Here is a 132793-nt window from a genome sequence, read left to right on the forward strand (position 1 = left end):
GGCAGTGCCCTGAGCATAGTGCCACGCGGGCCCCCAGCCCCGCGCCTGTCCCTGCTCTGCCCAGAGCTCTGTGAACGGAGGCCCTGGAGGCGCGGTGCGCCGTGCCCACTCGAGGAGGGCTCTCAGCCGAGCTTTCCAGCAGGCATAGACAGACGCTCCCGTTTCTCCCTGGCACGGTCCTGGTTCGCAGCCTGCCTGGCTTCTGGGTGGGACTGAGGAACGAGCGGCACACGGGACAGACAGCGCCAGGCCCCCTGTGCGCCCGCCCGGCTCTCCTGCCCGTCGGCTGTTGCCCGCATTGCCCGTGCCAGCAGAACACAGCGGAGGCCTCTGACCCCAGCTCTGCCTCCGGGGGGGCATTCCAGGGCGGGGGCCCCGCAGGAGTGCAGGCACATTCCCAGGGCTGCCGTGACGCCGCCGGCACCGTGCTGTGGAAAGGATGCCCGGCTGGCGCCAGCCCGCGCTGCTGCGGGCAGGCCCCGTGTGCATCGAGCGACCCGCTCAGCGCCATTAGCCCCGCCCCGTGTGACCTGGCCCTTGTCACCACCTGGTCCCTAATCCTGGCAGAGTCCCTTACTGGCGACACAGGCAACAGAGTGACAAGTGGGATGTCCCCCCACAGGGCTCAGGCACGGCCACAGGACGCAGGCGGCCCAGGCGTCAGCTGCCCTGCTGGAGACCCCCACCTTCACAGCGCCCTGTGCCTGGGTGGCCAGCGGTCATCCACCTCAGCTCCCCTGTCCAGGCCTGGTCCTGCAGGTCTAGCACGGGCCAGCCTCGGACGCAGAGAGCTGCCCTGTCCAGGCCTGGTCCTGCAGGTCCAGCACGGGCCAGCCTCGGATGCAGAGAGCTGCCCTGCACAGGCCTGGTCCTGCAGGTCCAGCACGGGCCAGCCTCGGACGCAGAGAGCTGCCCTGTCCAGGTGGGGCCATGGGGGAGGGTGGGGACGGTGCTCGTTCCTCCCCAGACCTCAGGGACCCAGAAGTGACAGATGCCGCAAGCAGGCCGCCTGCACCCCTGCTGGGCCCAGGAGGAAACCCCTCTGGGCCCGGGGCCTTCCCTGGCCGGTGTTCCTCCACCACAGGGCAGCGCTGCAGCAGTGCGTGAGGCCTCCCACAAGGGCACCGCAGGCTCCACACTGGTCACTCTGCCCTCTGGCCCTGCCACACCATGCCCAGCCCCCACACCGTGAGCACAGGGCCCGCAGCCGATCTGGGTCTGAAGCCACTTCCTCCCTCCAGCTCCAGGGGGAAGTCAAGCTGCCCTGCCGCCGGGTCCCGGGTCACTCACGCCTGGGCACCATCTGCCCTCTCGCATCAGCAGCGATCAGGACCTGGGGGACCTGGGAATTCTGCCCCCATGGATGCCCTTGCCCTGTCCCCAAGGACGCAAAGGCCGCCCGTCTGGAAGCCCAGGTCTGGCGCCGAGACACGGAATCTGCCCCACTCTGACCTCGGGCAGGGCTGCCCTTCCTCAGGAGCCGGACGCCTGCCGTGGCCACGCAGGTGGCTCCCGGCCCGGGCAGCCTCTCGCAGGCAGCTGCGTCCCCAGCCATGGCGGGCCCGCAGGCCCTGGAGGTGGGTGCAGTGTTAAGAACACCCTGAGGGGCCAGCCTCCCGCGGGAGCGCCTGGGGCTACTCCCGGCTCCGGCTCCCTGCCGATGCAGACCCTGGGAGGCAGCACCTGGCGCTCCAGTACTGGGGTCCCCATGTGGGAGACCTGGGTGGAGGTCTGGACTGCGCTGGGGAGAAATCTCTGTCTCTCTGCCTTTCAAATAAACAGATAAAAATAAGTGATGGAAACCCCAAACCCACCCTTGCCCTTGTGGGTGGAAGGCTTGCGGGACCTGTGGGGGGCACAGTGGCTCCTGGGACTGGCCCTCGGGCTTCAGCCTCACCCCACCCCAACCCAGGCACCCACACGCGGGCCTGTGTAGGGAGCCCGGGGCCTCCCCCGCTGCAGCTCCCAGGCCCTCCTGGCAGGCGATGCCCACCTGGGGCCAGCTCCCCGCTGCCCTCCCCTGCCAGGGTGGGGCCTGGACTCTGAGGAGGTCACCCCCAGCTGTCACAGGCCTCCAAGGCACCAAACGAGGGACTGGGGCCGCGCAACCTTGGGGCACCTTCAGGATGGAGCTGGCGGGTACATGGAGGCACCCCTGGTCTGGGCTCTCTGCTTTGCAACCCCTTGGCAATGGGCACCTCGGTCTGAGGGAGGAATGAAGGCGGGGCCTGCGCATTCTGCCTGGGTTTTCATTCAGGGACCCCTTGCCGAGGAGGAGGAGGGGCCACCAGCGGGCGGGGTGGGGGAGCAGGCATAGCTAAGAGGTGCCGTGGCTGAGCTGGCACAGCCCCAAGGCAGGGGAGCTGCTCTCGCCACTCTGGGCTGACAGCCGGCACCTTCCACCCACACTTGCAGGACACGCACCTGCCAGGGACTCCACCCTGACCCCACCCCTACAGGCACACAGCCCCGCCCCAGCCCCTCCCACTGCCACGTGAGTGACACCGTGGGCCTGGCGCTGCCGCCCTTGTGGTTTCCAAGCTCATTATGGGTGGCACCAGGACCCCACCGTCCTTGTGCCTGCCCCTGCTGTAGGGCCCCGCTCCTTAGTGACAGTGACAGTGACAACGAGGAAGAGGATCTGATCCAGCGCACTCTCACGCTCATTCTAACTGCTCACCTGGGAGCTGGCACTGGGAGGCAGGCATCCTGCATGGATGAGAGTTTGTGTCCGGCTGCTCCACTTCTGATGCAGCTCCCTGCTCATGGCCTGGGAGAAGCAGCAGAGGGCGCAAGTCCTTGGCCGGTGCCGCCCACGTGGAAGTCCTGGGTGGAGCTCCTGGCCCCGCCTCTGTGGCCCTCTGGGGAGTGAAGCAGTTGATGGAAGACACTTCTCTCTCTCTGTCACTCTTCCAGATAAATACCTAAATCGTTAAGAACATTCAGGATACAGTGAGTAAGCAGAAAACTTGCTACATTATAACTTGAATTTAAAAAAATGATTTCTTTCTTTATCTGACGGTAGGGACAGATCCGCCCCCCGGCTGTTGCAGGTGTGTGGGGGGTGGGCCAGGCAGGACCCAGGCGCTGCTTCTGGGCCTCGCACACGGGTGGCAGGGGCCGCTCCCCGGCACATGAGCAGGCAGCTGTGCCACGATGCCCACCCCTCACCTGATTCCTTCTGTGTGACTGCGGCCACCATCACACCCACGGCCTCCCCTCCATTCCTGACGGCCAGAGCCATGCCGGGTGCTCGCGTGGGAGCCCGCCTCGGTACTCTCGGCACCCTGACGCCGCGTGGAAGTGTGAGCGACACCGTCCACTCGGCTCCTGCCCTCCGCCCTCTCACAGCGGCCCTGCCAGGAGCAGGCTCCGGGAGGTGCCCCGGAACAGCCAGGTGAGCGAGGGCCGGCACTGCCTGGGTCACCTCGCCCACCACAGCGGCTTGGCAGCGCCTCCCCCCACCCCCCACCCCGGCGACGGATCCCAAGGTCATCTGCAGGACCTGGAGCCAAGTGCAGGTGAAGCCAGACTCGGCCTCGGGCCTCCTGTGCGGCCAAGGCCTCGGAGAGCGCCCTGTGGCTGCAGGTGAGTGACGGCTCCGTGCAGGGCCCGGGATGCCCCGCAGGCTGAATTCCATCCTGGGCTGCGGGCCCGGTTCTGGCCAGGGCCCACACAGACAGCAGCTGCGAGGTAGCTTGTTGGTCCACCTGCTCCGTGCCCTGGGGTCTGAGCTTCCTAACCAGCAAGGGGACCGGGCGCAGGCCCACTCTGAGGGCACAACTGGTAAAGATTCAGAAACAGAGTGGCCTGGATGTGGGTGTCGCAAACACCCACCCCTCACCCCTTGTTATGGGTGAGAAGACGGGGTGGGGTGGGTGCAGCCCCTCAGGCAGACCGCAGCGGGTCCCTCCAGGCCCTGACCCGAACTGCCCTCCTCCCCACGAGCCAGAGGCTCACAGTTGGACCAGAGCTCTGCTCCACGGACCATGGGCCTGGGAACCCCCGTGCCTCAGTTTCTCCATCTGTACAGCAAGGGCTTGGCCCCTGGAATACCACAGCCCCCTCCAGCCCTGACACGGACCCAAGAGGACGCATGCGTGGACTCTGGGAGCCGGCCATGCGGAGCACACAGGTGAAGCCACTGCACTGGGGTGTGAGTGCTGGCTGCTCCTCTTCTGATCCGGCTCCCCGCGAATGTGCCTGGGAAAGCAGATGCCCAGGTGCTTGAGTTCCTGGCTCTCACGTGAGACCTGGATGAAGCCTGGCCCAGCCCCGGCCACCGTGGCCATTTAGAATGGACCCGCGGACGGAAGAGCTCTCTTTTGGTCTCTCTCTGTCTCTCCCTGTCACTCTGCCTTTCAAATAACTAAAATCAATCTTTAAAAAAGAAGAGCAAACTGGATACCATGACTCCCCCCCACCCAGTCTGGGCCAACAGCTCTTCCAACACAGAGCTGATGGGAGGGATGGAGGAGCAGGACAAAGCCCGGGCCTGACCAGGCTGGGGACCACTGGGCAGGCGGGGCCCGGTCTGCGCCTCAGCTTGGCTCCCTGCAGCTGCAGCCTCTCTGCCCTGGATCTCCCTGTCGGGGAGCCGCGCGGGAACACGGCCGCCAGCGCCCAGCGTGTCCCCAGCGCAGCCACAGGCGTGGGCCCTGGCATACGCGGACTACTGGGCTACCACAGTGGCTCTGCTCTGCTGTACAGCCGAGGTGCCCACCTCCAGGGGCCTGCGGTGTCCAGAACCGCGCGCCCAGGCCACCCTCTTCTTCCAAAAGGACCAGGGCCAGCAGCAGAAGGTGGACTGACGCATGGACCGTGAGTGTCCGCAGTGCCGTGTGGACCCTGAGCACACCGGGACCCCGGCAGGACTGCGCCGCCGCCACTCAGCCTGCGCCTGGGCTCCGAGCAGCCAGCCTGAGGCTGCTCCCTGCAGAGTGACCTCGCTGCTCTGCCGAGGGGCTGCCGGCCCCCTCCCCACATCCTGGCCGGGTCTTGGCAACCCCTTCCAGCTGGGGAAGGGGCAGAAGCAGCAGCCACAGCAGGTGGGAGATACATCTATCACTCTGCCTTTCAAATAAATAAAATTAATCTTAAAAAAAGTTGATCTGGGGCATGGTGAAGGAGTGCCAGGTCTCCCAAGAGCCCGGGCTGGGAACTGCTGGGTCCCGCGGCCACCTGCTGCGTCCGCCCCTGTCCTCGGGGACACACGGAGGAGCCGGCCAGCTCAGCTGGGCCCCTCTGCTCCCACCTCGTGGCCAGGACAAGCCCCAATACCCCTGCTGCCCTGGCCACTGCCTGCCCACTTGCTGGTCTTCAGAGTGAATGCCAGCCACGGCCTAAGTCTCCAAGTCGCCAACACTTCTCAGCCCTGGTCCCCAGCCCACGCAGGACCAGGTGTGTCCCAGACACACGCTCAGAACTCCGCACGTCCCCTGTGAGCAGCGGCTCCAGGCTTCCGCTGAGCCTTGCAGAGGCACTGGGCACTGCTTCTGCCTGCAGGCTGACGGCCCAGGTGGCCAGACAGAACCCTGTGCGTGGCTGTTCCCTCCCAGGAGGGAGCCGGCGGCTGGCCATGCTGCACTGCTGTGCATGTGGACCCATCCTCCTGAGCTGGTCTCCCCGTGGGTGGTGCAGGCAGGGGTGCGTAGGCGACAGGAAGAGACGCTGGGGGGCTGGGGCAGCCTCCTGTCCGTCAGCTCTCTATGCAGGGCAGGGACGGGCCAAACGGTCATGCCCAACAGCTACATGCGGAACCTTTGCTCAGGGCAGGGACGGGCCAAACGGTCATGCCCAAGAGCCACATGCGGAACCTTTGCTGTGGTCAGGCCCTGCGGCCTCAGCCGCTCCGAAACCAGCTGTGAACTGGGGAAACTGGGCAGGGAACCCCGGGGGTGGGGGGCGCCCTCTCACTCGGCGCCTGGAGGCTCAGGAGTCCCCCAGGCACCCTTCCTGCTGACCCCAGGGCACCGCTGCCCCTTTCGGGGTGGGGCCACACAGCTGCAAGGGGACACAGGGCCCAGGCCACGCGGCCGGTCTCTGCCGTCTTCCCACACAGGCACCGGTGCGCGGGCGGCACCCTCAGAGGAGTTGGCTGTGCCCGCGGGGGACTGACCGTGTCCGTGGGGGACTGACCGTGTCTGCGGGGGGCTGACCGTGCTCAGGGCCTCTCATACGGCCTCGTTCTCTACTCCTCAACTCGAGGAACCCCGGGGAGTCTGTGCTAAGTGCCTATGGGACGCTGGCCTAGGTGCTGGCACGACTCGGCGCTCCTGCACCTGCCAGGTGCCTGCCGGGGGCGCCTGTTGTGTCCTGGGCCGCCCAGCGGAGGACGGCGAGACCCCCGGGAGGCGAAGCGCAAGGGGCTTTGCCAGAGGTCCCTGACAGCGCGGCAGAGCCCGGGACCCCCGCTCTGTGCGGGGTTTGCAGTTCCCAGGGGCCAGCACTACAGCCGCCTTCCTTCTCTCCACCTCGGCCACGCTCCGAGCCCGCCCAGCTCACTGCCGTCCCCACCTGGCCCTGCCGGCCCCGGAGCCTCCCGGGGTCAGGCGCGTCCTGGGCCTACTCCGATCCTGCCGTGGCGCGCCTCTGGCTCGCACGTTCCCCCAGCTAACTTAGGCAGAGGAATCCCCTGGTTTGGGTGAGAAGGGCAGACGGTGCTGCCGCGGAACCGTGAGGGCGACGGTCTTTACCCTTTCCTTGATGAAGTTTACAGCTGCCTACATTGCAAGGGCCTGAGGTCACGGCTAACAGAAGCACCGACGGGGGCCAGAGGAGGGTGGTCAGCCACGGAGAGCCACCGAACCAGGCCTCACGTGTGAATGGTGAAGCCAGGCCTTCATCCCGTGCACCTTACAGCAGTGGGAGTCGCAAGATCAGCTCCGTGCGGCCCTTCCCACCGTCCTCTGAAGGCTCTCACGGTGGCGCCGCACCCACGCCCGGCCCCTGGCTCAGGTCACATTCAGCATCTTGAATCCGGTCGGTTTCCCTGGCCACCGCTCTCGGTGTACCCCCGCGAGTGCTCTCGTGGTCTAGTGGTTCCTTGGCAATACTGCCGGTGAGCTTGTGGTCCCCAGGCAAATCCAGGCATGCGGCGGGGGTGGGGACCCACACATTGTTCCAAACAGAGTCAAGCCGAGTCTATATGGGGTGTTCCTCGCATGGAACGGCGCACAGGGAAGGAGCATCACCCAGTCTCCACCAGCAATTTAGTTAAAAAAATTATAAAGCCTCCTTTAACGTCCAGTTCATTCGCTCTACCTGTCCCGAACCCGGGATTGTACTCACAGCGTAATTCCCAATCTATCCCCATTGTTCCAGCCAATCCCTGAGTGACCCCACCAACAAAAGCGGGGCCATGCTCGGGCCCGGGCCTAGAACCACACCTGGGGACAACGACCCCTTAGCCACGGTGTCGGCTGTCCCCACCCACCCTGAAAAGGTGCCTACGAAGACGAAGATATTTGTATCCGCACTTGGCTGGTTTTACCTCTGTGAAATCCTCCTCCCGGCTCTGTCCTGGCCCCCACCCCCTTGCCCTTCTGTGTGCCGTCCCACCTCTTCCAGCCCACACCGCCTGGCGAGCCTGACCCCGCACCCCCGTCTCCCGGAATGTGCGCTTCTGTGGAGTCTAACGGAGCAGCCAAGCCGTCTGCGTTTTCCCCAGGGGTTCCCATGCAAGTGGGGGACAAGGCGCTCTCCCAGCTTCTCGTCGGCATCCCGCCCCACCCGCTGCTGTCCACGTCAATCCCTGTTTCCCACCCACGGCAAGTCCTCCTGTGTAACGGGTGGGAAGGTCTCTCTCCCACCCCTGGGGCTGGCTGATGGAGGGGCAGAGATGCAGTCCAGCCAGGCAACTCTCTGGCCGCCGCGTCGGCCCTCCGGTTTCCCCGCGCCGTGGGGCGACCCCTCGCTGGTGCCCAGGACATGGACCCGCGAGGGCCTTGGGCTTTTCAGCGCCCGCAGCAGGTGTAATATCCCCGCCCCGTTCTCGAGCTCTCCCCCATCTGGTCTTAAAGCACTCTGCCTGCGTGCAGGGTGGCGAGTGCACACTGCCTGTCGGTGTACACCGTCGTCTCTCCCTCCGCCAACTCCAGAGCAGCAGGCAAGGCCGCAGGTTCGGCCTTCTGAGCGGAGGGTTTTCCCCGTATCTCTGGTAACCTGACCCTGAGTGTCGACCACTGCCGCCCGCGTGCTGCACCCCCCTTCCCTGACCGCTGCCATCCATGAACTAGGGGACAGTCCCGCGGCTTCCGCACAGCGGTCACCTCGGATCAGACGTCCTCACACTCATGCAGGGGCTGCTCCAAGTCCGGGTTGGGCAGCCATGTTGTCGGGGTAACACAGTGGGGCCCTGGAATTGGACCCCAGGAGAGTCTAAGAGCAGCCCCCGGCACTGGATATCCACTTTCCGGGGGCTGCCGCCACGTCCCCTCTACTGCGCGTGGCTGCCCCAGCGTTAGCTTCGGCGCCAGGAGCGCGGTCGCTGCGATCACGCGCGGGCAGGTCGGCCACCCCGCAGCCGCCGGCCGGCACCACGGCCTGATGTCCGAGTTAACCCTCCTCTTGCGAGTCCCCATTTTTCTTCCAGAAGCAAATTGAAAGGCTTGCCAGGACGTGGGAGGGCCAGAGCCGGTGCCGAGAAGAGCTGTTTCTAATGCCTTAGAAGCTTTGTCCATTTCCGGCTCCGTGTCCAGTGTTTAATCTCCTACAGCCTTTATTTATTTATTTATTTATTTAGACAGGCAGAGTGGACAGTGAGACAGAGAGAAAGGTCTTCTTTTTGCCGTTGGTTCACCCTCTAATGGCCACCACGCTGCGGCCGGCGCACCGCGCTGATGCGAAGCCAGGAGCCAGGTGCTCCTCCTGGTCTCCCATGGGGTGCAGGGCCCAAGCACTTGGGCCATCCTCCACTGCACTCCCTGGCCACAGCAGAGAGCTGGCCTGGAAGAGGGGCAACCGGGACAGAATCCGGTGCCCCGACCGGGACTAGAACCCGGTGTGCCAGCGCTGCAGGCGGAGGATTAGCCTAGTGAGTCGTGGCGCCGGCCCCTCCTACAGCCTTTAAACAGTGGCCGGGTTCTTCCCGCGTACCTGGGCATCCACAAGTGACAGTACCCCACCGACCCCAGGAACCCCCGCGCCCCCTTGTGCTGGAGGGTGGGCATATTTAAAACGGCCCATCCCATGGCTGTTAGCCATCTTTTACCCCCTGAATTTGTACCCTAAGTATGCTAAGTGCTTTCTGCACTCACCCGGTGCCCCCGGTCCCAGGTGCCCTTGAGGCAGCCCTCTGCAGTCAGTAAATCGTCCACACGCTGCGAGACGGCCACCCCAGGACGGGACTCGGGGAGGGGAGCCCCAGCTGCCCTCGTCGCCGTCTCCTCCGGCAGCCACTACCTGGGCTTCCCCGGCCTCTCAGGGCACCCGTTTTCCGGCGCCCCCACTGCTTAGACTGCACACTGGTCTCGCTGAGGCGGGTCCGCGGAGCAGCTGCCGGGGGTGATCCCTCCTACCACCACCCTCACCCCAGGGCCACCTTAGTCTCGGGCCTCTGGCTGCTCCTCCCCGTTCCTCTCCGTCCATCCTACAGCTCCTTCTGGCGTCCAGGATCCTCCCTGGCCTGGAACCTGCGCTCCTCCCACCTCAGCCTCTCTTCCCTCCCCTCCGGGGTCTCCCTGCTGGCCTTCGCCCCGTTCCGCCACCTTCAGTAGGTCCTGCAGGTCCGACCCGCGAGCCCGTCCACCTTCTGTGGTTTCCCCCTAACGCCTGGTGCTGACTTAGGAAGGCTAGCGTCACCGCCGCCCGCCCTTCCCGCGCCCCGGGTCCACGGGCGCGTGCTGCCGGGGGGCCTCCAGGAACCTGCCCAGGAGCAAGGCTGGGCTCTCGTCTGGCCCTTGTCTGACTGCATTGACCCTGGACAGGTCCGATGGCTCTCTCGCCGCCGCGCGGAGACCAGACAGGAGAGCCTGGCGGTACACGCCGAGGCGCGCCCCACCTTGCGCTTGGTCATCGTCCCAGGCCGGCCGGGTCAGCGGGAGCCCCTCATCGTCGTGGGCCGCCCGTCGTCCCTGGTGTGCTCCCGGGCCTCCGTGATGCACAGGGCTGTGAGGAGCGGGCAGCCGTCCCCGGTGGGTTCTGGGTGAACAGGAGTCCAACAGGGGCACGCTGAGCCGTCCAGTTAGAGGTCGCTGGGGAAGCGGCCAGGATCGGCAAGCCTCGCTCGCCCCAGGCTGATGGAACCGGAGCTTCCCGGGGGGTCGATGGGAGGGGGTGCCCCGTTCCGGGGGGGCGGGGGCGCTGGCCCCCAGAGCTCCCTGAGGCGCCTGCCTCTCCCCGGCCTCAGGTCCCGGAGACCAGGGTGGGGGAGGCAGGCGGGCGGGGTCCCCCCCTCCTCGAGGCTAGGCTCCAGGTGCCCGTGCTCCCTGGCTGGCCCCCCCCCTCGGTTCTTTCTCTCTGGGGAGCACATAGGGTTTCGGCCAAGGCGGGGGTGGGGTGGCCACCATTCCTGCCACAGGACGTAGGGCAGCGGGCCAGGGCGACCCTGCGCCCCGCATCCAGATCTCCTCGACCCTGCTTATTCAGCCCGGTCGACGCCCCCCGGGCCCCAGCCCACCTCCAGGGGGGCCGCTCAGTGGGACAGCCACCACCTGAGCTTCTTTACTCCCAGGAGAGCGCGAGGGGACCGGCGACAGCGGCACTGGCCACGGCTCCTCCCACCCTCCCAAAGTCAACGCCGAGAAGAGAAGCAACACGGAGACACGAGGCCAGACCAGAGCTGGGTCCTCGCTGGCGGTCTAGACCCCGCTGTGCACTGCGACCCGCTGGGCCTTCCTCCGAGCGACTCAACCCGACAGCGCCCCTCCCCCAGGCCTTCCCGGCCGCGGGGCGTCTCCCCCCCCCCAGCACCAGGCCTTCCCGGCCACGGGGGCGTCTCCCTCCCCCCCCGCGCCCCTCCCCCTGGCCTTTCCGGCCGCGGGGCGTCTCCCTCGCCCTCCACCCCAGCGCCCCGCACCCTGGACGGCGGGGGCGTCTCCTTCGCCCCCCGCCCAGCGCGGCCGCTCCTGGCCACACGCGCTCTCTGCTAAGACCGCAGAAACTGGAGATCAGCCCTTCCGCCCTCCAGGCTCCCTTCTTAGTCCCAGTCTGCAGCCCTCGTGCCAAGGGGCCGGGGCTCGGCGCTGCCCACGCGGTGAGGGCCGCTCCCGGGCCGCCCAGCGGAGGACGGCGAGACCCCCGGGAGGCGAAGCGCAAGGGGCTTTGTCAGAGGTCCCTGACAGCGCGGCAGAGCCCGGGACCCCCGCTCTGTGCGGGGTTTGCAGTTCCCAGGGGCCAGCACTACAGCCGCCTTCCTTCTCTCCACCTCGGCCACGCTCCGAGCCCGCCCAGCTCACTGCCGTCCCCACCTGGCCCTGCCGGCCCCGGAGCCTCCCGGGGTCAGGCGCGTCCTGCGCCTACTCCGATCCTCTGTCTTGCGCAAAGCCCGCCGCGGCGCGCCTCGGGCTCTCACAAGCCTCGCCCCTCGGAGGCGGGGTCCGGGAAACCGCCCAAGCCACACGGAGCGCCCCTCGGACAGCGCGCGAACCCCTCGCGCCCTGCGGGCGTGGACAGCGGCGGAGACCGCGGGGCCTGCGCATGCGTAGGCCGGGGAGCGGGCGGCGGTTTCCCGCGCGCACCACTGCGCACGCGCCGGCCGCGTCCCCGCGCCCCCTCGCGAGAGTTCGGCTCGCAGCCGGGGCGGAGCTAGAAACGCGCGCGAAATTCGGCGGGCGCCGCGCCCCGCCCCTTCCGCCGCCACCGCCATCGTCGCCGCCGTCTGCCCTGGTTCCGCCATGGCTCAGCGCCGCCTCACCGACTTCTTCGCGCGCCGCCGGCCCGGGCCCCAGGCGCCGCTGCGTGCCAAGACGGCCTGCCGCACTCCGAGCCCCGCCAAGGCCTCGCCGCCGCCGCCCGGCCCTCCCGTCCCGAGCGGCGGCCGCAAGCGCGCACGCAGGTCCTCCGAGCTCGGCTGCGATGATCCCGCGCCGCCCGCGCGCAGGAGGCTGCGGCTGCCGGCCGCGGTGAGGGAGGGCCGGGCGGGGTCGCGGGGGGCCGCCGAGGCCGGGCGGGGGCTGGGCGCGCCGAGCTGGGTTGGGGGTGCAGGGGGCGCGGGGGCTGGGGCGGGCACAGGCACTGGGAGGCCGGGCGGCAGAGCGCGCCAGGGTGGCCTGCACGGCCGGCTGACCGAGGCCGGCAGCGCTCGCCCGTCGTAGTCCGATCTGGAGGAGCCAGGGCCGCTGGGGTGCGGCCCCTGACCCCCGCTTTCCCCCGCAGGTTCCCGGCCCCAGCCCCCCAGACCCGCCCTCCGTGGCGGAGGAGATAAAGGAGGCGGCCCCCGCGGCGGGCCAGGCGCCCCCCGGGGCAGCCCCGCCGGCCGGGGTGAGGAGGCCCAGGAGGGCAGGCGGGGCCGCCTCCCCGCGCCGCCCCGCTGCCGGGAAGTGCGGCGCCGCGGAGCTCCGGTCATGCCTGCAGCGGGCGCGGGCGCTGGGGGCGCGGGCGCGGGCGCTGGGGGCCAGTGCCCAGGAGGCTGCCGGAGAGGCCCCGGATCCCGCGGAGCAGCCGGGGTGAGTGCGTTGGGGGTGTGACAGGCTGGAGGGGGCACGGCCTGGGGGCGGCCAGACGGCGGAAGCCGGCCCAGCCCGGTCTCAACGCTGCCCTCCCCGCAGTGTCGCCGAGGCGCCCGCCTATCAGCGCTTCCATGCCCTGGCCCAGCCCGGCGCCCCGGGCCTCGTGCTGCCCTACAAGTACCAGGTGCTGGCCGAGATGTTCCGCAGCATGGACACCATCGTGGGCCTGCTGCACAACCGCTCGGAGACCGCGACCTTCGCCAAGGTCCAGCAGGGCGTGCAGGACATGATGCGCAAGTGAGCAGGGCCCCGGGGCCGCCTGGCCACGCCCGGCCACGCCCGGCCACGCCCGGCCCACGCAGCCCCTGACCCCCGCCTCCTCCTCCCGCAGGCGCTTTGAGGAGCGCAACGTGGGCCAGATCAAGGCCGTGTACCCGGGCAGCTACCGCTTCCGCCAGGAGCGCAACGTCCCCACCTTCACCGACGGCGCCAAGAGGTCCCAGTACCAGCTCACCATCGAGCCGCTGCTGGGGCAGGGTGAGGCGGGGGGCGGTGCTGGGGGCTCTGGGCCCCGGGGCGGTCGGCCGGGCGGGCGGGCCGGGGCTCAGACCTGCGCTGTCCTTGCAGACGCTGGCCCGGCCCCTCCGCTCACGGCCACCTGCCTCCTGCAGCGGCGCCAGGTCTTCAGCCAGAACCTGCTGCGGCGCGTCCAGGAGCACCACAAGGTGTGTGCGGTGGGGTGACAGAGACCGCCCTCCTGCGCCCATGGTCGCTCCCTGGATGGCTGCCAGCACCAGGGACTCCGTGTGGGGTCAGGGCCCAGGACTCGGGCCACCTGCTGCTTTCCCAGGCCACAGCAGAGAGCTGGGTGGGAAGTGGAGCAGCCAGGGCTCGGCCCTCTGCCCTCTAGGACGCTGGCCCCTAGAATTCTCGTCCAAGGCTATTTGTGAGTTGGGGCACGGACAGAGAAGCCTTCCGTCCATGGGGTCACTACCCTGATGGCCAGGCCCCCGCCGCGCTCCCACGTGGGCGGCAGGGTGCAGTCCTGAGGCCGTGAGCGGGGCGCTGGGCGGGAGTGGGCAGCGTGTGCCTGTCTCCTAGCTGAGCGCCGGGCAGAGAGGTCGGAAGCCCTGCCCGGAGCTGCCCGCTTCCTGGGAGAGCCCAGGGCCAGCAGGGCTTCGACCTCGTTCCGCAGGCCTTCCTCGCCTCCCTGAACCCCCCCATGGCGGTGCCCGAGGAGCAGCTGAAACGCTGGCACCCGCGCTTCCGAGTGGACGAGGTGCCCGACATCGAGCCGGCCGAGCTGCCCCAGCCGCCCGCCGTGGAGACACTCACCACCGCCCAGGAGGTGCTGGCCCGCGCCCGCAGCCTGATGTCGCCCAGGGTGAGCCAGCGGGCTCTGCGGGTCCAGAATGGGGGGGGGAGGTGGCCGTCCCAGGGCGGCGGCAGGTGCGTGGTGGGACCCCCAGGGGACAGCATGACCACGCACTGTGCGCGTGGGGGTGGGGGGCCCTGGCGAGGGGCTTCTCCCTCCCTCCTGAGCCGGCCCCGTCCTGCAGATGGAGAGGGCCCTGAGTGACCTGGCCTCGCGCTCCAAGGAACCCGGTGGTCCCGCGTCCCCCGGCCCTGCACTGCCGGCCACGCCGCCGGCCACCCCACCCGCTGCTCCTCCCAGCGCCCTGAAAGGCGTGTCGCAGTCCCTGCTGGAACGGGTGAGTGCAGCGAGGGCGCGCGGCAGCTGGGCGGGCAGTGGGCAGCGTGTGCTGACGCCCGCTGAGCGCCTCCCACGCCCACCGCAGATCCGCGCCAAGGAGGTGCAGAAGCAGCTGGCGCAGATGACGCGGCGCCCAGAGCAGGAGCAGCGGCTGCAGCGCCTGGAGCGGCTGCCGGAGCTGGCCCGCGTGCTGCGCGGCGTGTTCGTGTCGGAGCGCAAGCCGGCACTCACCATGCAGGTGGCCTGCGCCCGGCTGGTGGGCAGCTGCTGCGCGGCCACGAGCCCTGGTAGGTGGCTGGCTGGGGTGTGGACTTGACCCCCAGGGGCTGCACACTGAGCGCCCGCTGCACGCACCCTGCCCTCGGGGCGCCCTCCCGCAGCCTCCGAGCAGTGGCTGAGGCCCTGGCACACGCAGGCCCCGGGTCCGGGCCCCTCAGCCCTGCAGGCCCCGGGTCCAGGCCCTCACGCGCGGCCTCTGTCTGCAGGGGAGATGGAGCAGTGCGTGCTGCTGCTGTCCGAGCTGCTGCCCGACTGGCTCCGCCTCCACCGCGTCCGCACCGACACCTACATCAAGCTGGACAAGGACGCCGACCTGGCCAGCATCATGGCACGGCTGGCCCACCAGGCCCGCATCGAAGCGGTGCTCTGAGCCACGTCTTGTGCCTGGCCACTTGGCCAGTGCCATGCCCTTGGCTCTCCCTGCAGGGCTGCAGGCCGTGGGGCCAGGGGGTCCTGGACCTGTGGGGACTGGCCAGGCTGTGCTGCTCGGTGCTGGGCTGAGATGAGCTGGGCCCCGTGGCCCCGGGTCGCCTCCAGCACTGCTCTGGTCCGGGCTGACAGCCGCACGGTCACGGCGGCAGCTGTGCCTCCACGCTGGCCGGGGCCCTTGTGCGCAGGAACCTTCTGGAAGCTGGCACGAGTGGTGGAGACGCGCCCTGACGCGACGCAGCCTCTGAGCTAACTTGTACGGATGAACCTTATTTATACACCCCGCAGACCTGCAGGGTCTCCTTGTAGGGCTTCAGACGGACTCGGACTTTAGACGGACTTCGCATCTCATTGGCTTTTTATAGAGCTTGAGTTACATGTAAATAAACTTCCGACCTCAGACAGCAAAGTCCCTGCCTGCGCCGGGGTCCTGGGCTCCAGGGTGCACAGCTGAAGCGCCAGGTGTCAGCCCTCGTCCCACAGGGCTGCGGCGGCCGTGGGCAGGGGCCTGGGTGGACGCCTCTGCCCTGCAGGCCCCGGGAGCACCGACAGGACGGCGGGCCCCTGCGTCCCAGGCTTCGGCACTTCCAGAACCAGCAGGAAGGGCCCGGGCACTTGGGGACTCCTCGAGGCAGAGGCGGCCGGGGCAGCCACGGGCCGCACTCAGTACTGCAGCAGGGAGAACACGGGCACCGGCCGCAGCCTCTCGCGGCCCTGCAGCGCCGTCAGCTCCACCAGGCTCACGCACTCCAGCACCTCGGCCCGCAGCCGGCCCAGCAGCTCACAGGCCGCGCGCATGGTCCCTGGTGTGGGGGAGCGGCTGGCATGGCAACAGGTCCCCCCCACCAGAGCCCCCACGCCCCGCGCGGCTCCCCGGCGGCGCTCACCGCCTGTGGCCAGCAGGTCATCCACGATGACCACCTTCTGTCCCGGCTCCAGGGCGTCGCTCTGGATCTCCAGCTCGGCCTGCGGGGAAGCGCCGCTCAGCCCGCGCCCCCGCGCCCCCGCGCCCCCGCGCCCCCGCGCCGGCTGGCCGCCCGCCCCCGCCCGCTCACCTGGCCGTACTCCAGCGCGTACGCGACAGCCACGGTGGGGCCGGGCAGCTTCCCGCGCTTGCGGATGAGCACGCAGCCCAGGCCCAGCTCCTGGGCGAGGGAGGGGCCGAACAGGAAGCCTCGGGAGTCCAGGCCTGTGGGGGCGGCAGTGGGGTGCTGGCAGCACGGGGCCCGGGCGACGCGAGGAACGTGGCCCGAGACGGGCGCCGCCCGGCGGCCGCAGACCGGGCCCGGCCTCCTTGCGGGCGGCTTCCCCTCTGCCTCTGCCCCCCCCCCCCCCCCCCGTAGCCCAGCCTCGGTGCCCCCTCCCCACCCTCCGGCAGCCCGGCCTCTGCCCCCTCCCCACCCCCCGGCAGCCCGGCCGCTCGTGCGGCGCCCGCCGGGGGCGCGGTCGGGGCGCTCAGCCCCGGGTGACCGACACTCGCCTGCGATGTAGTCTATGCCGCCCGGGTGCGCGGCCTGCAGGTGCCGGGCCAGGAGGCGGATGGCGGCGCGGAAGGAGTCGGGGTCCTTGAGCAGCGGCGAGATGTCCCTGCGCGACAAGGCAGGCCCGTGAGCCGCGCGCCCACGCCGCGGGCGGCGCAAAGCCGAGGCCGGGCGCGGCGACCGCACCTGAACAGCACGCCCGGGACGGGGAAGTCGGGGAAGCTGCGGATCCGCCGCGCCACCTGCTGCAGCTCGGGCTCCGCCATGGCCGCGTGCGCGCCGGCGCGGGGCGGGGCGGGCGGGGCGGGCGCGCGTGCGCGGCTCCGCGGGGACTACCGTATTCCTCCGAACCCTCGGGCCGCACGAGCCCGGGACCGCGGGACGCCCGAGACACGGCCCTTGCAAGGCGCACCGACGTTCTCAGCACACACACCTCACGGCAGCGCTGAAATGTCTCGTGTCCCTTTATTTATTTATTTTGACAGGCAGAGTGGACAGTGAGAGAGAGAGAGAGAAAGGTCTTCCTTTGCCGTTGGTTCACCCTCCAATGGCCGCTGCGGCCAGCGTGTCCCTTTATTCTAAGAATTTCATTCGGAATTCCCCAGCACTTGCAATTCAAGTGCAATACGGCACAGGTGCTGTGGCCGTCCCAGCACAGGGCGGAGACCACTTGGGCTCCAGGCGGCCGCCGGGCGCCAGTCGGGGTCCCGGGCTCAGGGAGGCCTCTGCCGCACCCCTCCTGCCCGACTCTGCTGTAGAGGCGCAGGGGCCAGGGAGGCGAGGGGAGACCGGGGCGCCCCCTGCGCAGCACACAGGGGCCGGCCAGGACGCAGGAAGTCCAGTACTCCAGGCCGGGGGCGGAGTCCTGGGCCGCGGACAGGGAGGGGTCAGAGCCACAGGACAGGGCAGATGGGCGGGGTCCTGAGATCCGTGGGGCCAGGCAGCAGGGCTGGGTCTGGGCAGGCGGTGCTGCTGGCCAGTGGGCGATGGCAGCTGGGGCTCTTCCAGCCTAGTGGGGCCAGGAGCACTTCTCCGGGACAGACTCGGGGGCACGCAGGCACTTGCCTAACTTCTCACAGCCGGGGGGCGCCCAGTTCTGGGAAAGGAAGAGGAGGAGGAACACGAGGTTACAGCAGGCCCTGGTGGGCTCCACCCCGTGACCTGCACCCCCCCCCCCGAGGTGCTGAGGGGACAGCGAGGCTGGGGCAGGCTGACCCAGGCGGGACGCTGGCCTCCAACAGTGGCCTTCCCAGCATTCCCGGCTCTCCCATCCGCAGACACTGGCCGCCCTGCGTGGCCCGCGGCACTCAGCACATGCCGCAGGTCCTGGGACGCACGGCAGCAGGCCAACGGTGCTGTGCTCCTCAGAGGCTGCTCCTGCGTCCGCGGGCCGGGGCCCACCCTGTGCTGCCTGGGGCTGGGTCTCCAGGACCCCTCACCTTGAGCTGAGCTGGAAACGGGAATCCATGCACCTGCCCCGAGCAGTGTCCACCCTGCATCTTCGTGGCTGTGCCCAGCACTTCCTCCCCTGACTCCTGGTTAACCAGGCCCAGCCCAGCCCTAGGTGACCCTGTGGCAGGTGGGCCATCCCGTGGCCCGGGACGAGGCCGTGGGCCCCTAACTGTCCTTCCTGTCGGGACAACGTGCCCATCAGCTGATGGCTTTTCCTGTGTGGCCAGGCGGTCCCCTCGGTCACAGGGAAGCAAAGCTGGCTCCTGGCAGCTCCTGTAGCCACGATTTGGTCTGACCTGGGCGCTGACCCTGTGTGGCCTTCTCTCTGGCAGGGAGCTCCGAGACACGGTGGCCTGGGGCACAGACTCGAGGGTCTCGGGGAGGGAGTGCCTGGCGTGAGACAAGGCGGCCGCATCTGCACACACAGACGAGTGCCATCGTGGGCACGAGGCTTGTTCTCTGGGACCCATGTCGGCTCGGTAGGGAGGGGGACCCCAGCCTCCCTGCTGTGTCCTGGCTTTGGTGCAAGATGGCTTTCCGCTGAGGTGGCAGTGGCTTCGCTGCCGTGGGCCTGTCCCAGCCGCGCCCTGCCCTGCCCTGCCCTGCCCTGCCCTGCCCCCACAGGGCCTGAGGGGCCCCTGCACAGGCGTCTGCAGGAGGCCGCAGTGTGGCCGCTCTGCCCAGGAGCCCAGCAGCCCCTGGCTCCCATGCCCGCCGCGGCCGACGGCACACATCGCGGCCTCGTGCAGAGGTGACTCACCATGACCGCCTGGTTGCACACGTTGAGCTGGGGCTCTCCGGGGACCAGGGCCTCCTGGTGCTGCTGGACGACCGGGCCCACCCTGCGCAGGGCTTCCTGGTACTCGGCACTGGCAAAGCTGAGACGAGAGAGCAGAGGTCCCCGAGGTCACAGCAGGCACAGGTGCCTCCCTGGGATCCAGAGGGGCCGGGAGGGGCCGGGCCCACGGAGGCCGGGCCTCGCGGCGTCTCACAGGTTGGGTGGCCAGACGCCGGCAGGGAGGCTCTGTGAGCACAGCGTCCCCTGCCTGTGCCCACCAGGGACAGCGTGTGCACTGGACGGCTGTGCACGCCGGCAGGTCCCGTGTCTCGTCACAAGCCAGCTGCAGAGGAGGGGGAGCACAGCGCTCTCTGCCTGGTTTCCTGTCACTTCCTGCAGGAAAATCCTCCACGCGGCCCCATGATGCGCACGAGGCCACCCCAGGCTGGGGCGACACCGCAGGGCTCAGGCCCCGTCACAGGCACACGGGAGGCGCTCGGCACGCCGGGGCAGCAGACCGAGGCTGGAGGAGGCCCTCTTCTCGGCAGGCCTGTGGTGCCCAGCCAGCCCCAGGCTGCAGGGGCAGCCCTGCAGCTTCTCCGCGCCGACGGCAAGAAGGCCGGCCTGGGCACCCCCCCAGGTGGCCACGGCTCTCAGAGCTCCACATGAGGCCAGCCACGTGCCCACCAGCCGCGTCCTGCAGACGACCAGATGACCACAGAGACGAGGAAGAGGCTCCAGGCCCTCAAGGGTGGACATGCTGCGTGGTCCACGTCCCGTGGCCTCCTGGGAAGGGGAAGCTGCCAGACCGAGTGTGCCGTGGCTGCCTGCGGCACGTGAGGATCCCCAGAGATCGCAGGCCACGGCTGGATGCGCCTCAGCCTGCGTGGCCTCCCCGACTTCCTGGGTGGGCCTCGGGGTGACAGGTGAGTTCTGAGTGGGCCTGGGCCTTCTGTCCCCGAGCCAGGCGGGGTCCCTGCAGCTCCTGGCCACCACCCCCGTGTGCTGCATCTCACTGCATCCCTGCAGGACTCGTGCCACGCATCTGGAGCACACCTGTGCACACGGCTGCCTTCTGGACCAGCCAGATCTGGTGGCTTTGTCTGGGGAGGCTGGCTCCCGGGCACGGGTGTCTGAGTCTGGGAGGTGGCCAAGGCCAGCGAGGCCGCGCCAGGGGCCCGACTCCAGCAGCGGGGCTGTCTCCTGTGGCCCCCCAAGGAGCTCTGCATGTTTCCCAGCTGGCGAAAGCGGCACGGAGCTGGCCTCTGACTGACAGGTGACACCAGACAGCCTGCGGGGTGTCGCGCTAGGCGAGGCCAGGTGTTTTCTGCATCCGGGCCCTGTGGTCACTTCTGGACCGACTCTTGCGCCTTGGCTGGGTGATGCCGTGGCGGCTGTCCCGCAGGCTTCCTCCCAGCCACCCTAGCTAAGTCTCCATCCGAAACACAGGCCCTTGGCTCTGGACGCCTGTGGTCTGTCTGCTGTCCAGGGGCCTCAGCTGGACGCCTGGGGCCACGCCACCGCTCGGCACACACAGGGCTGCGAGCCAAGGTGGCCTGGAGGTGTGGGCCGGCCCCTTGAGGCTCCAGGGCTGGACCCCCGGTCTCTCCCAGCTCCTGGAGGCTTGGGTTCCCCTTGGCTGTGGCTGCTCCACGTGTCTGTCCCCTTCGCTGAACGTGGAGCACTCGTGACTCACCTGAGCCCACCCAGACACCCCCACCATGTCTGGTCCAGGTCACGAGGTGTGGACTGCGCGTGCATGGCACCTGAGCACCCTCCTTCCTGGGCCTCTCATGTGCCCGGCCACACAGCCCGGCGGTGCTGCGGGGACTCGGGGGCCGCTGCCCTGTGCCTCCTGCCACACGCGGGATGCGTGCTGCATGCAGGCAGCCTGGCTTTGTCTGCTTGGCCACTACCTGGAGGGACCAAGCCACTGGGCCAGGAACGGATGCACTGGAGCAGCCTCCAGGTCCCCCAGCCAGCGAGGGGACGGCTTTAGGTCAGAGCACAAGGGCCCGGGACCTCCAGCCAACTGCTGGGGTCTCTGTGCCACGGCCAGAAGTGCCAGAACCACATTGTTCGGAGTGGCTGTGAGCGCGCGCCTGGCTGTGGGTGAGGCTGGGGCAGCTGGGCTCCGCTCTGCTGAGGGAGATGGTGGACGGGTCAGGTGTTCTGGAGGCGGCAGTGACACTGCACGACGGGTGCTCACGGAGCGGTTGGGGCAGGTGCTCTGAGTGGCTACAGTCGCCAGCTCACTGAAGGTGAAACCGGGTGCAGGGCTCTGTCACTCTCCCAGGAAACGCGGCTTGGTGCTCCCACCAGCAGTGGCCACGCGCACCACCACCCAGAGCCCTGCACTCCCAGTCCTGGGCTCCAGGACGCACAATCCCCGGCCCCGCGGGAGTTCTCCCTCCTGGCCGCAGCGCTGGTCAGTCGGGTGGACTTAGCCCTGCTCGGACACCACACCCTTGGTCCTCGGCCCTCCCTGGGGGTGGATCAGAGCCTGCGAGGGCACTCGCAGAGGAAGGTGGGTCACCACACACAGGGACAGCGCTGCCCATGGGCGTGAACACCGGGGATGCAAGGCCCCCAGCTTCCTCTGCGGGCACACAGGGTCCCCACGGGCACACACGGCTCCTGCTGCTGGAAACACAACTTAGAACCCACACGAGTCCCGAGCGGCACGTGCCCGCCTGTCTGGTCGTCTCCCCTGGCTCAGTGGCCCCGTCCCAACTCACCTGAGCGGGTACCTCTCCCCGGGGTCTCGGCCCAGGTGGAAAATCAGGGGCAGCTTCGTGTGCTCCTCCTGGGTGTGCGTCGTGACCCCCGCGACGTCCTGCCCAGGGCAGAAGTCGATGCCCTGCGATGAGAGGCAGGGAGGGCGGTGGGCGCGGGGCGGCCCGTGTCCCTGCCGCACACCTGCCACTGTGTGTCGCGGGGCGCTCCCGGCCCATCCCCGGCCCCAGAGCTGCTGGCGGGGCGCCCTCCCGGGTGTCGGGCCGTCGCTCTCCCACTCTCCCGTCTGCGCTGACGTCAGGCGATCCCCAGAGCATCTGCTCAGGGTGCCCGGGACCGCGACAAACGTCTCGGGCGTCAGCTGAGGCTCCTCCGGGGCTCAGGCGTGTGCCCAGGCGGCCTCTGCGGCCCCTTCGCCCTGGCGCAGCCTCCTGCCCTTCCAGGTCCCAGTGTGGCTCTGAGGCCCCGTGGGGCCTCTCTGGCTACCCCAGGGAGCCCCTGCCGGCCATGCCTCCGACACCCGCAGAGGCGCCCTGTGGGCAGCCTGCCTGGGCAGGTGGTCTGTGGGCTCACTGGGCAGGCTGTTTCCCCGTGAGCGTTAACACTCTGCTTCTCCACATAGCAGGGGCTCCGTGCCCGGCTCCACGCTGGGTGCTCGGCGGCAGCTGACAGACCCCAGCGTGTGCTCCCAGGGCGGGGCACCCTGTCTGCACAAACCCCAGCCTGGACACAGAGGGGACAAGCTGCTTGACGGCCTGCCACACGGTGCAGGCTTTCTCCCGACAGAGACCTCGCCCTCAGGCAGCACGGTGGAACCAGCTGGACAGCGGACAGGCAGGGGCACAGGGCTGGAGGCAGGGTGCTGACTTCCCTGCAGAGGTGGGGAATGAGACGGCCAGGACCTTGCACTCAGCTGTCGCTCCTGGGGGTGCCCTCTGCCTCCCGCCGTCGACCCTGGGACCGCTGCACTGTGCAAGTGCTGCAGGCCAGCCCAGACCTTGGATGTCCAGGGAGTTGGGCCACCGGAGGGAAGCCTGTCAGAGCCGTGGGCGTCTCCAAGGGGCCTGGGAGACCTGGAGGGAGCCCCGAGCCGCAGACGGCGCTGTCCACTCACAGGCTCTGTCCCCAACACGCAGGACAGACAAGGGGCGCAGACCCAGTGGAAGCCTCTGACACGGACCCTCATGGGTACAGGGGCCCAGGCCACCGGCCGGCCCCCTTGGACACACCTGGTGGGGGCGGCAGGACCAGGACAGTGTCAGCATGGTGCTAGAGGCACACAAGGCCGCGGGGCCACTCCCATCTGCCCAGGCTGGCACACAGACCCCCCCCATCTGCCTGCTTGGAGATGCTGAGGAAACCCCGCGCACACCCAGGGGAGGGGGAGCCGCACGAGCCCTGCTCCTGCGTCCCTCGGCGCCCGCTCTGCACACGCTGCATTTATTCTGCCCAGTGCCAGGCGGTGGGGACCCGAAGACCCTGGGGTCTGTGACGTCCCCACCGCGACAGTGTGCAGAGCAGGGGCCACACGGCTTCAGAGGTGCACAGGGGACAGGAAATGGGAGAAGCCTGTGCCTGCGGGGACCCCGGCGGGGGTCCCCAAGGGGTGGTCTGCACAAACACGAGGGTCCAGACTGGCTCGCCAACGCCCAGGCCACGGAGGCAGCAGCTGTGCCTGCTCGGCGCCGACAGGAGTCACTGCGGCTCTGGGTGAGCCCTGTGCTCTGGACCCAGGATGGCACACGCCGGGCTGGGTCTCACTCCTGCTGCCCAGGAGGGCCACGTGCACATGGCCACAGCCCTGCCCCGAGGCCTCTCATACAAGGCCAGCTGCCTCCAACGGCCTGGCAGGGTCAGGCCAGCACCCAGGACAGCTCCTGAGAGGCGGATGCAGAGGTGAGGGCTGGGGGGGTGTCGGTGCTCCTGGGCTCCGCCCACATCTGCTCCAGAACACGAGTGCACGTGGGACACTGGGTTCCAGCAGCGGGGCCTGGCACGCAGCAGCCAGAGCTCCAGCCCTCCCCCAGCGGCACCTGTCCAGCCTGGCTCACTGCCTGTGCGTCCGCACGGCTCCCTGACCGTGACTCCTCGTGGGCCTCATCCACCGCCTTCCCAATCCAGGCACATGCAGGAATTCTTCCCCCGTCATCTGCGGACTTCGATGCTGGGCTCTCAGGGCTGCACCTGGGGCAGGAGGAAGCTGCCCACGGGGTGGGGGTACAGCGAACCTCTTTCCGGCAGGGTGGGCCCTGGGCACAAGGCCTCTCATCCTTACTCCCTCGGGGCTGCACTGCGAGCACACGCCGTGGGCCCCCAGCAGGGCCGTCAGCCTCTGGGCCCAGGCAGGCCACACTGGTCACCTCGGGCAGGGGCAGGCTGAGGGGAGGGCTCAGCGCTGTCGGGGCAGGGAAGGCTTGCGGGGCTACCTGGCCTGGGTCCAGTGCTGTCTGGCAGCAACAGCCGTGTGGCCCCAGCGGCTCCCGATGTGCTAGGTAACCACACCCAGGCTAAAGGGCCACCAGGGCCCTCGGCCATCCTAGCCCCCATCCCAGTACCCCCCCCACCAGGGCCCCCGGCCATCCTAGCCCCCATCCCAGTACCCCCTCCCCCTCCACCAGGGCCCCCGGCCATCCTAGCCCCCATCCCAGCATCCCCTAGTGCCACCAGGGCCCGTGGCCATCCCAGCCCCCATTCCACCTGCCCCCTACCCCAGCCACCAGGGCCCACGGCCACCCCAGTCCCTATCCCAGCACCCCCTCCCCCTCCTCCAGGGCCCAGGGCCGTCCCAGCCCCCGCCTGGCCTGGGGGGTCTGGGGGAATGTGTCCAGGCAGAGGACACAGGGGACACGTGAGGCAGTGCAGCAGTGCCTGCCTCCGTACCTTTTTGAACTCCTCATAGGAGTTGGTCCAAGTCCACAGGTGGGCCTTGTACTGGCCGAGAGTGACCGCCATCAGGGTGTTGCCGCGGTAGTGGAACACGGGCCTGCCAGGGTGAGGGCAGAGGTCACGGTGCCGTGAGCGGCACACTCAGTCCCCCAGGCCAGGCGCTCGGAGCAGTGTCAGCTGCTGCCCCACAGCGGACGGCTGAGGTCAGCCCACCCCGGGGGCCAGGAGCGGGGGAGTGAGGCCGGCAGCAGCTGGGGCCCTGTCTCGGGCAGGTGGGGGCCTACACCTTGTCTCCCAGCAGGTAAGAGCCTCTGGGGCAGGTTTCATGAAAAAAAAAAATGTGGACATTTTGAAAGAAAGAAAGGGAAGCCCCACCCCCACTCCCCTGCCTTCTGTTCTCGCCCAGATGTGCCCAGTGAGTGACAGGGCAGGTGGCAAGCGTCGGAGGCGGGGCCTGGAGCTTTCAGGGTGAGCAGAACCTCGGGGTAGATGAGAAATAGCTCCCCCCTGGGCTGGGCCCCTGGCCACGCCCTCCAACGCTCCTGTGCCCAGACGGCAGACAGCTGGGCGAGGGGTCTCGGCCTTGTCCGTCCAGCACCAACCTGTCCGCCAGCCGGCCGTGCAGGGCAGCAGGGAGCAGGTCCAGGCCGTCGATCACCCTGTCGCTGGGCGGCTGCAGGCCCGCGAGGGCCAGGCTGGTGGTGAAAAGGTCCATGAGGCTGCCTGGCTGGTGGCTCACCTGTGACGGACAGCAGGGGCTCTGCGCGGGCCGACACGGCCAGGGGGCCAGTCCCAGCGTGCGGGACTGTGTTACATGCAAGCACGCGCACAGCCCAAGGGCCCCTGCACACATGTGGGAGACCAGACGGCGCTCTGGGCTCCCGGCTGCAGCCCGGCCCAGCCCTGGCTGTCACAGCCATGTGGGGAGTGAACCGGCAGATGGAAGAGTCTCTGCCTCTCCCTCTCCCCTGCAACTATGCCTTTCAAAGAAAGAAAGAAATCTTAAAAAAAGAGTGGCTGGCCTGCTACAGACATGAACGCCCAGCCCCTGGGCCTGAGGGGTCTGTATCAAGAGCCCCCCAGCCGGAAAAGCCCCTCAGTGTGGGTTCTCAGCTGAAGCAGCCTACACGAGCTGGGGCGTCTGGGGTTGGGGTGCAGGCAGGCCAGGCTGGGCTGGCACAGGTCACACAGGCCCAGCCCTGCCCTGGGGCCTGGCTGCTCTGTCCTCACAGCGCATGCCCACACAACTCCAGCCGGGACGTCCCACCCCATCCCACACGTGAGGGCCTGGGTTCCGGTCCCGGCTCCTCTCCTGGCTCCAGCTAACGCACTCCTGGGAGGCAGCGGAGACGGCTCAAGCAGCTGGGTCCCTGCACCCACATGGGAGACCTGGACGGAACCCCTGGCTCCTGCCTGTGGCTGGCCCGGCCCTGGCTCTCGTGGGCACGTGGAGAGCGAGCCAGCAATGGGAGATCGCTGTGTCTGTGCATTTCAGAGGAGGAAGTCAAACCTTAAACAGGAACCAGATAAAACCAGCTTGCACTCTGCCTGCTCTAGAGCTGAAGTGCCCACCAGCACTGAGGCTTTCACAGCCCTGCAGGGCAGAGGCGAGTTCTGGTCGGCGTAGATGGTGCTCACTGGCTGCGGAGGCCACCTCCTCCAGCCACGTCCCGTGTCCACCTGACACGGCGAGGAGACACACCTTGTGTCCACCTGACACAGTGAGGGGACACACCCCGTGTCCACCTGACATGGCGAGGGGACACACCCCATGTCCACCTGACAGGAGTGGGAAGGCCACGTGCCCTGTGTCCACCTGACAGGAGCAGGAAGGCCACACACCCCGTGTCCACCTGATAGGAGCAGGAAGGCCACGTGCCCTGTGTCCACCTGACTTGGCGAGCCACACACCCTATGTCCACCTGACACAACAAGGGGACACACCCTGTGTCCACCTGACTGGGCGAGGCCACGTGCCCCGTGTCCACCTGACTGGGCGAGCCACACACCCTGTGTCCACCTGACACAGCAAGGGGACACACCCCGTGTCCACCTGACTGGGCGAGGCCACGTACCCCGTGTCCACCTGACAGAGAAGGAAGGCCACATGCCCTGTGTCCACCTGACTGGGCGAGGCCATGCACCCTGTGTCCACCTGACTGGGCGAGGCCATGCACCCTGTGTCCACGCACCCCGAGATGCCGGCCTTCTGATGCCCAGGTGGAGCGCTGTGGGCAGGAGGTCAGGGCGGCCTTGCCCATGACGACCGGCCTGCAGGGACCGGGCACTCACCTGGCCTGCGGGGATGTGGCCGGGCCACCAGGCGATGGCAGGCTCCCTGACCCCGCCTTCAAAGGTGGTCTGCTTCCCGCACAGGAAGGGGCCGTTGCTGCCACCTGTGGGAGGCACTGGCGTCAGACGCCTGAGGCCGCTTGGGCTGCAAGGTTGCCCAGGGACGGCAGGGACACGTGCCCTGGAGCTGTGTGACCGCTCAGAAAGAGCAGGATGGACGTGTGCTGCAGGCCGCGCCGGGAACACACTCCCCGCGAGTCTGGGGCTCAGCGCTCTTCCACGGGCGTGGGCGGAGCAGGGTCTCCACACCTGTGTCAGTGGAGGGGAGGGGTCTCCACACCTGTGTCAGTGGAGGGGAGGGGTCTCCACGCCTGTGTCAGTGGAGGGGCGGGGTCTCCACACCTGAGTGTGGAGGGGAGGGGTCTCCACGCCTGTGTCAGTGCAGAGGAGGGGTCTCCACGCCTGAGTGTGGAGGGGAGGGGTCTCCACGCCTGAGTGTGGAGGGGAGGGGTCTCCACGCCTGTGTCAGTGGAGAGGAGGGGTCTCCACGCCTGAGTGTGGAGGGGAGGGGTCTCCACGCCTGAGTGTGGAGGGGAGGGGTCTCCACGCCTGTGTCAGTGGAGAGGAGGGGTCTCCACGCCTGAGTGTGGAGGGGAGGGGTCTCCACGCCTGTGTCAGTGGAGGGGAGGGGTCTCCACGCCTGTGTCAGTGGAGAGGAGGGGTCTCCACCCCTGTGTCAGTGCAGGGGAGGGGTCTCAATGCTTCTATGGAGAGGAGGGGTCTCCACACCTGTGTGTGGGGAGCAGGGGTATCCACACCTGTGTGTGGAGAGGAGGGGTCTGCATGCCTGTGTGTGGAGGGGAGGGGTCTCCACGCCTGTGTCAGTGGAGGGGAGGGGTCTCCACGCCTGAGTGTGGAGGGGAGGGGTCTCCACGCCTGTGTCAGTGGAGGGGAGGGGTCTCCACGCCTGAGTGTGGAGGGGAGGGGTCTCCACGCCTGTGTCAGTGGAGGGGAGGGGTCTCCACGCCTGTGTCAGTGGAGAGGAGGGGTCTCCACCCCTGTGTCAGTGCAGGGGAGGGGTCTCAATGCTTCTATGGAGAGGAGGGGTCTCCACACCTGTGTGTGGGGAGCAGGGGTATCCACACCTGTGTGTGGAGAGGAGGGGTCTGCATGCCTGTGTGTGGAGGGGAGGGGTCTCCACGCCTGTGTCAGTGGAGGGGAGGGGTCTCCACGCCTGAGTGTGGAGGGGAGGGGTCTCCACGCCTGTGTCAGTGGAGGGGAGGGGTCTCCACGCCTGAGTGTGGAGGGGAGGGGTCTCCACGCCTGTGTCAGTGGAGGGGAGGGGTCTCCACACCTGAGTGTGGAGGGGAGGGGTCTCCACGCCTGTGTCAGTGCAGGGGAGGGGTCTCAATGCTTCTATGGAGAGGAGGGGTCTCCACACCTGTGTGTGGGGAGCAGGGGTATTCACACCTGTGTGTGGAGAGGAGGGGTCTGCATGCCTGTGTGTGGAGGGGAGGGGTCTCCACGCCTGTGTCAGTGCAGAGGAGGGGTCTCCACGCCTGAGTATGGAGGGGAGGGGTCTCCACACCTGTGTCAGTGGAGAGGAGGGGTCTCCACCCCTGTGTCAGTGCAGGGGAGGGGTCTCAATGCTTCTATGGAGAGGAGGGGTCTCCACACCTGTGTGTGGGGAGCAGGGGTATCCACACCTGTGTGTGGAGAGGAGGGGTCTGCATGCCTGTGTGTGGAGGGGAGGGGTCTCCACGCCTGTGTCAGTGGAGGGGAGGGGTCTCCACGCCTGTGTCAGTGGAGGGGCGGGGTCTCAATGCTTCTATGGAGGGGAGGGGTCTCCACGCCTGAGTGTGGGGAGCAGGGGTGTGCTCTGGGGCAGGTGTGGGCACCTGTGCTCCCGACACCGCAGGGCTCCATGTGGAAGCAGGCGGGGCCTGAACTGTAGCTGCCAGCTCGGCCCTGTGGGACTCCGGGACCCTCAGGGCTGCCCCAGGGTCTCCCACACTCAGAACACCTGAGACACGGGGAACAAGGAGCCAGCTGAGCCCTCCCTGCAGGGGCGCCGGGTCAGCTCCTGGCTGGAAGCGGGAGCCCCTCCCCAGGCAGCAGGTGGGTCTGACAGCTTTGAGGGTGCCTGCAGGGATGCAGAGGACACGGGCACAAGCCGGGCACAGGGAGGGGGGCGAGGGGCACAGGGAGGGGACGAGGGGGCACAGGGAGGGGGACAAGGGGGCACAGGGAGGGGACGAGGGGGCACAGGGAGGGGACGAGGGGGCACAGGGAGGGGACGAGGGGGCACAGGGAGGGGATGAGGGGCACAGAGAGGGGATGAGGGGGCACAGGGAGGGGGGCAAGGGGGCACAGGGAGGGGGGCAAGGGGGCACAGGGAGGGGACGAGGGGCACAGAGAGGGGGACGAGGGGGCACAGCACAGGGGGACGAGGGGCACAGAGAGGGGACGAGGGGGCACAGCACAGGGGGATGAAGGGGCACAGGGAAGGGGGATGAAGGGGCACAGGGAGGGGACGAGGGGGCACAGTGAGGGGCACGAGGGGGCACAGCACAGGGGGATGAAGGGGCATAGGGAGGGGGACAAGGGGGCAGAGAGAGGGGGATGAGGGGGCACAGGGAGAGGACGAGGGGGCACAGAGAGGGGGACGAGGGGGCACAGCACAGGGGACGAGGCAGGCAGAGAGAGGGGGACAGGCTGGGCTTCCGTGGAGGGGTGCGGCTGCGTGGCCTCGTGTTCTCACTCCCAGGCTGCGTGGTGAGCACGCGTGTTTGTTCTGTATTTACACACGAAGCTTCCGCTTGTCTGAGTCACAGCTCAGAGGCCTCGCTGACTGCGGGGGGTGGCAGTGGCGGCCCTCGGGAGCCCCCGGCACCCCACTGTGCTCACTGCTCTGCCCATCACCCCTTGCCCCGGGGGCTGCCCCGGCTTCTGCCTGTGGGAGGCACAGCCGTTGGGGGAGGCTGAGCAGAGCCAGGCGAGGGACAGCACCTGTCCTGCGGCCAGCACGCTCCGGGCCTGCTGGTGGAGCTTGCTGGGTTCCTGCCACTCGGGACCTGGGACAGTCTTCCCAGGAGGCTGGACTGTAGCCCCCCACGACCGAGGACTGAGGGTGTCACCTCCAGGGGCTGCCAGAGTGGGGAAGCTGGAGGTGCTGGGCTGGGTGTGGGCACGAGGGGGTGGGCCCTGGCCAGGCCACGCCCACAGCGCTATGCCTCATCAGCACCCTGCGCCCACACACGCCACCCCAGGGCTCCTGTGGCCGGGGCCCCTGGAGCGCCGTGCAGCCTCTCCTGGAGACGACCCGGCACCTGCCGCGCCTGGGCCCCCTCCCCGCTAGCACGCGCAGTGCACGCAGGCCCGCGGGCCAGGCCGGGCTGGCTGTGAGCGTGGGCGCTACGGTGCCGCCTCTCCTGGACACAGGGCCCACGGGTGCCAGGGGACACCTGCCTTGGTGCGGGGCAGAGATGAGGGCGGCGCCGTTGTCAGAAGTGAAGAAGACGAAGGTGTCCTCGGCGATGCGCAGGTGCTGCAGGAGGCTCAGGAGTTTCCCGACGCTGTCGTCAATCTCGCGCACGGCGTCCCCGTACCTGGGGGAGGGGAGGAGCCCACCAGGAGGCCGGCAGTCGGCGACATTCAAAGAACACACACCACCCGCGGCCTCAGAGAGCCGCGAGACAGGCCGGCCTCTTCACGGAGACGGGGGCGAAGTCCAGGTTCAAAGGTCGACTGCGGACAAGGCCCAGTCACCACCCCCAGGGCTGGGGGCTTCCCACAGGTGTCCTGTCAGCCCACAGGTGCGGCGCCCACCCGCGGATCTCACAGGTGATGGGCACGGCTGGAGCCGCACCCCTGGGGTGGCTGCTTCTCGGAGCAGGGACTCACCGCCCTCGTCGACTGGTACCCAGGAAAGGCTTGGAAGCGTACACGGGAGCATGGGTGGCGTCGATGGCCCAGTAGAGGAAGAAGGGACGAGTTCCCGCCTGGTGCCTCTTGATGAAGTCCAGGGCTTCCTGCAGGGAGGACCACGCCGCTCTGCCCACAGCCCACCTGCACCCGGGGCCTGCTGGGCCACTCCACTCCACACTGCCCTGCCCACAGCCCACCCGCACCCGGGGCCTGCTGGGCCACTCCACACCACACCACACTGCCCTGCCCACAGCCCACCTGCACCCGGGGCCTGCTGGGCCACTCCACTCCACGCCGCTCTGCCCACAGCCCACCTGCACCCGGGGCCTGCTGGGCCACTCCACACCACACCGCCCTGCCCACAGCCCACCTGCACCCGGGGCCTGCTGGGCCCACTCCACTCCACACTGCCCTGCCCACAGCCCACCTGCACCCGGGGCCTGCTGGGCCACTCCACTCCACACTGCCCTGCCCACAGCCCACCTGCACCCGGGGCCTGCTGGGCCACTCCACTCCACGCCGCTCTGCCCACAGCCCACCTGCACCCGGGGCCTGCTGGGCCACTCCACTCCACACTGCCCTGCCCACAGCCCACCTGCACCCGGGGCCTGCTGGACCACTCCACACCACGCCGCCCTGCCCACAGCCCACCTGCACCCGGGGCCTGCTGGGCCACTCCACACCACGCCGCTCTGCCCACAGCCCACCTGCACCCGGGGCCTGCTGGGCCACTCCACACCACACCGCCCTGCCCACAGCCCACCTGCACCCGGGGCCTGCTGGGCCACTCCACTCCACGCCGCTCTGCCCACAGCCCACCTGCACCCGGGGCCTGCTGGGCCACTCCACTCCACACTGCCCTGCCCACAGCCCACCCGCACCCGGGGCCTGCTGGACCACTCCACACCACGCCGCCCTGCCCACAGCCCACCTGCACCCGGGGCCTGCTGGGCCACTCCACACCACGCCGCTCTGCCCACAGCCCACCTGCACCCGGGGCCTGCTGGGCCACTCCACACCACACCGCCCTGCCCACAGCCCACCTGCACCCGGGGCCTGCTGGGCCACTCCACTCCACGCCGCTCTGCCCACAGCCCACCTGCACCCGGGGCCTGCTGGGCCACTCCACACCACACCGCCCTGCCCACAGCCCACCTGTACCCGGGGCCTGCTGGGCCACTCCACTCCACTCCACACTGCCCTGCCCACAGCCCACCTGCACCCGGGGCCTGCTGGGCCCACTCCACACCACACTGCCCTGCCCACAGCCCACCTGCACCCGGGGCATGCTGGGCCACTCCACACCACACTGCCCTGCCCACAGCCTGCACCTGGGGCCTGCTGGGCCACTCCACTCCACGCCGCCCTGCCCACAGCCCACCTGCACCCGGGGCCTGCTGGGCCACTCCACACCACGCCACTCTGCCCACAGCCCACCTGCACCCGGGGCCTGCTGGGCCCACACCACACTGCCCTGCCCACAGCCAACCTGCACCCGGGGCCTGCTGGGCCACTCCACACCACACTGCCCTGCCCACAGCCCACCTGCACCCGGGGCATGCTGGGCCACTCCACGCCGCCCTGCCCACAGCCCACCTGCACCCGGGGCCTGCTGGGCCCACTCCACACCACGCCACTCTGCCCACAGCCCACCTGCACCTGGGGCCTGCTGGGCCCACTCCACACCACACTGCCCTGCCCACAGCCTGCACCCGGGGCCTGCTGGACCACTCCATACCACGCCGCCCTGCCCACAGCCCACCCGCACCTGGGGCCTGCTGGGCTACACCACACCACACCACACTGCCCTGCCCACAGCCTGCACCCCGGGGCCTGCTGGGCCCACTCCACACCACACTGCCCTGCCCACAGCCTGCACCCGGGGCCTGCTGGGCCCACTCCACACCACACTGCCCAGGCCCAGCAAGGCCTCCAGTACCTCCAGGTAGATCTGGGTGAGGTTAGCTTCCCCTGTCTTTAGATCAATGGGAAATTCTTCGTAAAATCTGAAAACAACACAGATCCACACAGAAACCAGAATTTAGGCCGGGGAGCCCCTTTGCCCCGACTTCCATGCCATGAGGCTCACCCAACAGGACAGAAATGCCCCATTCGTGAAAGACATCAAGGCGGATTCGGGACGACGCTGGAGATGGTGCCAGGGACCCGGGCCTGTCTGGAGGACGGGGCGGTGACAGCCGTGGGCGTGGCTGCCTGGCAGTCTGGTGTGTCCACAGCTGCCCGCTGAGAGCGTGAAGCCCTGCACAGGTGAGCTACACAGCGGGGAGTCAGCCCTCAGCGGCACTGTTCCAGGCGGTGGCGCCCCCTGAGCCACCTGCTCCCACACTCCAGAGCCTGCTCACACACACCCTGGGGGCAGCCCTCAGGCCCCTGCCACCACCCGGGGGACCTGGGTGTGTTCCCAGACAGGCCCAGCCCAATCCCAGCAGTAACAGGCGTTGGGAATTCTGTCTGTTGTCTCTCAAGTAAATCAAAGTAATTTGAGAAAGAAAAGGGTAGTGGGTTGGGCTTTGTGGTCTGCTGAGAACTTCTGCCAAAAGCAAGGAAGGGGCAAAGCCCAGCCCAACAGGCTCCAGGCAAGACCAGGCTGAGGCAGGCTGCGCCCGGGAGGGGCCGTGCCGGCCGGCCCGCAGCGCCCCTGCCGCGACTCCCCCACGTCCCCTCAGCCAGGGCTTGCTTCTTGCACGGCTCCCAGGTCGGGGGCCGAGTCCCACCCCCGCATGCTGCTGCTGCTGCTTTCCCGAACGTCGGGACTGCGGCCGAAGCCAGCTCAGCACGGGCAGAGCCCTCGGGTCCGGGCCCCGCAGCAGGCACAGGCTGTGAGCGCCCCGTCGGGCACTCCGCAGACTCGCGGGCTTCTGGGGCTGGCACTGTCCTGTGAGCGGCTACTGCAGTGCCAGCATGCCCCTGGGTCCCGGCTGGAGTCCCAGCTGCTCCCTGCTAATGCACCCGGGAAGGCAGGGGGGGACGGCCCTAGTGCCTGGGCCCCTGCACCCCGCGGGAGACCCCGTTCCTGGCTCCTGGCTCCTGCCTGGCCCAGCCCTGGCTGTTGTGACCATCTGGGGTGAAGCAGTGGATGAAGATCCGTCCCCCTCTGTCCCTCTCTGCCGCTCTGCCTTTCGGGTGAGTAACTAGAACACACAAGGACACAGCTGCCGACCCAGAGCTCCAGGTCCGCTTGGGGCCAGCGCCTGGCAGCAGGGGCTCCGGAACCGTCCGTCCTGCCGCGTGCACAGACAGGGCCAGGAGCACCGGCGCCGCTGCTCCAGGGGCGGGGCGGGGCGGGGCGGGGCCAGGAGGGGCTGTGTTACCTGCCGACCATCTCCCAGTCCCTGTACACAGGGATGTTGGGCCTGGCCCTGTTGTCATAAGGTCCAAAGTGACAGTTGGGGGATCCAAACCACTCATCAAATCCGTGCTTCAGGGGATGGAACTGGGGCCTGTGACCCAGGTGCCTAGAAACAGGAACCCAAGACCCTTCAGGGACCCCACGTGGGGACCCCTGAGTTCTGAGCAGCGAAGTCGACCTTCCCAGAACAAGCACCCCAGCAGCACCCCGCAAGCCACGAAAGCCCAGCCCAGGAGTCCGCCCGCCACAGCCTCGGGCCTGCAGGATGGCGGGAGGGGCCTGGAGGGGCCTGGAGGGGCCGGGAGGGGCCTGGGAGACGCAGGCAGTGAGGAACCGCCCAGCCCGCCGCCCCCCGCTCCCGTTCCAGTCCATCTTGAGTCTGGCGGACTCCGTGTCCGTCTGCCTCTCCTGAACCAGGGGGACGTCCTGGGCTGCCTGCGGCACCACTGCTTCCCTCCGCGTCCTCGGGCAGGTGACGGCTCGGTCCCTCACACCCTTCCCTCGTGGTTACAGAGAGGCGGCCGGGCAGGCTGTGAGCCTGGTATGCCCGGGCAGGGCTGTGGGAGCCGGGCCGGCCCTGCCGGTGACACGGCGGGAGCCAGGCCCTGCCCACAGCCCCCTCCCTGACTGCAGCAGCCACACACCAGCAGGTGACGGACAGGCGGCCTCTGGCTGCCTCCCGCAGAGCCAGGCGCACTCCGACCTGGGTGTCTGGGCCTCTCTGCGCTATGGCTACGGAGCAGCACCACCGGAGAGGTGCGGTCCTGGCGAGGGACAGGGGAAGGCCCCACCCTGATGCGCCCAGGTGTCCGCGCCACACAGCCCTGAGGCCCCAAGTGTTCAGTTGGTCACTTGTGGGGCAGAATCACAGGCCCGGCGGGGGAGGCTGGGCTGGAGGGGCCCAGGCAGCAGCTGAGTGTGGCTCCGGGGGGCTCACGGTCCCTCGTGCGGGAGGGGCCGGCACAGGTATGGCTACGGTGCTGCTACTCTGGCACTGGGCGCGCCGGCAGCCAGCGCCAGTCCCCCTCTGTGGCGGGCACCTTGCCGTGGCCGCACGGATCCCTGGAAGACCAGCTCCGCGCTGAGAGTCGGCGTCCCTGTGCCCTGCCTGCGCTCACTGGCTGCTGCCCACTTGCTGTGTAGGCTCCTCTGGCCACACAGGGCCCTCCCGAGTGTCCACCTCCATCAGCACAGATCCCACACAGCCAGGACCCCGCTCGATGGACTGCGACCCAAGAGCTCACCGTGCACAGCAGCAGGGCCAGCGCTGCCCAGGTGGGCAGACGGCAGCCGCGTCCCAGCCCCGGCCACCACCGCCGTGCTCGGGGACATCGTGCAGCCTGTATACAGGCCCGGTGCCGCCCACCCAGCACCAGGTGCTTTGCAAACTCCAGCTCCTCAGTGCTGTGCGGGTGAGGCCACCTGGGCAGTTCAGACAAAAGCCACCTGACCACACCCCCTACGGACCTGTGACAGCCCTCGGGGATGGGGACGCCACCTGGTCACGGGAAAGCCCAGGCCTCCTGGAGCCTGTGCCCACTGGGCACTGCCCCACGCCTGAGTCCACACAGAGCTGGTGCGCCCGGCCCTGGCCAGCTCCTGCCGCCACCACGGTCCCTGCTCCGCAACCCCGGCCTCACGGAGGACGTTCCCTGTCTGAGCCGACAGCTGGGCTCTTGCAGCTGCAGGGCCAGGACCGCGCGCTCCATCCACTCCAAGGCTGCGGAGTCTCCTTTGGAGCGGCCTTGCCGTGCCCTGGCGGCCCTCGGCGCTGGCCGCTGCCGCGGCTCCCTGCAGGGCCACGCGAGACAGCACGTTCCCGCCCGCTGCCTGGATTCCCAGCGCTTATTCTCTGGGTAGCTGTCCACCGGGGGCCGGCAGCAGAGCCTGCAGGCCACGGAGCCAAGACCCCAGGGTGGGAAGTCAGGGAGGGCCCTTGGAGGGAGGGGCTAACACAGGACAGGCGCTGGGCTGTCCCCAGAGCAGGACAGTGACGACGGCCCCCGCGCCTGCAGCCCGAGCTTTGCTCCACGGTCCGCTCCGGCTTCCCGGCGCCTCTCGGGGAGTGGGCCGAGCCTCCTCCAGCAGGTGGACGCCCCTCGTGTGGGCAACGAGAGGCACCCGCGACACCGAAGCAGAGGCAGCCGGGGCACGGGGTGGCGACGGCGCGGTGGGAAGGGGCAGCGGCTGCGCTCACTACTGATGGCCCAGCGCCCAAGCCAGCTCTCAGGTGAGCACCCGGAGAGGTCTACACGGACCCGGAGCCCAGAGCTCCCGTTTCCCACCCAGGAAGCTGTCCTAGGGGAATGGAGCAGTGACCCCGTGACACGGTCTGGCACGCAAGGCGGGGGCGCCCACTCACCACTTGCCGACGATCTTGCTGACGTAGCCCGCCTCCCGCAGGAGCTCGGGCAGGAGCAGTTCCGAGTCTGGGATGCCGCCCACGATCTCCTGTGGCGTGTAAGCTGCGGGGCAACGCTGCCGTGAGCCCCGGGCACACACAGCAGGCACGCGGCTCGCCCCAGCTGGTGATGGACGCGGGCGGGTGCGCGAGCCGTGGCAAGGAGCTGGCACAGCCACAGGGCGCATTGCAGAGCCCTCCTGCCGGGCTCAGGCCCGGGTCCCACCTGCTCTGCCCAGGGTCTGCAAACACGCTGTCCCGGCCCCCAGGTCCTCCCCCACTTCCCTTTCTCAAGGGCCACTGGAAATCCCACGTGACTTCAGGAGAGACTTTTCTGGAAAGCCCATGAAACCGCTGGAGCACTGTTTCTGGAACGTTCCCCGTGTGGCCCTCGTGCCACCTGGCCTGGGGTTAACAGGGTTGACTGCTCACCACCGAGTGGAGCAGGAGCTGTTGGAGGGAGCCGCGGGGCGCTGAGCAGGTGCCCATTCCGACTGGACGAGGGCAGAGAGGGAGGCCGGCGACACTGAGCCCGCACCTCTGCCCGGGTCCCACCACACAGCAGTCTCCTTGCCCCACACTCTGGGGGAAGTGTGGCAACCTGTCTCAGCGTTTCCTTACGACAGAGACAAACTGTAGCCTGGGGCCGCCGTGGCACCGCCGACCGACGCCCCTGAGCTCCTCTGGTTGTCAGTACCAGTGCTGGCCTGGGGGGGGGACGGGGGAGGCCTACCGTTTCTGGCGTGTGCGTTGGTGGTGTAGAAGCCGTTACGGATGGGCAGCCGCCCGGTGAGCAGAGCTGCCCTGGCTGGGGGTGGGGAGGGGACAGGAGCAAGCAGGTGAGAACCGTCCCAGCTGGGCTGGCTGCCCGCAGGCCCCCCGTGCCCGGCCCACGCGGGGTCAGCGTGAACCTTGGGGCCCAAGGCCCAGGCTGGCTCCACAGGGCTCCCAGACAGCCCCAGGCCTGCAGCCCACATGACGGAGCCCAGTTACGTCCACCCATCTTCCCAAGTCCTACCAGCTGCCTCCGCGTTCCTGACACCTCCCCCCCGGTCTTTCCCCAAGGGTCCTCGCTGACCCACTCAGGGACATCGACTGAGGGAACAGGGCAGCTGCTGCCCCCGAGAGCAGCTTCTACCTGGAAACCCGCCTGGGGGTGAGGGCTGTCCCCTCACGCCCGGCAGCAGCCAGCGCACTCACACGGGGAGCAGAGAGGGTTGGCAGAGTAGAAGTTCGGGAACAGCATCCCTTCGGCAGCCATCCGGTCCAGGTTCGGGGTCTCTCGGGAAGGTTCTCCGTTCACCCCCAGGTCGCCCCAGCCCATCTGCAGGGAGAAGAGCCCGGGGGCTTCGCTCTCAGGGGCGTGCACGCATGGCAGACTCCACCAGCCACAAAGCTCAGCCCAGCCCAGCCCTGGCATGGGCACCCGGCTCACAGCTATGCGGGCTCGTCTCCACCTGGCCACCTGTGCGCGAGACGCAGACCCCGTGTCTGCGTGCTCACAGCCAGCGGCTCTCAGACATGCCCACCTAGTTCTACATCGACGCACAAGCCTCCAAAACCTGCCGTGCAGGGCTAGGCTCCTAAAGCAAGTGGTGCTCCCAGCGCGTGCCTGGGAGAGGCGCAGACATCCGGAGACTGAGAGCACCCTCACCGCGCCGGGTGCACTCCGCCGGCACCGGGCAGGGCAGCCCACGTGGGGGAGAGGGCAGCGAGAAAGCAGCACTGGGCGAGAGGGGCCCAGAGGTCACCCCGGGCGAACCCGAGAGCTGGGCTGCAGAGCGAGGCCGACAGGAGCCTGCAGAAGCGGTCTGTCCACGCCACGGGAATCTACTGTGCCGGGAAAGGCAAGAGGTTCCAACACCAGCCGCTGGGAACGTCCACCACCTCCGCGGGGCCTGGGACCTCAGCCCACCGCCCCTCCCAGGGGAAGCCCCTTGCCTCCTCCTGCCCCCCGCTGGGAAGCAGAGCAGCTGAGACTCGGAGCCGGCGCTCCAACGCCGGATGCTGGCATTGAACGACGGCCCCAGGAGACACAGCTATCCCGAAGTCACCTGACAACAGGAGTCAGAACGAGTCAGACGCCTGGGGGCGGTGACGAGGGAGGAAGGTGGGGTAGGGAGGGCTGGACGGCAGAGAACGGACTGTGTGCCCCCCAGTGGCACAGCCTTGCACTGGCGTCCCACGCTGGGCAGGACCCTTCAGGGCCCCCACTCGCAGGGGACCCGGGGGCACTCGGGCCCCAGGCTCCCGCCTGTCCTGCTCTAGCCCCAGCCGGCGCTGCCCCTCGAGGCGGAGGGTCCACCCTGGCGCAGGGGCAGGAGCACGGGGCCTTCCTCCTCGCCCCTGCTGTTCAGGGGCCGCCACCCCGACCACACTGCAGTGGCCAGGTCTGTGCCGCGAGGCCGCGCTGGCTGCAGCCAGCCTGAGCGGGGGTGAGGGCGTGGGTGTGGGCAGCGCACTTGGGGTGCCCAGATACAGGCTGGCAACTGCAGCGTCCACAGGAGTGCCCAGGCCGGGAGTGAGGGGCACACCTGGGGCCCCCGGGAGCCTTCTCGCGGACTGTGTGCTCGGGCAATCCCACCCACCCCGCGCCCGGGCCTCAGAATGAGACCGGAGCTTCCAGACAGCTGAGAACCTGGGGTCCCCAGGGGTGGCGGTGGAAGCCCCGCCCAACCCGCACCCTGCCCTGGGCCTCCTCGTCTACTCTGAAGCTGTGACTCACACGTTCCTGGGACCAAGAGAGGGGGCCAAGCTGCTGCCCCCACGGCAGACAGCAGCTCGCCTCCTGTCTGCGTGACCTCGTGGGGGTGGGCGTGTGGCCCGGCAGCGGAGACGCCTGCGCCCGTGACAGTGCCCGGTTCGAGTCCCCTCTCTGGCTCCTGGGGTGCAGGGGTGAAGGCTCACATAGCGGGGTCCCAGCCACAGTCGGGGAGACCTGGAGCGAACCCCAGCCCCTGACTCCGTCCCCGCCCAGCCCAGGCGGCCTCAGGCGTGTGGGGAGGTGGGAGGTCCCTGCCTCTGCTGAACAAGGGCGCTCATCCAGCTCCCCCTCAGCTGGGTACCGCCACAGCCTGCAACCCCAGCCAAGCAGCCGAGTGAACACCGGGGCAGGGCTGCTGGACGTGCAGCGGTTTTGCCAAGAGGAGTCACGGTGCCGTGTGTGCGGCGTCACCGCTGTGGCCTCCCACAGCCTCAGCCTCGAGGCGCGGCACCCGTGACCACCGGGGGCGCGTGGGCGGCAAGCAGGGCCCTGGTGAGTGGCTCAGGCAGAGCAGGGGAGGCCGCCCCGCGGCAGCCTCCCCGCCCTGTAGGCCCGCACTCCCTCCTCAGCTCCTACTGGCCAGCCTTCCCAGCGCTTACACCCCACCTGGGGTCTCGGGGGTCAAGGAGACAGCCCCCTACCGTTCTGCCCCCTCAGGAGCCCAGCAGCCCCCGGCCCCTCCTCCACGCAGGGAGACCCAGGCTGAGAAACGCTCGGCCCTCCTTGCCATCTGCTTTGGGACCACGCCAGGGACAGGCGGCCACAAAACGCGCCCACGACTGGCTCGCGAGCTGGGACAGCCGTGTGGTAAGGGCGGCGGCAGCCATGGCTGGACCTTCCGAATCCTGATTTTTAAAGAAGATCCGAGGGTTCGGCGCTGTGGTACAGTGGGTAAAGCCCCGGCCTGCAGTGCCGACATCCCATATGGGCGCCGGTTCGAGTCCCGGCTGCTCTTCTTCTGATCGAGCTCCCTGATAACGGCCTGGGAAAGCAGTGGAAGACGGCCCAAGTCCTTGGACCCTGCACCTGCGTGGGAGACCCGGAAGAAGCTCCTGGCTCCTGGCTTTGGATCGGCGCAGCTCCAGCAGTTACAGCCATTTGGGGAGTGAACCAGCAGATAGAAGATCTAAGAAATAAAAAAACTAACATAAAAAAAAACTCTAAAGGCAAAATGACAGAGCCAGGAAGAGAAGTGTCTCCGTCCGCTGGTTCACTTTCCAAATGGCAGCAGCAGCTGTGCCAGGAACTCCACCCAACCCCCACGTGGGTGCAGGGACTCGAGTCCCTGAGTCGTCACCCTCCGCCTCCCAGGCCTGCTGGCAGGGTCTGGATGGGAAGCAGATTAGCCCAGGACTCTGACGACCGTCCCCCGACGACCGTCCCCTATGATGACCGTCCCCCCGGTGACCATCCCCCAATGACCGACCCCCTGACGAGGGATGCAGGCAGTGTGGTGGCAGCGGAATTCGTGGCACCACCACGCCCGCCCCCCAGCCCTGTTCACAGGAAGGAGGGGGCCCTCCCAGGGGAGGGGCTCTGTCACGGGGTCTCGGCCCCCAGCCTTGGGGATCCCTCCTCCACACTCCATACACTCACTCAGGAGCACCACGGAGCGTCTGCCGAGCCGCGGCAGGCTGTGCTCCGAGGGCGCGCCAAGGAGTGCCGGCTCGGCGGTGGCCCCTGGCGCGGCAGAGGCCGCAGCCACACGCTCGTGGCTCCCGCACGTAGGCAGCTCTGGGCGCTCGGCTCCCAACCGCACGGGCGGGAGTCTGGGGGGGTCTTCCCACAGGTCATGCCTGGTTCCACCCAGCAGTTTGGGGGACGCCCCCTTTCCTGGAATTGTATCCGCTCCGATGACGGGGCCGCGGGCAGCCAGCCCACTGCAGGCTCAGCCCCTCCCGCGGCAGGACCCAGAGGCAGGTGGAAACCGTTATTGGGCAGGTGTCGGCCTCGTGGCCAGGACACCTGCGTCCGGGCTGGAAAGCCGGGGTTCCGTTCCTCAACGCGGACCCCGGGAGGCAGGTGACGGCTCAGGTGACGGGGGTTCTCCACCCACGTGGGAGACCCGGATGGGGTCCCCGGCTTCCAGCATCAGCCCCAGGGGGCCTGGGCCCATTCTGGGCATCTGGGGAGGGAACCAGCAGGCGGGAGCCCCGCCTCTCAAAAACAAAATTGTCACACAAGCCGTGCAAGTTCCAACACTAGGAAGCTGGCCAAAGCGGGGGTCAGGCGCAGACGGCGTCCTCAGCGCATGGACAGCCCAGGCCTCCGGCCCAAGCTCCCGCTGCCTTTGCTGCCTCTGGGGGCTGCACTGTGGGGTCCATCGGGGAGCAGCTTCCTGGTCAGCCCGAGACGGACAAGCCTGGGTGTTGCCTGGCCCCGCGCCAGACGCGGCTCATCAGCTGCCCGCCACGGGGCCGCCACGGGGCCGTCACGGGGCCCGGGGACAGCTCAGAGCCAGCACGGCCAGGGCAGCGGGCAGGCTGTGGACCCCGCAGCCAGGCACCCTGCTCCCTCGGGAGGCCAGGAGCGCCGGGTGTGCTGTCACTCGGTTTTGCTTCCTGTCCTTTGCATCAAACCCAGGCTCAGTACGCACGCAGCCCCCACAGAGCCCCAGAGCCCCAGGGTCCGCGGCCTGGCTCTTCCTGCTCCTCCTCCCCCAGGCGCAGAGGCCCCCCCGAAACCACATCCGCTGTGGGCCAGGGCCGTCGGCACAGGGAGCCCAGGAGGGGCCACGCAGGGCTCTCCTAGCGGTCAGGGGCCCCAGGGAAGCTCGCCGGCCTCGGGAGGGGCCCACACCTCGCACAGGGGGCAGCGGCGGCCCTCCGCCTGCACGGCATCCGCTCTGGCCTGTCACTCACTTCCTTGTCCCGGAGAACCAGCAACTTAACGACGACCGCACGACAGACCCCTCTTCCCGGCCCCCACACCTCAGCACCCCTGCCCAGCCCCACGGTCACCACAGACCACGGGCGGCCCGGTGCGGGAGACGGGAGACGGGCGCCGCCCGCGCCCCTCACGCTGCAGCCCCGCTCCGGGCCCCAGGCCCCAGGCCGGCCGCCCGCGGGGGTCCCACGCCGGCGCGGACCCGGCCCGGAGCTGCCCCGCGCAGGGCACGGAGGACACGGAGGGAGCGGCGAGGCCTCTCCGCCTCCCGCCGGCGCCCACTTACGTCGTCCATGAGCAGCAGCAGGATGTTGGGGTGCCGCGGGACGCCGGTGACCCCCAAACCCACAGCGCCCAGCACCAGCATCAGCCACCACCCCCCGGGGCCCGCGGCACCCGCCGCCATGGCAACCGCGCAGCGCGCCGCCGAGCCCGCCGGCCGCGCGACACCGGCCGCGCGACACCGGCCCGCGGGCGCCTCTTCCTGCGCGGCCGCGGGGCGGGGCGGCGCGTGCGGCGCGGGGGCGGGGCCGCCTCGGGGAGGGCGGGGCGTGCGTCGCGGGGGCGGGGCCGCCTTGGGAAGGGCGGGGCCGCCTCGGGGAGGGCGGGGCGCGTGCTTGGCGGGAGAGGCGGGGCCTGTGTTGACTGAGAGGCGGGCGGGGCGGGGCCTGAGCGGACCGGGGAACCCGGCGCGGGTCACGTGACGGCCCCGGCGTCGGGCCTCCAAGATGGCGGTGTGTATCGCGGTGATCGCCAAGGAGGTGCGTACGCGGCGGGCCGGCGCCGACCTCGTCCCTCCGGGCCCCGGGCGCTCCCTGGGACATGGGCGCGAACAGCACCCCCGGCCCCTGCCTCGGCCGTCCGCCGCTTGAGGTCAGCGCCGCCGCCTCGGACCGCGCCGCGCCCTGTGGGAGCCCTCGGCCGCCGCAGCCGCGCCGAGGCCCGCGAGGTCCGGGCGTGGGGGCCGTGTCCGTTAGGTCCGCGCGAGGAGAGGCCGCGGCGCCGCCACGGGCGGGCTCGGGGACCCGCGGCCGGGGCGGGGGCGAGGCGGCGTCCGGAGGGCCGCCTTCCCGGGGGCGGGTGCTCAGCGTCGGGGCGCCGCCCCTCTCTTGCAGAACTACCCGCTCTACATCCGCAGCACGCCCACGGACAGCGAGCTCGAGTTCCACTACATGGTGCACACGTCGCTGGACGTGGTGGACGAGAAGATCTCCGCCATGGGCAAGGCGCTGGTGGACCAGAGGGAGCTCTACCTGGGGCTGCTCTACCCCACCGAGGACTACAAGGTGTATCTTTGCGCGCACCCGGCGCTGTGCTCACCGGGGTCAGGCAGCGCGGGCCGCTGGGGGGGGGGGGGGCGTGACAGCTGGAGGGGGAGGAGCTGGGCACGTCCGAGCGGGGACCTGTGTCCCGCCCGTGCTGGGACCTGGGCCCAGCCGCCGCCCCTGCCCCGCTCCCACCCAGCCGGGCCCTCGGGCGGCGCCCGCGGCTGTTTTCCCTGACCGGCCCTGCAGGTACGGCTACGTGACCAACTCCAAGGTGAGGTTCGTCATGGTGGTCGACTCCTCCAACACAGCCCTGCGCGACAACGAGATTCGCAGTGTGAGCGGGCCGGGGCCGGGGCCGGGGCGGGGGCGGGGGCGGGCGGGCAGGCGGGCGCGCGGGCGCTGAAGCGCCTCGGGTCCTGTCGCAGATGTTCCGGAAGCTGCATAACTCCTACACGGACGTGATGTGCAACCCCTTCTACAACCCCGGGGAGCGCATCCAGTCGAGGTGGGCCCCGCCCCCTGCCCCGCCCCCTGGCCCTGCAGGTGCGAGGATGAGGGACCCCGCGCCTGTGCCTTCCCTCCCCTGAAACCCCAGGGCTTCGCAGGGCCCGCCCAGGCCCCGCCCGAGGGGGCAGACCCCGTGCAGACCCGCGTGCTGGGGGGGAGCAGCCACCTCGGCGCTGCAGACCCCGCCCGGGGCCTCCCCACGTGTGCCCACCGAGGACGCGCCCTCCTGGCCCTGTGGCTACCTCGGAGCTGGGCGGTGCCCGCGGACACCGGGAGACCCCGCCGCGGGCCCTGGGTGGCCCCTGGGGGCCAGCAGACGGAAGCACCTGGGCACTTCGGGGTGCCCGCGGCGGCAGGGCTGGGGGCCGGGGGCTCCAGGCGGCCTCAGCCGGCGCACTTCTCGTCGCAGGGCCTTTGACAACATGGTGACCTCCATGATGGTGCAGGTGTGCTGAGCCAGGAGCCCGCGGCCACGTGCGCGCTCCCGCCTCTCCCTGGGCGCTCGGACTGCGTGCGCGCTCCCCACCCCGCCTCTCCCTGACCCTTCCCTGACGCGCGTGCAGCGTGCGCGCCCCCAGCCTCGTGCTGAGTGTGACGCCCCGGCCCGCGGGCGCGACCATGGATCCGCTCCCCCACTAAAGGTCTCTGCCCCACTAAAAGTCTCTGAGAAGAATCGGCTTTTTCTCGCGTGCCCCCCAAGCGCAGCGCAGGGTCTGCTGGGAGAGTGCCGGGCAGGGGTGGTGACCGCTGCAGGGCTGTGTGGACCAGCGCCTCTGCTCCTCCGTGGCTTGTGGCCTCCGGGTGGCTGGATGCTGGGGTGGCCTTGGTGAGGTGGGGGGGGTCAGCCTGAGCCCAGTGCTGGCCGGGAGCAGCTGCTCACTCCCCTCACCGGGCAAGGCCCACTCCGTCCTGGACTGGGCTGCCATCACCAGGGCCTGGCCCAACATCTGGACCCAGCCTGCCCTCAGAAGGACCCCCGTGAGGTCTGGAGGGGCCTGTGCACCCTGTCTGGTCAGCTGCCGCCACTGTCCACATCCTGGCTCCGGCGTGGTGCCTCGGCTCCAGGCAGCTGCGACCACGAAACCGTGCAGCGGGGCCAAGCGACTGACTCACCTGGGCCACGGCCACCCTTGCAGGCCACAGACCAGCCCGGGGCCTGGAGTTCAGGGCGGGAACGGCGCTCCAGCCCCTCCCACAGCGCTGCCTGCACAGCACTGCTAGTCCTGGGGACGGCGGGCTGCGGGGAGCCAGGGCCCACCTCCTGGCACCCGGGGCAGGGCGCTGGGACAGGGGACGGCGGACTGCGGGAAGCCAGGGCCCACCTCCTGGCACCCGGGACAGGGGACGGCGGGCTGCGGGGAGCCAGGGCCCACCTCCTGGCACCTGGGACAGGGGACGGTGGGCTGCGGGAAGCCAGGGCCCACCTCCTGGCACCCGGGGCAGGGCGCTGGCGCACAGAAGCAACGCTCTTGGCAGAGACCCTTCCCTGGGGTCCGCGGCACGTGTTGTGCTTGTCCCTGTTTCTTCCTGCTGGAACCCCAGTAAGAGGGCTGGAGCTCCCGGCACTTGGCTTTCCTGGCGTGTAGGAACCACACGAGGGAGTGTTCCTGTGCATTGCCCAGCGGCATTGGGCCTGGAACTGGAGAGGACGGGCGTTTGAAAAAATCTGCCAACCTCGATCAGACAGAAAGGGGAACGCGGCTTGGTCATGGTGTCTCCCTTGGCTACGGACTCCCTGCTGCTCCCTCCACCCCAGGGCTGGGTCCTCGCCCGCAGGACACCCCTCGGGGCCTCCCTCAGTCCCGGGGTGAGGAGCTCGGGCCCCTTGTTAGTGGACAGCCAGGGCATCTCGGCTCTGGGCACAGCCGCCCAGTTCCCCGACTCCTCTGGGCGCTCCTGCCCAGCCTCCAGTCCACAGGGGAGGAGGGGTGGCCTCTCCCGGCTCTGAACGCAGCATGGAGGGCGGCCCTGTCCGCTGTTAGCAGGGGGCACCTCCACTTCCTGGCTGGCAGGGCTACACCCACGACAGGTGCGGCAGGTGCGGACGTGGCAGGCGGCGGACGCAGCCGTAGTCCTTGCGTGCTGTCCACGCTCTGTCAGTTGAGCAGGGGGTGGGGTTCAGCCCCCCCTGTCTGGGACCCACGGCCACACCCATCTGCAGTGTCAGCCCAGAGACACGTGGGCCCATGTCACGCAGTAAGCGGGGAAACCTGGTGTTGCGCTTTTAAAAAATACTCGAATTTAATAAGTTATGCGTTACAATTAAGACATACACATTTCCATTTTTCTGTAAAACGTGTTAGCTGAAGAGCCCACTGACCCAGCAGTCCGGCACCTCCCTCCCGAGGGCCATCAGAGCCCCGAGGCAGGCCCGTGGCCTATGGTCGTAGCTGCCGTGGCTACCAAGGGGTCATCCTCCCACGTGAGCGCCAGGGGGCAGCAGTGGCTCGCCGGACAAGTCTCCCCGCCCCTCACCTCCCTCCCTGCCCGCCACTCAGCACCCGGAGCTGCTGTCAGGCGGTCTGAGAACAGCCCCACTGGAAGTCCGGCTCCTTCAGTACGGCACGAACCACGATGCGGCTCTCCCCCGGCCCCTGCACGGAGACGGCACGGGTGAGCGGGCCAGGGAGCAGTACCCACACGAGGGCTGTGGCCACCAGCTCCCAGGGATGTCTTGCCCACAGCAGGCAGGAGGAGGCGCCCCCACAGGCCCCCACTCACCGGCTCTGCCCGCGGGGCCTGAAGCGGGGGGGCCTGCCCTGGAGGCTGCCGCGGGGGAAGGGTGCAGCCCTGGGGCCGGGGTGCAGCCGCAGGCCCCCGCGGTCTGTGGAGCTGATCCCAGGGAAGTTGGTCCTTTTGGGCAGCACCTGGAGGACCGAAGTCTCAGCTGGCCCCGAGACCCTGTTTGTGAGTCTGCCTCGCCAGGGCTGTCCGAATCCTGCCCCACGGCCGAGTCCAGGACAAAAGCTGCTACCAGGAGGGCTCCCGGGATTTCCCTGCCTGGGCTCACAAGCAGGGTGAGCAGCCTCCAGCCCACAGCCCCTCTGCCTGGAATTTGCAATCCAGAGTCCGCCTTCTAAGCTGGTTGCCACCCTGAGGCTGCCCAGGGCATGGGAGGCCTCACCTCCACCCGCATTCAGAGGCAGGTGTCACCCGCTGAGCCCGGTCCCCTGGAGAGGGGGTCCAGACCAAACCCAGCTCCCGGGGCTGAGGGGCGCGCCCCGCGGTGGCTCCCAGGATGTGATGGACAGGACTCAGGCCGGGCGGCCAAGTGCCCACCCTCCCTGCGCCTGCATTTCCTCCGCTCCCCGGGGCTCATGGGCCAGTGGACAGGAAGTGCCCTGCGCTGCCAAGGACGGCCCCGAGGGACACAGTGGCTCCCAGGACGCACCTTGATGACCCGGCCTCGGAAGACACTCTCGTCCAGCTCCACGGCAGCCTGGGCCGAGCTCTTGGTGGCGAACTCTATGTAGGCATAGCTGGGGGTGGGGGCCGCAGGGTGAGGGCCCGCCTCCGCCTGCACCGCCCGCCCCTGCGCCCAGCCCTGCACTGACCCTTTGGGGTGTCCGGAGAACTTGTCACACAGGATGGTCACGCGGTGGATCTCCCCACAGTGGTTGAAGTAGGCCTCCAGCTCCTCGGCCGTGCCCCCGTAGTCCACCTGGACACAGGCAGGGCACCTGCCGGGTGTGGGGGGCTCTGCAGACAGGCCCCCCCTTCCCTGGGTGTTCTCAGGAAGGAAGGGTGCACAGGCACCAAGAGCAGTCCTCCAGACGGGAGGACGGAGTGGGCCCCCCGAGTGCTTCCTGTGCAGACCCCAGGGCTGGGACCCGGCCCCCGCGGCGTGTGGCGTTTGCTTTTCCTTCAACATTCGTTACTTATTTGAAAGCCGAGCGACAAGAAGGGGCTGGTGGACCTTCCACCTGCTGGTTTGCTCCCCATGGGCCTGCAACAGCCGGGGCTGGGCCAGACTGAAGCCAGGAGCCCCGTCGGTCTCCCACGTGGGTGCAGGGGCCTGAGGACTTGGACCATCCCCTGCTGCCTTCCTAGGCACACGAGCAGGGAGCTGGATCAGAAGTGGAGCAGGGCCGGCACTGGGGCACAGCAGGTTACGCCGCCGCCTGCGGTGCTGGCATCCACATAGGCACCAGTTCAAGTCCCGGCTGCTCCACTTCTGATGCAGCTCCCTGCTCATGTGCCTGGGAAAGCAGCAGAAGATGGCCCGTTCTTGGGCCCCGGCACCCAGGTGGGAGACCCGGAAGAAGCTCCTGGCCCCTGGCTTTGGTCCAGCCCAGGCCCAGCCATTTGGGGAGTGAACCAGTGGATGGAGGACCTCTCTCCCCCTCTGTGACCCCACCTTTCAAGTGGAACAGCCGGGACTCACACCAACACCTCACTGTGGGTGATGGTGATTGATACAAGCAGTGGCTTTGCCCACAGTGCCACACTGCAGGCCCTGCCCCGCCCCCTGGACGCACCTGCCTTTAGGTGCTCACCGCCCCCGTACGCCAGCCCCCCCCCCCCCAGGCAAGGACCCTGGTGTGGCTGCCCTAGGGGTTGGGAGACGCAGGGGACCCCAGCTCACTGCCCGCCACTCACGTTGCCTACATAGATGGATCTGTGGTCAGCCTCCACCTTCTCTTTGGGGGCCCCGGGGAAGGGGCAGCCTGGGGAGAGAGTGGCCTCAGACCCACGGCGCCTCCCAGCTGGGGCTGCTCCTCCGCCCCTGTGTGTGTGGAGAGGCACCCCTGGGGGCCACCAGGTGCGCAGAGGAGGAGCAGCCCAAGCTCACAGGGGCGGGGGGCGGTCGCGTGCCCCGGGCTCTGCACTCCCACCTGAGGTCTTGGTGCCCGGTGGCTGTCTGGCCAGCACGGCCCTGGCGCCCTCCTCCTGCCCGGCCTCGCCCCGTGCTCTGGGCAGCTCTGGGGTGTCCTCCGCCTGCTCCATGGCCCACAGCTTCAGCTTGATGGCCTCCAGCTCCTGCTGACACGCGGCCCAGTCAGCCCGTCCCCACACTGTGGCTTGCCCACGGGCCTCCGCACACCTCTGCCGCCCCGGGGGCCTGCCCTGAGCCCTGTGTCCTGCACAGGCCCCGCCTCCTGGAGGAAGCGGGCAGCCCTCAGCTCTCGGCCGTGTCCCCGCCGTGTGCCGTGCAGCTGTTACCTGGTCAGGCGCCGGGCACTCGGCCAGGTGCTCCGGCTCCAACAGAGACAGCAGGAAGCCAGCGTCATCCTCCGCGTCCCCTTCCTTCCCCTCCCGCTGCCCCCCACCTGGCCCCGCTGGGGTCTTCTCAGTGCTGCCCCAGGCCCCCCAGCCCTGAGCCTCGGGGTCCGAGGAGACCATCTGCAGCCAGGCCTCGGTGGGCGGGGGGAAGAGCGCACGGTTCAGGAAAGGCCACATGGGAGCACGGAGGGCGGGAGCAGGTGCAGCCGGCTCGCTCTCCTCCACGGCCGCACCTGCCCGGCCCTGCTGGGTTTTAAGCTCTTCCGCCCAGGCCAGCTGCACCCACTAGAGCCCCAGAAAGGCCTGGGGCCGAGGGCCGAGCTTCGCGAGCGCCCCCTTCCGCCCCTGGAGGGCCTGCAGGGCACCCGCGCGGGGAGGGGCTGGGGGCTGGGCTCGCTTCCCTCCAGGTGTGCAGAGCAGGAGGCACGGCTTCCGGTCCCCGGGCTCCCAGGGTCTGTGCTGCCAAGGGAACGGCTTCAGCACAGGCTGGGCTGGGTCCGGGCCCTGTGGCTCCCCTGGTTTGGGCCACGTATGGTGACAGCTGCTGAGACGCCGGGCGCTTTCGCATGGATGCCATTGGCAGAAGTCCCCTGCCCTTGGCCACTGCTGGCCTGTCCCTCACTGCACCCTGGAGGGCCACCTCGCCCCGGCCCGCCCCTGCGAGTCTGTGGATGCTGGGCCTGCCCTGCGTGGCCCCTGGGGGTTTGGTGCTGGAGAGGGGAGGGAGAGCCCAGCTGTGAACCCTGCAGCAGGGGCCAAGGCCATGGCCCCAGGTGACCCTGGGCCCCTGTCCCCACCGCCCCTCCTGGCTTGCTCACTGTGCTGGGCCGTGTTCTCGCTTCCAAAGGGACCATTGGGGCCCACTTGGCCCAGGAGCAGGGACTGTTCCAGGCACTCACACTCCCAGGAGGAACAATCCACGGGAAATGGCTCCTGTCCAGGGCTGCCGCCTCCAGGAGGCCTCCCTGGGCTGCTCCCCCACCATGAGCGGCCGCTGCGCCTGGCCTCTCCCTCTGTCACTCTTGTCAGTCACCCTTCTCGGGCCTCCCTGCCAGTGTCCTGGTCTGCACAGGAGGCAGGGTGGTCAGTGGGCCAGGCCTGGCTGGACGAGGAGGGGCCCAGCGGCTGCTGTCCTCCTGTTAGGGCAGGCCAAGTGCCCGCCCCGTGTGCCTGGACCCTGGGTTCAGCTTCCATGTGGAGGGCAGGACACAGCGGCAGGCCGCGTCCAGGCCAAGACTGGCTGGAGTTGGGCCCAGCCCCTGGCCGGCTCCCCTCTGAGCTCAGCATCTACAGTGGAAAAACCGAGTCATCGCTGCCCCATGTGGAGACGGCTGACACCGGGCTGGCTGTTCCAAGCTGCCATGCAGGACACATCATGTCCCTGGCCCGAGCCCCCTCCTCCAGGCAGCCCCAGCCCCACCTGGCCCCAACTGACGGGAGCGGCCCTGAGGCAGGACACCAGGCTGCAGCACGCTCCTCGTGGGACAGGGACCCCCATGCCAAGTCCACTCAGTGCTGTGTCCCCCAAGGGCCGTGTCCCCCAGTGCTGTGTCCTCCAGGGCCATGTCCCCCAGGGCCCATGTCCCCCAGGGCCGTGTCTCCCAGGGCCCGTGTCCCTCAGTGCCGTGTCCCTCAGGGCCGTGTCCCCCAGTGCCGTGTCCCCCAGTGCTATGTCCCTCAGTGCCGTGTCCCCCAGGGCCCATGTCCCCCAGTGCTGTATCCCCCAGGGCCCATGTCCCCCAGTGCTGTGTCCCCCAGGGCCGTGTCCCCCAGTGCTGTATCCCTCAGTGCCGTGTCCCCCAGTGCCGTGTCCCTCAGTGCTGTGTCCCCCAGGGCCGTGTCCCCCAGTGCTGTGTCCCCCAGGGCCGTGTCCCTCAGTGCTGTGTCCCCCAGTGCCGTGTCCCCCAGTGCTGTGTCCCCCAGGGCCGTGTCCCCCAGTGCTGTGTCCCCCAGGGCCGTGTCCCTCAGTGCTGTGTCCCCCAGTGCCGTGTCCCTCAGTGCTGTGTCCCCCAGTGCCGTGTCCCCCAGTGCTGTGTCCCTCAGTGCTGTGTCCTCCAGGGTCCTGTGTCCCCCAGGGCCCGTGTCCCCCAGTGCTGTGTCCCCCAGTGCTGTGTCCCCCAGGGCCGTGTCCCCCAGTGCTGTGTCCCCTAGGGCCTGTGTCCCCCCCAGTGCTGTGTCCCCCAGGGCCCCGTGTCCCCCAGTGAGTGGCCCCGAGCCAGTACATGTTCAGGCAGGGGATCAGGCCCAGAGCCATCAGGGTCCTCGCTGAGGTCCAGGGCTGTCCAGGCCTCCCCAGGGGCACCACGGTTGAATGCTGACCGCAGCTGCCCAGGGGGGCAGTAGCTGTGGGCACGGAGCCTGGGCTCTCGCGGTGCCCCGGTGCCCAGCTGCTGCTTCCCCGGGACGCACCCCCACAGCCTCCTGCCTGGCGCCGAGCACCCGACAGGTGTCGTGAGCGACGTGTGACTCGGACCCAAGGACGGGCTTTCTCTCAAGGTGAGGGGCCTGGTCACCACCGTCCCAGCTCCACGGTCAAACTCCGGACACGGTGGGCGGGGCTGGCAGTGGCTACACGGCCAGGGATGCGGCGCTCGGGAGGGAGACCCCGGCCTCTGGGTTCGGCTCCTTTGTGGATTTCTGGAAAGAAGAGGACGGGAGTGAATCCGTTCCCAGCCCCCGGGCGGGGAGCACCTGTGCCAGGGCCAGCAGAACCGGAGGCGTCCATGAGGCAGGTGCCTGCCACCATGATAGTAACCCCGGGGCCTTGTCCCAGGCCACATCAAGTTACGTCACCACGGTGGAGCCCGCTGCACAGGTGGGAGGGAGGCCCTGGGGGTGGGGACAGGCACCAGGGCCCAGGAACACTGCCCCCCCCCCCCCCGCAGTAGGACTCAGCTGGGACCCCTGGAGAGCTGGGGGAGGCCACACTGCGCCGGGCACTGAGCTCTGGGACCTGGTGGGGGCAGCCCCATCCGTGTCGGGGTCCCGCCAAGGAATGCACCCACCCTAAGCAGCGGCCCCGCTGCAGAGCCCTGAATAGGTGTGCGGCCGCCTGTCCCCGGCCCCCGGTCTCACCAGGCAGGGGCTAGGCCGCTGGCCCCGTCCACCCTCCAGACCAGCAGCAGGACCGCGTGTCCCTGCTGGTGTTTGGAGCAGGCCTGGACCCACACAGGAGGCCACCTTCAGGGCAAGTGGCAGCGAAGGCCGTGCAAGGGCTCAGTCGTGGGCCAAACCAGAGGAGGGGTAGGGACGCATGGGTGCCGTGCACTGGGGCCCTGGTGAAGGCAGCTGGGAGAGCACTGGGGGTCAGGCGCGTGGAGGGTGGACGGGCCAGGAGGAGGGTGCCTGACAGCTTAGGCCAGCGGCAGGGGCACCGGGCAGGGCTCAGGTGCGGACGGAGGATCTATTTGGTGAGTGAATCGAGAGCTCTTCCTGACCCCTGTCCACTCCACTTGTCCCTCCCGGGCCTCTGCACGTGTCCTGGGAGCCCTCCATCCTCCACCCCTGCCCCAGGCCTCTGCACATGTCCTGAGAGCTGGCCCCTCCATCCTCCACCCCTGCCCCGGCCCCCAGGCCTCTGCAGGTGTCCTGAGAGCTGGCCCCTCCATCCTCCACCCCTGCCCCGGCCCCCAGGCCTCTGCAGGTGTCCTGAGAGCTGGCCCCTCCATCCTCCACCCCTGCCCCGGCCCCCAGGCCTCTGCACGTGTCCTGGGAGCCCTCCATCCTCCACCCCTGCCCTGGCCCCCAGGCCTCTGCACGTGTCCTGGGAGCTGGACCCTCCATCCTCCATCCTCCACCCCTGCCCCAGCCCCCAGGCCTCTGCATATGTCCTGGGAGCCCTCCATCCTCCACCCCTGCCCCGGCCCCAGGCCTCTGCATATGTCCTGGGAGCCCTCCATCCTCCACCCCTGCCCCGGCCCCAGGCCTCTGCATATGTCCTGGGAGCCCTCCATCCTCCACCCCTGCTCCGGCCCCCAGGCCTCTGCACCTCTCTGAAGACGTCCGCCTGTCCCTGCCCTGGCCTATGTCCACGTGTGGAAGGGGAGCCCTGGTGTCTGCTGATGTCAGGCCACAGGACGCCTGCCACCACAGGGACCACACGCCCCTGAGGACGAGGCCAGCCTGGCTCCGGGCGGGAGGGGACAGCAGAGGAGAGCTGGGCCAAGCTCACGCCCCAGGGGCGCTGTCCAGAAGGCAGGCAGGGGCCGGAGCTGCTGGCTGCCCCCAGGCCAGCACGGCCTCCTGTCTGGTTTTGGCTTGGTTGGGGGCAGGCTCTGGGGTGGCAGGGTCTCGTGGAGCGGGGAGGGTGAAGGCAGCCCTCTCCCAGCCATGGGCGTGAGGCAGCCCCTCTCCCGCTCTGGGACCGTGAGAAAAGCTGTGGCAGGGACAGACCCCAGGCGAACAGGGCCTGTCCACAGGCATGGACCCCATGCAGGTCTGCTGGCCGTGGGGCCAGAGCAGCGATGCACGGCGAGGCCAGCTCCCAGAGTACGGGGGGGGGGGGCAGCGCCTTCCTCAGAGCCCCCGCTCCCTCCAGGCCAGCTCCCAGAGCAAGGGGGGGGGGCCCAGCGCCTTCCTCGGAGCCCCCGCTCCCTCCAGGCCAGCTCCCAGAGCACGGGGGGGGGGGCAGCGCCTTCCTCGGAGCCCCCGCTCCCTCCAGGCCGGCTCCCAGAGCACGGGGGGGGGGCAGCGCCTTCCTCGGAGCCCCCGCTCCCTCCAGGCCAGCTCCCAGAGCACGGGGGGGGGGTGGTGCCAGCGCCTTCCTCGGAGCCCCCGCTCCCTCCAGGCCAGCTCCCAGAGCACGGGGGGGGGGGGCAGCGCCTTCCTCGGAGCCCCCGCTCCCTCCAGGCCGGCTCCCAGAGCACGGGGGGGGGGGCAGCGCCTTCCTCGGAGCCCCCGCTCCCTCCAGGGCGGCTCCCAGAGCACGGGGGGGGGGGCCCAGCGCCTTCCTTGGAGCCCCCGCTCCCTCCAGGCCAGCTCCCAGAGCACGGGGGGGGGGGCCCAGCGCCTTCCTCAGAGCCCCCGCTCCCTCCAGGGCAGCTCCCACTGCAAACCGCGCCCCCCATCCACCTGTGCCGGCTCCAGGCTGCGCATCAAGCCAGGCCTCTGCAGTCCTCAGGGTGACCTCCCAGTGGGGGTCACTGCCGGCCAAGGGCAGCCTGCAGGGCTGCTGCTCCCTACCCCCTGCTGTGGCCCGTTCCCTGGAGGCCGGTCTGGCTGGACTCAGCCGGCGGGACACGCTGCTGTGCCCAAGGGGCACGGGGCGGAGTCTGAGTGAGCCAGGGGGCAAGGGCCGGCTAGCTAGCGCCCACAGAGCAGGCTCCTCCCCAGGCCGGGGCGCCCACCAGCACTACCTCGGAGGCCTGGTGTTATCTGGAGCCTGCTGCCTGACTGCCCGGCCCACCCTAGGGCCCGGGAGCGGATGGGGCTGAACAGGGCAGAGGCGGGAACAGGTGAGGGCGTCACCCTCTGAGGGATGCAGGTGCAGGCCGGGGTCGACTGTGTATTAGACGGCTCAGCACGTGAGCCATGAGCGGCTGGGGCGGGACCTGCAGAGCCGGAGAACGGGGAAGACAAACCCGGCCACGGGACCACGGCGGGAGCTCCTGGGAACCTCGTACGCTCCCCGGCTTCTCTTAATGCTTTTATTTGGCAAACACCTCTTCTTCATCATCTTCATCATCAACACGAGCATTTGGACCTCTGTGGAGACTATGTACATTCACATTGCCCCGCGGCCGGGCCGGGCCGGGCCGGGCCGGAACCTCGCGCCTGCCCAGGCCTGGGCTCCTTCACCTTTGTTTGCTGAGGGCGCGGGCTGGGCTGTGGGCGGGAAGCGCCCGGGGAGGCCTGGCGGAGGGGGCGCCGGGGCTGCTCCGTCGTAGTAGTCTCCTGCTGTCTCAAGTCTGGGGGGAGACAGACACGGGCCGGCAGTGACGGGCTCAGGCGGAGGCCAGCCGCGCGGAGACGAGGTAGCCGGGACTGCGGGCGGCGCTCGGCGCGGCTGCCACCTCCTCTGGGGTGACAAGCACCCGACCACAGGCCAGCCATGGTCTTGTCCGGAAGTCGGTGTTCTGGGAAAACATGGCAGCACTTTCTTCACAAGTGGAAAATGAAATATGGCGGCCAGAGAGGGTGTGAGGCACACGCGTGGACACAGGGGCACACGTGTGGACACAGCCACAGCACCCGGCACACGGGGGCACATGCGTGGACACACAACCACAGTGCCTGGCACATATGTGGACACACAGCCATGGCAGCTGGCACACACGTGGACACAGCCACGGTGCCCAGCACACACGGGGGCGGCCGTGGACACACAGCCATGGTGCCTGGCACACACGGGGGTGGCCGTGGACACAGCCATGGCACCCCGGAGATGCGGGGGCAGTTATGGGCACAGCAGTGGTGTCTGGCACACAAGAACACATGTACGGACACACAGCCACGGTGCCTGGCACACACAGGGTGGCCGTGGACACAGCCACGGTGCCTGGCACACACAGGGTGGCCGTGGACACACAGCCACGGTGCCTGGCACACACAGGGTGGCCGTGGACACAGCCACGGTGCCTGGCACACACAGGGTGGCCGTGGACACAGCCACGGTGCCTGGCACACACAGGGTGGCCGTGGACACACAGCCACGGTGCCTGGCACACACAGGGTGGCCGTGGACACAGCCGTGGCATCCCGACACAAGGGCACAGGAGCGGACACAGCCCCGGCACCTGGCACACACGGGGGCGGCCGTGGGCACAGCCACGGGGCCTGGGGCACGGAGGCACACGTGTGTGGCCGGCCAGCCTGGCTGGCTCACCAGCCTTTCCCCAACGCACTGGGAAGAAACGAGACGCTGCTTTGTTGGGCAAAACCCTCCCCAGCTCCAACAGCCCAGCGGCCCGCAGTCACGAGAAGGGGAGGCGGAGAGGAGGCGGCGGACCCGGGCGGCCCGGGCGGCGCGGGAGAAGCTTTGGCAGTGACGCGAGGCTCGGCTCCGACGCCCGCGTGTGCTTTTTGGGTTCCTGTGGGCGGAGGTGTGTCCGGTGTCCTTGGCTGGCTAGCGGGCAAGGTAGTGTACAGGTGCGCTTCCTTCTCTTTCGTAAAAAAACTTTTTGGATTCTTACTTAAAGCCAAGAGTGTGACGTCGGAGGGGAAGATCTGAAAGCCGAAAGGGCGCGCGGGCTGGAGGTCGAAGTCTTCGCCCGGTGGCCCCAGCGGGCGGCGGGAGCGACACCGGGCCCGGGGCTCCGGCCAGGAAGGGGCGGTCTTGTTCCCACCCCCGGTTCTCGTTCATTTCTGAGTAGCTCTTTTGCCAACAAAACTCCAAAAACTTCTTTGCTGAAAATATATACGCCACCGAGTGGGTTTCTTCTTTACAAAGAAAGCATAGGAAAGTCACAAAGATAGAAAAGAGAGAGGCGGAGACAGGGGAGCAGGGGAGCCGGGGCCGGCAGTCCCCCGGCTCCGCTAAAGCTGTCGCGGGTTTCTGAGGCTGCGGAGGGGTCGGAGGTCGTGGTGTGAGGTCGGCAGGTCGCTGGGGAGGCCGCCCGGGGCGCAGGCTCCTTGGCTCTGGGTCCCTTTGGACGGAAACAGCAGCAGAGACTCCCGTGGACTCCCCAGGGCCGGGCAGGCTGCGGGGCGTGGCGGCGGGGCCCGGAGGGTCAGCGGGGCACGGCTGCGTCCAGGGTGCTGGGCGGCCCGGGGGAGCCGGGGCGGGAGGGCCCTGCAGAGCCGGCCTCGCCGGGGCTGGCGGAGGCGTCGGGCTGCGCGGGCAGCGGGTCGGCCACCACGGCCGCGGGGCCCTGCAGGCTCTGGCCGCACACATGGTGGTGCTTCTCCCAGTCCTTGTGCTGGCAGAAGGAGCCGCAGTAGCGCGCCACGTTACAGCCGCTGCACGTCTCGCTGGCCTTGCGCCCGCAGTTCCAACAGCTCTGGGGAGGGACAGAGGCCATCGTCAGGGCCCCGCTGTACGCACAGCCCCCCGACCCTGCCCTGTGTGGGTGTCACGGGGCGAGGGAGCACGGAGCTCTCCAGCCCGGGGGACTCAGACGCAGGCCCTGGGGGACAGTCGCACGTAGCCCACCCACGAGGGCTCACTGGCTCACAGGACGGCCGCCCCTCCATCCCAGGCAGAGCCCAGGGCTCCCCTGGGCGGGGCTCTAGCTGCCCCTGGGATGTGCGGCAGCCCCGGTGCCGGGCAGCGAGATGGCATCAGGCATGGCATGCCTAGCCCCAGGTGCCGGGGTGTAGGGGCTCTGGGTCCTGGGGCCGGCATAGCAGCTAAAACCACTGCTTGCAACGCCAGCATCCCCCGTGTGCACCTGTGTGAGTCCGGCTGCTCCCCACTAGTGCACCTGGGAAGGCGGATGACGGCCCCGCCCCCCACGGAGGAGACAAGAGGCAGCTCCGGGCTCCCGGCTTCCGCCTGGCCCAGCCCTGGCTGCTGAGGCCATCTGGGGAGTGGACCGGAGGACGGGAGATCTTTCTTTTTCCTTCTGTCACACTGCCGTTCAAATTCATCTTTTTAAGGTTTATTTATTTCCTTATTTAAAAAGCAGAGTCAAGGAGAGAAGAGAGACAGAAAGACCTCCCATGCACTGGCTCATGGGCCAATATGAAACCTGGAGCCAGGAGCTCCATCCGGGTCTCCCACACGGGGGCGGGGGCCCAAGCACTTAGGCCGTCTTCCACTGCTGTCCCAGGTGCAACAGCAGGGAGCTGGACAGGAAGTGGAGCAGCCGGGACTAGAACCGGCGTCCATATGGGATGTCAGCGCTGCAGACGGCGGCTTAACCGGCTGCACCACAGCATCAGCCCCAACAAATAAATCTTAATTAAAAAAAGACAAAAAACCAGGGGCCCCGTGAACCTCCACCCCCCACCCAGGTGCCGCCCCAGCCACCTGGCCCCTGAGCTGTCCCCGAGCTGCCCCGCCGGGTGCGCGTCTGGGGCCTCTGCCAGGAGGTGTGGCAGACACCGGCGCGGCCCTCCCTCTTGTGTGGCCGCCCCTGCATATGGGGCTGCTCTCTGCTCCCAGGCGGGGGCCAGCTCCACATGGCCGTTGGCTGTTGGCAGCCCTGGGGCTGCACAGACCCAGGAGTCTCCTGCTCCTCGTCCCCTGGGGCTGGCACGCAGGGCTGGGAGGTCCGAGACGTCCCTGGACCTGGCTGATCCCTGCCCCCAACGGCTCTGCCAGCCGAGAGGGAGAGGGGTTGGGTAGGGGCCCCTGTGCCCTTGGCTAACCCAGCCAGCTCGTGTGCACCGGGGGCCAGGCAGCTCTCCCCAGCCTCCTGCCTTCACAGGTTAGGGAGGAACGCGGCTACGGGTCAGCACCAGCCCTGCCTCCGGCTCCCAGTTTTCCGACCTGCACAGACGGCTCGGCAGGTGCCTACAGGGACCAGGCTGCACGCCGAGACGGAGGCGCGGTGGGCGACCCTACCTCGCTGGAGTCCTCCTGCTGGTTGACAACGGTGAGCGCGTCCTCCGAGGCCTGCCGCCTGGCCTCGGCCAGTGCCCGCTCCATCTTGGCGCGCTCCGTGGTGATGAGCTCGTGGGCCTTGCGTTCTGCGTCCGACACGGCCTTCTGCAGCTCCGACATGGCCTGCCGCTTCACCTCGTTCACCGCCTCCTCTGCAAAGGGCGCAGGCCGTCAGCCGGGCCCCCCATGCCCTGCCTGGGGCGGCCTGCATGCAGCTGTGTGCTTGTGCAAGTCCACGCCAGGCACATCCGTGCACGCGGGCCTGTGCGAGGGGTGCGTGTCCCAGGCACACGTGTGCGGATGCGTCGCAGCCCTGGGCGGGTGGCAGCTGGACCCACCGGGGGGCCGACCTGGCATTCCCAGCTCAGGGCGGGGCTCCACAGCCCTGCCCAGGTCAGCCTGTCTTCCCTTGGCCCTGACCACAGCCGCGCAGACACGCCCGCCCGGGGCCCCTGCAGCCTTCTGCCCACTCAGCGTCTGAGGCCTGCACTCACAGACCCCCTGCCGGGTGGCCTGACTGGAGCGGTCAGCACAGGTGCGCGTGCACGCAGGAAGCCCTGGGCACGCCGATTCCACCTCCACTGCTGGGCACGTGGAGACCCCACGTCTGCTGCCCGGCCCTGCCCAGCGGCCAGCAGTGTCAATGCGGAGGCCAAGGGCACACACCCAGGGTCCACAGACTGGCCTGGGCCGATGCACTCTTGTCCCCACAGCCCCTGAGTACACGGAGGCCTGCCTCAGTTTACCCGGCAGCACTGTCCTTACACTGTGGCGTGGGGAGGGCCGGGAGGGTGGCAAGACGCCCGAGCCTGAGTATCTGCTCACTGTGGGGAGGGCCGCTGTGCCGTGGGTGAGGCCTGGACCCCTACCCCGACACCCCGTCCTGCCTGGGGACAGAGCGGGGGGCCGAGGATCCGGCCGGGGCCCCACTCTGTCCTGAAGGTCCCGGGGCACCTCCCCTCCCTTGCACCTCTCGTGGAACGCCCCCAGGTGCCCGTGAGCCGGGGCCCCAGCTCTGCCCCGCCGACACCGCCGGTCACTCACCAGCCTTCCTCCAGATGTCTTCAGGCATGTAACTGGACAGGGCCCTGGGCGGGAACTCACGGGGCACGTCTGCAACACAGGGGCCAGCGCCGCTTGCAGGGGCCTCCTGGAGGGCGGGGCCGAGCTGTGCTGCCCCCGGAGAGGAGCCCCCGGTGCCCGTGAGCAGCCTCAGCAAGGGAGGGGCCCAGGCTGGGGACGCAAGCCAGCCCAGCTCCCGAGTTTCTCATCAAGATGGCTGAAGGAGGACCCGGGCCGCCTGGCGGGAGGGGGTGGGGCGGTGCCTTCCCAGGGCCCGCCCACGCTCCCTGCTGCACCTGCCCCCCAGGCGCCCCTGTCCTGCCTTGCTGCCCACCTAGCTGAGACCCCTCGGGGCCGGCGGAGCTGCCGAGGGGCTGGGCGGCGGCAGTGGCCGGGCCCTTGAGGTCCTGGGCGTCGCTGCAGCGTCGGATCCAGTGGTGCAGCTCCTCGCGGTCGGCCTCCTGGCACCGGCGCAGCACCGTGAGCGAGCGCCGCGTCTTCTCCACCATGTCCATGATGCAGTTCAGCAGCTGCGGGCGGCGGGGCGGGGGCGCCTTTAACACCCGGGGAGGCCGGTGCACCCCCGCCCGACCAGAGCCCTGGAGAGGCCGGGGAGGCCCCTCCCGGCAGGGACACTGCCTCCGCCAGAGAACAGCCGGGCAGCCGGGGCTCCAGGGCCCCAGGGCCTGCAGTCGCCAGCACCTGTGGCCACGGGGTGTCCACGCGGGGCGGGGATCAGGACACGCCCCTGGAGCCTGGGCTCCCTCCCGGGGAGAAGAGGGTGAGGGATGAGGCTGAAGGTGGCATCTCGAGGGCTGCCCACTCCCAGGCTGAGCCCCCCCCCCCCGGCTCTGAGGCTGCAGCCCACCCCAGGGTGCGGGCATCCTGCCCCATGAGGCCCCAAGAGCTGTGTTCCCCAAGAAGACTCAGGCTCCAGCCCTAGGAAGAGCTGCAGAGCGGGAGGGGAGGGGCCCGGCCCCCGGCACTCGGCACTCGTGGGGAGCGGAGGAGAGTGGGGCAGCCCGGCCTCCCCGCCCCTGGCCCCGCCCCTGGCCCCGCCCCTGGCACTCACCCCGTTGAGGTGCTTCCACTGCTCCGCCCACTCGCGCTCCGTGAGCCTGTGGTCAACCACATCTCCCTGCCGCGCCACGGGCACTGCTGCGGGGGGAGGGTGCGTGCTTAGGCCCCGCCCAGGCCCCTCTCCCTCTGCTGCTGCCCCTGGGGAGGGGGTCCAGGCTGGGGCTCAGCGCTGGGGAGGGAGACAGACCCCGCCTCGAGCCTGGTTCTGTCCCCGCCCCTCCCTGCCTCCGGGCCGCCAGCCCGGCCCCTCTGCTCCTGCCCCACAGACCCGACAGCACAGTGAGGGGCCCGGCTCCCATGCTCGCCCAGCTGGTAGGCTCCTGGTGTCCCCGAAACCCGGGTCACATCCTTGCTCCCAGCAGCCCCTGCCCACGAGGGTCAGCGGGCGGGGCGGGCGGCATGTCCCCGCCCCAGCACGGCCCCCGGGACCTTGGCCCCCATCTGAGCATTCTGTGCCTTGCCCTGCCCGCCTCTGGGGGTGCAAGAAGAGGGAGGAGCCCCAAGCCGGGATCCCGGGAGCTGCAGCTGGGCCTTGGTGCCTATTCATTTATTTATATTTGTGGGGGGAGAGGGTGGGAGGTGTCCCACCCACAGGCTGAGGCCGGGAGCCAGACCCCCGTTCTGGTCTGGACCCAGGCGCTGGAGCCGGCACCGCTGCCTCCCAGGACGTGCGCTGGCAGGAGGCTGGGTGAGACGCAGAGGCCGGACTCCAACCCAGAGACGCGGTCACAGGGGCCGTGGCAGCCACAGGCTTTCTCCCTGTCCTAGCGTGGCTCCGGGGAGGGTCTACTTTCCCATCTCATAGAGGCTGGGAAAGGGGGCTCATTTGCCCAAGCCGGGGGTGGCGTCCTTGGCTGCCCCGTGGCGCTCCAGGGCCCCCCTTCCCCGGGGGGCACCGAGGTGCGAGCGACATCGCACAGGGGCTCCCTGGGAATTCCTACCTCCAGGGAGTCCCTGCCCCGGTCACCCCCAGCCTCAAGCCAGGCTTCCCGGGGGCTGAGGTCTCTCTTCCTTGGCTTCCCTTCGCCCCTGAAGATCTCCCCGCCCCCAAACTGCAGAAAGCAGAGGGGGAGCACGGGGCCCTGCACCTCCGCCTGCCGCCTGCCCGGCCGCCTGCGCACCGCCCCAACCAAAATAGAGTCTGAGACCTGGGACAGCTGGCGTTTATTTCTGCATTAGCAGCAGCGGGTGGGAATTAGCACCTGCCTGACCCCGCGGTGGCGAGCCAGACGCTGTCACCTGCCGCCTGGGCCCCGGCCCCGGAGGTTTTCACAGGGTGGGGGCAGGGAGGTGGCCTCCGCTGACCCTGCCGCTGGTCCCTGCAGTGCCTGGACCCTGAGACACAGGGCTGCCCCAGGACAGAGGCTGAGAGGTAGCTTCCCCACAGAGGCTCCCGGGCAGGCTTGGCCATGCCTCCCTCCTCTGACCTGGGCACGGCTCAGCCAGGGCCTCCTCCCTCTGACCTGAGCATGGCTCAACCAGGGCCTCCACATTGACCTGGGCACGGCTCAGCCAGGGCTCCTCCCTCTGACCTGGGCACGGCTCAGCCAGGCCTCCCCTCTCAGACCTGGGCACAGCTCAGCCAGGCCTCCTCCCTCTGACCTGGGCACGGCTCAGCCAGGCCTCCCCTCTCAGACCTGGGCACAGCTCAGCCAGAGCCTCCTCCCTCTGACCTGAGCACAGCTCGGCCAGGGCCTCCACTCTCTGACCTGGGCGCAGCTCAGTCAGGGCCTCCCTTCTCAGAATTGGGCACGGCTTAGCCAGGCCTCCCCTCTCAGCCCCGGGCACGGCTTGGCCAGGGCCTCCCCACTCTGACCTGAGCATGTCTTGGCCAGGGCCTCCTCCCTCTGACGCGGGGCCAGTTCCCAGCTCCCATCTCCTCCAGGCCTTTCCTGGACAGCCTGGCCCCGGCAGCCACAGGTGTGCACAGCTGCGATGCCCCCGCACACTCAGGCTCGCACCCGGGGGCACACGTGTCCACCCCACCCCCGCACTGCTCACCCAGCTGCCGATGGCGCTCCCGCAGCTCCCGGGCGTCAGCAGGGCGGTAGGCGTCCCGGAAGCGGTGGGCCATGGCCATGTCCTCCAGGCGGTAGTGTGGGGGAGGGGGGGTGGGGTGGGGCAGCCCGTTGCTGGGGCTGTAGCGCTGGGCTGGGCTCAGGGTGCACGTCCGCTTGCTGATGTGGTCAGGGGGCAGTGGGTCACGGTCCGACCCGTTTTCTTTGGTCCTGGTGCAGAAAGCAGATAGGGGGTGGTTACGGGGGACGTGGAGACTGAGACAGGCCCCACATTGGCCCAAGCCAGCGCCCCCTGCTTCTGAGGCCCGCCACGGCCCAGGCCTGACCCTCAGGCCTGGGAGAGGCGACACAGAGCTCTGGACAGCAGCAGGGCCTGGACTCCAGGGTGCTCGGGGTCCCGGGGGAGGGGCCAGCCCGTTTCTGCCAGACGGCCGGCCCCTGCTTCTCCCCGGCCCCCCGGGGACGGGGCATCCCAGCCCGTTCCCAGCCCGCCGGCCGGCTGCCGCGGCCCCAGGGCGCTCCCTGCCTCCCCGCCGGGCCGCCGGGCGCAGCACCTGTCGGGGGTCCTCCTCTTGCCGTTCTCGTTGACCTCCAGCAGGGGCTCGGAGGAGTCGGCGGGGCAGGCGGCACTGGCGTCCCACAGGAGCCGCTCGTGCTGGGCCAGGTACTGCGCGGGCGTCTGCTGGGCCAGGCGGGCGCAGTGCAGGAGCTCCCGCTGCAGCAGGGGCAGGTTCGCCTGTGAGCAGCGGAAGAGGGCTCGTGCAGGTCCAGGGGGCCGGGGCCCCTTGGAGGCAGGACAGCCCCCGGGCACTCCGTGGCTTGGGGCCTGGGGATCTAAGCCCAGGCCCGGGCTCCAGGGCTACGGCTTTCCTGCCGCCTGGGAGCTGTCGGGAGTGGGTGAGGGGGGCGGTTGTGAGGAGGGGCATGGCCAGCATCCCCTGCCCGCACCTGCCCAGCAGGCCCCGTGTCATCCAGATCACAGAGCAGAAAGCGAGGCTGAGGAAGGAGGTGGCCGGCCCGGCCGCAGGGGCTGCTGGGCAAGGCAGGGGACCGGAGTCCACGCAGGCGCCTGCTCGGGCGGGAGCTCCACGGGGTGCCCCCCCCCATCCACAGCCCTATCCTGGTGGGAGCCAGGAGTCGGGACAGGGACGGCAGCCGCGCCCTGCAGAGCACATGGCGAGCGCCACCTCATGCCGGGCTCACAGCCGTCGGGGACCGCACTGCTACCCGCGCCCCCGGAAGGGCCGCCTGGCACGCCCGCCTCCTCTCCGCAGGGCCGCCCATCAGCCAGCGAGCCCGGCGGTGAGGGTGGGCAGGGCCCCACACGCTGGGCGCTGGACCAGAGCTCTGGGTGTTTGTAAATACAGGCCGTCCCGCCTTTGAAAGCTGTGGGCCTCCCCCGACGTGGAAGCCGAGTGGGGCCAGCCGGCCATCTGTGTGGCACGTTACATCCCAGAGTGAGGGCAGCAAACCCCTCCCTTCTCCTGGCTTGCCCCTCCCCTTGGCCAGCGCCGCCAGGTGGGGGCCTGGCCCGGCCCGCGTTGCCTTGGGGACCTTGGAAACATCGGGTTCCTGGCCGGCTGGGGCCAGCTGGGAGCCGGGGTGGCGCCGTGTACAAAGCCCCACCGTCCAGCCCGCAGCGTGGGCTCAGGAGTGGCTGCGGGCCCGGGCTCAGGCAATGCCAGGCAGGCGGCTCCCCACGGAGGCCGGGGAGCACTGCCCGCCCGGCCCAGGCAGCCGCCCCCTCCGTGTCCCAGGAGCCCAGGGAGGCGGCCCAGCTCTCCCGGCCGGCACAGGCCAAGCAGCAGATGGCCCTGCACTCTGCGTGAGCGCCCCCAAGCTACCTCTCCACTGCGGGGACGCCGGCGGAGCCAGCCTGCCAGTTTGCCAGGCGCCCATGGTGATGGCAGAGCTGCTGGCCATGGACACAGGCCCACCTCCCCCGCCCCTGCTGCCCCGCAGACGGAGGCCAGCGTCCAGCTCTGCCCCGCCAGGCACAGGCTGACCCCGAGGGCAACGTGGTGACGGAGCTCAGCCGGCCAGGGTCACTCTCCGTGTCCAGCCTTGCTAGGCCCCAGCTCTGGCCAGCACCTGTCAGCAGGCCCTGCAGGGTGCAGAGCTGGGGGTGGATTCCTGCCTGTGATGTTTGTATTTCTGAGCCCCCTGGCTGCTCCCGGGCGGCCCAGGTGAGGGAGATGGGCAGGAGGGTGGACCAGCCCCGGGCGCTGTGGGCAGAGGGGAAACCCAGGCAGAGGTTTCTCCGCATGCCGCCTGGGGCCTGCAGTGTGGTGGGCAGGGGCTCCGGGCCTGGCGGGGGCAGCAGAGGGCGTGGGACCAACAAGGCCAGGACACCAGCTGCGGCCCGCGGCAGAGGCACGCACACGCGTCCCCAGAGTCGGGGCCTGGGGGACTGCAGTGGCAGAGTCGGCTGTGAGTGACCGCGGTGGGGGCAGGGCAGGGCGTCCAGCAGAGGGGACAGTGCTGCCTGGGAAGGTGATGGGCAGAGGGGCAGGGCGGGGGCCTGCTTGGTCAGGGTGGCCGGGCCACCCGGAGATGGGATCAGGGCAGATCCAGGTTTGGGTCCCGGCTCCACCTCCCCACTGGGGGTCACAAGACCCTGGTTTCCCAGCTGTTGGCTGGGGGTGGCGGTAGCGCCAAGCCTCTCCCATCACGGGGTCCTGGAAGGAGGCTGGGGAGGTGTCCCCCACATCTCCACACGGGCTGAGGACGCACCCGGATCCCTGCCTGTGTCCCTCCCCTGGCCGCTAACAGGCCCGAGGGTTCCCATTTTACAGCTGGCCCAGGCCAGCAGGTGGCTAAGGGCAGGGGCAGGGCTACGGCCTGGAGACCCCTCCCCAACCCAGGGCAGAGGCCAGGCCACCAGGCCCAGGGAGGGTGGAGTCAGCTGTGGCTCCCGACCCCTGCTGGGGACGGCTTCCTGTCCAGTTCCTGCTCAAAACTCAGCCTCCAGGGGCCTGAAGTTTGCAGTACAGACGCTGGTCCACCCCGCGGACGGAGTGCTGCCCCACAGGCTGAGGTCCACCCACAGGCTGAGGTCCACCCCCCACAGGCTGAGGTCCACCCCCCGTAGACTGAGGCCCACCCCCCGCAGGATGAGGTCCACCCGTAGGCGGAGGTCCACCCGCAGGCTGAGGTCCACCCGCAGGCTGAGGTCCATCCACAGGCTGAGGCCCACCCCCCACAGGCTGACGTCCACTCCCAGGCTAAGGTCCACCCGCAGCCTGAGGTCCACCCACAGCCAGAGGTCAGTCGGGGGGCCTGCAGCACGGGGGAGGGGTCCGCCTACCTTCAGGAAGGGCACAACGAAGGGCCGCAGGGGGAAGTTGGTGGCCTCCTGGAGCCTGGTGTGGAACTCCTCGATGGTCAGCGTGGAGTTCTGTGGGAGGAGGCCGCTCCACGTCAGCGACATGGCCTCAGGCAGCGTGGGCCCACGGAGGGGGGCGCGGATGGACCGCCGGCCCCAGCGGCCACTCCCGAGGGACACGAGGACTGACCGCCGGGGGCCGCGGGACTCACCACCAGGCCCAGCACCAGCGTGCGCACCCGCTCCCCGATCTCCGGGGAGATGTCACTGCCGAACTGCTGCAGCGTGGCCAGGAAGCGCTTGAGTTTGCTGAGCTGCCGTGCCCCGCAGGCCGGGGGCAGCTGCTGCGTGGACAGCGAGGCCGTGCACGACGTGGCCGGGCCATTGCTGAAGCCGCTGGGCGTGGAGGGGGCGCCGTGGATGGCCGTGGGCGAGTGGCTGCTGCCGTTCATCACTGCGGGGGAGGGAGAGGCGGGCGTGAGGGCGGCCGGGTCCCCGCCCAGCACGCCCTGACCCCGCCCTTGTCCTCCCAGCCCAGAGGTCCTTAGAGCTGGGGCAGGCGCAGCCCCCACCCTTGCTCCCAGCAGGTGGGGGCTCAGGGCACCAGTCTGAGAGCGGCTGCCGCACACCACTCCTGGGTGGTCACGCCTTCCGCCCTCCGCACCCAGCAGGGCCGCTGGGGTCCCCCGGCCAGCATCCAACCCCTGGGGGGCTCCGGTGCCCCGAGTGCGACCTCCTGTCAGCTCATCTCCCCCACAAAGGCTGGCACCCCCACCCCGGGCAGTGCCCCCAGCAGGTGCCTTCCCCATGTCGGGGGTGGCCTGGGCTGAGGGAGGGACTGAGCAGGTGACCCGAGGGACAGTGAAGGAGCAGGCTACGGAGGCAGACAGGCCAGAGGGCTTCTGGCCAGTGCACACGACACGCTCGGCCGGACCTGCTGCTGCCCTGAGCTCCGGCTCCACGGACTCCCTCGCCAGCCTCTCCCCCACACGTGTACCCCCTCCCCCACACGTGTACCCCCCAGCACACAGGAGCCCCCACACATGTACCCCCCCAGCACACAGGAGCCCCCCAGCACACAGGAGCCCCCACACGTGTACCCCCACAGCACACAGGAGCCCCCACACGTGTACCCCCACAGCACACAGGAGCCCCCACACGTGTACCCCACCAGGCACAGCACACAGGAGCCCCCACACGTGTACCCCCACAGGCACAGCACACAGGAGCCCCCACACGTGTACCCCCCCAGCACACAGGAGCCCCCACACGTGTACCCCCACAGGCACAGCACACAGGAGCCCCCACACGTGTACCCCCACAGGCACAGCACACAGGTGCCCCCACACGTGTACCCCCCCAGCACACAGGAGCCCCCACACGTGTACCCCCACAGCACACAGGAGCCCCCACACGTGTACCCCCCCAGCACACAGGAGCCCCCACACGTGTACCCCCACAGGCACAGCACACAGGTGCCCCCACACGTGTACCCCCACAGCACACAGGAGCCCCCACACGTGTACCCCCACAGCACACAGGAGCCCCCACACGTGTACCCCCCAGCACACAGGAGCCCCCACACGTGTACCCCCACAGCACACAGGAGCCCCCACACGTGTACCCCCCCAGGCACAGCACACAGGAGCCCCCACACGTGTACCCCCCCAGCACACAGGAGCCCCCACACGTGTACCCCCACAGCACACAGGAGCCCCCACACGTGTACCCCCACAGCACACAGGAGCCCCCACACGTGTACCCCCCAGCACACAGGAGCCCCCACACGTGTACCCCCCCAGCACACAGGAGCCCCCACACGTGTACCCCCCAGCACACAGGAGCCCCCACACGTGTACCCCCACAGCATACAGGAGCCCCCACACGTGTACCCCCCCAGCACACAGGAGCCCCCACACGTGTACCCCCCAGCACACAGGAGCCCCCACACGTGTACCCCCACAGCACACAGGAGCCCCCACACGTGTACCCCCCCAGCACACAGGAGCCCCCACACGTGTACCCCCCAGCACACAGGAGCCCCCACACGTGTACCCCCACAGGCACAGCACACAGGTGCCCCCACACGTGTACCCCCCCAGCACACAGGAGCCCCCACACGTGTACCCCCCCAGCACACAGGAGCCCCCACACGTGTACCCCCACAGCACACAGGAGCCCCCACACGTGTACCCCCACAGCACACAGGAGCCCCCACACGTGTACCCCCCAGCACACAGGAGCCCCCACACGTGTACCCCCCCAGCACACAGGAGCCCCCACACGTGTACCCCCCAGCACACAGGAGCCCCCACACGTGTACCCCCACAGCATACAGGAGCCCCCACACGTGTACCCCCCCAGCACACAGGAGCCCCCACACGTGTACCCCCCAGCACACAGGAGCCCCCACACGTGTACCCCCACAGCACACAGGAGCCCCCACACGTGTACCCCCACAGCACACAGGAGCCCCCACACGTGTACCCCCACAGCACACAGGAGCCCCCACACGTGTACCCCCCAGCACACAGGAGCCCCCACACGTGTACCCCCCCAGCACACAGGAGCCCCCACACGTGTACACCCCAGCACACAGGAGCCCCCACACGTGTACCCCCACAGCATACAGGAGCCCCCACACGTGTACCCCCCCAGCACACAGGAGCCCCCACACGTGTACCCCCCAGCACACAGGAGCCCCCACACGTGTACCCCCACAGCACACAGGAGCCCCCACACGTGTACCCCCCCAGCACACAGGAGCCCCCACACGTGTACCCCCCAGCACACAGGAGCCCCCACACGTGTACCCCCCCAGCACACAGGAGCCCCCACACGTGTACCCCCACAGGCACAGCACACAGGAGCCCCCACACGTGTACCCCCACAGCACACAGGAGCCCCCACACGTGTACCCCCCCAGGCACAGCACACAGGAGCCCCCACACGTGTACCCCCCCAGCACAGAGGAGCCCCCACACGTGTACCCCCACAGGCACAGCACACAGGAGCCCCCACACGTGTACCCCCACAGCACACAGGAGCCCCCACACGTGTACCCCCCAGCACACAGGAGCCCCCACACGTGTACCCCCCCAGCACACAGGAGCCCCCACACGTGTACCCCCCAGCACACAGGAGCCCCCACACGTGTACCCCCCCAGCACACAGGAGCCCCCACACGTGTACCCCCACAGCACACAGGAGCCCCCACACGTGTACCCCCACAGGCACAGCACACAGGAGCCCCCACACGTGTACCCCCACAGCACAAGGAGCCCCCACACGTGTACCCCCACAGCACACAGGAGCCCCCACATGTGTACCCCCACAGCACACAGGAGCCCCCACACGTGTACCCCCCAGCACACAGGAGCCCCCACACGTGTACCCCCACAGGCACAGCACACAGGAGCCCCCACACGTGTACCCCCCCAGCACACAGGAGCCCCTACACGTGTACCCCCCCAGGCACAGCACACAGGTGCCCCCACACGTGTACCCCCCCAGCACACAGGAGCCCCCACACGTGTACCCCCACAGCACACAGGAGCCCCCACACGTGTACCCCCACAGGCACAGCACACAGGAGCCCCCACACGTGTACCCCCACAGCACACAGGAGCCCCCACACGTGTACCCCCACAGCACACAGGTGCCCCCACACGTGTACCCCCACAGCACACAGGAGCCCCCACACGTGTACCCCCCAGCACACAGGAGCCCCCACACGTGTACCCCCCCAGCACACAGGAGCCCCCACACGTGTACCCCCCCCAGCACACAGGAGCCCCCACACGTGTACCCCCCAGCACACAGGAGCCCCCACACGTGTACCCCCCCAGCACACAGGAGCCCCCACACGTGTACCCCCACAGCATACAGGAGCCCCCACACGTGTACCCCCACAGCACACAGGAGCCCCCACACGTGTACCCCCCCAGCACACAGGAGCCCCCACACGTGTACCCCCCAGCACACAGGAGCCCCCACACGTGTACCCCCCAGCACACAGGAGCCCCCACACGTGTACCCCCCCAGCACACAGGAGCCCCCACACGTGTACCCCCACAGCACACAGGAGCCCCCACACGTGTACCCCCACAGCACACAGGAGCCCCCCATGCATAGCACACACATATGTACCCCCACATGCACAGAACATGCATGTGCCCCTACACGGGCACAGCACACATGCGTGTGCTCCCCCACATGCATGCAAGCGCGTGCACATGCCTGCCTGGCCCTCGCCGGGGCCCCTCCCGCTCGCCCGGGTTCTGCACAGGGCTGGGTCCCAGGGTCCTGCTGGGCCGTGAGGGGTCTGGGGTGCACGGCAGCTCCGAGGGGTCCAAGGCCCCCAGGCCGCAGCCATCTCGCGCCTGCACCAGGTCTGCGTGTGCGGAGGCAGAGCCGGGACCCCCCGGCTGGGGATGCCAGGACCCTGCCAGGCTCGGCAGGGGCAGCCCAGAGGCACCCGTGGTTTTGTCCACTTCTTTCAGTTGTGGGGGTTCTGTACCCCCCCAGAGCACACTTGCCCTGTCTGCCTGGGCCTGGAAGGTGGCCTCTGGCAGCCGTGCCGGCCACCTCAGCCTGGGAGGGAGACGGGGCTGTGGCGTGGCTGTGGCCTGGGTCACCTGGCCCACTGCCGGAGGCTCCAGCCCTGGGAGACCCACAGATGCCCCTCCCATCGTCATGGAGCCACGGACAGGGCACTGAGCAGTGGACGAGACGCAGCAGGTGGCCCCGCTCCCCGAGACGGCCCCACCCTCCACCAAGGTCCGATGCACAGACCACGAGGGCAGGATCCTCGCCTGGGTGGGTGTGGCGCAAGCGTGGCCACGGTGGGGCCCCTCAGGGCGTGGCCCCACTCTGTGCCCACTGTGGGGCTGCAGGGAGGCTCAGCATCTGGCATGGGGGTCCTCAGAGCCCCACCCACCCATCCCTGCCGCAGAGGTGAGTCAGGAGGACGAGCCGTGTAGGTCAGACTCAGGCCCAGGGCTCAGTGTGCGGCTGGCCGCTCCCTGCCGGCCCCGCAGTGCTGGCGCACCGCACCTGACTGCCTCCAGCGTGTATCCCTGCCCACCGCGTCGACTGCAAATCACTCCCAGCGGGAAAAATGGGAGCCACGTGCCGCAGCCTCTGCCCCTACCCCCGCCACAGCCCCATCCCTGTCCCACCTCTGCCCCCGTCCCCACCTCTGCCCCCGTCCCCACCTCTGTCCCCGTCCCACTTCTGCCTGTCCCTGCCCCTGTCCCCACCTCTGCCCCGTCCCTGTCCCACCTCTGTCCCTGTCCCACCTCTGCCCATCCCTGTCCCATCTCTGTCCCCGCCCCTGTCCCACCTCTGCCCCCGTCCCTGCCCCCACCTCTGTCCCTGTCCCACCTCTGCCCGTCCCTGTCCCACCTCTGTCCCTGTCCCACCTCTGTCCTTGTCCCCACCTCTGTCCGTCCCTGTCCCATCTCTGCCCCCGTCCCTGCCCCCACCTCTGTCCCTGTCCCCACCTCTGCCCGTCCCTGTCCCACCTCTGTCCCTGCCCCCACCTCTGTCCCTGTCCCACCTCTGTCCTTGTCCCCACCTCTGTCCGTCCCTGTCCCCACCTCTGTCCCTGTCCCACCTCTGCCCGTCCCTGTCCCCACTGCCGCCTCTGCCCCCGTCCCCGCTGCCACTTCTGCCACCATCTCTGCCCTCAGCCCTGCTGCTGCCCCCTCCCCACCACCACCTCTGCTCTGAGCCCTTCCCAACACAGCTCTCTGGGCAGTGACACCCTCCCCAGTCAGCACACGCAGGTGCACCCCGAGAGTGCCCAGGGTCTGAACGGGCGCACGGGCTCCCCGGGGCCGGGAAGGGACGTGGCGGCTGAGCGAGCAGTGGCGGGGGCTCGAGGTGACCTGCTGCGCTCAAGGCTCTGTCTAGAGGGGACCCCACATGGGGCCGATGCGCACACCTGACAGCCCCGCCCCACCATGCCCGCCCATCCAGGAGGCGGCCGTGGCCCCGGGAGACCCCACAGCAGCAGGGGCTTGCGGCTGGAGCCGCCCTGGACAGCAGGGGCTTGGGCCCCTGGCACCTTCTAAGCCACGCCCCGTCCACTCCACCTGGGCCCCGTCTGCTGGCCCCCACAGTGCCCTGTCCACTGCAGCCCGGGCCTCCCTGCCGCTTGCTTACCAGCCAGGCCCCGGAGCCTGGGTCCCGGCCGCCAGCTCGTGCTCCCTGGCCGGTCTGTCCTCCCTCCCGCGGGTGGCCGGGCAGTCTCAGCAACTCGCTAAAGAGACGCCGAAAATAACCCCCGGCACAAGTGCTTTCGTTCTCGCGACAGGTGTGTGCCTAAGTTAGACCACACACGTGTCCGCGCGGGGCTGGGGGGCACACGCCAGCGCCCCCACGCCGCCCCGCCTCCGGCCGGGCCGACAAAGAAGACCCCAGCCAGCAGCCCCTCTGGCCAGCCAGCTCCCCGCCGAGGGGCTCTGGGCGGCTCCCTGGAGGAGGAATCACCATCGTCCCCATCCAGAGATCGCGTGATCGCTGGTGATGGCCACCACGGGTGGGAGGACTCACATGGCCGTGCCACCCTTGTTCTCATCACCTGCCAGCCAGAGACCACGAGAGCTTCTGTGGGCCAGGAACTTGGACGGCAGCGTCCCGGGGCATGCAGGGGCTCCAGGACTCTACCCGCACTATCCCTCGGCACTGGCTGCCACGGCACCCGTCTTACGGGTGGGGAAACTGAGGGACAGGTGGTGGAGCTGCCAAGGTCTGCCCTTGGCGTGGCCAAAGACCTGCCCCTGGCCGTCATCCTCTTCAGAACTCTGGGGCCCGCCTGGGGGCCAGCACAGGGGTCCTGCCCATGAGCAGCAGGGTCTGTGGGACCCGAGGCCCCAGCCCCTCCCTCGAGAGAGGCAGGCCCGACGCGTGGCAGGTGCGATAAGGCCGGCGTCGGGCAGTGGCCGGGGGCGGGGCCAGCGTGGAGCCGCGGCTCGGCTGCTTTACTTACAGAGACAGACCATGGACCACTTTAAGCAGCCGTGAAAACGGCCGTGGGGCAGGGAGGTCGCGCGCCCGTCCTCGCCATCTGTGAGCAAAATAAGAAGAGCGGGGTCAGCAGGGACCAGCCTCTGCCCCCGAGGGCCGGGCGCCCTCAGCAGGCGCCTGCCACCTCACTCGGCACATCTCACCCGAGCCCAGGCGACCTCCGCTCAGGCCTCGGCGCGCCCGGAGCGGAGCCCGGGGCCCAGCAGCGCCGCGTGGGAACGGCCTCCAGTGGGAAGGGTGTCCGTCCGAGCTGGACGGACGATGCTCTGAGCACGGGCACGAGTCCTCCGTAGCAGGGAGACCAGGGGGCTGCAGCCTCGGCCACGAGTCCTCCCCGCGTCGGCGAGACGGAGCCCGGGACCCCGTCCTCAGAGCCTTCCAGGCTGTCGTCCTGCAGCCCCGTGCCTCCCCGGCTATGCTGCAGCTCGACTCCAGGATGGATTTGTGCCCAGTGTGGTCCCTGGGCCAGGAAACCACAGCCCTCAGGTCCAGGGTCAAGGTCGGTCTCTGTCCCCAGGGAGGCTCCCGAGCTTGGCGGGACCAGCAGCTGGGCCACCCAGGGTACCATCAGCAGGTGAACGCCTTGGTTAACCCCTGGCGTACAGGAAGCAAATCTGAGGCCACCCCCAGGTGGCCATTCAGCCTACGGCACAGGCAGCCCAGGACAGGGAACCCATGCACCTGCTGTCTAAGCTTCACGTGTTGCACACAGAGCCAGAACCATCCCCCCGAAATGTGATCCTGAGGTGGGGGGCGGGCATCCTAGCCATACCTGCCACCCTCACAGCTGTTCCCAGGCCCCAGGAAAGCAAAGCCTAGAGGGACTCTGTGGACCCCAGCCCTGCCCCGTCCTGTCCAGGAGCACCTGACTCCTGCCCTGTCCTGCCAGGGTGCACCTGCTCCCCAGAGCCACACCTTTGCGACAGGGGCTTCTGGCCTCAGGGAAGAGCTGTGCACACGGCACAGATGTCCCGCCTCCTACTGTGCACACGGCCCAGAGATGTCCCCGCCTCCTACTGTGCACACAGCACAGAGAAGTCCCCGCCTCCTACTGTGCACACGGCCCAGAGAAGTCCCTGCCTCCTACTGTGCACCCAGCACAGAGATGTCCCCACCTCCTACTGTGCACACAGCACAGAGAAGTCCCCACCTCCTACTGTGCACACAGCACAGAGAAGTCCCCACCTCCTACTGTGCACACAGCACAGAGAAGTCCCTGCCTCCTACTGTGCACACGGCCCAGAGATGTCCCGCCTCCTACTGTGCACACAGCACAGAGAAGTCCCCACCTTCTACTGTGCACACAGCACAGAGAAGTCCCCGCCTCCTACTGTGCACACAGCCCAGAGATGTCCCGCCTCCTACTGTGCACACAGCACAGAGAAGTCCCCGCCTCCTACTGTGCACACTGCCCAGAGAAGTCCCTGCCTCCTACTGTGCACACGGCCCAGAGAAGTCTCCTCCTCCTACTGTGCACACAGCACAGAGAAGTCCCTGCCTCCTACTGTGCACATGGCACAGAGATGTCCCCACCTCCTACTGTGTACACAGCACAGAGATGTCCCCACCTCCTACTGTGTACACAGTACAGAGATGTCCCGCCTCCTACTGTGCACACAGCACAAAGAAGTCTCCGCCTCCTACTGTGCACACAGCACACAGATGTCCCCACCTCCTACTGTGCACACAGATGTCCCCGCCTCCTACTGTGCACACTGCCCAGAGATGTCTCCGCCTCCTACTGTGCACACAGCACAGAGATGTCCCCACCTCCTACTGTGCACACAGCACAGAGAAGTCCCTGCCTCCTACTGTGCACACGGCCCAGAGATGTCTCCGCCTCCTACTGTACACATGGCAGAGATGTCCCACCTCCTCTTGTGCACACAGCCCAGAGAAGTCCCCGCCTCCTGTGCACACGGTACACAGAAGTCTCCTCCTCCTACTGTGCACACGGCACAGAGATGTCCTGCCTCCTACTGTGCACACAGCACAGAGATGTCCCCACCTCCTACTGTGCACACAGCACAGAGAAGTCCCTGCCTCCTACTGTGCACACAGCACACAGATGTCCCCGCCTCCTACTGTGTACACAGCACAGAGATGTCCCCACCTCCTACTGTACACATGGCAGAGATGTCCCACCTTCTCTTGTGCACACTGCCCAGAGAAGTCCCTGCCTCCTACTGTGCACACGGCCGAGAGAAGTCCCTGCCTCCTACTGTGCACACGGCACAGAGAATTCTCCGCCTCCTTTGTACACACGGCCCAGAGATGTCCCTGCCTCCTACTGTGCACACAGCACACAGATGTCCCACCTCCTACTGTGCACACAGCACACAGATGTCCCACCTCCTATTGTGTACACGGCACAGATGTCCCACCTTCTACTGTGCACACAGCACAGAGAAGTCCCCGCCTCCTACTGTGCACACAGCACAGAGATGTCCCCACCTCCTACTGTGCACACGGCACACAGATGTCCCGCCTCCTACTGTGCACACAGCACAAAGAAGTCCCCACCTCCTACTGTGCACACAGCACACAGATGTCCCCGCCTCCTACTGTGTACACAGCACAGAGATGTCCCCGCCTCCTACTGTGCACACGGCCCAGAGAAGTCTCCTCCTCCTACTGTGCACACAGCACAGAGAAGTCTCCGCCTCCTACTGTGCACACGGCACACAGATGTCCCGCCTCCTACTGTGCACACGGCACACAGATGTCCCCACCTCTGTCGGCTGCACCTGGGAGCAGCTGGCACACAGCCTGGCCCTGACTGGACACAGCCCAGTCTCCCCCGCAGCCACAGGGTTGTTTCCGGACAGCAGCTCGTGCATCCCAGTGTCCCCCGTGATACCAGCCCCGGAGGGCAGCGCTGGCTCCTCCACACTCAGGGAGGAAGTAGCCAGGCAGGGCCCACAGCCCACCCACGGCTTCCCTGGACTCCAGGGCACAGGGGGTCCCCCTCCACCCTCAGGAAGCCCCGCGGGACCCCTGAGCCTCTCCCAGGCACTAGCCTCAGGTCATGGTCGCCCCCTGCCCACCTGCCCAGGACCTCCTAGGTCACCCCCTCACATCCGGGAGGGGAGGGGCCCATTGGGGGCTGAGGGCCCCAGAGGCTCAGCCCCGACCGACGCCGGGGAGAGCGTCAAGGGCCGGCACTCACACGGCCAGGTCTGGTCCCCAACCCCGGGTGAGCCGTGTCCCCAGCCGCCCATTTCGTCCCCTCCTCACACGACGCCTGGCAAGGGGCCCTGGTGTCCAGTCCCAGGCCTGCAGCCCCTCTGGCTCGTGGCTGTGGGGCAGTCCCTGTCCCCTCTGGGCGCCTTGGGCCTGGTCCCAGGCATGTGGCCGGCGTGGGCCCTGCCTCGCGAGCAGCTGGGCACTGGGCACTGGGCCCTCGCAGCAGCCCACCCTGTCGGTGAGGAACCCTGGAGGCGCGGGCGCTGGGCCACAAGGGACCCCGGAGGCGCCGTCCCCTCTGCCCCGCCCTCGGAGCTGGGGGTGGGGCTGCTTACGTGTGTGAGGTGTGCACGAGGGGGGCCGCGTGGCGCCCTGGGTGGCGGGCGGCGGGGCCGGCATGCTGGGGGGTGTGGCCCGCGGCTGCATCTTCACCTCGGCCGGGGAGTCGGGCATCTTCTTCCCGTCCACTGCAGAGAGAGGCGGCGTGAGGCGGCCGAGCAGCAGGCGCCGTGTGCCCAGCCCCGCGCTGCTCACGGTGCCCAGGGCGCAGCCCCGCCCCGGGACTGCTGTGTCCCCGAGGGGGCAGGAGAGGACCCCGAGGCCCGAGAATCTTGCAGACCAGGGCGCTAGCCGCACCTCGGGGGCAGGGCCTGAGAACGTGGGGTTTCAACACCTTGTCCCCGGGCTCCAGGGCCAGCTCAGCTGTCAGAGGGAGGGAGGGCTCAGGGCCTCGGGGGCAGCCGGAACCTGTATTTTACCCTACCCCGCCCCAAGGGGCCCTCACGGTCAGCCAAGGCCATGGACGTGGTGCGTTCAGGGCCCTGTGGGCTGGATGCTCACGGACCGGGGGTTGGCACCGCCTGCACGTGGGAGCCCCCAGCACCCAGAGCCCCCGGCACAGGGAGCCCTCGGCACCGGCTCAGCGAGGCCCTGACACGGCCCCGGTGCTTCTGACGCTGGGCCGTTCTGTGGGAAACAGGGCGGGGGTCAGGCACAGGGCACGTGACGGGGCGTGGAGGCCAAGGCACAGTGGAGCCTGCCTATCTCAGGTCAAGGTCAGCCAGCACCAGGGCTGGCCAGGAGGACCGCGGACCCAAGAGCTGGGATGTGGGGCGCGCCCCAGCCCCCTCCTCACTGCCAGGCCACTGGAGACTCCGCCCAGCGGGGCTAACACGTCCACGCCTGCAGCCTCCTACCCTGTGCCGCAGGAAGGCAAGAAGAGCCCCGGGTGGTTGATGATGAGCCGCCGGCTGTGCCTGGAGAAGCCCCCGCCCCGCTGAGCCTCGGGAGAGGCAGGGTGGGGGTGGGGCAGGGAAGCAGCCGGCCAGCCGAGAGGCACCTGCTGTCCCCTCAGCTGCAGCCGCCGGCCCCTCCTGCTGGGCGCCTGCCCCTCCCTTCCCCCAGCCTCGCTGGAGCCTGATGGCCAGGCACATGTGTGGCCGCAGCTGTGGGCACCCATCAACACCCTGCCTGGCTGCAGGGCCGCGGCCAGTCCCCGGTGACAACCAAAGAAGGCAAAGCCGTCCTCACCAGCTCCGACTGCCCGGGCTGCCCTCGGGCCAGTACGGACACGGGGTCGAGGGCGCAGGACGCCAGGCTGGCCCTGGGCCGCGGGCGGGGACGCTGGGGGCACCGCTGCTGCTGGCTCTGCAAGCCCCCGGCAGAGGCAGCTCACCTGAGCCTGAGAACGGCCCTGGGGCACCCAGCGGCCACACCGCCATCTCACTTCCCGGTCACCACGCGTGTGCCACTGCCACACGGCACCCTCCCCTCGGGCACACGAGATGGCAAGGTAGGCCCGGGGGGTGGGCGGGAGCTGTGTGTCTGGCCCTTTCCAGCAGGACTCTCTGTCCTCGCCAACACCTGTGCAATTCACGACCAGCTGGCACAGAGAGGCCAAGGGACCTGGCCAAGGCCACACAGCAAGGAGACAGTGCTGGGCCTGGGGCCAGGGTCCATGGCTCCCCAGGGTTCGAGGCCCCTGGCGTCACCAACGCTTTCTGAGGGTTCAGGGGAGCTGCCAGGAGGCAGCAGGCCTGGGGGCCATGGGGAACATGGAGGGGACCTCTGCCTGCTCCTGGCTCAGCGGCCTGGGGCGTCAGTGCCTCCCCCTCCTCTGTAAGCGGGGAGACCCCACGCGCCTTCTGGGTGCAGTTGACGAGCAGGCGCTCGGAGACGCTGGGCAGGGGGCAGAGCTGCATGTGCGCCCCGACCCTGCTCTCGGGACACCCCAGCAAGACCCCCACGCACAAGAGCCGAAAGCAGTGAGGCGAGGGTGGACATGGATGGGGCAGGGAGCAGCCAGGGGCTCAGCGTGGGGTCCGGGCAACACGGGCCGAGGGTGGGCGAGGGTCCAGCGGCAGGGGCCGCAGGGCAGGCAGAGCGGCTCCCGTCCTGCTGAGTCCCAGCCCCCCCCCCCCCCCCCGCTGCCCAGCTCAGAGCCTTGTGCACCTGCCTGCTCAGCCGAGCCCCCCCCCCCCCCGCTCAGTTCCCAGGGCTGCCGTCCTCTCTGAACAGTCCTGCTTCTCAGCCAACCTGTTCTCGGGTCTTCCCACCAGACGGGGCCTTGGAAGGCAGCCCCCCAAGAGGAGGCAGCTAGGGGACAGTGCGAGCTGCGCTGGGCAGAGACACCAGGGTCAGCGCAGGGCTCAGAGCTGGGCAGGCGGGAGGAGCTTCCCAAGACACAGGGCAGAGCAGCCTGACGGGGCGCCCGCCCTGGAACTGGCTCTGCCCGGCGCCCTCCCTGGACACCAGCTCTGCCCGGGCGCCCTCCCTGGACACCGGCTCTGCCCAGCGCCTGCCCTGGACACCGGCTCTGCCCGGGCGCCCTCCCTGGAACCGGCTCTGCCCGGGCGCCCTCCCTGGACACCGGCTCTGCCCGGGCGCCCTCCCTGGACACCGGCTCTGCCCGGGCGCCCGCCCTGGACACCGGCTCTGCCCGGCGCCCTCCCTGGACACCGGCTCTGCCCGGGCACCCTCCCTGGACACCGGCTCTGCCCGGGCGCCCTCCCTGGACACCGGCTCTGCCCGGGCGCCCTCCCTGGAACCGGCTCTGCCCGGGCGCCCGCCCTGGACACCGGCTCTGCCCGGCGCCCTCCCTGGACACCGGCTCTGCCCGGCGCCCTCCCTGGACACCGGCTCTGCCCGGCGCCCTCCCTGGATACCGGCTCTGCCCGGCGCCCGCCCTGGACACCGGCTCTGCCGGGCGCCCTCCCTGGACACCGGCTCTGCCCGGGCACCCTCCCTGGACACCGGCTCTGCCCGGGCACCCTCCCTGGACACCGGCTCTGCCGGGCGCCCTCCCTGGACACCAGCTCTGCCCGGGGCTGGGAGGCAGGCAGGTGGGGCCAGTCACCACCACCAGGGTGGCTGAACCCCATGGCCAGGTCTCCTAAGCCCTCTTCCTCATGTCCAAAACCGTGGCACAAACTGCCCCTTCACCAGGGTGGGGGCCGGCCAGCACTAACACCATCCTCCCCCGGCAGGGCTGGAGAGGCCAAGTGCGGTGGCCTCTGGCGGCCCTGCCCCTCGAGGCCCAGCCAAGGCTGGAGGGCAGCCGGCATCTGGGCGGGACCCTCGCCCACAGCCAGCCAGGACTCCCAGGCTCCCCTCACACACGGGCCAGTGCAGCCAGCACAGCTCAGCGGGGGCAGACAGGGGAGACCTCACCCAGCCCCCTCCCGTGCATTCTCCGCTCAGACCCCTTCAGACCCCCACACCCTCCCCACAGCTGCCCAGCAGGAGGCAGAGCTGGGGCCACGGTACCGAGGGCTGCCCCTCAGGGAGTCCAGCCAGGCCCCGACTGCGTGCCATCAGCACCCCAACCCCACAGCTGCTGCAGGTGCTGGGCCAGCCCCGACCCCCAGCTGGCCGTCCCGGGTGGCCCAGGTCCGGAGTCCCCGGCAGGAGCAGCACAGGGAAGGGTGCCTGGGCTCGGGGGGTGCACGGCTCCCCGTGTTCCGAGCCGGGACGCGGCGGGGGCCCTGACAGAGGCCTGGGGCAAGCCCGCCCCTCCCCCGGCCCTGCGGGCTCCCTCCAGCGCTCAGCGCCGCTGGCGTGCTGGGTTCCCGCCCCTCCCCCTGCCTCCATGCCCCCAGTCCCCGCCCTCCGAGGAAACTCGTAGAGCTGTGCGGCCCCCCAGGGCCCACGGGAGACCCTGCGTCTCCCCATATCCCCAGCTGAAAGTCACGAATCCGGCGACAGAGGAAGCCAGGCAGAGCTGGCGGGAAAGGAGATGGAATGTGCCGGAACAAGGCGCTCCATCCATCACTGTCCCCGGCCCACCCTGCCCAGCTGGGAGCTGGCCACGGCCCAGTGCTCCCAGTCCAGGGTTCCAGAATCTTCTGTGGGAGGAGCTCTGTCGCTGCTCTGGCCTTGCCCTCCTCAGGGCAAGCCCCCGCCCTCTCCCTCCCAGGCGGCCCTCTGCTGCGACCTCCCCCAACCCCACAGGAGGCTGGGGGCCTGGCCATGGGCAGTGAGGACAGCAGCGACAGCCTGGCACTGCACACGTCACCATAGGTCCGTGAGGCAGGGTCTTGGTAGGGGGTGGGCTCAGCCTCGGCTCCACGTCGTGGGCTGGGGACAAGGAGCGCGGGAGGTGCAGCTCTGGGGGCTGAGGTCCCCATTGGTCATGACTTTTCTCTGATTCAGGCCAAGGCCACCCCACACCCCAGCTCCATGAGGGGGTCAGAGCTGAGCCGTGGGGCCGGGTGGGGGCAGTGGCTCGATCCTAGCTCCAGCCTCTGCCCCCGGCCTGGTGGCATCCACTGCTCCCCCGCCTGGGCCAAGGTAAACCTGGACACTCGTCCCTTGGGAGTGGGGGGGCTGGGGCCCCTTCAGGACACAAAGGCCTCGGCCCCTCGCCCCCGGACTCTGCTGTGCTGTAGCCTCTGCGCTGTCCAGTCTGGCTGCAGGGATGTTGGGAGAGCGACCCCAGGTGCCCACGCAGGGCCACCCAAGGTGTGGGACAGCAGCCGTGTCAGGTGACAGCCCAGCCCTACAGGAGCCCAGCCGGGACCGGGCAGAAATGCTGCCACCCCCACCGCCTGCACACAGCACCCTCGAGGGAGGGGCTGGTCCCCGCACCTCACAGAGGACGGCAGAGACCTCCACGTGCCGGGGACAAGCTGGCGCCGCCCGACGGCACGGAGGCCCCGTGTCTGCCGTGCTGGGTCCCGCCAGGCCAGCTGCGCAGCCTTGCACTCGCGCCTGGGAATTCATCAGCTGGGCACACCCCTGCCACAGCGGCCCTGCGTGGCTCTCTCCTGGACACCCGTGGCCCGCGGAGTCCTGGGGGCTCAGCGAGGACGGTCAGCCCCTCAAGCCGAGCACAGACTTCCCGGTGCCTCCCAGCAACTCCGTGAACGGGATACAGGAGTGGCCGGGGCTGAGCGGGGGTCCCCACCGGTGTCCCCCACACCCAGATGACCAGGTCTCGACCAGGCCCGAGGCCACGGTCCAGTCGGGAGCGGCCCCACATCTGCATCCTGTCACGGCCTCGTGGTGATAGCAGAAGTGAAGGATTAGCGTTTCCTCCTCCCCTGGGGCCTCTGAGCCAAGCCCGGTGCCTCCCGCCTGGCCAGACTCGGCCCTCCGAGGCCTGACCCGGGGTGGACGGAGCCTCTGGCCGTTAACTCGCTGCCTGCCAGGGATGCCCCGCGGACCCAGCCTCTGCCGGCTGTGGGTGGCGGTGAAGGTCAAGGGCCGTGAGGTCCCCATGGCAACAGTGCCGACGGGGGGTCAGCCCTCGAACGTCGACGGCCTCGGGGGCACTCGGCGGGGGTCCCGCCCAGGGGCTGGCCGCATCGCAAGCTCCGCGTCCTAGCTGGGTCTCTGGGTACAGGGGACGTAGTGGCATCCCCTCCTCACCTGGAGAACGGGAACAAGAATAGACACTTGTCCCCCAGTCAGGCAAGGACCACTCCATCCATCACTGTCCCTGGCCCACCCCGCCCAGCTGGGAGCGTGTCACGGCCCAGTGCTCCCAGTCCGGTCCACGGGAGGCAGCTAGGACCAGGCACTGGCGCGTGTGGGGTCTGTCCTCAGCACGCCCACTCTGCCGCCGGCTCCCCAGGCACCCCCGCACTCGGGCCCTGGAGCCCCCTCACTTCCCTCCCGACAAGGCCTGGGACGTCACTGGCCCCGGTCAGCAGTCGCAGTGGGCAGACCCTCGCCTTCCAGCCCTGTGGGGGGAGTGTGGGTGGTGGCCAGGGCGGGGCAGGGACGCTGTGTGGCCCAGGGCTGGCAGCAGTGGCCAGGCCGCCCCTGCGGTGAGCTATCACCCCGTGGGCAGGGAGCGGAGGAGCTGGCCAGCCGCCGACGCTTGGCCAGCCTCGCTGCACCTGCCTTCTGGTCTGGTGTGGGGCAGCGGGTGAGGGACCCCATCCCGGACGGGCCCATCCCGGACGGGCCTGGCCTCTCCGCCCTCCACGCCTCCTGGTGCGTCTGAGGACCCAAGGAGCGTCTCTGACCCTACACACTGAGCAGACCTGGACGAGAGCCCTAGGCGACAGACGGACCCAGTGCCTCCTGCTGCTCTGGGCGGGCAGCCCAGGCCTTTGTACCTGCTGGACACCTGCCCCCGGCTCTGCAAGGTGCCCAGTGTCCCCTAGGACAGAGCCCAGACAGTGCCGGGTGCCCGGGTGCCCGGACAAGGGTGGGCCTGCACCTGCTGCCTGAGCTGCGGTCAGTGGCGGGACCTGGCTCACAGTGCCGGACGTGTCCAGCCACCAGTGCCCCCACCCGTGACGTGCAGGGAGCCCATGTCGGTCGAGCCTGTCGCTCAGCACAGCCCCCACGTGACCAAGACACTGTCCAGACCCTTGCCTCGTGGGGTCCCCACGTCTGGCCCCAGCCCCACAGCTGCAGCTCCTGGGCCGTCTGCCTGCCACTCCCCTGGACCTGGCCGACCCGGGAGCGAGCGTGGGAGTGACAACAGTCAGCTCGGAGCCTGGACGTGAGACCCAGTGAACCCCGGGCCAGCCCCTGGGGCTGGGACACAGGCAGAGCCGGCCAGGCCACGGGAGCCTCCAGCTGTCCCCACGGAGTGGAGGCCACTCTAGACCAGCAGAGCCGGACGGTGACTGACGGCCCCCAAGAGCTGAAGGGACGCAGGCAGTGTCTGATGCCGCCTCCCCCGTCAGAGTGCCGAGTTCAAGTCCTGGCTCTGCTCCCAAGTCCCCCTCCCTGCTAACGCGTCCAGGGGGCCGCAGGCGATGGCTCAAGTACTAGGGCCCCTGGCACCCACGTGGGAGACCTGGACAGAGTTCCTGGTGCCCGTGGGCATTTGGGGAGCGAAGCAGCCTCGGCGCGGCACAGTCCTGGCCCCCGTGGCGTCTGAGATCACTCATGCACAGAGACCCCAAAACCAGGCACAGCGGCCGCTCTGGGCAGAGGCGACCGACAGGAGGGAGGCGCGGGGGGCAGGGCAGGCACCAGGCAGGGAAGCCTGCCTGTTGGCACACGTGTGTGCACACGGTGACAGCTGTCAGTCTGTCACCTCCCCCGTGTGCCGGGCTTCGGGCATCCATGTACTTGCAAACGTGACGTCACAGAGCAGCGTCCACTGACACAGAAAGTGACCCCCTGGGACATCAAGGTTGGTGACAAAGCCCCAGACTTCACCTTGGACACAGGTGCACGGAGAACAGTGGGACCACGGGGGGGGGGGGGGCGGCGGCTCCCGGCGGGGACTGGGCAGAGCCGCGCCCCTGCCTGTGTTTCTGAAGCAGAGCCGGGCGTGAGCCTGGGACGGGGCTGGGGCTCCGAGCCCTGGCCAGAGACGCCGCCCGGAGGTGCCGGACCCTGGCCCTGCGCCCCGAGCAGCCCCTCCTCCAGGAGGCTGTGCCGAGCAAGGAGTTAACAGGCGGGGGGGAGGGCGGGGGGATTAAACTCGAAGTGGCTGGAATTAAACTCTTCCCTGCGCCGCACAGGCTGCAAATGGGCCCCAGATGTCCAGGGCCTGCTGGCCCGCAGAGGAAGCACATTCCTCGCCCAGCTGCTGAGGCCGCGCTGCCAGCGACTCCCTGAGGGCCGCGGGGGAGGCAGCCCCGCCATCTGGGCCGCCTGCTGCGGGCTGCGAGGTGGACATGCTCGCCCAGCGCAGGCCTGGCGCACTGGGGGGCGTGGGCACACGTGGCCCCCCCCACGTACACACGGGGCACTGGGGGGCGTGGGCACACGTGGGCCCCCCACCATGCACGGGGCACTGGGGGGCGTGGGCACACGTGCCCCCCCCACGCACACACGGGGCACTGGGGGGCGTGGGCACACGTGGCCCCCCCTACACGGGGCACTGGGAGGCGTGGGCACACGTGGCCCCCCCACACGGGGCACTGGGAGGCGTGGGCACACGTGGCCCCCCCACACGGGGCACTGGGAGGCGTGGGCACACGTGGCCCCCCCCACGCACACACGGGGCACTGGGGGGCGTGGGCACACGTGCCCCCCCCACGCACACACGGGGCACTGTGGGGCGTGGGCACACGTGGGCCCCCCCTACACGGGGCACTGGGAGGCGTGGGCACACGTGGCCCCCCCCACACGGGGCACTGGGAGGCGTGGGCACACGTGGCCCCCCACGCACACACGGGGCACTAGGAGGCGTGGGCACACGTGGCCCCCCCACGCACACACGGGGCACTGGGCCAGCAGGGCGTCTGCAGCGGGCTGACTGTGCAGCAGCAGCAGCGACAGATGTGGGGGTGGGGGGGCGGCAGGAACAGGGAGAGTGAGGGGTGGGCGAGTGGCCGGGGAGATGATGGACAGATGGCTGGATGGTGGGTGGACAGACGGATGGGTAAACAGCCAGGTGGCCGGGTAGGTAAGGGACAGGGTGGGTGAGGGGTGGCACCGCCCTCTTCCTCTGCAGGGCCGGCATGGGCTGAGGGTGGGGGGTCTGCTCACAGGGTGGGTGGGGGGTCACCCTGGCGAGACCCTCACCTGCAGAGTTCCAGAGCCACTGCTCTTCATTCACTTGCCTCCCGAGCGAGATGGTGGGCTCCAGGCCCGGCTCCAGGCTCAGGTCCACCGCGGGGTGGCCTTGGGCCCCCTCAACTTCCGCACCTGCACGGGTAGACACAGAGGGGTCCGCCCAGGGAACTCCCGAGGGCTACGTGGAGATCGGCCAAGGACTCACCTCAGACCCCCGGCTGGGACGCGGGGTCCTGGAGCCAAGGGCCTGGCAGGGCCTGGCAGAGGGAGCAGCACTCCCAGAGAGCTGGACGCAAGGCTGTGTGTGCACATACGTGTGCACATGTGTGTGGAGTCGTGGGGGCACGTCTGCACACATTTTAGCTCCTGGGCGGGGGCGGGGCAGGATGGGCTGCCTTCTCTCTCTGCTGTGCCATTCCCTTTAATTTAACTATTTATTTTCATTTTATTTGAAAGGCAGGAAACCAGAGACAGAAATATTTTCCATCAGCTGGTTCACTCTTGAAGTGCCTGCCACGGCCAGGGCTGGGCCGGGCCAACGCCAGGAGCCGGGAGTCCACCCGGGTCTCCCACGCCTGCGGCAGGGGTCCCGGGATTGCGCCTCACTGTGGCTCCCCAGGTGTGCGTACAGGAAGCTGGATCAGAAGCATGACAGCCAGGACTCCGCCCACACTCGGCTCTCAGACGCCCACCCTGGCTGAGTGACAGAAGACTGCTGAGAGTGACGGGTGAGTGACAGATGACTGAGCTGTGACGGGTGAGTGACAGATGACTGTGAGTGATAGATGAGTGACAGATGACTGCCAAGCAGTGATGGGTGATTGACAGATGACGGTGAGTGACAGGTAACTGCCGAGCAGTGATGGTGAGTGACAGATGACTGTGACAGGTGACTGTGAGTGACAGGTGACTGCTGAGAGTGATGGGTGACTGACAGATCACTGCTGAGCAGAGAGTGACGGGTGAGTGACAGATGACTGAGCTGTGACAGGTGAGTGAAGATGACTGTGAGTGACGGGTGAGTGACAGATGACTGTTGAGTGACAGAAGAGTGACAGATGACTGTGAGTGACAGGTGACTGAGTGACAGATGACTGTGACTGACAGGTCACTGCTGAGCAGAGTGACGGGTGAGTGACAGATGACGGTGATTGACAGGTCACTGCTGAGCAGAGTGACGGGTGAGTGACAGATGACGGTGATTGACAGGTCACTGCTGAGCAGAGTGACGGGTGAGTGACAGATGACGGTGACTGACAGGTCACTGCTGAGCAGAGTGACGGGTGAGTGACAGATGACTGTGACTGACAGGTCACTGCTGAGCAGAGTGACGGGTGAGTGACAGATGACTGTTGAGTGACAGAAGAGTGACAGATGACTGAGTGACAGGTGACTGAGTGACAGATGACTGTGACTGACAGGTCACTGCTGAGCAGAGTGACGGGTGAGTGACAGATGACTGTGACTGACAGATCACTGCTGAGCAGAGTGACGGGTGAGTGACAGATGACGGTGACTGACAGATCACTGCTGAGCAGAGTGACGGGTGAGTGACAGATGACGGTGACTGACAGGTCACTGCTGAGCAGAGTGACGGGTGAGTGACACTTGACTGCACGCTGCTACCTAAGTAAGCCGCTGCTGTGGAACGAGTGACATCTGGGGTTCAGGCTGGGGCGGTGGACGCCGAGTTAGGCCCCCATGCCCAGGCACCCGAGGTCAGGTGTGGGGCAGGGGGAGCCGTCCATGCCCGACGCCCCCCCACCAGACACCTGCGCTCCTGTGAAGCGAGGGCAGGGCTGGGCACAGGGACAGCGCTGGACTGCTCGGGGGACGCTCGGGACCAAGTCCTCCCTCCTGCACCCCGGCCGCTCACTGGGCCTGCGGCTGGATTTGCCCCGCCAGCCACGAGGCGCCGTACAGGCTGAGCCAATGCCCACGTATCCCCCGGTTTAAAAACCTCAGCCACCTCGCTGCTCACACACTGGCTGGACAGCGACCGGGGCTGGCAGCCCGATGCACACGCGTGGCACACACGCCGCGGAGGATGAGGGTCTGGGAGCACTCAGACCCCTGGGGACAAGATCCCGCCTGGCCACAGGTGACCGCGCAGCCGAAGCGGAGAGGAACCGCCCCCGGGCCGGGGCTGAGCTCCGGGGGTGCTCCTGGTGAGGGTTTGCGCGGGGGCGCCCCCGGAGCCTGGGAGGGGCCTGTGGCCAACACACTCAGGTCAGCAGCGAGCGGGCAAGGCACTGACCCGCAGGCACCGCCGGGCCTCCCGCACCCTGAACCTCCAGGCGTCCTCACGGTGGGTACAGCAGTGTGGGTCCCAGGTCCTCTGGCCTGTGGGGGAGGCAGGCCAGACCCCCCATGGCTGATAGAAGTCTTGTCACTTGTGTCACCTGTCACTCTGCCCACTTCACACCCAGGGAAGCCGAGGCACAGAGGGGGCTGGGGGCCAGGGAGTGAGCCAGGGCGCAGAGAAACACCCACTGCCCAGAAGGCTTGGGGAGCCCCTCCCCCACACAGCTGTCCCCTGTCGCGGTGGCCCCGTGCCTGCAGCCTCCCGAGAGTCCATGCTCGGACCCCAGCCCCACAGCGCAGGCTGTACGTGCGGTCTGTATGTGGGGGTGGTAACGCCCCCTCCCCTGGCAGGCACCGGCAGCCAAGCTGAGGCCGAGCCGTGGCCAGGCCCAGAGTCAGTGCTGAACCTTGATCCCTGCCCCCTTTCCCGGGGCACTGCCCAGTGGCCCCTGAGAGCCTGAAGCACGGCTGTGGCAGGAGGAGCCGCATTCCAGCTCACAGAGGGCCCACCCGGCCCTGAGGCCGCCCACAGGGGGCCCCCATGTTCTGCCAGGACCTCGGCCCCAGCACCTGCCCAGCCTGGGCGCTCCAACCCCAGTGGGTGGTCTGCAGCCCAGCCGGACACTCGCCCTTCCGGGACAGCATCGGCCGGCAAGGCCACCGACCCGGGAGCTGGGCGTCCTCCCTCTGAACCCCGGGTGTCCCGGGGGAGCCCGGCACGCGGCTGCAGGGGCGGGCGGCGCCCACTCCCCTTTGCCATTGTTTACGTAAACAGGTAAACTGTTTCCTGCCTCAGTTAAAAACATCTGCCACATAAATGAATACCAATTAACTCATCCTGCTTTTAATTGCTCTGTTAATTACACGCAGGCAGCAGCAAGGATGCCATGGGAGTGGGGAGCCCCATCCTCCCCGGCCGCCTCCCCGCCGCTCGGAAACGGCTGACGCGTGAGGGTGGCAGGGCAGCGCCGCCGAGGGGCCCCGACCCAGGGTTGCCCGGCGACCACCTCCCAGGACCCCCCCCCCCCCCGGCCTTCTACAGCCCCGCCTCCTCCTGTCTTGCCAGGGGGGTGAAGGCCCGGGTGGCCCCCAGGGAGCCCTGGACAGCAGTGTGAGATTTGGCCTAAGCCCGACCCCAGGGTGGGGGGCAAGGCTCAGTTCTGTTTGCTGAACTCCTGAGTGTGAGGCACTGGGGGTCTCCTGAGCACAGGCTCCCCCTGGCCGTGAGCGCCCATGACACCTGCTCTCCCCGCGTCCCCCCAGGCCCCTCCTCCTGCACCTGCTGCCCCGCTGAGCGAACATTCACGCCGGGAACAGGAACCCTGGCCAGGCCTCCCACAGATGTCAGAACAGAAGCCCAGCAGGGCCTGTGCCAGGCCACGCTCCCAGGGCCCCAGCTCTGCCCTGGGCCCTTGTAAGAAGACTACGGGTCCCACGACAGTAACAGACTGCCCACTTCACAGATGGGGCAGCTGAGGCTCGGGAGGCCCACGGCCGACTCCTGAGCCGGGCGGTCTGCCCCGCCTGGGTCCAGCCTGCGCCTGCTCAGGGCCCGGCTCTCTCCGTCCCTCCAGACGGCCCGAGCCCCCCCCCCCCCCCCCCGGCATGAGTGAAGGGAGACTGCAGCAGCCCACACACCGCAGCTTCGATATCGGATCCGTCCAGGGAACGTCACTGCACGGCTGGGCTCAGCGCGCCGCCTCAGCTCAGGGCCCTGCAGCGAGGGCCTGAGGGCTCGGGGCTCCCGCCACCCCCACGCCTGCTCCTGATCTAGCTCCACCCCTGCCTCCCCCCAGGCACTCATTTTTCATTTGTTATCCAACTTTTATTTTATGTGAAAGGAAGAAGAAAGACACGCAGAGGGACACAGAGACAGGGAGGGAGGGAGCTCCCATCTACCGGCGCACTCCCAAACGCTGACACAGGCAGGGCTGGGCCGGGCAGAAGCCGGGAGCCCGGAACTCCATCCGGGTCTCCCGCGTGGGTGGCAGGGGCCCAAGTACCTGAGCCGTCACCAGCTGCCTCCCAGGTGTGCAACAGCAGGGAGCTGGGCCCGGAGCGGAGGCGCCAGGACTCCAACCAGGCACTCGGATGCCGCAAGGGTCAGCGTGCCTGCCTCACGGTGCCCGACCCCTGCGGCCTCTGAACCCGCTTGAGGGACGAGACGGCTTGGCCACAGGGTGAGCTTGGGCAGCAGTCAAGGGCAGGAGCCTCCAGCTGGCTGCCCCCTCGCGCAGCACATCTGGGGACGGGGGCCAGGCCGGGGCGTCCTCTGACAGGGCTCAGGACCGGGTGGAGGGCGGTGCCAGGGCGGCCCCAGCGGGAGCCTCCCAGGGGCGGCCAGAGGCAGGAGCCGGGCACACAGACCCCAGGGGCAGGCGTGGGGGTGGGGCAGGCCTGAGGCCAGCTCCAGCTGGGACACTCAGAGCTGGGGGGGGGGGGGCTCCAGGTGTCTGCAGGGTGAGTGAGCATGTGGCTCCTAGGAGCCCCCACTGTGGGGAAACCACCGTCCCCCTGGTCAGAGCCCGTCCAAGGCCAGGCTCCAGCCCTGGCTGCCGGCACACAGAGGGACGCTGGCTCCGCACCACAGACTCCAAGAAACAAGCTGGGGGTGGGCGAAGCAATCGGAGGCCACGCAGCCAGGCCCGGGGGAGGTGCCCCTCCGTCCCCCAGGACCACAGCAGCTATGCCACTCAGGTCACCACTCAGAGCACCTGCCGCGGCAGGGGCAGGGGGCAGAGCACACGGGCGCCGGCTCCACCGGGCCCGACCGGACATACAACCTCACCAGGCCCTGACCACAGAACGAAGGGCCAAAGCCACCGCCGCGGAGCGTCCGTCCCCGCCCGGCCGAGCCTCTCCCCGCCCCGGGCTTGGGGAGGTGCCAGGCGGGCAGATGGGCGGGTGCCGTGCTGGTGCCACCGCAGCCGGGTGGCAGCTGCTCTGGGGGAGACACGCGAGCAGCCGGCTCCCCCGCCTCCCTCCCCGGCGGAACCTTCTGGATGTTTTGACTCATTCCACCAAATGGTCTCAGAGCCTCAGGGGGGATCTGGGGGGGCGGTGCTGCAGTCAAAACAGCGCAGGGAAGCCCCTCCCCCATGGCAGAGCCTTCGCGGGGTGCTCCGTGGCTCCCATTCACGGGGGGAAACAGGCTGGCAGAGGCCAAGGGACCCTCACTCAGGCCGAGCGCACCTGCTTCGGCGGGGCTTCTCTGGGGTGAGGGCCGGGGTTCTGCACCGCGTGGATACACCCACCCGCTGAGTCATTCCAAACGCCTTCACCAGCCAAGGCCAAGGCCAGCGTCCCATGAGGGCGCCAGGGACCCCGCGACTTGAGCCATCGCCTGCTGCCTGCGCCCCAGGTGCCCACAGCCGGAAGCGGGAGTCAGAGGGAGACTCAGGAATCAAACCCAAGCACACCAACCCGGGACGTGGGCGGCCCCGGCCCGGACACGCCCTCCCCGACTCCCGGGGGAGAGGCCTGGGACAGAGTGACACGGCCGGCCATGGCCCTGCTACGGGCAGCTCCCGGTGAGTGCTGGGAGGACTTGCCATGTCCGCCCGAGAAGTGGGGACGACTCGAGGAGCAGCTCCCAGGACTCGGCGAGGCCCACCCGGGCCTCCAAGGCTCAGCTTCCTTCCACAAGGAGCCCTGGCTCACGAGAGAGGCCCCACCCCAGGGTCTGGCCCGACAGCCTGCCCACACACCCACCTCCATCAGGGGCTCCCAGGGCCCCGGTGGCTGTCCCGGGCTCACCTCGAACACCTGCGTCGCAGCCCTCCCCCCCCCCGAGCCTTGGCCTGTCGGTCTGTGAGGAAGGACCCCAGGGCCTGGAGGCCGGCGGCTACTTCAACTCAGGCCCACAGGAAACACGCGTGCCTCCCAGGGCTTGCTGACCGCAGCTCCCACCCAGTGGTCCCTGCACCAGCCTCTCTCCTGCCTGTCCACCCACAAAGCCCCTGGGGGGCGTCAGACGCCAGGCGCACCCCTCCTCAGGGCCTTTGCGCAGGGGCCTCTGCTGGAAGCTTGTCCAGCGGCCAGTGGCTCCCTTCCCCGCAGGGCCCACACCAGCTCACGTCATTGGGGAGCCTGGCATGGGGTGCGTGGGGCTCGTGCCTGGCCTCGGGGAGACCCCGGCACCGACGCCCTTGCTCGCCTCTCTCCCCAGACATGTGGCGTCAGCCGTGATGTGCTGGGGCGGTGACGGGTACTGCGCTCTACTGAGGTCCCGGGGCCCTCGGTCACAGGGGGTGTGCACACTCCAGGGGGCACCGGCTCCACCCAGCCGGCCTCTGGGCCTCGCCCAGGGAGGGGCTGCAGCTGCAAACAGAGCCCAGTCGCCCCCAAGCAGAGCTGGGCTCCCTGTGGCTCTGGGCTGTGCCAGCCACACGTGGAAGGTCTGAGCAGCAGTTAAGCCACCACCTGAGATGCCGGCATCCCATACAGACGCCAGTTCGAGTCCTGGCTGCTCCACTTCCAATCCAGCTCCCTCCTCATGCACTGGGAAGGCAGTGGAAGATGCCCGAAGGCTTGGGCCCCTGCACCCGCGTGGGAGACCTGGACGGAGCTCCTGGCTCCTGGCTTCAGCCTGGCCCAGCCCTGGCCGCTGTGGCCATCTGGGGAGTGAACCAGTGGGTGAAGCTCGCTCTCCCTGTCTCTCTGCCACCCTGCCTTTCAAATAAATAAATACATCTTAAAAAAAAAAAAAAGAATTAAATTATTCTTGAGTTTGGAGGCAGAAAAAGAAGAATGACCCGAATCGTCCTAGCTGGGCGGGGGGATGCTGGAGGGGGCGGGGTCCAGGGAGGGGCCCACCTGCACAGGCAGACACTGCCTCAGTCCAGTGTCCTGACGCCACCTGGCCTGAGCACATGTCCTGACCCGGGGCCACCAGCCGGAGGCTGGCCTACAGGTGCCCTGTGCACAGTGGGGCTGAGCTGCCAGCCAGCCTGAGGCGGCCCAACCAGGCCCGGCCTGCGGCACTGGGGCGATGGGCTCAGGGAATGGGCTAGGAGGTAGCCCTGGCCAACGCCTGCGCAGGGAGAAGCCGACCACCCGTGCGACCCCCTGCCCTCCACATGCAAGACTGGCAGTCACAGCCGAGGGCTGAATGGCGGACACAGGGGACGGCTTGGATAGCCCCTCTCCCAGCTCACAAGCCCGGTCACTGGCCCTGTGGGAGATGGCCCTCAGGGAAGACATGGTTTACCCAGGGCTTCCCGTCAGTGGAGGCCCAGGGAGGACGCACAGCAAGAGTCAGAGGCAGGACAGGCCGGGTGGTCACTGCACGGGTCACGCCTGAGCCAGACACCAAGGAGGGGGGGGGAGGAGAGCGGCAGCGCAGGGCCTGGGGCATCTGGGTGAGGGGAAGGAAGGCGGAGCCCAGCGGGGGAGGGAGTGGCATGGTCCAAGAAGCTGCCCACAGGACCTTGGCTGCCTTCCAGGAGGGTCACCTGCCTGGCCTTTAGTGGACCCCCCCACTGCAGATGGCCCTGGGGGCAGACACAGGGAGAGCAGGTACAGAACCCAGGGACAGCAGTGGCCACGTGTCCGTGAGGACGGGACAGCAGGTGCCGCAGAGACCAGTGGCCGCGTGTGGGACTGGACACGTTGACAGCTGGCCGCCAGACGTGTAGCCGTCTCTGAGCCGCCTCCCGGGCAGCACCAGGAGCCAGGTGGGCACTCAGCCTGCCACACGCTCCGGGGCCCATGGGACCTGGCCACCCACACCTAGGGGTGCACCCAGCAAAAAACAGGTGTCAAGGCCAAGCTGCACAGCTGGACAGGGCAACCCGGTCCCCCGCAGCCACAAAACCCGGGCCAGGGCTGTCCACACCCAGGAAAACAGCCACGGGGGAGGCCGAGAGTTTCCCGCCACATCCAGGAGACCCCTCTGCAAGGAAGCAGAGCGCGGGGTGGGGGGAGAGGTGTGGGGGATGGAACGTCTAAGCCCCGCCTCTCTGCCCAGAGACACGGGCCCGGCGCCTCCATCCTGGCTCAGGCTTGGAGGCCGTGGGGGAGCCCCTCCCTGTAGCCTCGACCCTGGGAACATCTGGGAGGCCTCCTGCCCCGGCACCTTCTGCCGTCACCTGCTGTCCCGGCTGTGGACTTTTCTCAGCCGAGTAAACAGAAGCCCGGAGCCTGGACACCCACCCAGACCCCGCCCGCCACAGCCCCGGGAGCTCACAGCACCCAGATGCCCCTGGGGGTGGGGGTGGGGGAACCAGCCCCAGGGAGCTGGGAGCACCCGGGAAAGGGACCTGGAGGACGGCTGCCTTGCCACGGCCACGCCTGCCCGGCTCCCCGCCCGGTGACCTCCAGCTGGCCGAGGCCCCTAGGCCGCAGGCGGCAGAGCCACAGCTTCTGTTCCACCGCCCCAGGAAGCACGCCATGGGCGGCCAGGCCCCGGCCCCGAGTGCTCCCAGCTCCCCAGCACACACCTCCCCCGCCCCACCTCCACGGCTAGGAGGCAGGCTCCCCAGGTAAGCAGGGCCCTCCTGGCTCCTCCTGCACGCCCGCCCTCCACCCTGCCGTCCCATTCCGGACCAAGGGGGCACTCCGCCTTGTTGTGCCTCCGAGCAGAGCTGTCCTGGGGGGTCAGGAGCCACCCTGCCCCAGCAGGCCCGGAGTATAGATGTGGAGCCATGGGTGCCCGCCTGCCGCGGCTCCCGCATCAGCTCGAGGCGCCCCAGGGCTGAAGCCTGCTGGCCGCGCAGGCACGGGCGCACGCTCCTGCCGTGTTACGGCACCGCGCCTGGCCAGAGCAGGTGTGAGTGACAGGCGCTTTCCGGGCGGCTTGCCTCTGCCAGGGAAACAGCGCCCCTCCCCCTGCCCACGGAGACACGGACCTCCACCAATGGCGGACGCCGGCAGGGAGGCTCCACCTGTGACAACAGCTGGTTGACAACCTGGGGGCATCGCGAGGGTCCTGACAGCAGTCCCCACCGGCCCAGCATAGGGGGAACAGGGACAAGGCTGGCTTCCAGACAGGGCACAGGTCAAGCTCTTCCTCCCTGCCCCTGACTCCCGTGGGCCCCGCCTTCCTGAGGGACACGATGGACAGGGTACAGCAGAGGGTGGACCATGCACGGGGGGCTGGGGCCAGGGTTACAGTCCCCGCCCCTGTGCGCATCTGTCCGTCTCTGGGCACCTGCACGGGCGGTCACTGACTCAGGCAGCAAGCGTAGGTGCCAAACGCAGCGTCCGGCTGTGCGAGCCGCTCAGAGACACAGGGACCTCGCAGGAGGCGGCGGCCAGGACAGAGCCGCCCCTGGAAACACCCACGCTCCCACCCAGGGCGCCACTAGCCGAGCTCGGCCGTGGCCCTTTGACACTCTGGGGGCAGAGGATGCATGGGGCCTGGGGGCAGCTGGGCGTTGCCAGGATGCTTTGGGGCTGAAGCAGGGACGCGCCCTCCCCGCCTGCCGCGCATGGACCCCGGGGCTCGGCGACCCGGCCAGCCGGCGTCTGCAGAGCGCTGCGTAGGAAGGAAAATTAATTTCTTACAGCCATGCAGAATAAAAATACGTGGAGCTGAATGGCAGAGGTTCCTGGAGGTGGTAACTCAATTACGGGGCTCGCACGGCGACACAGGAGCGGCTGGGGGGCCCCGGGGACCGGCGGGGGCCTGGGGAAACCCCACACTCCCAGCCCCGGCTTCACAGGAGCGCCGGTGCTGCCCCGTGCCCTCCCTTCTCCCCCAGTAACACACACAGCGCCTCCTGGGACGGGCGGGTTCCGTGGGCCACGCTCCGCCCAGCGCCCGCCGGCTCCCGGCTGCTCCCCAGGCCACATCTGTTCTCCCTGCGCCCTCCAGCAGGGAGGGGCCGCCGCCTGGCACAGCAGCCCGGCTCTTTCAGGGTGGGAGGTGCCAGCCAGCGGCCCTGGGGCCTGTGGGGCCAGCTGTGTGTTCTGGCGTCCGCCACGGGATGGGGCGTGTGTCGGAGAGGCTCCCGGAGCCAGCCCTCTCTGAGCACGCCCGGGAACTACCCCGGGGCTGTCCGGCCAGTCCCGTGGTGGCCTCGAGCGCCCAGCCAGTGAGGCTGGACCGTCCAGCTCAGCGCCCATGCTTGGGGCAGGGGCCTCCCAGCCTCCACAAGTTTCTCAAACCTGGAGGCAACTTGCACGGGACCGCCGCCCCCACCCTGCGTCCAGCCAAGCAGGAGCCGGGTCCAGAGGAGGAAGCACACGCCCCGCAGGACATAATGAGGGGACATCCTGGCCGGGGGTCAGAGCCCTGGGGCTCCGGCCACTTGGCTCAACCCTGAATCCAGTGCGTTTTCTAAAGAAACATTTTCCCACCGGCTGTGAGGGCCCCGGCCTCGGCCCACAGGGCATGGGCAGTTCTGCTGCGGGCGCGGGGGTCTCCCCATCAGGCTGCCCACCCCGCAGCCCCGGAGTTCCCCGGGTGGGAGGAGCGCCGGGCACCGAGCCGCGCCGCCAGCCGGCTGCCTTCTGCTACCCCAAGCCGCGGTCCAGGGCCGAACCTCCGGCCATCTGTGCCTGAGCAGCAGCGTGCGCGCCCCTCCCCGCCGTTCCCACAGCCCGGCGCCCGCCTGCCCGGCAGATGGACCTTCCCCGCGGCTGAGAGCAGGAGCTGGGGGAGCGCCCCTGGAGCCAGCAGGGCCCTGCCGGCGACTCCGGGAGCCAAGCCAGGGCCGCCGGGGCAGCTCCAGACCCGGTCCCCCCAGGCCCCCGGCTCCCGTCCCCCCGCGGGGCCCCTACTGGGGAACCCGGGCACCCCGGGGCCACCCGCAGGCAGGACGCCTCGCCGTCGCACGCAGCTCCCACCTCAAGTTCCACGACGCTGGGAGCAGGTCCGGCTCCGCCACTCCGGGGGCGCGGCTGCACCCCGCCGCGGGCGCCAACTTTGTCAAGTGGGGGCCGGGGCCCGCAGCGCGGGCGGTGCGGAGGTCCGGCGGGCGGCCGCGCACTCGCAGCCGGGTTCCCGCGGCGGCTTCTTTCTCAGAGCTCCGTCCCCACCGCCGCGACGCGGGGCGGTCGGCGCGCTGGCTGCGCCCGGCTCAGGCGCGCGGCGGGGCCCGGGCGCGCGGGGCGGCCGCCGGGGCCATGCCCGGGCTCGGCTCGGGCCGCCCGCGCGGGAACAAAGCGCGCACGCCGCCCCGGGCGGGCTCCGGGAGGCCGCGCCTTCGGCTCGCGGGCGCCGGGCTCCGGTGCGGCGCGCTCGCCCGAGTCTCACGGGGCCCCGCGGCCCCCGCCCCGCGCGCTCCGCCTCCGCCCCCTGCCCCCCGCCGCCGCCGCCGCTGCGCCACCTGCCTCCCGCTCGGCGCCCATCGCGCTGGGCTCCGCCCCGGGGCGCCGGCCGCGGGAGAGGCGCCCGCGCTCGGTGCGGGCTGTCGCGGAGAGCGGCTCCGCCCGCCGCAGCCCCCGCCACCCGGACGCGCCGTGCGCACCGGGCCGGAGCCCTGGGAAGCGGCCGGGGCCGGAGTGAGGAAGCGGGACGGGGGCGCCCGGGCCGTGCGCAGCGGGAGAGCCCGGCGCTGCGGGGCGTGGGGTCCGTGGAGCAGCGAGCACACGGCCGGAGCGCGCCGTGCCCACCGCGCCAGGCGCGCGGGTCCGTGGGGGTGGGCCCCGCGCTGCGCCCACCCCTCCTCGCCTCGCCGGGCAGGCCGCGCCCTGCACGGGGGGGCGGGCGGGGGCCGCGGCCGTGCGCCCCTCCTCGCCACGCACACCCACCTCGGAGCCGTCGGCGCCGCGGCCTCGCCGCCCTCGGAGCAGCGGCGTCTGATCCGGGGGGCGAGCGCGCCCCTCCCCCGCCCGCGCGCCCCCCTCCCCGGCGCAGGCCCCGGGCCCGGGGCCACCTCCGCGCTCGGCCGGCAGGGGGCGCGCTCGCCCCGCCGCGGTTCCGCCTGGAGCCCCAGCGCCGGGGCGGGAAGCGCGGGGCGGGCGGGGTTCCTCGCTCCGCGCCGGCCCCCTGGCCCGTTCATTTGCATCTGCTTTGCATCTATTTGCATGCTGCTCATCTTCCTGCCAACCTGCAGGAATGCCCGGCCCGGCCGCCCCGCCCGACTCCTACCCGCTGGCCTCTCTCCCCGAGTCCAGCCCGCGCGGGCTCGCTGCTGCCCCTCCGCTCACGCGCACGGTTCCCAGGGTGGCCGGCCCGCAGGCTTGGCTGGGCGTGTGTGGTGGCGAATCTGTGTGTGCCCCGGGGGTCCCCAAGCCCCCAGTGCGGGCTCTGCGGGGCACCCCCCTTGTCCCAGGTCTTTCCAGGCCCAGGCACTCGCCCCGGGAAGGGGATGGAGTGGACTAGGGGCCCTGGGCGGAGCTGCAGTCACCAGCACGGGGCGGCCTTGCCGTGGGAATCCTAACTCCTCCCGCACCTGTGCTCAGCCCCATGGGGAAGGCGGGGCCTCCCGCACCCCCCATCCCCCGTGGCTGTTATTTTATGTTCCGCCGAAATGGGACAGTTAGACGCTGCCTGGGACCCAAGATGCCTCCATCCCAGCTCTGCCTTGTGGAGGCCACACAGCCCTGCCGCCTGCCACTGCTCCAGCATCAGCTGGGAGCCCGACACGCCCTGGGGCCACTGGCTCACTGGGCAGGGGTGGCTGGGACCGGCCTGGGGCTCCGCAGCCATGGCCCAGCGCCGGACACACCAGCGCCGGGCACATCCCTCCTTGGTTGTCTCAGCCTCAGGCCTGTGGTGTTCAAGGAGCCACGGCTACCAGCCCAGGACACCCCGGGGCGAGTGAGGGGCCCGGAAAACACACCATAGTCACCGCGTCAACCCCCAGGGCCCCTGAATGGCAGGAGGCCGTGGCGGGCGGCTTCCTTCTGGGGTTGGCCGCTGTGCCTGCACAATCCCACTGCCCCCTGCCGTGTCCCTCGTGGCCCCCACGGCCTGCCGGGGAGCTGGCCACCAGCTCCCTTTGTACTGTGAGCCCAGGAGTCCAGGCCGCCCCCGTGACCATCACACGTTTCCCATTGACGGAGCTGTCGGGAGTGCGACACTGCCACCCACGCCACTTTATGACCGAAAGGCAACCGGCGGGTTCTGGACGCCACAGTGACGTGACAGCCGCTGCCATCCACTGCTACGCACACCACGTGAGGAGCTGCCCGGCACCGGGACCCGGAGCAGCACGACAGGAAGAAAAGCCGCAGGCCGGGAGCAAGTGTTTCCCAAACACCTGCCTTGCAAAGTGTTGGAGCCCAAGAAGTACCGAGAGTGCTGAAAACCGGACCGTGAGACATCACCCGGCCCAGGAAGAGGCAGACCCCGCACTGCACACCGCGGCGGCGTCCCTCAGCGAGGACCAAGACCAGGAAGCGTCACTCAGCATGGAACCCAGCTGTCCCCAGGCAGAGCCTGCAGGAATCTCAGGGTGACACAGCACAGCGCAGGGGCCAGGGAGACGCGTGGGGCGGCTCATCACTCTCACACCCAGGAGAAGGCAAACCCAGGAAGGCACACAAAAGGCCAGGGGTCGCCAGGGCCTGGGGGGCCGGAGGGATGGATGGATGGAGCCGGAGGACTTCCAGGGTGTAATCCCTTCTGCCAGACGCTCGTTTAAACATTTTTGTGTGTTGGGGCCAGTGCAGCGGTGCACTGGTGACACCGGCGTCCCACGGTGCAGTGCTGTCCCGGCTGCTCCACGTGGCCTGGGAAAGCGGTGGAGGATAGCCTGGGTGCGTGGGTCCCTGCACACATGGGGGAGACCCGGATGGAACTCCTGGCTTCAGCCCTGGTCATTGCAACCATCTGGGGAGTGAACTAGTGGGTGCAAGATCTCTCTGTAACTCTGCGTTTCAGGTAAACAAATCTTTTAAAAATGTATTGATTGATTTTTATTTCATTTGAAACAGCTGTCTCCCATCTGCTGGTTCACTCCCCAAACGCCATGACAGCCCAGGCCGGTAACCGGGTGTCTCACGTGGGTGGCAGGGCCCAGGTCCTTGAGCCATCTCCTGTGTCCCATGTGGACATGGGCAGGACCCAGGAGGCCCTGGCCAGGCGCAGGGCAGTAGGGCAGGGAGGGATGGAGCCGGCAAAGACAGAGCTGTCCTCCCTCAGAGCCCCTGGCCGGGGTGGGAGGGGCTGGGCTCTGGGATTTGTAGGCCAAGGCTGGTGGGCGGAGCCTGTGGGAGGGGCGGCCAGACCAGTCCCCTTTGGGGCTCCCTCCCACCTGGGTGGGAAAGGGCCTGAGGGCCCCACCCCCTAGTTCCTGCTGTGCTTGTCAGAGCCTGGGTTAGGAGCCCCCGGGATGAGCCAGAGAGGCTGGCCATGGAGAGTGCCGCGTCTGGTTCTGTGTGCACGGAGCCAGGCCGCGGAAATCCTGGCTCTGGGCCCGGCAGAGCAGCCTGGGGGCAGTGTGGGCCGAGCAAAGGCTATGCAGGGCCAGGTCTTTCTGCAGTGGGGACAGTCCTGTTTCTGCAGGTGGCTCCCAGGGGGGGGGGGCTGCGCTCCCTTCCCCGCCCTGGTGGGGGGTGGGCTGCCCTGTCAGCTCCCAACCCCCACCCCGTGTCTGTGCCAGCCGTCCACATGGGGCGTTCGCAGGAGGGAGGCCCAGGAGGGCAGCCCTTGCCCCCAGGCTGCAGGGGAAGCAGGCGGGAGGTGCTGGGGGAGCGGTGGGCCGTGGCCTGGGTGACCTGGCCGGCACTGGACACAGCCCCTCATCCCCAGTTGTCCTGCAGGATCCTAGACCAAGTCAAGAGGGAAGGCCCCCAACATCTCAGCCCCGAGGACCCCCAGAGGCTGCGGGGCACAGGGCGGGCCTCTGCCCACACTCACTGGGAATTTATCTTCTCGCGGCATTTTCGCGGTTGTTATCCAGAGCATAAAAATCGATTGGCAATTTACTCTCTAAGACTCACGCCCCAGGGGTCTGTCTCGGTTCACAGCACCGATTTAACGATGAGGGGTTAGAGGCGGCTCCAGAGCCCACCCACAGCCACTGCTCGGCCCTTCCCAGCGCCTGGTGCGAGTCCAGCAGGGTCTCAGGCCGGTGAGCAGACGGACACGGCTCCGGGGCCAGGGAGGCCTCGGGAGAAGATCAGAGTGTGTGCGGGTCCGGTCAGCAGTCAGGGCTGCCAGCGGCTGCAGGGACCACATCTGTGTCCCTGGGAGGCCACAGACGGGGGCTGGGCCGGGTGGTGTCTGTGCCAGCTGCCTGCTCACTGCCGTCCCCGCCTGCTCCAGGGGTCCGAGGCCCCAGCACAGGGCCCGTGACCCTGTGGCAGCCTCCAGCTGCCCTGCGATGTGAGACCAAGCCCTCATGCTCTGCCTGGTGCAGTGCCCGCTCCTGACGCAACCCCCAGCCCACAGATGCATGCATACCCCCTCGGCCTCCATCATGGGGCCTCCCAGGGACAGAGGGGACGCAGGTGGGTACTGGGGCCTCCCGGGGACAGAGGGGACACAGGTAGGCGCTGGGGCCTCCCAGGGGACAGAGGGGACGCAGGTGGGTGCTGGGGCCTCCCGGGGACAGAGGGGACACAGGTAGGCGCTGGGGCCTCCCAGGGGACAGAGGGGACGCAGGTGGGCGCTGGGGCCTCCAAGGGACAGAGGGGACGCAGGTGGGTGCTGGGGCCTCCAAGGGACAGAGGGGACACAGGTGGGTGCTGGGGCCTCCAAGGGACAGAGGGGACACAGGTGGGTGCTGGGCTTCCCAGGGGACAGAGGGGACGCAGGTGGGTACTGGGGCCTCTTGGGGGCAGAGGGGACGCAGGTGGGTGCTGGGGCCTCTTGGGGGCAGAGGGGACGCAGGTGGGTGCTGGGGCCTCTTGGGGGCAGAGGGGACGCAGGTGGGTGCTGGGGCCTCTTGGGGGCAGAGGGGACACAGGTGGGTGCTGGGCTTCCCAGGGGACAGAGGGGACACAGGTGGGTACTGGGGCCTCTTGGGGGCAGAGGGGACGCAGGTGGGCGCTGGGGCCTCAGAGGGGACGCAGGTGGGCACTGGGGCTTCTTGGGGGCAGAGCTGCCTGAGAAGTGCTCCAGGGCGTGGGCTGGGGAAGAAGCCCCAGTAGTCAGAGGCCTTGGGCGTCGTGGGCTAGGATGGGGAAGTCCTCCTGGCCGGGAGGGGGAAGTCCCCACCCCCACCCCGCCCGGAGCCTCCGAACCAGGGCGGCAGGAGGTGTCCCTCCCACTTCTGAGCCTACCTCCTCGGCTCCCTGCCCTGTGCTGCCCGGCTGACTGGGCTCACGCACACCTGTGCACACCTGGGCATCTCGCCTGCCCCCGTGACCCTGAGTCACACACACCTGTGACCCCTGCCAGGCTGGGCTGTAGCTTGAAGTCATCGCTTGGCCCCCAGCACCCACTGAGGGAGAGTGGCCACATTCCATGCCAGACCCCAAGGGTCAGGGCCATTTTATAGGAGATTTTAGCTTGAAACCCACAGAGCTCCCGGGGGCCCAGCTCACACGCGTCCTGGCTCAGCAATGTGCTCAGCTCACCTGTGTTCCACCAGTCTATGCAGCTCCTGGTCTGTGCCCAGACCTTGACCCTCCCGTGCTTGGGACCCCCCAGCCCCAGGAGCCCAGGGTCCCTCGAGGAGGCAGAGCTCCGGGGCACCCCTGCTGGGCAGGGCTCACTCTGGCCAGAGGCCAGGCTGCTTCCCAGCGCAGCTGCCCACAAGGGGCTGGGGACGGCACGGAGGGCGGCGGGAGTGCACCGCCTGTCCCAGCTGCACCGGACCCCGGAGAGCAGAGAGGGAAGCACCTGGCAGTTTCAGTTTCCCACAGGAAGCGCACCCCATCTGCCTCGGCCCAGCTGTGCCGTCTGCTCCGGGCAGGCAGCAGCCCCCTGCGGGAGCCCCGGGTCGGGGGGGGGGGGAATGGCCCCTACCGTGCAGGGGAGGAAAGCCCACCATGGGGCTCCTGGCCGAGGGGAGGGGGGGGGCTGCCTGGGGAGGGCGAAGCCCCTGGGTCCACAGTGGGACTGGTGCTTGTGTCTCCTGCCTGTGCCCTCCGAGCTGTGGCCTCGACCCCGGGCCAGGGAGTGGCCGTCACTTGCTTAGGACCTGGAGGTGGAGTTTGGGGGACACACAGAATGTGGGTGGAGGCCACCCCCAAACTGTGAGGGGGCAGGGTTGGCAGGTCTTGGCGGTCTCTGATGGACAGGCCAGGTGGGACACAGGCAGCTAGGGCAGCAAGCGAAGGCCCCCCGCAGGTCCTGTGAATTCGGGGCTTCCCAGACACTCAGACTGGGAGGGAAGAGGAGGCTCAGGGAGCCTGGGGGCCCTCTCTGCCTCTGGGGAGGGTGAGGTGGCGGGAGGCACCATCCAGGTGGGCCTCAGCGGGGGGCTGCACCCCACTGTCCCAGACCTAAGCGCAGGCCCCCATTTGTGGCCATGCCAGGCAGTGGGCAGACCTGGCCCATGGCCAGGACCCCAGGACACTGGCCAGGCCTCTCTGGGCAAGCCTGGCTCCCATCAGTCTTGGGTTCACCCTACTGACCCTTCTTGCGGTCTCCTCCGTGGCAGGGGTGTGGGGACCCCGCCCACTCCACCCTTGGGAGTCCCTCAGCGTCCAGCCCTGCCCCGCCTCAGCCCGGGCGGCGGCCTCACCCTGCGATGTTCCCGGCATCAGCTGGGTGTCAGGCCAGGCTCGGTCCACTGTGCAGCAGCACCAGCCCGGGGTCTCCCAGTGGGTTCTCAGGGGCTCAGCTGCATGGGGGGGGGGGCTCCTCAGAGTGCAGCCTTGCTTCCCAGCCCTGTGGCCCGTTCCGCACACCCAGGGCGTCGACTGCCCTCCGTGGGGGACACGGCTGCAGAGGGTGGCAGCAGACGGGGCGCCAGCCTCTGGAGCTGGCGGCACTTGTCCCTGGCTGTCCCTGCGGTCACCACCGCCCAGGTGCGCTGAAAGCACCGGGGTCCAGACCCCTGGCTGCTTCCCTGGTGCCCAGCCCAGCCCCTCTGGGCCCCACCCCGTCCCACGTCCTGGGAACGCCCCACTGCCCTCCACACACTGCTGGACTTGCCGGCTCACACCTGTCCACCAGGCCTTAGGCCATCCCCTGACCCAGGCCCTGCCCCTCCCCGTCCGAGAGGCCCAGACCGGTGGGGGCTTTCAGGGTCACAGTGACCAGCCTCAGAGCAGCAGACCCACGTGTGTCCCCAGGGCTTGGACACCCCCAACAGCCCTGCTGGGGCTCCCTGCTGTGTGTTCTGGCCCCCTGGGCTGGCCCTGCCACTGTGGGCCGGGCCTCGGCTCCTGCTCGGACCTGCTGTGGCAGCCGAGGTGCCGGGAACCACTCCAGCACCCCCAGTCTCGCCACGCGGCTGTCGGGTGTGGGGTCCCAGGGACCTGGTACACGGTCTCCGCTTCTAGTGCCGAGACCCCCCCCCAACCTGGAGCCTGCGACTCAGACACTTGGTTGTGGGAAATGTCAGCTTTGTGAGGCGGGCAATAAAGGCAGGAGAGACATGCACTGGACAGGGGTTCTGGGGGAGACGTGGGGGAGGGGAGGAGGGGCTCCCCGAGAACAGAGCAGGACAGTCATACAGAGACCTGGGGGCAGTGGGGGAGGGAGTGCATGGCCTGGGGGCAGTGGGGGGGAGGAGGTGCATGGCCTGGGGGTAGTGGGGGGAGGTGCATGGCCTGGGGGTAGTGGGGGGGGAGGTGCATGGCCTGGGGGTAGTGGGGGGGGAGGTGCATGGCCTGGGGGCAGTGGGGGGAGGTGCATGGCCTGGGGGCAGTGGGGGGTGCATGGCCTGGGGGCAGTGGGGGGGAGGAGGTGCATGGCCTGGGGTTAGTGGGGGGGAGGGGGTGCATGGCCTGGGGGTAGTTGAGGAGGAGGTGCATGGCCTGGGGGTAGTGTGGGGGGGAGGTGCATGGCCTGGGGGCAGTGGGGGGGGAGGTGCATGGCCTGGGGGCAGTGGGGGGGAGGTGCATGGCCTGGGGGTAGTGGGGGGGGAGGTGCATGGCCTGGGGGTAGTGGGGGGGGAGGTGCATGGCCTGGGGGTAGTGGGGGGGGAGGTGCATGGCCTGGGGGCAGTGGGGGGAAGTGCATGGCCTGGGGGCAGTGGGGGGGAGGAGGTGCATGGCCTGGGGTTAGTGGGGGGGAGGGGGTGCATGGCCTGGGGGTAGTTGAGGAGGAGGTGCATGGCCTGGGGGTAGTGTGGGGGGGAGGTGCATGGCCTGGGGGCAGTGGGGGGGGAGGTGCATGGCCTGGGGGCAGTGGGGGGGAGGTGCATGGCCTGGGGGTAGTGGGGGGGAGGAAGTGCATGGCCTGGGTGCAGTGGGGGGGTGCATGGCCTGGGGGCAGTGGGGGGGGAGGAGGTGCATGGCCTGGGGGCAGTGGGGGGGTGCATGGCCTGGGGGCAGTGGGGGGAGGGGTGCATGGCCTGGGGGAAGTGGGGGAGCAGGTGCATGGCCTGGGGGCAGTGGGGAGGGGAGGTGCATGGCCTGGGGGTAGTGGGGGGGAGGAGGTGCATGGCCTGGGTGCAGTGGGGGGTGCATGGCCTGGGGGCAGTGGGGGGGAGGAAGTGCATGGCCTGGGTGCAGTGGGGGGTGCATGGCCTGGGGGCAGTGGGGGGGAGGAAGTGCATGGCCTGGGTGCAGTGGGGGGTGCATGGCCTGGGGGCAGTGGGGGGGGAGGAGGTGCATGGCCTGGGGGCAGTGGGGGGTGCATGGCCTGGGGGCAGTGGGGGGAGGAGGTGCATGGCCTGGGGGAAGTGGGGGAGCAGGTGCATGGCCTGGGGGCAGTGGGGAGGGGAGGTGCATGGCCTGGGGGTAGTGGGGGGGAGGAGGTGCATGGCCTGGGTGCAGTGGGGGGTGCATGGCCTGGGGGCAGTGGGGGGGAGTAGGTGCATGGCCTGGGGGTAGTGGGGGGGTGCATGGCCTGGGGGTAGTGGGGGGGAGGAGGTGCGTGGCCTGGGGGCAGTGGGGGGGAGTAGGTGCATGGCCTGGGGGTAGTGGGGAGGTGCATGGCCTGGGGGCAGTGGGGGGGAGCAGGTGCATGGCCTGGGGGCAGTGGGGGAGTAGGTGCATGGCCTGGGGGTAGTGGGGGGGTGCATGGCCTGGGGGCAGTGGGGGGGAGGTGCATGGCCTGGGGGCAGTGGGGGGGAGGAGGTGCATGGCCTGGCCGCGGTGGCCCCCTCCCACCCCAGCTGCCCAGCCGTGGCCCTGCTGGGGTGGACGTGTCCCAGAGGAAGCCTGGGCCTGGATGTCCTCGCCCGGCACAGACAACTTCTCCATCCACACCAGGAAGAAGTGAAAGTTCTCTTGGCCTCAAGAAGGCCCTGACTGACTCCAGTGAGACCCTGTGGGACCACTTCCTCCAGGAAGCTGGCCTAGATTGCACTCTGTGCACCATTCCTAGGCTAGGGTCATCTTCCTGCTGGGGAAGGGGTCCTGGGGGGGGCAGGAGGAGCGCACAGTCCAGCAGGACCAGGGCCAGAGCCGCCCCTGCAGCCCCGCTCAGAGCCTGGAGCTGCTCAGGGGGTCGCTGGGAGGACACGGCCCCTCTGAGGCCCCTCCCTCCACCACCCCCATCTGCAGCCAGGGTTCGGATCCCGCAGGGTCCTCAGGTCCTGTGAATTCCTCAGACCCCCCGACTCCTCCTGGCCCGACAGCCAGGCTGGGGCTCCTCTGGGCGGGCGCTCACTGCACACACGCCAGTCTGGCCCGGGACCCCACCCCTCAGCCTGACTGGGCTGCTCCCTGTCCCACCCTAGGCCTGCTCTGGCCCTCAGCCCCTCGTGCAGCCGAGCCTGCACAGCCCCCAGCACACACAGCAGACGCCTAATCAGCCCGCAAACGCGGCCTGCCGCACGTGTTCCTCGTGCTCTACCGATGGCACTGCCAGGGACCAGGCCCTCGGCGTCCAGCGGGGACAGCGAGGGAGCACCGAGGGCCGTCCGGGTGCCAGACGGCTCGCAGCCGAGGGCACCCCTCTCCCAGACCCCAGACGCACTGGCCGCCTTCCCCGCCCCCTCCCCACAGCTCTGACCCAGGCTCTAAACACCCCTCCTTCCCCCAGCCCTCAGGCCTGAGGTCCCAGGGCTCCAGGGTGGCAGGGCTGAGCCGTCCAGGGCTCTGCCCTGGGCCCTGCAGCCACCCTCAGCCCTCCAGCAGGGCCCTGCAGGTGCTGCCCCCAGTGGTAATTTCGGGTATTGCAGGGCCCCCAATGCAGAGCCCCCAACCGCGCCTCTGTGTGGCCTGGGCCGGCCCTCGGTCCTGGGGCGCCCTGGACAGGGCGGTGTGTCCTGCAGGAGGGACTCCCTGAACCCCAAACCCTGGACGTAGCCCAGGCTCATCCTGCAGCGGAGCACCCGCTGCACCACCACCGATGCCGCTGGGCTGGGGACAAGCTATGTCCGCAGCCCACCCAGACCTTGGCCGCCCCGCCCCAGACGACCACGCACGCTCGGCCCAGTCCACAGCGCCCCTGGTCTGAGGCTTCCGTAGCCAGCCCCAAGCAGGACGTGGCTGCCGGCTGCACACGTGGGCAACGAGGAAGCTGACGCCCAAGGGCATGGGGATGCTGACCCCAGGATGGAGAGGTTGGTGTGGACGTGGCTGGGGCTGGCCTCAGGCCAGCCACAGAGGGAGTGGCCTGGAATATGGCCCCCATGTGGAGCTGGCAGCAGTGCCCTGGGCCCTGGTGCTGGCGAGAGCCGGGCACAGCTGGGCCCTGCATGACTGGGCACTGGGCTGGGAGCCCTGGGGGCTGTGGGAGCCTGCAGTGTGGCTGCAGGGCTGTGGGCAGGGCAGCCCTGAGGTCCCTGGCGTCCCGGGATGAGGCCTCATGAGGTCATGGGGTTGCATGGGCTTGGCAGAGTCAGGGTAGGCGGCAGCCTGCTGGGCCCCCGAGCCTGCAGCCCACGGGCAGGCTGAGATCCAGGGTTCCTGTGGCCCCCACCTGCTGTCCTGGCAGGGTCCCGCTGTAGACTGGGGCCTGGGTCAGGGCCGCGGGCACCAACCCCTCGGGGGCCGTCCTCCAACCTCAGCGTCCCCGTCCACCCTGTCTTGAAGCCTCGCCCTGGAGCCTCCCAGGAGGAGGGCAGTGCCCCACGCTCGCCCCCCTCCCAGCCACAGCCCCACTGGGAGGGCATCGCCGCCTCCTCCAGGCTCTCAGCGTCTGTCTCCGGGTGGGGTTGGGATGCCCGCCTGGCACCTGCCGGCCTCACCGGGCCATCTGCCCTGGCTGAGGGGGACGGTCCCCCAGGGAGGCCCTGAGGCAGAGCCGGGCAGGTGGCAGCCTGGAGATGCCACGTTCCCGCCACCTGCTGTGCTGCCCCTGCAGCCCGCCCCTCCCGGCCGCTTACCTGGGCCTCCCGTCCCGGAGCCGGGGTGCTCCGCGCAGCCAGTGGACGCCAGGAGCCTGCTCTCAGGCAGACATGATGCCCGGGACATGGAGCTGGAGCCGGAGCCGGAGCAGGGCTGTTCTGGCCCTGTTCTGATCCTGGAGCTGTGAGGCGGCTCCGGCCAGGGGCCAGTGTGGGGGCCCAGGGCCAGCCCAGGACAGGCTGCTCCCGGGAGAGCGCGGAGGGGGAGAGGAGGGGCAGGGCTGGCCGGGTGCTGAGAGCCCCCAGAGGCTCCGGGCCCTTCTGAGGCTGCTGCCTGGGGTCCTGGGCAGCTGGCCCCTGGGAAGGGGCGGGCAGCGGCAGGGGCTCATGTGATGGGGGCGGGCTGGGGAAGTGCCCCTGCGCCTGCAGGGGCGAGGCAGCCAGCTGTGTCGCCGTGATAATGCGGCGGGGCCAGGGGCTGCAGCTGCACCCGCCACTTCCCCGACAGGAACCATCTGGGGCCCTGCCCGGCCCCGCTTCCCCCACCGCCACTCGGTGCCTTTCCAACAGCTTCCTCCTGCCCGGCCCAGCTGCCCGGCCGGACGGCGCGGCTCGCAGGCCGCTTCCTTGACCCTGTGGGCAGGTGGGCGTCACTGGGGGCAGCGTCCACTCCGGCCCAGCACTCCCCAGCCTGCCCCGCCTGCCCGGCTCCCCACCTGGGCGTGGCCCTTCCTCCAGCCTGGTGGCTTGGGGGCTCCTCCCTCTCTCAGGCCAGGCTTTCCCCAGCGCCCTCGCCCCGTTCAGCTGATGGTCCTGGGCCCGAGCTCTGGGGGCCGCTGGGAACCCCGTCCCCCTGCCCAGGGCCCAGAGGGACTTCCCTGCTTGCTGGTTCCCGGGGCCCCTGGGCGCGGCCAGGACACTGCCTCTGTCTGCTGAGCCGCTGGCAACCTGCGCGATGCTGCTGCCCCTGCGTGGTGCACGCCTCGGGTGGCCAGCGCGGCCGCTCTGCCCAGCTGCCTGGGGGTTTTGTAGGGAAGACGGGTGGGGCTGCCCCTGCCAGTCTGAGACCACAGAAGTCCCCTTGGCTTTCTCAGACCCTGGGGGTGTCCTGGAGTCCCTCCTCTGCTGGATGCCCCGAGGGGTGAGTCAGACTGGTCACAGGTGGAGAGAGGACCCACACTGGGAGGGGGCGAGGCCGTGGGCGCAGGCCTGGCAGGGGGCTTCCGGGACACTGGGGCCAGGCTCCGGGGTTTAGGGAGAGAGGCTGGCCCCTGACGCCCCGTGGGCGCTCCCATCCCAGGCTCCCAGGGCCCCCCTCCAGCCAGCGCCCAGTGGTCCCAGCTCCTGGAGGCTTCCAGAGCGAAGGCAGCTGTGGGGCAGGGCCGGTCATGCATCCGTGCAGCCACGCAGCCACACAGCCACGCAGTGGGGATGGCTACTTCCCTCTGCAAGCCCTGGGGTGGAGGCTGGGAGACAGGAGGGGTCTTCTGGAGGCAGGGCCTCCCTCCGCAGCCCTGAAGGCAGCTGGACAGGACCCTGGGTGGGGCTGGTGGAGCGAGAAGCAGCGGACAGCTGTTCCGGGTCAGGCTGCACCTGCTCCCCACCCCCAGCTTGGGACACTTCCACTTCCGCGAGGGGCCCTGAGCTCCTGGTCTTGTCTCGCCCGCCTGGGCTCTGAGAGGGGTGGGGTGCTCATCTGCTCCCCACTCCCCCGGGCCGGGCAGTTGGTGCCGGTGGGGAAGCAGCCGTTGGCTGTGGCTTTGTGAGCTGGGCGGGGCTGCTGGGCGGAGCTGGGAGATAAGGAGCTGGGGGAAGTGGCTGCAGGGGGCAGGAGGCGGAGGAGGCTGGGAGGAGGCCTGGATGCTGTGCCCTCCTCCCTCCCTCCTTCATGCTGTTCCTTCCCCACCTCTCTCCCTTCCCACAGGAGAGCTCCGGAGAGCCCCAGCTCCCCCTCCCCCCGGGAACCAGGGGAGCACGGCTCAGCAATAACCCCCAGGAGACGGGCCCCGGGGCAGTGGGGGCGCTGGTTCAGGCAGGAAGGTCCTGGGCAAGGCTTGCCCTCTCCAGCTTTAGGGAAGGGAGGGAGAGCTGGGGAGGGGCCGGGGGCAGTGGCACTGGGTGGGGCCCTCTGGGAGGAGGGCTTGTGTTGCCTCCTCTCCTTGCCAAGAGGAGCGCCCCATCCCTCCTGTACTGCTGGGTGGGTGTGTGGATAGACGGACGCGTGAGCGGGTGGATGGGTGACTGGTGGGTGGGTGGGTGGATGGGTGGGTGCATGGGTGGAAGAGTAGATGAGTGGATAGGTGGGGGGAGTGGCTGGCTGGATGACAGATGGGTGGGTGGATGCCTGGGCGGTGAGTGAGTGATGGGGTGATGGACGTCTGGGTCTGACCCCCGGGCCCGCGGTCAGAAGGCCAGGGAGGATGCAAGCCCCGGGGCAGCAGGGGCCTGGGCCGCGGCTCGTGCCGCTGAGAGCAAGCCAGACTCCCGCCTGTGCCTCTGGTCCTGCCGGCGGGGGCGGGGGCACCCGCCCCAGGCGTCCAGGTGTGGGTGAGGCTGGCACAGCAGAGGTAGATGCCCGCCACGTCCAGCCCCCTGCCCTGGGCACCAACGAGGCCTTTGTCAGGGAGGTGGGGGCCTCTCAGCCCACTGGCTGTGCACGGCAATGGCGGGCATGGAGCAGAGAAGCCCATGGGAGCAGCCTCGGCCAGCGGGACCAAGGCCGCCGGACTGAATCCCTGACAGCGCGGGGGCAAGCGGCAGGCAGGGGCTTGCCGGGGGCTTCCCACGACTGTGGCGAATCTGCTCAGTGTCTGGCTCTGACAAGACAGGCCTTGACACCCCTGTGGAGCCGGTGTGCGGGGGCTGGGCTCGGGGACCCAGGCCCTCCGTCTTGCTCATCAGCAGCCCTGTGCAGCGTCGAGTCTGGGCTTCTGTGCCCATTCTGCAGCACAGGAAACTGAGGCTCCCCGAGGAGAGTCCAACCTCTGCGTGACCCGGCACCCGGGGGGCCGCGGGGCCCAGGTGCTGCCGGCTGTGGAGGGGGAAAGCCCCTCGAGAGGCCACTTTCCCTGTGCGGAGCCCCCGGTGGGGGTGGAGGGCGGAGCCGGTTTCTCTCTGAGTCAGCCCTGGGGTTTCACACCGGGCCTGGGGCCCAGCTGCAGGTGCCGAGGTCGGCGGCCCCCGCCCGTCTGGGTGCTGTGCGTGCGCCTGGCTCCTGGGAGTCCGAGGCCCAGCCCAGAGCCTGAGGTGGGGAGGAGCCACAGTTCTGGCCGTTTCTCTGGGGTCTTCAGCCATCGGCCCCCCGCCCCCGTTTAGGTGCATAAACACAGCTCCTACAGCGCAGGAGACTTGAGACTGAGCGGGCTAAGAGAGGAGGGGTCTGGCCCGGCCTCCCCCTCACAGTCCAGGATGTTCGGGAATGTTCTACCCCAGAGCCCAGGGTCCGGCGCGCTTTCCCATCAGGCGGCACTGACTGTGCCCGGGGAAGCCAACAACCGGCACCTGGCAAGCGGGGCAGTCGGGGGCGGGCACGGGGCCCCCACCTCCGGACGGCAGGGGCAGCGCCCCCTCCGCCCACCTGGAGGGGCTGGGGGCTCAGAAACCACCCCGGCCCAGGGCACAAGGACATCCAGGCACAGAGAACACTGGAGAGCGGGGGAGCTACGCGGGCCGCCTGCCCTGCCTTGCTTTGTCCAGTTGCCCAGGTGCTGGCCCCCAAGCGGCTGCGAGAGCTGAGCCACCCTGGCCTCCGCGTGAGCGTGGCTGCTGCTCCGGGTGACGGCCACCGTGCGTGGTCTCAGTGCGTGACTCCGTGCCACTGTGCGCGGTCTCAGTGCGTGACTCCGTGCCACCGTGCGTGGTCTCAGTGCGTGACTCCGTGCCACCGTGCGTGGTCTCAGTGTGTGACTCCGTGCCACCGTGCGCGGTCTCAGTGCGTGACTCCGTGCCACTGTGCGTGGTCTCAGTGTGTGACTCCGTGCCACCGTGCGTGGTCTCAGTGCGTGACTCCGTGCCACTGTGCGTGGTCTCAGTGCGTGACTCCGTGCCACCGTGCGTGGTCTCAGTGCATGACTCCGTGCCACCGTGCGTGGTCTCAGTGCGTGACTCCGGCCACTGTGCGTGGTCTCAGTGCGTGACTCCGTGCCACTGTGCGTGGTCTCAGTGTGTGACTCCGGCCACTGTGCGTGGTCTCAGTGTGTGACTCCGGCCACTGTGCGTGGTCTCAGTGCGTGACTCCGTGCCACTGTGCGTGGTCTCAGTGTGTGACTCCGGCCACTGTGCGTGGTCTCAGTGCGTGACTCCGTGCCACTGTGCGTGGTCTCAGTGTGTGACTCCGGCCACTGTGCGTGGTCTCCGTTGGCCTGGGAGAGAAGCCGACCTGTATCCAACAAGAACAAATTTCAGTTTTTATTTTTATCCCTTTTTTAAAAATCAACTTTTTATCAACGTCTTTTTGGACAAACGCAAGTTCAGGGCGTTCTCTGCGGGCCGGGGAGGGTCTGGCTTGGGCTTCTCGGCTGGCGCCTCTCAGCTCCGAGGTGCGCTGTGCTGACCGCACCGGGCTGGTCACCTCCTCCCCGCAGAGCCCCCACTGGTCACCGCGCTCGGATTTCTCTCTGCAGCTCGAGACGTCCTGCTCAGAACTGAAACTGCGGCTGCAGCCCCTCCAGGCGGTGCCACCCGGCCTGGACGGCTCTGATGGCCCGACTCACGGACCCCAAGGCTGCCCCCTCCCCTTGGGCTCCCCTCTCCCCTTGGGCTCCCCTCTCCCTGAGTCCCCTCCCTCTGGGCACCCTCCCTCTGAGTCCTCCTCCCCCTGGGCCCCCCTCCCCCTGGGCCCCCTCCCTCTGGGCTCACCCTCCCCCTGGGTTCACCCTCCCCGGGCTGCTCCTCCCCTTGGGCTCCCCTTCCCCTGAGCCACCCCTCCCCTTGGTCTCCCCTCCCCCTGAGCCCCCTCCCCTGCGCCCCCCCCCGTCGCCCCCTGCCCTCCTGCTGTGGGCGTCCCCTAGGCCCTGTGCTCCTCTCCATAGCGTTCTTCCCTTCTGACCTGGAGGTTGGGTCTGGGGGGTGGGTGCTTTGGGACCCCTGGACCTCAGGAAAGCTGCAGTGACTCAGCCCTGGGTCTCTCTGCGTTGGGAGGGGCGGGTTCCCCGTGAGGGGGGCTCCGTCCTCACCCACTCCCGCCTCACACTCTGCTGTGTGCTCCTCCATGCAGGTGCCGGGGGTGGGCAGCCCGGGCTCGTGCCCAGCTGCTGTCTCGCCTGCCGTGCCCGTCTCCCTCTGTCCACCTGCTCAATCCCGAGGGTCACTCGCAGGGCTCTGGCTTCCGGGGCCGCCTTCCCTGCCCATCCCTGCGTTTTCTTGAAGAGCAGGTGTCACCCGACGGCAGGCCCGGCTCTCTCACTGGCAAGCCCACGTTGCTTTCCCAGCAGTCTGGGCGTGCGGCGAGACTCCCACGGCCCCGCACAGCTCTTCTGTGACAGTCCAGGAACTGTGTGGACGCTTCGTAATGTCCCAGAGTTCACAGCAGACCCCAGGGTCGCCCTGGGCGGTGGGCGTCCAGTGGGCGTGCCCGGGCAGCACCACACATGGCCGCTCGCTGCCCGCCCCCTCTCTCCTCCCCCGACCCCGGCAGCCGCGCGGCATCTTGGCTCTGTGGCTCTGCCGCAGTCTGGGGCTGGAATCCTGCTGTGCGGAGCCGGCGCGGACACGCCACTCACTCGGCGCCGTGGCAGGGCTCCTCTCCTCTCCTCTCAGGCCGGGGCGCCGCGTTGCCCCTGGTTTGTGCTGGGACACCCGTGTCCTCCGGCGATGCCCGCAGGGCTTGGACAGGAGCTGCTGGCTGGGTCTGATATCTACGTCCCTGCTGCACCCCCAGAGTCCGGGACAGGGCTTGGCAGAGAGCGCGCTCAGCGAGTCAGCCCCGAGCGCACAAAGCAGCGGTCAGCCCCGGAGGACGGAGCCCAGGACCGCCGGGTGCCCCAGGACTGACCTCTCACAGGTTCCCTGGGCTCTGGTCTCCAGGACGCAGTGGCACAGCCACTGCACGGGCACTGTGGAGACACCTTGGCGGGGCCCGGGAACTGTGGGGCTCAGAACCGGAGGGGGGACGTGCCGGGAGCACCCAACCCTGGGCAGCACTGCTGAAGGACTCAGAGGCCAAAGAGCTGCCCAGGCCCCTGCCTGTGGCCGTTCCCCATGGCTGGTGGGCAGCCCCGCCACCGGACGGCTCCGGCCACGAGCACTAGCCGTGGAGTGACCAGGCGTGCGCGGTGCTGTGTCTTCCACCACAGCGCCCCCCTGCGGGGGTCTGGATGGTGGTCTCTGGGAGCCCAGGCAGAGACAGGAGGGCTGCTGACCCTGCGCCCGTGACAGTGGAAAGCATCTGTGGCCACTAGCGTAAACCATCAGAGACGGGGGCGGAACAACTGCACCTCTCGTGTGTGAAATAGAACGGGGCTCCCCCCGGCCAGGCAGCAAGCGCGGGGAGGGGGCGTGGCTCTGGCTTGTCCACCATCCTGCCCGCCCCCCCCACCGTGATAGGTGCCCCAGGCCGCCCCGGGGCCCATGTTCCCACCTCTGTCCTCCGGCGAGGCAGCTGCTAGAGGCTGGTCCCTGGGCTGGGCTGGGCAGGCCGGTCTGCGAGCCCCAGCAGCCCTGTCCGTGCGTTGTGCCCTTTCCCCGGGCTCCAGCACGGGAAGAACAAGTCCCCGGCATGGTGAGTGGCCTGGCCCGTGGCCTGCCCTCATGGCACCCCGTGGACCTGGGGAGTGTCCCACTCCAGGGGGGGGCGGGAGCCCGCGGCTCCGGCAGGCCAGGCCCTCCCCACTTTCAAGAGGGCTGGGGACAGTGACCCGCTCAAAGCCACTGCACAGCGGGTCCTCCCTCCACGCAGGACACGAGGCCTTGGTCACTGGCGTCTCAGTCGGGTGTGTGAGGACCTGCACTCGACAGCGTGGGCTGTGCACCCGCTGGCCGGATGGACCAAAGCCCACCGTGCGCAGCCGGGAAGCCACACGGGACTGTGCACTGCACGTCTGATCACGCGTGGGCAGGGTCTTCCCAGACAGACTGTCCCACCCGGAAAAGCAGGCTCTGGGGTGGCGCAGGGCCGGGCAGGGCAGCAGGTCCTGCTGGAACCTGGGCCTCAGAGTCGCATCACCGCGGGCGCCGCAGGACGTCTGGGAGGAAGAAGCTGCCCCTGCCGTGTGTGCCGAGTGCCCCAGCAGGGCTGTGCTCACTGCCGGCGAGCTTGGCCTCTTCTTGAACCCACAGCCAGTGTAGTTTCAACCTCCTAGGCTCCTGGTCCCTGCAGGGTGCCCTCGCAGCGGCAGCCCCCCCGCACAGAGCCTGGAGACTCGGCCACGTCCCCCTCACAGAGCCCGGGCTCGGCCACGTCCCCCTCACAGAGCCCGGGCTCGGCCACGTCCCCCTGCACACAGCCCGGGCTCGGCCATGTCCCCCTGCACACAGCCTGGGCTCCCGGGCTCCTGGTCCCTGCAGGGTCCCTCGCAGCGGCAGCCTGGACTTGGCCCCGTCCGCAGATTATCTCGGTTCCCGGGAACTTCCCCCGGCTGGCCCCGAGGTGGCCCTGGAGACACCGGGCTGAGGTGGCGCTTTCCTGTCTGTGACATGATTAAGTGGCAGAGGCGGTTGCTGGCGGGAGCGTCCGCCGCGGCCCTGCCGTCTGGCCGGGGCTTGCCTCTGTCCGCATTTATCTGCCTGGCCCAGCCTGGCTGGCCGGTGGTTATCACGGCCAGACCTAGGGGTGGCAGCACCCGGCGCCTCTACCAGACGCTTCCGACCCGGCTGGCCCCGGGGTGCAGAGAGAGGCCCTGCCCTCCCGCGCTGGCCTTCCGGGCACAGCCCCTGCCCCCAGCGAGAACCCCGGCCCCACCCCTCCGCCTGCTGTGCCCGTTTCCGCCGCCACACCTGCACTCTGTATGGGCTCCCAGCAGCCCCAAGTCTAACTGAACCCAGAACCACGGAGCAGGGCCCGGCTGTTGGCCGACGGATGGGCGCAGGTGTGCGGTGGGCCTCGGAGCCACGACCACAGGGCCTCCCCCGCAGCTGGCAGGCAGCACCCCAGGTCCAGCCGGGCCCCTTTGCCAGGAGCTCCTCCTCTGAGCCTGGCCTCGGGGGGAACTGCTCTGAGCAGGGCCAGACAGCTGCCCAGTGAGGGGGCAGGGCCACCCAGGGCCTTTGCACTGACCTCCCGTGACCTCCCTCACGGCCCCTCCCCCTCCTCAGACGTTGCTCAAGCACAGGATTGGGACCAAAGGAGTGCACTCGTCCTGGCTGTGGTGGAGCTCCGTCTGTGTCATGCCACAGCAGCTCTGGGGTCTCTGCAGAGGTGGGGGCAGCAGGTGGGGCCGGCACTGACCCCCAGGTGTGCAGAGGAGGTGATGGGGCCGGCACTGACCCTCTGTGTGCAGAGGTGATGGGGCCGGCACTGACCCTGTGTGTGCAGAGGTGACGGGGCCGGCACTGACCCTGTGTGTGCAGATGGAGTGATGGAACAGCACTGACCCTGTGTGTGCAGAGGGGGGCGACGGGGCCGGCACTGACCCTGTGTGTGCAGAGGGGGGCGACGGGGCCGGCACTGACCCTGTGTGTGCAGAGGTGACGGGGCTGGCACTGACCCTGTGTGTGCAGAGGTGACGGGGCTGGTACTGACCCCCATCCATCCGTGCGCCTGTCCCTGGACAGAGCCCTGTCCGTACCTCACAGCTGGCCTTGCAGGCCTGTGTGTGCAGATCCTCACTGGAGCTGGTTCTAGTTGCTTCCCGCATGGGGGACACGCACACACGTCCACGCTGTGCCCTGGGGGCAGCTGCTCCCTGCATGGAGTTGTGGTGCGGCTGCTGGCCATGGTCACCTCCCCAGTACCACAACACTGCCGCCCTGTGCAGCCCCAGACACAGGCCGAGCGGGCCCTGGTTGTGCCGACACTGGACCTCCTGCCTCGGCCACTGCCCTGCTCTGGGCGTCACTCCAGCCATGCACCTGCCAGTGTGGACAAAGCTGCCTCCGGGTCCAGGGCCTGCCCAGTGGCTTCCTCCCCCGGTGACCGGGACCTGACCCTCCCCCGACCCCATGCGGCTGTGCTGTAGCTCCTGGGTACACACGTCTCCCCAGGCCACGTCAGGACACATGGACATCCTGGTGTCCGTGCCCTTGGGTCACACGGTGCGACAGGCCCCACAGGCCCCGCCGGGGGTTCCAGCTCCACGGTCTTGGCCACGTACAGCTGCCCGCTCCCGTGTGCTCCCGACTGCAGCTCCTGCAGGGACTGGCCGGCAGCTGGCACGGGGACACGGGCAGGCCCAGAGCGTGGTAGCCAAGTCTGTGACACGGGGGCTGAGAGTGAAGGGCGGAGGCAGTGGCCCAGGCAGGAGGTGCAGGGCCCTGGCAGCCTGGCCTCGGGGTTAAGGCCCGTGTGGTCCAGTGCAGGGCCAAAGGAGGTGTGGGGGGTATGGCCGGAGCGGGAGGCCAGCCAGGCTGAGGGGGGAAGGGCTTCAGCAAGAGACAGCGCAGCCAGAGGTGGGCGTGTGTGGGGGGGTGCGGGGGGGCAGGGCCAGGGCAGGGTGGGGGCAGGACCAGGGCAGGGGGGGCAGGACCAGGGCAGGTGGGGGGGCAGGACCAGGGCAGGCAGGGGGCAGGGCCAGGGCAGGGTGGGGGCAGGACCAGGGCAGGGGGGGCAGGACCAGGGCAGGGAGGGTGGGGGACAGGACCAGGGCAGGTGGGGGGGCAGGACCAGGGCAGGCAGGGGGCAGTCGCCTGGGAGGTGGGAGTGGGCATGAGTGGCAACACGGAGACAGACAAGGTTGGGCCCAGAGTTTTGGGGGCACCAGCAAGGGGCTTGGGGAGCCCAGGACAGCAGCATCCTGGCGGCTGTGGTCAGCGCTGTTTCCAGAGGGCTCTCCCCGAGGCCAGACAGGAGCAGAGCCCAGGGTCTGGCTGGCCAAGCCGCCCTGGGAGAGGGAGCCATTGCCTCTCCGAGGCAGCAGCTGCGCTGGCCCAGCCCCGTGTACCGCAGCTGCGAAGCCTTGGCTGCGAAACACGCGCCACCTGGGAGAGGAGGCAGATGGGCAGCTGCCCCCCATCCACCGGCATCTGGCACCAGCTGGCTGGCAGGGCAGCTCGGTGGCCGGCTCTCACTTGTCCCAGTGTGTCCCTGGGGGTGGAAGCCGGCACCTGGGGCGGTCGCAGGTCAGCGCCCACCTGGGGTTGTGGAAGCGCCCGGCTGAGACCCGCGTCGTCGTGTGCCCTGAGCAGGCCAGGCCTGCCCCGCAATCCCCACGGCCGGCTCCCGGGGCCTCTGTCCAGCCTGCCTGCTGTCCCCTCCCCACCATCACCCTGGCTGTCAACCCCCTTCGTGGAGAACAGAAAGTCGCCCGGGCGGATGTGATGTGAGCAGGAGGGGGCAGCGTGGCCAGGGCTACCAGACAGGCGCCCAGAGCCTGCTCGCAAGGCGGGGCCCGTGGTTCAGCTCGGCGTCTGTGCCCGGCGCTGGAATTCCCAGCCAAGGAAATGCTCCTGGGGTGAGCACAGCTCCCGGGCCCGCCCATCTGCCCGTCCATCACTCTGTCCTCAGCCGCACCCCCCGCCCCCAGGCCCACGCCTGCAACTGCCTGACTCACCCGGTGGACGGCTCTGCTCATGGTTGTGCGTGTCGTGGTTCGCTCGTTCTTGTGGCCACAGAGCCACGCCCGCCATGAGGGTGGCATGGTGGGGACCCCTGACGCGCCTGGGGCGATTACTGGCCCCCCGCACGGGGTGGGCGGGATTCACGCAGGTGTCCTGCAGCAGGGATGTCCAGTGTCCAGCAGTGGTGTCCACAGGGAGGGCAAGGGTGTCCCGGGCACTTGCAGCCGCTGTGTCTCCGGGGGTCTCTGATGGCCTCTCTGGAGGCTGCGGTGGCTCTGTGCAGGTGCACGGCTGCGGAGACCCACGGGGAGTGGACGTCCCCGAGGTCTGGCGCCTGCTCTCCCAGGAGCTTCTGTGGCCACTGCCTGCATGCCCTGGCCACGCCGGGTTGCCAGCTGTGCCAGTGCATGCGGCCTCTCCGGGTTATGTGGGGGTCACACCGAGGCCCCTGGCTGGGTGGGCAGCCGGGGTGGCTTTGATCCCAGGGCTGAGGAGCCCCCGTTCGGCTGGCGCCCTAGAAAGCAGCTGCATGGACGCTGTCCCTGCTGCGTTCCTGGGCTCTCGGCCTTCCTCGTTCCACGTCCCAGCCTGGACCACGGCAGAGGCACAGCTCCCACACGCAGTGGGGTTCGGGCAGCAGAAATGGTTCTGTGACCCCGGAGGCCAGGGGAGGGGGGCACTGGGGCAGAGGAGGTGGGCCTGGCGCCTACTGGTCCCCACGGTACTGGGCCAGAGCTAGGGGCTGGTCCCCGAGCCCTAAACTGGGAGGGCGCCAGGGGTGCAGGGGCGGGGGAGGGGCCTCAGCCCACCCGGGAGCCCGGCCCCGCTGTGCACAGTATCCGGGCAGGAGAGGGGCTGCCCGGTCAGGCCAGGTGCTCGATTTGGGGGGGCTGGCACCCTCCAGACAGGCAGGTAGAGGCTAGGGCTCCTCGGGCAGGGGCAGTGTCGCAGGAGGACCCGAGCCTCTGGATGGGTTAGGCTTTGCTACACAGGTGGAGCTGGCAGGTGGGGCAGGCCCTCACCCAGCCTCTGCTCCCGTCCCGGGTGGGGGGCGGGGGAGGGGATGACCTGGGGGGCCCCAGAGAAGCAAGCACGTGTGATGGGGTGGGGCTGAAGGTGACCCCGCCTTCACAGCTGTGCGTGGAGGGCTCCCTGGAGGAGGAGGCTGGTCACGCTGGGCCTGTGGGCCTCGGGCTACATGGCTGCTGCCGCCGTGCTGGGCCGGCGGCAGAGGGGACGGCCCAGTGGCCCCGCCCTGTCCTGGCTGCCCTGGTCTTCTTTTTTTCTTTTTATGAAGATTTATTTGGAAGTCAGAGTCACACAGAGAGACCTGGTTCACTCCCCGATGGCCCCGGTGGTCAAGGCTGTGTCAGGCTGAGGCCAGGAGCCAGGAGCTTCTTCTGGGTCTCCTGGGGGGTGCAGGGGCCCGAGGGCCCGGGCCATCCTCCACTGCTTCCCAGCCATAGCAGAGCTGGATCGAAGCGGAGCAGCCGGGACTGGAACTGGCGCCCGTGTGGGATGGCAGCACTGCAGGCGGAGCCCAGCCCAGGTCTCCAGCTGTCGGCCCTCGCTCTGTGACCTGCACAGTGGGGTGAACACTCTCTCCGGTGGCACAGGGGCTGTCCTGTGTCACCTGGCTGCTTTGCGGGGGGCCTGGCCCTGGGTTGATTCCACAAGCCCTCGCCGAGTGCCGGTGGTGGGGGAGGGCTCCTGGCTTGCTCAGAGTGGCTGGGCCCCACTCCCTGCGCAGGCAGGTGGGGTGCCCTGGTGCTGCCAAGACTCAATGCCACAGCGAGGGGCCCCTGGACGAGCAGCAGGCCATGGCCTGAAACCCTGGGCCAGCCGGGCCGGCGCCCTCTGCTGCCTCTTGCAGCTCGTGGTGGCCCCGGGCGTCCATCGCCCCGGCCCTGCCTGTATCCCCACACGGCCGTCTCCCCCTGAGGACACTGTCATCCGACCTCCGGACCTCGGACCCTGCGTTAATCAAACCCCGCTTTCCACGTGAGGTCGCATTTGCGGGTTCTGGGCGGCTCTCAGGGGCCACCAACCACCCGCTGCCGGGGAATCGGGGGTTCTGAACCGGGAAGCCGGGGCGGGCTCTCGGGGCGGGCTCTCGGGCTGAGCACTGTTTGCAAGGGCAGCACCGGCGATCAGAGCGCTGGTCCGAGTCCTGCTGCTCTCATTCTGAGCCCCCTGCCCGCCACTGCCCTGGGGGCAGCAGGTGGTGGCCCAAGCGCCTGGGTCCCTGCACCCACATGCGAGACCCGGAGGGAGCACCTGGCTCCGGCCTCGTGCGGCCCACTCCAGGCTGTTGATGCCATTTAGGGAATGAACCAGCGGGTGGAAGCTCTGTGTGTCTGTTGCTCTACCATATATATATATATATGTTTAAAGCCAGGGAGCAAGGATCCAGAACGCGCTGTTTAATTGTCATAGTCAGGGCATCAGCATCGCCACCCCAGCTCACAGACCAGAGGCGAGGGGAGCAAACGCAGCAGGACCAAGCCAGGCGGCCACACAGGCCATCCCGAGGGCTGGCCGCCCGCTGGCCGCTGGCCGCTCTACAGCCTCCCTTCCGCCAGGCGGGGAGGACTGATAACCCCTGGGAATCTCAGCTCCCTCGCCTGCGAAGGGAAGATAAGAGCGAGGCCCGGGCCCCACCGGGCGCAGTGCCGGCCTGTGTCCTCGCGGCACCTGCTGCCGCCGCAAGGGCTTATGGGCCAGGCACTGGCTGAACTTGGGGGCAGAGAGGCAGCTGGACATTGGTCGTTGGTCGGGGCAGGGGGCTGGGAGGGGCGAAGTGGGGGCAGGTGGAGGCAGGGAGGCAGAGAGGCAGGGTGGGGGTGGGGGAGACCCAGGCCCCAGCCCTCTCCCCCTTCCTGCAGCCGCAGAGGCAGAGACGTGGGCAACGTCCAGCTTTGCCTTGTGGCAAGGAAATCTTCCCTGAAAGACACGAGGATGAAGCAAATAAAAGAGATAAAAATGGAAATATCAAGGCAGCAACTTCTCTTCTGATTACAAAGCAGGCGGAGGGAGGCGGGGCTGGGCCGGGTGCAGCTGCGGCAGCCGGCGGCTGATAAGGGCCGGGCAGCCTGGGCCGGCGAGATAAAGCCCCGTGCTCAATCCCGGCTGCCCCACTGCAGATGGAGCCAACGCAGAGGCCTCCTTAATCGGCTTCAGGCAGAGAACCGCCACGGAAAACGTGGAGTCCCGGCACTTCCCCAAATCCTCCCTGCCCGTGGACTCGGGTCTGCAGTGTGGCTTGGCATGCAGGCGGGGGGGGCCGGGCCAGATCCGGGGTGGGCTGGGCCCTGTGGTGGGGGTCTCCGAGCACAGCCTCAGGCGGGCCTCGCCCTGTCCGGGCCTGTGTGTGCTGGGCTCCCACTCCTGTCTCTGGGCACAGGCCAGGGCCCGTCCACACCACTGCCGCCTGACCCCAAGGCTCCCCGCCCTGGGCCTTGTGTGTGCTGCTTTGCTCTTGGGGCCACGGGGCAAGCTCCTTGCCCTCCCTCCCATGTCCCCCAGCTGCCTGCCCGCTCCTCCCTCACCTCTGCGAGGCCTCCCCTGGCCACATGCCCGTGCCAGTGCCTGCTCCCGCCACAGGGTGCTGAGCATCGCTGGGGCTTGGTTGCGTCCAGGACGTGTGACTGAGTGGAGGAGAAGGCCCCTCGGGGACCCGGGCTTGGGCTGGGCCAGGAGTGGGGAGGTGGACAGAGATGAGCAGGGAAGGGGAGGAGCTCCCGGCACAGGGATGCAGAGGCCAGGGCCTTCTCCCCAGGGAGGACGCAAGGGCAGGTGCACCTGCTCCCCGGCACGTGGCATCGACACCCACGCCCCTCCCGACATCCCTCACCTGGGCCTCATGCGCCCAGGAGCAGCCCTGACCGTAGGAGCCGTGTGTGAGCTGAGCCCAGCGGGCACCGGGGGAGAGGGCGCAGCCGGCGGAGCAGGAGCCTGCCGCAGCTTTGCAGGTGGGGACGCGGGGCAGCCGTGGGGAGCCAGCCCCCCGGAGCTCCACCTGCAGGCTGGGGAGCGGACGCATGTACCCCGGCCCCCAGGCTGTGGGACGTCAGGCCCTTAAGGGCAGCGGGCCTGGTGCCCACTCACGAGGTGGCCCCAGCCGCTGGGTAGAGATGGGGACAGCTGGAAGGGCAGGGCCTGACCAAGGGGGGCCGCCAGGGCAGCAGGCGTGTCCGTGGACAGCGGGGAGGAGGCACTGGAGCCCCCGCCTGGGCTCTTTGGTGGAAGCTGACCGCGGCTCGGTCTCCCCAGGGAGGGGTGCGCGGCTTTCCCTGAGAGCACCGCCCCCGCCCAGGCTGAGCAGCGGGAGTTGGAGGGCGTCTGCCTCTCGGGCCGCGGCACCTCTGTCCCAGGGCGGGCTTCCGGGTCTCAGGTGGCCGTCCCAGGCCGGGCTTCCGGGTCTCAGGTGGCCGTCCCAGGGCGGGCTTCCGGGTCTCAGGTGGCCGTCCCAGGGCGGGCTTCCGGGTCTCAGGTGGCCGTCCCAGGGCGGGCTTCCGGGTCTCAGGTGGCCGTCCCAGGGCGGGCTTCCGGGTCTCAGGTGGCCGTCCCAGGGCGGGCTTCCGGGTCTCAGGTGGCCGTCCCAGGGCGGGCTTCCGGGTCTCAGGTGGCCGTCCCAGGGCGGGCTTCCGGGTCTCAGGTGGCCGTCCCAGGGCGGGCTTCCGGGTCTCAGGTGGCCGTCGGCAGCACAGCTGTAAAACCGGCTCACGGGGCAGGCGTTGGGTTGCAGCGGTGAAGAGAGCACCCAGGGCGCCCCCGTCCCACACCAGGGGGCCTGGGTTCAAGCCTCAGCTCTGCTCCTGATTCCAGCTCCCTGCAAACGCGCACCCTTGGGGGCAGCAGGTGGTGGCCCAGGTGCCTAGGTCCCCGCCACCCATGCAGGTGCCCCATGGAGTTCCTGGCTCCGTCCTGGCTGTCACAGGGCTTGGGGGCTGGGCTGGCTCTGGGTGGGAGGGACGGTCCTGGGGGTGTTGGCGTGGACCCACCCGCTGCATAGGGTGCGACTCTGAGGGACCGTAGGGGTGGTGGCCCGGCCTCCTGAGCTGGCGGACACCACGCCGCCTCCCTGCAGTCCACTCAGCTCCCGGGGCCGCCCCGTGCTCACGTGCGCTGAGGCTCCCCAGGGACCTGCCGGGCGTCAGGAGCAGCGTGACAGGTGGCCGCTGTGGCTCCGGGTCCTCCAGAGGTCCGCGTGGCTGGAGCCGAGGCTGGAGGCGGACGTGGGGAGGACACGGGGGCCGGTGGGGCTCCTGGGCAGAGAGAGACTGCTGCGGATCGGCCGGGGCGTGGGGAGCCTGCCGTGGGTGGGGGAGCACCTCCTGCTGGCCCCACCCCTCGGTCCCCAGGGGCCCGCTGTGCTCCTGCTGGGCAGCAAGCCCCTCCCAAGACACCCCTGTGGAGCGCTCTGGGAGACTCCACGAAGCGGCCGAGGTCACATCCCATTAAACCCAAGCCTCGGGGCCAGGGCTGGGGACTCCGGGCAGTCGTCCAAGGAGCTCGGGGCCCCTGGGCCTCTCCCGGGCGCTCACGCGGCGGCACGTTCACGTGCACGGGGGGCCAGGCGGGAGGACGGGGGCCGGGGCTGCCCTTCCCCAGGCACCTGTCCGTGGCAGGCCGGCGGGGTGGGGGTGGGGGTGGGGGAGTGCGGCGGCTCCTGGGGGGCGGGGCCCTGCCCGGACATGGCCTGGCGAGGCCGAGCCGCAGCTGTTTGCCAAGTGCAGGCTGAGGGATCGAGGGCCTGGCCTGGCAGAGGGGCAGCCAGCCCAGAGCAGGTGGCGCTAGACTTCAGGGACACCAGGGCTGGCTGGAGAGGCGGGACACCATGCAGAGGAGGGCCTGTGTGTCCCCAGATAACACGCGAGGTCACTGCCGGCTCGGACCGGGGCACGGAGGGCCAGAGAGGACGCTCCTCTCGCCAGCACAGCGTTTAGCGTTAAGCAGGCACAGCTGTGCATGCGGGGCCGCGACTCGGCAAAGCCAGGTCCCCCCTCTGAGCCGGGCGGTGCTCTCTCCTGGGTCCTCCCGGAGGCTGGCTGGGGGCGCACAGGAAGTATCTGTTCACGTGTGTGCACGCCCCGAGGTCACGTGACTCCCGCGTGTGCGTGTCTGTCCGCCATCCCCTGCTGCCCAGATGGCTGTGCGCTCCGCAGGGGAGCATCCATGGCCCCCACACCCTCACCCGCATGGTGAGGCGCTAGGAGGTGGGAGATCGCGAGGGCGGAGCCCAGGCTGGCCCCCAGCCGGGGGTAGCCCCGTGGGCTGCAGCGAGGGCTCCGGTCGCCGGGACCGACTTCCCGCTCCCGGTGGTTTCCCCCGAAGCCAGACCCCGGCCCCAGCCCCCGCCAGTCCACGTGGCAGAAGCAGCTTCCTTTGACTGCGGGTTCTCATTTCCAGCTGCCGCTGAGAGCCCCTGGGGCCGCTGCCGCTTCCTCCCGAGACCCCCGGTCAGCTTCACTGGGGTTCTCCTGTGTGTGGCTCACACTCAGCCCCCTGCGTGGGCCGCCAGCTGAATTCCCACGAGGGTGCGTGAGCCCCGCGTGCGGCGAGATCGCGGACAGGGCCCGAGTCTCTCCCGGTGCGGGGAGTGGGTGCGCTGGGGCCCGGGGAGCAGCAGCCGGTGTGTTATCAGGCAGAGCAGGGACCACAGGGTCGTGTCCCTGGCCTGCTTCTGTGTCAAGGTCGAAGCTGCAGGCCAGGCTGTGCCAGGCAGGGGAGCACGGCTGATGGCAGAGAACGGGCTCAGGGGCCAGGCCGGGGTGCCCTGGCCAGAGATCGCCCTCCACACCAGAGAGCTCGGCCGGCCCTGGACCCAGGCGATGCCGCTGCCCGCTGCGTGCAGGGACAGGGCTGGGGGGGTGCTGGTGGGGCCCTCTCCTTCCAGGGCAGGAGCTGGGCAGGTGTGTCCCCGCAGGCAGGTCCTGGTGCACAGCTGGGAAGCCCCATGTCCACAAGAGGAGGCACTGTCTCGGGATTTGCTTTTTAAGATTTATTTATTTGAAAGGCAGAGTTCCAGAGAGAGGGAGAGAGGGAGAGAGAGACTGACTGAGATCTTCCATCTGCTGGCTCACTCCCCCAGCGGCCACGACGGCCAGGGCTGGGCCAGGCTGAAGCCAGGAGTTTCTTCTAGGTCCCCCGCGTGGGTGCAGGAGCTGTCTTCCGCTGCTTTCCCAGGTGCGTTAGCAGGGAGCTGGACTGGACGCAGAGCAGCCGGACTCCGGCTGCAGCCACAGTGCTGGTCCTGGCCTCTGGGGGCTGAGTGGGGAGGACAAAGGATGCTGGGAGGGAGCTCCCCGAGACGGGCAGCGGGTGGCAGTAACTGGGTCTCCAGGCCCCACCTCCCCAGCCCCCCACCCCGCAGGCCGGGCTGAGCGCTGCACCCCCAGCCTCAGGTCCCGTGCAGGGCTCACCTCAGCCAAGGGCAGGGCTTGAGAGGATGGTGGTCTCCCCAACCCCCCACCCCTTTCTTCTGAAGGCCTAGCAAGCTTGAGGAGGGGTAGGGGACTGGATGGCCTGGCCCAGGACAAAGACGTCCCAGGTGGTCCACATGGCGGGCAGCATGGGGCGTTCTGTGACTGTCATCAGTCCCCAGACAGACCCTGCGGCCACCAGGTAAAGAGAACCATAAAGACAGGGCCCGCTGGGATTTCGGGTTCAGTCCCAGCTGCTTCACTTCCCATCCAGCTCCCTGCTAATGCCGCTGGGAAAGCAGCAGAGGATGGCCCAAGTCCTTGGGCCCCTGCACCCACGTGGGAGACCCGGAAGAAGCTCCTGGCTTTGAATCGGGTCAGCTCTGGCCGTTGTGGCCATCTGGGGAGTAAACCGGCAGATGAAAGACCTCTCTCTCTCTCTCTCAAATAAATAAAATAAATCTTAAAAAGAATGTTCATCTGGCTTTCTTTGGTTTCTGAAAGGCAGGGAGACCATCAGACACAGGCAGAGAGGTCTCCCACCCACTGGTTTGCTCCCCACATGGCTGCAGCAGCCAGAGCTGGGCCAGGCTCAAGCCAAGAGCCCGGAACTCCAGCTGGGTCTTGCAAGCCTGAGCCGTCACCTCTGCCTGCCAGGCGTCTGTCGGCTGGAAGCAGGGGTGGGTGGCAGCAGCAGGACTTCACCCCGCCCTCCCAACAGCACGCAGGCCGAACACCAGCCCTACCCTTTTAATCAAACATTTTATTGAGTTGTTTGGAGACAGTAAAGGAGCCCCTTTCCATGGGTTCATTCCCCAGGTGCCTACAGCGGCCAGGACCAGGCCAGGCTGAAGCAGGGAGCTGGGAACAACCCTGGGCTCCCCCTTGGGTGCCAGGGACCCAGCGCTAGAGCCCGGGAGCTGGGTCCCTGCTCCCCCTGTGGCTCCTGTCGGGGGCACCGAGGCACCTTGCTCTGCCTGTCCCCAGCGGGGGTGCACCTCTGCCGACAAGTCTGCAGCTGGGGAAGCCCGCCCTGGCCGAGGCGTGCTGGCCAGCAGGCGCTCACCCAGCCACAGAGCTGGGCAGCAGTGAGACGCCCCGTCCGCTCCCCCCGGGCCACAGGTAGGAACCTGAGCTCGTTCAGTGCGGGAAGGAGGGGTTCCTTCCTCACCCCTCAACCTCCTCACCTCAGGAGGCCCGTGGCAGGTGCAGGCAGGGAAGGTGGGAGCGTGGGGCTGCCTGGGGTGTGCCGATGGCCCCTGGCGTCGCACGGGTCTCTGGAGCAGCACGGAGCTCCTGGCGCCTGCTGCCTGCCCAGCCCCTGGCAGTCCGAGTCCCTGTAGCGGTGCCGGTGGGGGGGGGGGTGTGGGCGGCACCTGCACAGGCTGCCGGGGTGCCCGCCGGGCAGGGGGGCTTTCCCCACCTCTCACTGGTGTGTGGGAGCTGAGTGTATTTGGGGGTGACACTCGGTGTCAGGAGTTGGGAGGCAGATGTGGGTGTAGCCCGTGCTCTCGTCTGCCCTGCCCGGAGCCCATGGCAGCCCCGCTTTCTGTCCCTCAAACTCAGGCCGGTGCAGCCTGGACCTGGGGCCCAGGGGAGGCCCCGCGGCTCCTCCCGTCTGCTCAGAGCCCATGTGCCACAGCAGCTGGCCCAGCCGAACTGACCCCACAGTGCCGTCCACTGGGCGAGGAGGCCACACCTCGGCTCGCGGCCAGGAGGGCAGGAGGGCGGGAAGGGGGGCGGGCTCTGGCAGTGGAGCAGGACCTTGGTTTTGCCCGGGGGCCAGGCTTCTCTCTGGGGCGTCTCAGGTCCCGCGGGGACTGTGGGCAGCAGAGGCTGGGCAGGGTGAGGCCTGGCACGCCCCTGGGTCCCGGGTCCCCCTGCATGTCCAGAAGAGGGAGCTGGACTCAAGCTCAGGCTGCCGGGACTCGAACCGGCACCCGTGTGGGCCGCGGGCGCCGCAGTCTGGGGCTTCATCCGGCTGCAGCACAGCGCCGGCCCAGAGTGACAGAGAGGGAGAGAGAGGGAGAAAGGGCTTCTATCCGCTGGTTCACTCCGCCTTGCGTTTTGCCCTGCGCCTGAGGCAAGGAGGGTTTGTGAGCTGCAGGTTTGGGTTTGGGTTTTCAGCTTTCCCAAAGCCGTGGGAGTCACGGGTATTTGGTGCAGTGGCTACGGCCCACTTCAGAGAGCCCGAGATGGAGTCCTGGCTGCACTCCCAGACGCCGCTTCCTGCTCACGTGCACCCTGGGAGCCTGCTGGAGATGCTGCAAGCGCGCGGGCCCCTGCACCCACGTGGGAGACCCAGGTGGAGCGCCTGGCATTTGGGGAGTGAACCAGCAGATGGAAGATTCTCTCTGTCTTTCAAGTAAACTCAAAAGCGACAACAGTAGGCGAGAGCGCTCGGGATGAGCGGCCCGGGACGCAGTCCCACCCCGCCTGCCCGGTGTCTGAGTGCACCCGGGTGCTGGGGCCCGAGGGAGCCGAGGGCTGGGCCACGCCATGCACGGTGGCCCCGTGGCTGCCCCTGCGATGCTCGTCTCCCAGGCTGACCTCCGGCCCCACCGGCTCAGGCCTCCCCGCACGCCCTGCCCAGGGCCCTGTGGCTGCCACATGTGTGTTGGCGTGCGGCTGCGCTGGGCTTTGCGTTCGTTTGTTGATGGAGCGTGGTTGCCCGCGGCTGGAAGAACGTGTGCCAGCAGCAGGTGGGGGCTGGGCCTGGAGCAGCTCCCCAGGACTTCAGTCCCTGTCCGTCACTCGCCCAAACGCCCGGAGGAGGGGCTCGGTCAGGAAAGGGTTATCTGGGGTGTGCAGAGGGGTCACATGTGGAGCCAGGGGCAGAGAGAAGCTGGGCGAAGCTGGCCTGAGCCACCCTCGTGCCCGCGTCCCCAGGAGCCCCCTGGTCTGCGGGCTCAGCCTAAGGCTGTGGGTTCAAGCACCTGCCTGAGGACGGGCCCCGCCCCTCGCCTCAGGAGCCGGCTCCGCACCCCTTCAGGCCCGGCCCAGTCCCCTCCCCTGAGGCCCTGCCCCCCAGAGCCGGCCCGCTCTCCCTTCCTCTGCTGTGCAGCCTGCACCTCCGGCCTCGTCTGCCCACGGCTGCATCCGGGCGACTGCCATCATGCAGTGTCCGAGGACAGCCAGGCGCTCGGCCTCGTCCTGTCCTGCCGGCTCCGCCCGGCGCTCCCGCGGCTGTCAGGATCCAGGGTTGTGGGCTCTTTGTTGCTGACACTTGGCGGCTGCTGTCCGGGCCCCTGCCCCACCCCGCATTCTGAAGCAGCTCATTTACTCCTGGTCCTCCATCTGCTGGTTCACTTCCCAAATGCTCACAGTAGAAGCCCTGGCCAGGCTGAAGCCAGGAGCCCGGAGCTCCCCAGGTCTCCCCTGTGGGTGCGGGGCCGAGCAGCTGGGCCGTCTTCGCTGCTCTCCCAGGCCGTAGCAGGGAGCTGGACGGGAAGAGGAGCAGCCGGGACTCGAACCTGCATTGTGACTGCAGATGCAGGGTGCTGCCCCCCCCAACCCCTTCCCTGTGCTTGCAAACCTGACTCTGATTTCCAGGTTGTTCTCTGTGCTTCTGCAACTTGATTTTTTTTTTTTTTACAATCAAATTCACAAAATCGTCAGTCCTCGCCCCAAGGTCCCTTCGTGCTGAGCCCTGCCCCACGTTCCGACGCGGGCTGCACGTGCGCTCTGCTGGGTCCCGTCCGGTCCCCGGGCCCGCTGGCTGGCCGTCCTCTCTGCTCTGGGCTGGCACGTGCGCTGATCCGGTGAAGACGGCTCCAGCCCACTGGGCGCCTGCCCGGCCGGCCAGCGAGGTTTCCCGAGGCTCACCCTCATCTGTGTCTCTCCCCTCACGCCTTCTGAAACCACTGTCAGCTGCACGGCCGTGTAGCCCAGCTCTGTGCTGTTGAGTCCTTTCCCTCTTCTGCATATGCAGCGCGTACAGTTGTTGGAAATCACGACTGTTTTATTTATTTGAAAAAGTGACAGAGAGAGAGGTCTCCCATCTGGCGGTCAGGCTCCAAATAGCTGCAGTGGCCAGGGCTGGGCCAGGCTGAAGCCAGGAGCCAGGCGCTGAGTCCGGGTCCCCCACACGGGCGCAGGGGCCCGACCACGTGAGCCAGCATCCGCTGCTCCAGATGTGTTCTCAGGGAGACGGTTTCGAGGTGGAGCAGCCGGCACTCGGACCGGAGCTGGGATACGGGCGCCAGCGTCGCGGGAGGCAGCTTAGAGCGCTGTGCCTCCACGCGGGCACCTGCGCTGGTCTTTTACTGTGACTTGTGTCAAGCCCGTGGAGGGGAGGGAGAGCGGGGCTGGGGTCCCAGGTGGAGGGGAGGGAGGGAGAGCGGGGCTGGGGTCCCGGGTGGAGGGGAGGGAGGGAGAGTGGGGCTGGGGTCCCGGGTGGAGCTGAGGGAGGGAGAGTGGAGCTGGAGTCCCGGGTGGAGGGAAGGAGAGCAGGGCTGGGGTCCCGGGTGGAGCTGAGGGAGGGAGAGTGGGGCTGGGGTCCCGGGTGGAGGGAAGGAGAGCAGGGCTGGGGTCCCGGGTGGAGCTGAGGGAGGGAGAGTGGGGCTGGGGTCCCGGGTGGAGGGAAGGAGAGCGGGGCTGGGGTCCCGGGTGGAGGGGAGGGAGAGTGGGGCTGGGGTCCCGGGTGGAGCTGAGGGAGGGAGAGTGGGGCTGGGGTCCCGGGTGGAGGGGAAGGAGAGCGGGGCTGGGGTCCCGGGTGGAGGGGAGGGAGAGTGGGGCTGGGGTCCCGGGTGGAGCTGAGGGAGGGAGAGTGGGGCTGGGGCTGGGGTCGTGAGTGGAGGTGAGAGCTGGGCTGGGGTCCCGGGTGGAGGGAGGGAGAGCGGGGCTGGGGTCCCGGGTGGAGGGGAGGGAGAGTGGGGCTGGGGTCCCGGGTGGAGCTGAGGGAGGGAGAGTGGGGCTGGGGCTGGGGTCGTGAGTGGAGGTGAGAGCTGGGCTGGGGTCCCGGGTGGAGGGAGGGAGAGCGGGGCTGGGGTCCCGGGTGGAGGGGAGGGAGAGTGGGGCTGGGGTCCCGGGTGGAGCTGAGGGAGGGAGAGTGGGGCTGGGGCTGGGGTCGTGAGTGGAGGTGAGAGCTGGGCTGGGGTCCCGGGTGGAGGGAGGGAGAGCGGGGCTGGGGTCCCGGGTGGAGGGGAGGGAGGGAGAGTGGGGCTGGGGTCCCGGGTGGAGCTGAGGGAGGGAGAGTGGGGCTGGGGTCCCGGGTGGAGGGGAGGGAGGGAGAGTGGGGCTGGGGTCCCGGGTGGAGGGGAGGGAGGGAGAGTGGGGCTGGGGTCCCGGGTGGAGGGGAGGGAGGGAGAGTGGGGCTGGGGTCCCGGGTGGAGGGGAGGGAGGGAGAGTGGGGCTGGGGTCCCGGGTGGAGGGGAGGGAGGGAGAGTGGGGCTGGAGTCCCGGGTGGAGGGGAAGGAGAGCGGGGCTGGGGTCCCGGGTGGAGGGGAGGGAGAGTGGGGCTGGGGTCCCGGGTGGAGGGGAGGGAGAGTGGGGCTGGGGCTGGGGTCGTGAGTGGAGGTGAGAGCTGGGCTGGGGTCCCGGGTGGAGGTGAGACCTGGGGCTGGGGTCCCGGGTGGAGCTGAGGGCCAGCTGGCCCTGGATGTGGTGTGGCCCGAGGGCCGGGCCCCTGCACCTTCTCTGTAGGAGAGGTCACTGTCCTCAGGGCCCATGGTCCTTCCCTGCAGGTGCCCGGGAGCCCTTTACCCTGGCTGGGCGGTCCTAGCCCAGGCTCTGCCTTTCTGTGGTTGCACAGCGCCCCCCAAGCCCAGGCTCGGCCAGGCTCTGCCCTGGGTGCCCACCTGAGTCCCTGGAGTCCTGGCCGCGGGTCTCCTGCGTGGAGCCCGGCTCCCTGGATCTCCTTGGCCTGGAACCTCCTGCCCCACGTGGCCCCCCTCCATGCTGGGGTTTGCACGCCCCTGCTGGCAGGAAGGGGCTACGTGTGGTGCAGCCGAGGCCACAGCAGGGTCCGTGCTCTGCGCCTGCCGCCCCCGCCCTTCCGTGTGTGACGCCGTGGGCTCCCACGCAGAAGCGTCCTCTGCACGGGAGAGGGGGTGGCGCTCTGGGCTCTGAGGGTGCGGGGCGGGCCTCGCATGGAGCTGGCTGCAAGCTCGGGGGTGGGACACTGACCAGGTGCCCCTGCACGCCGCTGCAGCCGCCGCTGACCACTGCCAGGGCTGGAGGAGACCCTGCCCTTCCCAGCTGAGCAAGAATCCGGCCCACAGCCCCCAGGTGGGCTTTGTGCAGGCAGAGCAGGGTGGGGGAGGGCAGACAAGTACAACCCTGCCAGGCGAGGCTCCCGTGGGGGAGGGGCCAGCGCTGAGTCCTGAGACCTTCCAGGGAGGGGCTGAGCGGGGCAGGGTCTCCGGAGAGCCTGGAAGGACACGCTGAGGTGATGGGCGGGGCTGGTGCTGGGATTGGCAGGTGCACTTGGTGGGGCAGCCAGGAGCCCCGAGGGCCGTCAGCCCGGGGTTCCTGCTGTTGGGCTGGGAGCTGGGGGCGGCTGGGAGAAGGGGAGACAGTCCCCACCCCAGGAGCTGTCCCCAGGCCTGGGCACACCCGGGGAAATGGAGCCTTCACTCATCATGCATGTGCAGTGGGCAGTGGCGGTGGTCAGGGTGGGAGGAGGGCCTGCCCAGGTGTCACAGGACAGGGGGTGGATCAGGATCAGGGCCGGGGCCCAGGCCTGAGCGTCGCCCATAGCACAAGGTCTGCGTAGGCGAGGCTGAGGATGGAGCTTCCCCTACAGGTGCGGGCAGGTGGGCGGGGCCAGGCCAGCAGGTGGGAGGAGCCGGGCTCTTCCAGGTGTGCCCGGCCAGGTGTGGGCACCCGCATCCTGGTGCCAGGCTCCCCGTCGGGGCAGGCAGAGCACCCCAAGACTTCCTGCTGTTATGAGGGGCAGGGAGGAGGCGCCGGGTGAGGGTGCCCAAGACTGCTCCCCGCCTGTGCCCAACCCACACGCGTGCCCCGCCTGCCCCTCCCCCCCCTGCCGAGACGTCACGGTGCTGCGGGAGGAGCAGAGCCTGGCGCAGATGTTGTGTGATTAGAGGGGAGAATATGACATGAATCTGAGGTTCAGCGAGAATTTCAGTGAGGAGGGAAACGGCC

The 132793-nt window shown here is 69.1% G+C and overlaps 6 protein-coding genes across 20 annotated transcripts; 2 read left to right on the forward strand and 4 right to left on the reverse strand.

The window, feature by feature from the left end:
- The first annotated feature begins 11767 nt into the window (after positions 1-11767).
- On the forward strand, positions 11768-15809 carry CDT1 (chromatin licensing and DNA replication factor 1). Its single transcript, XM_070061906.1, has 9 exons — positions 11768-12062; positions 12316-12605; positions 12708-12905; positions 13000-13145; positions 13236-13333; positions 13804-13992; positions 14168-14320; positions 14408-14609; positions 14808-15809. Exons 1-9 carry the CDS (start codon positions 11835-11837, stop codon positions 14969-14971), a joined length of 1668 nt encoding a protein of 555 aa, XP_069918007.1. The 5' UTR covers positions 11768-11834; the 3' UTR covers positions 14972-15809.
- On the reverse strand, positions 15371-16838 carry APRT (adenine phosphoribosyltransferase). The gene is made up of 5 exons (XM_070061914.1): positions 16698-16838; positions 16511-16617; positions 16086-16219; positions 15918-15996; positions 15371-15833 (listed from the first exon to the last, which is right to left on the reverse strand). The coding sequence occupies exons 1-5, from the start codon at positions 16775-16777 to the stop codon at positions 15694-15696; spliced, it is 540 nt and encodes a 179-aa protein (XP_069918015.1). The 5' UTR covers positions 16778-16838; the 3' UTR covers positions 15371-15693.
- Positions 16839-16957: 119 nt separating this feature from the next.
- GALNS (galactosamine (N-acetyl)-6-sulfatase) lies at positions 16958-42503 on the reverse strand. Of its 4 annotated transcripts, none has more exons than XM_070061908.1 (14): positions 42290-42503; positions 37554-37677; positions 37087-37161; positions 36315-36417; positions 33915-34058; positions 32522-32588; positions 30559-30686; positions 30124-30263; positions 26656-26759; positions 24966-25102; positions 24358-24460; positions 21480-21577; positions 18724-18841; positions 16958-17607 (listed from the first exon to the last, which is right to left on the reverse strand). In XM_070061908.1, exons 1-14 carry the CDS (start codon positions 42407-42409, stop codon positions 17521-17523), a joined length of 1548 nt encoding a protein of 515 aa, XP_069918009.1. In that variant the 5' UTR covers positions 42410-42503; the 3' UTR covers positions 16958-17520. The 4 variants fall into 4 exon arrangements, with proteins under 4 accessions (XP_069918009.1, XP_069918008.1, XP_069918010.1 ...); XM_070061907.1 differs by having other exon boundaries at positions 21480-21601; positions 42290-42502; XM_070061909.1 differs by lacking the exon at positions 42290-42503 and adding an exon at positions 40144-40243 and having other exon boundaries at positions 21480-21601.
- Positions 42504-42616: 113 nt separating this feature from the next.
- On the forward strand, positions 42617-44437 carry TRAPPC2L (trafficking protein particle complex subunit 2L). Of its 3 annotated transcripts, none has more exons than XM_070061919.1 (5): positions 42617-42764; positions 43119-43291; positions 43518-43605; positions 43697-43776; positions 44188-44437. In XM_070061919.1, exons 1-5 carry the CDS (start codon positions 42732-42734, stop codon positions 44231-44233), a joined length of 420 nt encoding a protein of 139 aa, XP_069918020.1. In that variant the 5' UTR covers positions 42617-42731; the 3' UTR covers positions 44234-44437. The 3 variants fall into 3 exon arrangements, with proteins under 3 accessions (XP_069918020.1, XP_069918021.1, XP_069918019.1); XM_070061920.1 differs by having other exon boundaries at positions 42660-42764; positions 43142-43291; XM_070061918.1 differs by having other exon boundaries at positions 42692-42876.
- A 1834-nt stretch (positions 44438-46271) lies between these two features.
- Positions 46272-49435, reverse strand: PABPN1L (PABPN1 like, cytoplasmic). 3 transcript variants are annotated; one of them, XM_070061917.1, is made up of 7 exons: positions 48942-49428; positions 48614-48758; positions 48378-48445; positions 47333-47439; positions 47170-47257; positions 46500-46645; positions 46272-46372 (listed from the first exon to the last, which is right to left on the reverse strand). In XM_070061917.1, exons 1-7 carry the CDS (start codon positions 49176-49178, stop codon positions 46333-46335), a joined length of 831 nt encoding a protein of 276 aa, XP_069918018.1. In that variant the 5' UTR covers positions 49179-49428; the 3' UTR covers positions 46272-46332. The 3 variants fall into 3 exon arrangements, with proteins under 3 accessions (XP_069918018.1, XP_069918017.1, XP_069918016.1); XM_070061916.1 differs by having other exon boundaries at positions 48614-49429; XM_070061915.1 differs by lacking the exon at positions 46272-46372 and having other exon boundaries at positions 46519-47257; positions 48614-49435.
- A 6199-nt stretch (positions 49436-55634) lies between these two features.
- On the reverse strand, positions 55635-108205 carry CBFA2T3 (CBFA2/RUNX1 partner transcriptional co-repressor 3). 8 transcript variants are annotated; one of them, XM_070061923.1, is made up of 12 exons: positions 107655-108205; positions 76524-76655; positions 72965-73042; positions 66183-66424; positions 65953-66042; positions 63200-63360; positions 62629-62855; positions 60620-60705; positions 59882-60077; positions 59530-59598; positions 58447-58637; positions 55635-56938 (listed from the first exon to the last, which is right to left on the reverse strand). In XM_070061923.1, the coding sequence occupies exons 1-12, from the start codon at positions 107740-107742 to the stop codon at positions 56669-56671; spliced, it is 1830 nt and encodes a 609-aa protein (XP_069918024.1). In that variant the 5' UTR covers positions 107743-108205; the 3' UTR covers positions 55635-56668. The 8 variants fall into 8 exon arrangements, with proteins under 8 accessions (XP_069918024.1, XP_069918023.1, XP_069918022.1 ...); XM_070061922.1 differs by having other exon boundaries at positions 60620-60702; positions 63200-63381; positions 107655-108203; XM_070061921.1 differs by having other exon boundaries at positions 63200-63381; positions 107655-108201.
- Between the last annotated feature and the right edge of the window lie 24588 nt (positions 108206-132793).

The sequence above is a fragment of the Oryctolagus cuniculus genome, chromosome 18 (genome assembly GCF_964237555.1).
Source record: "Oryctolagus cuniculus chromosome 18, mOryCun1.1, whole genome shotgun sequence".
Taxonomy (NCBI): Eukaryota; Metazoa; Chordata; class Mammalia; order Lagomorpha; family Leporidae; genus Oryctolagus; species Oryctolagus cuniculus.

What these genes read in the sequence shown, in the direction of transcription:
- CDT1 (XM_070061906.1), top strand. Translation starts at nt 11,835, where the DNA reads ATGGCTCAGCGCCGCCTCACCGACTTCTTCGCGCGCCGCCGGCCCGGG. An exon ending in GCGTCCAGGAGCACCACAAG is followed by an intron (nt 13,334 to 13,803) that starts GTGTGTGCGGTG and finishes CTCGTTCCGCAG; the next exon opens with GCCTTCCTCGCCTCCCTGAA. An exon ending in CTGCGCGGCCACGAGCCCTG is followed by an intron (nt 14,610 to 14,807) that starts GTAGGTGGCTGG and finishes CTCTGTCTGCAG; the next exon opens with GGGAGATGGAGCAGTGCGTG.
- PABPN1L (XM_070061915.1), bottom strand. Translation starts at nt 49,178, where the DNA reads ATGTGGCCTTTCCTGAACCGTGCGCTCTTCCCCCCGCCCACCGAGGCC. An exon ending in GATCCATCTATGTAGGCAAC is followed by an intron (nt 47,440 to 48,377) that starts GTGAGTGGCGGG and finishes GCCTGTGTCCAG; the next exon opens with GTGGACTACGGGGGCACGGC. An exon ending in TTCTCCGGACACCCCAAAGG is followed by an intron (nt 47,258 to 47,332) that starts GTCAGTGCAGGG and finishes CCCCACCCCCAG; the next exon opens with CTATGCCTACATAGAGTTCG.
- APRT (XM_070061914.1), bottom strand. Translation starts at nt 16,777, where the DNA reads ATGGCGGAGCCCGAGCTGCAGCAGGTGGCGCGGCGGATCCGCAGCTTC. An exon ending in CGGCATAGACTACATCGCAG is followed by an intron (nt 16,220 to 16,510) that starts GCGAGTGTCGGT and finishes CCGCCCCCACAG; the next exon opens with GCCTGGACTCCCGAGGCTTC. An exon ending in TGACCTGCTGGCCACAGGCG is followed by an intron (nt 15,834 to 15,917) that starts GTGAGCGCCGCC and finishes CCCCCACACCAG; the next exon opens with GGACCATGCGCGCGGCCTGT.
- TRAPPC2L (XM_070061918.1), top strand. Translation starts at nt 42,826, where the DNA reads ATGGGCGCGAACAGCACCCCCGGCCCCTGCCTCGGCCGTCCGCCGCTT. An exon ending in TCGGCCGTCCGCCGCTTGAG is followed by an intron (nt 42,877 to 43,118) that starts GTCAGCGCCGCC and finishes CCTCTCTTGCAG; the next exon opens with AACTACCCGCTCTACATCCG. An exon ending in GCGACAACGAGATTCGCAGT is followed by an intron (nt 43,606 to 43,696) that starts GTGAGCGGGCCG and finishes GTCCTGTCGCAG; the next exon opens with ATGTTCCGGAAGCTGCATAA.
- CBFA2T3 (XM_070061921.1), bottom strand. Translation starts at nt 107,742, where the DNA reads ATGTCCCGGGCATCATGTCTGCCTGAGAGCAGGCTCCTGGCGTCCACT. An exon ending in TCGTTGTGCCCTTCCTGAAG is followed by an intron (nt 63,382 to 65,952) that starts GTAGGCGGACCC and finishes CGCTGCTCACAG; the next exon opens with GCGAACCTGCCCCTGCTGCA. An exon ending in CCCCGAGGGGTCTCAGCTAG is followed by an intron (nt 59,599 to 59,881) that starts GTGGGCAGCAAG and finishes CCTGTGTTGCAG; the next exon opens with ACGTGCCCCGTGAGTTCCCG.
- GALNS (XM_070061907.1), bottom strand. Translation starts at nt 42,409, where the DNA reads ATGGCGGCGGGTGCCGCGGGCCCCGGGGGGTGGTGGCTGATGCTGGTG. An exon ending in GGTACCAGTCGACGAGGGCG is followed by an intron (nt 30,264 to 30,558) that starts GTGAGTCCCTGC and finishes CCCCTCCCCCAG; the next exon opens with GTACGGGGACGCCGTGCGCG. An exon ending in GGGGAGAGGTACCCGCTCAG is followed by an intron (nt 18,842 to 21,479) that starts GTGAGTTGGGAC and finishes CTCTCGTCTCAG; the next exon opens with CTTTGCCAGTGCCGAGTACC.